This window comes from Urocampus carinirostris, chromosome 3 (assembly GCF_059441175.1).
Source record: "Urocampus carinirostris isolate Australia breed hairy pipefish chromosome 3, RoL_Ucar_1.0, whole genome shotgun sequence".
Classification (NCBI taxonomy): Eukaryota; Metazoa; Chordata; class Actinopteri; order Syngnathiformes; family Syngnathidae; genus Urocampus; species Urocampus carinirostris.
The window spans coordinates 2,292,327-2,435,969 of record NC_142351.1 but is presented as its reverse complement, the minus strand read 5'-3'; the positions used below and the strand labels follow the sequence as shown (position 1 = coordinate 2,435,969).

Sequence of the window (143,643 nt, the reverse complement as noted above, 5' to 3'; positions counted from 1 at the left end):
GACGGTCTGATACCAAGTGACAGGAAATGTTCCAATCTCGCCTTAAGACACACCGAAATTTATTGGCTTCTGAGTAACCTCATACTTTTGTTTCCTCGTCCTTGAGGGAGAAGGACAAGTTTAGAAGTTTGACAGGTTCAGGCGTCCTGAGTATTCAGATTGGTACCTGGACCAGATGCAAGCTACTGTAGAACCTGCTGCATCTTTTGAAATTTTGAGACAGGAAGCTTGATCTCTCTACAACTTACTCTATATTTAATGTTGAGGTTGACTTTGTATTATGCACTGAGGCCCTAGCAACACCCATTGCAACCTGCTTAAGTGTCTTCAACTCTGGAGAGTGCTATGTTTTTCAGATCAAACGTGGGACCAATATGTAATTTAAAAAAAAAACTTTGTTTAAAATAGCCTCTTATTCTTGTCATGTTTTTGTTTGTTTCAATTGTGTTTGTTATTTTTACCAATTTTGTCTTAAATTTGACATCAAAGGCATTCAAAAACTCTTGAATTAAACTTGCCTTAAGCTGGAGGAACTCTGCGGTGTTCTGTGCGTCCCTTTGTCAGTCTCTGCGATTAAAGGCGTCACAGATAAATGCGATTTGACTTGTGTGTTGCAGATATATGTGAAGAATATCTTGCTACTGCGTGGCAGGAACCAGAGTTTCCAGGAACTGTTTACAAAATACTCCAAATTGTGTTGAACAGAGCAGGTCGGTCGTTTTACTTTCTGCAACGTCCTCGACATCTCGTGTTTGGCTGTCAACGTCCACCGTACTTTCCCTTCTAATAAGGTCCGGGCTTCTGTCTCGCTCATTCTTTCAAAATACAAAGAGTGGGAAAAAATAAGTATTTGAACACCCTGCTATTTTGGTAAATCTTCCACGTAGAAATCATTGAGTTATTTGAAATTTTCATCGTAGGTGCATGTCCACTGTGAGACAGATAAATTAAAAAGAAAAATCCAGAAATCACAATGCTTGATTTTCTAACGATTTATTTGTGTGATATAGCTGAAAATAACACTTGAGAAAATGAATGATAAGATTTAGTAAAGTAGCTTTTGTCTGCTATTAGCGATCAAATGTTTCCAGTAGTCTTTCACCAGCTTTGCACACACTGCTGGAGATTTTTTGGCCCACTCCTCCACACAGATCGTCTCGAGGTCAGTCAGGTTTCTGAGGTGTCGTTGAGAAACACAGAGTTGGAGCTCCCTCAATGATTTCTGATTGGTTTAAGGTCTGGAGACTGTTTGGACCATGCTAGAACTTTCATATAGTTCTTACGGAGCTACACCTTGGTTTTCCCGGCTGCGTGCTTTGGGTCGTTGCGGTGTTGGAAGACCCTCCACGACCCGTCTGCAATGATCTGACTTATGGGAGGAGGTTGTTCCCCAAAATCTCACAATACACAACCCTAGTCATCCTTTCTTTAATGCAGTGCACCTGTCCTGTCCCATGTGCAGAAAAACACCCCTATACTTCGGAGTAAGGATTGCACTCCTCATTGTTCTTCTTCCGAACACGCTTGGTAGAATTATGACCCAAAAGTTCTATTTTGGTCTCACCTGACAGCAAAATCTTCTCCCACGACTCCTCTGTATCTTCCAAAAGGTCATATGCAAACTGAAGACGGGCCTCGACATGTGCTGGTTTAAGCAGAGGAACCTTTCGTGCCATGCGTGATTTCAAATCATGACGTCTTAGTGTATTACCTACAGTAACCTTGGAAACGGTGGTCCCGGCTCTTTTCGGGTCTTTGACCAACTCCTGTCGTGTAGTTCCGGGCGGATTCCTCACCTCTCTCGGAATCACCGAGACCCCACGAGGTGGTCTCTTGCATGGGGCTTCACTCCTATTGAGATTGACCGTCATGTTTAGCTTTTCCCATTTTCTATCGATTGCTAGGTGGGAGGCGGACTCCAACATGAATGGTTGACCCTAAGCCAATCCATCTCTTGGGGAGTTCAGTCACTTCCTGTATGTTGAGTCATCTGGCAGCGTTTCTCCTACATATATAATCTAATAACTTTATAATATTTATAAAATTCATACTAATTTCAAATGATGGTTTTTAAACAATACTCGTTTTAGAAACCCAGGAGGGACCAATTAAACCCCAGCAGCCAGCCAGAGACTTCCTGTTAGGGATAATATTTTCGTAATAGGTTAAAACTGAAGTGATCAGTAAGAGAGGCAAATGTAGTTTTAGAATTTATTTCACTGCGCAGTGGGTAGACGAATTCAAAGTCTCACAAGTTTCCCGCGCTGCAGCCGGGTTTTGTTCAAAAGCGTGCGCATGCGCAGAAAGTATCAATGACGTCACACATACGTCTACGGTTCAAAGTTTGCACATGCGTAGGAATAACCAAGGACGTCATATATATCTTTCGGTTCAAAAATAGTACAAAAAGAGTTGTAATATAAGTCAAGCTCATCAGGATTATTTGTAACATAGAAGACAGAGAAATACACAATTAACTAAATATGATTAGCTTTTACACTTCCTATGGTATGAAAAAACACGGATGTCGGTTGTGCGTTTTCTGTTGTTGTCTTTGCATCATCCATTACGGCCTGGTCAAGGAGATGACCTCATGTGTGGCTCATTCTCAAGGTTTCTTCTTTTTCCTCATGCTGGGTTTAGTTTTTCCTTGCCCTCGCGTAGGTTTCAGATGATGGGATGTTGTGGTGGTGGTCTTTCCAGCCCTCTGTGACTTTTTCTGATTAGTGCCTGACGTTTCTCTCAAATGGGAAGTGCCGATGGCAGCCGACGTTGGCCATGTTGACTCATTTTTGATGGCCTACAGAAAATCTATCTCTGTAGCTAAACAGGCATAGGGCACACCACAATGAAGCTTTAACACTTATCTTTCATGAAACAACAGTTGATTTAGTCGATTTGATGACATTGCCAAGTTTTTTGAAAATACTTGTTTCCCGGGAAACTTCTGAGAAAAATGTCTCCTTGCAAAACGATGCATTTCAAGCGCAAGTTTCCCTTTTGTGCTTTTTTTTTAATATCTATGTTTTCGATACCTAGAATATCTAAACGATATTTTCCATGAACACAAATAAGATTTGATTGCAAGAAGACTAAACTTATGCATGAACTTTGCAAAAATTCTCAGCCCCTGATGTCTCGGGTGACGTGATCACGTGATTCAGGTCGTCATGGTGATCGCAGGGTCCTACGATACATTATCCCAACGAATGCCCTTGGTCATTTTTTTTTTAGAAAGACTAAAGATTTGAAGCGTTAACAGTCGATACTTATATCTTTGCTTTTCTTGTCATGCTGCGCGTACTTGGCATATACGTCGGTGCCTACTCACCGCCCTACAGAGTAATACGGTGGATACAGGAATCAAACGCGGCTTAAGTGTTGACAAAGGAATCTGGTCAAAGCTACTCCAACCACCTCGAGATGATTTAATTCCTCAAATTTTTTTACGTTTTGGCACTCGGGGACAATGCTTCTGAAATTGTACGTTACAGTACTGAACGAGTTGAGGACAATACAAATAAATTTATGATTTATGTCTTGCAGATGTCAGCCCAAAATATCTTCCTGCTGGGCTGCAGGAACCAGAGTTGCCTGCCGTTAAAATGGAGGAGGAGGAGGAAGATCTGAAGCCTTATCACGTTAAGCAAGAGACAGAGGATGGGGAGCCTGTTGGCGTTAAAGAGGAGGACGATTTTCCAGTCTTGCCAGGTTCAATTGTCGAAGATCAAGGTCAACCTGGAGATCAAGGTCAACCTGAAGATAACGGTTTGCAGGAGCCTCGAAGCATCAGTTCATGTCGACACTTGGAAACGGATGAAGACGACACGTCCCACTCCGCAAACGCTGAAGGTGGTAACACATGTTCCCAGTGTGGGAAAACGTTTCAAAGCAAGTCTTATATGAAGTTGCATATGAAACTCCACACTGGTGAGAAGCCTTTCGCCTGCTCAGTTTGTGGTAAAAGATTCTCCCTCAAAGGAAACTTGAAATTACACACTAGAACCCACACTGGCGAGAAGCTTTTTGCCTGCTCAGTTTGTGATAAAAGATTCACCCAGTGTGGGGCCTTAAAACTTGCTTGCTTGCTTGGGGTTGTCCATCGATACGATGATGACCATCTTCTTTTAATTGTGAGTCTGCTGATGTTTGAAGAGTCCGATCCTGGATCCACAGATGCGGTTACAGACAGAGCATGTGAAGGGGGTGCTGGGGGGAGCAGGGGTGGCCTGGCGAGCATGTCTCTTTGCACGCTTTGCTGCACGGTGTTGCATGCGCTGTTCCTCCATGTAATCCACTCCATGTGAGCAGTGGGAGCGCCAGAGGTCTCGGCAGGAAGCAAGTTCCTCCAGTGAGGAGGGGTTTATCCGACATCTCTTCAGGATGTTCTTCATTTGGTCTTTGAACCGCTTCTTCTGCCCACCAGCACTGCGTTGGCCTAGATGTAACTGACCATAGAGGATACGGGGTGGCAGTCTGTGGCTGGGCATTCGAACAACATGCCCCAGCCACCTAAGTTGGCGTTGGGCCATAATGGATTCCATGCTGCAGCTGCCTGCCCTCTCCAACACCTCTGTGTGCGGCACTCTGTCCCTCCATGTGATGCCAAGGATCTTCTGAAGACATCTTACATGGAAGGTCTCGAGGCTCTTCAGATGGCGGCTGTAGATAGTCCATGCCTCACATCCATACAGTAATGTCGTGATACATACAGCTCTGTAGACCAGCATTTTGGTGTGGAGTCTAAGGTTGTTGTTTTGAAAGACCCTTATCCTTAGTCGACCGAAAGATGCTGATGCTTGCTTGAGGCGGCTCTGGATCTCATCATCCAATGAGCAGGTGTCAGACACTATGCTCCCCAGATATTTGAAGGTGGGCACCATGAGCAGGCGTTGCCCTGCTGCTGTGAGGGTTATTGGGTTTGGTAAGAGGTCAGCACTGGACTGACAGAGTACCTCTGTCTTCTGGGTGTTGATCGTCAGTCCCATTCTGGTGTATGCAGTTACAGCTGCCGAGAGAATGTTTTGCAGAGCCTCCGGTGTATGGGCAACCAGGGCACAGTCATCAGCATACTGTAGCTCAATGATGGTCTCTGAAGTCAGTTTGGTAGTTGCCTGTAGCCTCCTGATGTTAAACAGGTTACCATCAGCCCTGAAGTTGATGGTAACTCCAGCCTGCTCCTCCATCCTTCTACGTAGCAGTGTTGTAACACAGACGAGGAAGATGTTGAAGGGAACTGGAGCCAGCACACAGCCTTGCCTCACTCCAGTTTCGACGCCAAAGGGCTCTGAGCTGTGTCTTCCAACTACCACTCTGGCCGTCATCCGTGAATGGAACTGTGCAAGAATGGTGAGAAACTTGGGTGGACACCCAAATCTCTTCAGGACTTGCCACAGTAGGTCCCTGTTCACTGTGTCAAATGCCTTTGAAAGATCGACAAAGGCGATGAACAAGTCCTTGTGGTGCTCCCGGCATTTCTCTTGGAGCTGACGTGTCACAAAGATCATGTCGACTGTTCCCCTGTCCTTTCGAAAACCACACTGTGACTCTGGGATGACGCGTTCCGATATTTTGGAGATGAGTCTGCGGAGCATGACCTTGGCAAGGACCTTTCCAGCAGTGGCCAACAAAGAGATACCCCTACTGTTGGAGCAGATGGATTTATCTCCTTTATTCTTAAAGATGGTCACAATGTTCGCATCTTTCCACAGTTGCGGGACACACTCTCGTCTCCACACCTCTGAAATATATTGAAACAGTGTCTGTGTACAGAGGTAGCCTCCTACCTTGAGAAGTTCAGCTGGGATGTTGTCAGGTCCAGGGGATTAATTGTTTTTCAGGGTTTTGACTGCATGCAGGATTTCATTGAAAGTTGGCGGGAGGTCGAGGTCTGGCAATGTAGGATGTTCAGGGAGCTCTGAAAGGACAGTTGGGTCCACTGGGGTGGGCTGGTTGAGCAGGGTGTTGAAATGCTCAGCCCACCGCTCCACTATCATAGCCTGATCCTTGATTAGAGATGTTCCATCAGCAGATCTAACAGGTGCCAGTGAGCAGTGTCTGGGGCCATAGATGGTTTTTACTGCATCATAGAAACTGTGCATATCGCTTCTATCAGCGTGAGACTGGATTTCATTGGCTTTTGAGATCCACCACTCATTTTGCAGTTTTCTGAGAGTTCTCTGGGCCTCGGAACGAAGGGCTTGCCATAGCCTTTTATGGAATTGAGATTGTGGGTTGTTCAGGGTGGCTCTGTGTGCCTTGTGCATTCTGTCCAGGAGGGTTGAGATCTCTCCGGCATTCTGGTCAAACCAGTCCTGGTGTTTTTTAGTTTTAAAACCAACGGTTTGGGCTGCAGTGTCAAAGAGGGTGGTAGATATATAGGTCCACTTCTCATCCATCCCAGCCTCTGACATGACCAGCTGCTCAATGTTTGCCAGCCTCTCAGCTAGAGAGCAACGGAAGTTGTCAAGGGTGTCGCTACTGGAGAGTTTGGCACAGTTGAGTGTCTTCCTCTTTGAACCACCATGACGTGCTAGGGGCCGGACATGCATTCTGACCTTTGTCAGAATCATGCGGTGGTCGGTCCAACAGTCTGCCCCACGCATAGCTCTTGTAATGAGCACGTCCTTCAGGTCAGCCCTCCTCACGATCGCGTAGTCAATCAGATGCCAGTGTTTGGACCTGAGATGCATCCAGGATGCCTTATATTTATTCTTTTGTTGGAAGATGGTGTTTGTGATGGTAAGGTTATGTTCCGCGCACAGACTAAGAAGTCTCATGCCATTGGAATTAACTTTTCCAATGCCATGGGCACCAATCACACCATCCCAGTTTTGCAAGTTCTTTCCGACTCTTGCATTGAAATCACCAAGCAGCATGATTTTGTCATTCCTCGGGATGTGACTGAGGATGTCATCGAGTGCCTGGTAGAAGCGATCCTTCTCTTCATCATTCGATGGCAGTGTTGGTGCATAGGCACTAACTAATGTGACATGTCTGCATTTTGCAAGTGGGATGCGAAGAGTCATTAGTCTTTCACTGACACCCACTGGTGACTCTGTGAGCTTCAGCAGTAGAGTGTTCTTAATTGCAAAACCAACTCCGTGAAGATGGTGTCCGCCCATGGGGCATCCCTTCCAAAAGAATGTATAACCCCCCCCCTCTTCATTGAGTGAGCCTTCCTCAAGGAGTCTGGTCTCGCTGAGCGCTGCCACATCCACATTATATCGCTTTAGCTCGTTGGCAATGAGTGCTGTTTTGCGCTGTGGTCTGTCCAGACTGGTATCCAGGAGTGTCCTTATGTTCCATGCTGCAATTCTAAATGCTATTGTTTTTCGACCGCATAGTGGAATGTCCCGACAGGCGCGGTTTCCTGTCCGGGTACTGTGCTGAGTGGGCAATCTTTAGGCCACCTTTTCTAGGCCTTTCCCCAATTGGGGTGAGCAGTGCGGCCACTAAATAGTGCTGCTCAGACGCACAGGGGTCTGCCGGAAACAGCTGCCACTCAATCCCAGCTGCTAACGACCCTTGCCCTGTGCCGCTGACGTGCAGAGGTCCAGCTAAGAGCTTCCAGCTCATTCAAACCTGCTCCCGTCACTGGTTACTCCATCGCCGCCAGACTTTTGTGGTCGGGGACTCAGGTAAAAGAAGATACCTGCGCAATGATGGTTTTTAAAGTGGCGTAAGGGGTGCGCTTTCCCCAACGCCACTATCTTGATTGTAGAGAAGATGGATCCAGTGGCAAGGGAGACCCTAGACGACCGGCATCTTCCCACAACTGCAGGCGGCTGCCGGAATCCAGGTCTGTGGGAAACCGCCTCAAAGCGTGCCGCCACCAGCTTTTGGGATCACTCTTAGTCTGGACTCTACCCTTCGACCTGTTCGGCTTGAGTAACCCTGCCAGGAGTACGAGACTCTACACAACTACACACTCTAACGCACACTGGGGAGAAGCCTTTTTCCTGCTGAGTTTGCGAAAAAAGATTCTCCCTCAAAGGAACCTTAAAGAGACACATCAGAACCCACACTGGAGAGAAACCTTTTTCCTGCTCAGTTTGCGATTAAATATTCACTACAAGTGGAACCTTAAACAGACACATTAGATCCCATACTGGCGAGAAGCCCTTTTCCTGCTCAGTTTGCGGTCAAAGATTCGCTGAAGGTGGAACCTTAAAAAGTCACATTAGAACCCACACTGGCGAGAAGCCTTTTCCCTGCTCAGTTTGTGGAAAAAAATTCACCCGCCGTGGAAACTTAAAAAAACACACACTAACCCACACTGGCGAGGAGCCTTTTGCCTGCTCAACTTGTGGTCTAAGATTTAGCATGAGACAGTCCTTAAAACGACACACTCTAACGCACACTGGGGAGAAGCCTTTTTCCTGCTCAGTTTGCGATCAAATATTCTCTACAAGTGGGGGCCTAAAATATCACATTAGAACCCACACCGGGGAGAAGCCTTTCTTCTGCTCAATTTGTGGTCAGAGTTTTACTGCGAGTGGAAACTTAAAGAGACACATTAGAACCCACACTGGAGAGAAGCCTTTTTCCTGCTCAGTTTGCGATCAAATATTCACTCCAAGTGGAACCTTAAACAGACACATTAGATCCCACACTGGGGAGAAGCCTTTCTTCTGCTCAATTTGTGGTCAGAGTTTTACTGCGAGTGGAAACTTAAAGAGACACATTAGAACCCACACTGGTGACAAACCTTTGACCGTTTGACTTTTTAGTGAAAAATTCATCCATATCGGCACCCGAAGTATACACGCAAGAACTCACGCCGGCGAGAAGACTTGCCTGCTCGGTTTGCGGTCAATTATTCACTGTAAGTGGGAGCTTAAAACACGTAATCAACCAAGTATCATAAAGGCCGTCTATAGGAACATAACTCGATATGAAGTTGTGTCAATTGTATTCAAATGAAACCCTGAAATGAGTGTTCGTAACGCCTCTAGTGATATATTCTACGCACCATTTTTATGCGCACGTATGCAGAATTTGGGATGGATGTGGAACGATAATTTAAGCGTTTACAACTCGTGCGATGGCCGAAATGAAATACACATTTGCAAAGGTTTTCGAACTGTAAACCGGTCTTCTCCAAATAGCCATGAACCTGAACATACCCGTAGAAAAATGTGTAAAATACACTCTTTAATTTTGAAGTTTGGGATCCAATTTGACACGGTACCAGGTAAGGCTTCAAGCTATCGTCTCACCTCTTAAGATGTAAAAACAAATTCAGGCGAGTTTGGATTATTTAATGTTAGTAGAACTTGCAATGGGCACAAAATGCTATTTTTGATGTCACGGCTGTAATAACAACATTTTTTGTTGAAATTTCTGCTGAAATATGTTTTGTAGTGTGTGTGTATGTTGTGTCGCTCATTGCAGTCTCTGGCACGCTGATAACTGAAATAAAAGCCTCATCATCCATTCCGGCCTGAATGTGGATCCTTGGTGGGACACCGCGGTTACATATCTATCGTTCGATTGTAGGAGAAAATGTAGGTTCGATAATCTTTTAAGTCTTCTTTCGTGATTGAATAAGTACATCGGGAGCCAGCCATGAGGGGGAGCCTTTTATTTCGTCATCCCAAAAGAACTCAGAGAACTCCAGACATAACACTGCTCTTATAGCTTCAGTTTGAGCCCAACCCAAAAGGCGGCCCTAGTCCTCGAACGTTTTCGATTCCTAACAAGACGTGCTATTGGTTCTATCTAAAACAATACATTTTAAACCGTCTTCCTCTTAAAAAAAAACGTTTTTCTCGTCTCAATGAGCACTTATTGTTCCCTTTTTCCTTTTCCTTTGATATATTTCTGTTAATCCTTTCAGTTACGTGGGCCGATTAAATGCCAGCGCTGGACAACCATATAAGACAAGAAAGATAAGAATACAGGAAAGAATACAAACACTTACAACATTGAACAAACATAAAACATAAAACAAGACAGATGGCCCACAAAAATTTAAGTTAATTAGTCAAATTAAGTCAGTGCACATTGAGACCATGCGCCTACACAACTACCGAGTTAGGGTTATGGTTTTCCTCTTCTACACAATTTCCCGCATTTTACGTACTGGCCGTGCACTCATTTTTGGCTGTCGGCGTTGTAACCTCACTCTTCAGTGCTGTCGCCGTGGGTGTAGGTTTCTCTGGACTTTGGTGTGTCGGTACCCTTCTCGCCTGTATCGTCACATTGAGGTTTAGCCTATTATCCGTCACTTTAGTCTGTACTGTCGTTAACATATTTGGTTTCTGGTAGTCCATCGGCACCCCGACTGGTTGCACGTTTCTCTTTCGTCTGACTCATCCCATGATACTCGGAATTTCAGTAATTCAAACTTGTCTTCTATCGCAAATTGCACTATTTATACACGTCCCTCTACTCAATCAAGGAAGCAAGGTTTAGGGCGCTCTGAGGAGAGGGATGACTGAGTATGGGCGCCAAGAGTGGACTGAGAGTGTGATCGTGGCCACTGTGTTGTGCGGTGCAGAGACGATTCAGTTTTATTAAGACGACAACAGTGTGCGTGTGTGTGTGTCGTCGTATCGATACTAATAACTAAATGGAGTGGAATGGAACTATGACGACTATAACATGAGACCAAACGAGACGTCACGCTCTATAGAGAATTTATCGACCTATTTCATCATCGCCTACAATCAGCTCAAAATTTTTTCCAACAATCTGCTTCTTAGAAAGAACCTAAAAAGAAATCCGTCATTAAAAGCGCAATTAACCACCAGTCCATCGTCCCAAAAACAATGGTTCTAAGTCAAGGGTGGGCAAACTTTTGGCGTCACGAGCCTGGGGACACATCCAGTTTTTCTCATTTACAGTTATGATGTTATATTTCATTATATTTATTTCATGTTTATCTATTTTGTGTATATGTATGAACCCCTACTGAACACCAGCATACCTTCAGGGCAATTGCAGTTGATTCAACAAGGTTCGTTTGCTTTCGGAACGGACTAATCCCGTTTCAATCCAATTGATTCAAATTGATAATGTGTTTCGATTTACAATAGTTTCATCATTCCATATTTACTGCTAGAACCAATTAAACGTATAAGTAGAGGTACAACTGTGTTATTGTAGTTGTGCACGTATGTAGTATTTCTGTCATGTCCAGCATGGTCGCCGTGGCGACCGTCTAATTTGCGTGTGTCCTTCTTAAGGGCTTGCCCGTTCTGAGTAAAAGCCTGTTTTATGAGTATTCCTAGTTTGAGTTCCCGTTTGCCTGTAAGCCAGTTGCTGTTTTGTTTATTCCCTAAGCGTTGGACAATTTTGCTGAATAGAAGTAACTGGTCGTTAAGCGATTGAGTTCTGGTCCGGTCTGCACTTAACTCAACCATTCCTGCAGTAGTATCTTATAATATTTACAAAATAAGATTAAATAAGATTCTGTAATATTTTCGAAGTAGGTTGTAGTACACCTGAGGCTATATTTTTGCAGGATTTCTTTAGTAGCGCTAGTATTAATGCTGTTGTAGTTTTGTAGCAGTATTCTTGCAGAATTTCTGTAGTTGGTCTTTTTAGAATCATAGCCGTACCATATACTATGTCCCGGTTTTCAAGCTCTATATTCCGTTTTCTAGTAATTTCATAGAATTTCTGTAGTAGGATTTACATTATTGTAATACTTTACCATCCCATTTCTTGTTCTCCTTTGGTTTACTGCACATGAATGGCTGGATTAAACCCTAGGGGTTTAATTCTGACCCAATTGTGGAAAAATGTATTTGATTAATTCGTTTACCCCTGTGCTCAGCATCTTTTTCTAAAATATAATTTTATGTATTGCGTGGTACGTATCTTCTTATTCTAAAGCAAAACAACATGTTATGTCTATGTTTATTTGCCTTCAATTAGATATTGATCCTTTTAATAATTTCCTTTTATTTTTATAGCTTATCTATAAAAATACTGTTATATGTTTTGCACAATGCTGACAACCTTTTTTGCACTACAATGACTATTTTTCACCAAATGCATATTTACACAAACCTCAACTGTATGTAACATTTTAAATGCACATTCTTGTGTAAATATTGTATTAATTATAACTATAACCTTATCTTTTCCGTTCCTTTACCTAACTTTGAAGATGGAGTGTCATGCCAAATTTACTTGTCAGTTACAATATGTGAACCCGTTTTGTAACTATGTCCGTAAAGGTATATTCCATTCCATCATAAATGGTCTGGATTTATATAGTGCTTTTCAAGACCCTGGGGAACTCCAAAAACACTACCTAATGTGTTGTTTTTCATACTTTTGTCTCAAGTTTTTCATACCCAATTTTCAGCAAATTATCCTTATTTAAATAACTTATGTTGTATGTTTGTCTTAGTGTTTCTTTTTCCTTTTCTTTCAGAATTAAAGCAAAACAATATACTAGGTAAACTTTTTTGTGTAATTCAGGGGCACTTAGAGTCTCGTTAAGTTTTATCGTGCTTACGTACTGAGATGTTTTAGTAAATTAGCCAGTTTATTCAATTTCTAAATTTTTCTCTAAATTTAAGTACTAGTAGACATTAATTATCTTAGTTTAATTAATTTCCATTCATTTCCCATGCAGTTATATTTTTAAATCACCATGATATGTCTCGAAATCCACTAATCCGTTATTTTTAATTCCTTTAATCCTTTCCAGGATTGATCAATCTTTTTCTCATTGTCTTCTAAAAAAAATGCTCCTTTCCATAGACAATGTTTCATTTTAACTTAACCAAACCATAAGTCAGCTATTGTTTCACATTTATTAATCATTTGTCGAACGTAACGCTCATTCTAAAAAAATTCAGTGTGGACTCAATTGTCCTAAAAAAAACTGCCAACTCGAACTCAATGTCAAAAATTTCTAATTGTCTTTTCATCCCTCTGTAATCATAATCTCTTATTGTTGATTCGATATAAAGCAATACCTACTTGTCACTTATGAATTATCTTGTTGAATCGTATTTATTTTATATTACTATCTTAATCTTTTATTCCGCGCAACAATCTTCGTTTTAACGCAATTGTCTTAGTCCCCTTTGTTTTTCTTTTTCTTTTCTTTTTAAAAGAAATATTTCATTCAGTGACTGAAATAGCTTCAGCTACGTTATTAATGATTTCTAGTCTCGAATTTTCTTCCCTGTGATAATATGTCGTCATTTTCAAACTTCTTTCAATTTTTGATAATTCGAAATCATTCATACCACCAGTAATCCATTATTGAATATGAGAAAAACTAAGGAAACAATCCTTTTACGTATTACGCCTCTTTTGAATTTGTCCATTTATAACCAACGAAAAGATGGACACTGACATTATGGACGGTTTCTAGTCGTCTTCTTTGTTTTACTCGCCCTTGCTTTATTAGGAGCATAACTACACGTCTTAAAAATTCTTACCCTTTTGCCATTCGCATATTCAACGAGAGATGATTAGTTTTGTTATTTAAACATTCTTTCTTTTTAAACTATTCTGTATAATTATCTTGTATACACTCAGTGTTCTCATTTCACCATGTTCCTGTGTCCCAGATGCATCATCCATGCTGGGGACGCAAACTTTTCCTTTAAATTGTCATTATCATTTAATTCCTCTATAACAAAGATTCAACGCATTACATCATCGTTACTTTGGTCTTGCTGTATGAGATTTTATTTTTCTGCACGCCGATCTTAGCTAATGAGATCTCGTCGCTTCGAGATTACGTCATTGTTGTTGGTAATTGGTTAAGTCAGTCTTTTTCATTGGACAAAACTGCTTTTTTTTCTCAATTTATTGAAGAGAGCCAGCTCATAAATGCCCTTCTTGCACTTAACTTGGTATTTAGTTCTGTAGTTATTTATTTTTTATTTATTTTTAATTGACGTAGTGTACTATGTCTTTGTTTTAAAGTACTATATTGAATCGTTAGTTTTGTGATATTGTTTAGTATACCTCTAGGGGCATTTCTCTATTACCGTATTACTGTCGTAGTATTTCTACGGTACTTTCATTCAGCGATTTTAATTTTCACTGTGTGACGTTTTGAGTGTTGAGTGACTTAAAATTCGACTCCCTCCCGCCGTCACTTATGAGTGCTGAGGCTCATTTTGTCTGTCAATTTGTCTCAAATTATTGATTCAAACCTGATGCAAGCCAAGTTATTTTGTGAAAATGTCAAAAATTCCTACAACTGAAGATACTTACGTATTTACTTTTAGCACAGGCGCTGGGCAATGGAGTAAAAGTGCGCATGTCCTGTTTATAGTTCCTAACACTTACCCAATCAAAACGTTTGAGTTTCTTTGCTACAGCTTCTGGATAAAACGTTCGTTCTCGGTTAAGGTTTTTTCCTGCGAGTTTTTATTAGAAATGTCTTGATAGTGAACCTAAATCGTTTAGTTAGCTTTCTTATAAAGTATTTTTAGCAATTTACATCCAAAACAGGGACTGCTGGTGTGACTACGTGACTGTAAACTGGAGTTACTGGAGTTTTCCATAACATAACATGAGCATCACCTAGAGGCAGTGAAAAATAGTGCTTATGTGGGCACTGTGACTCTCCTATTCATCCCGTTAAGCACTTTTATTTCGGTTGCACTCCACAGTGCAAAGACATCTTGGGGTCAATTTATACACACTGTCCCTTTAAAAGTTTCCGAGTGCATGTTTCTTATGAAACCACATTCTAAAAATTATATTTTACACATTTTCGTCATATCTCACATTTTTCTTTTTTCCTGTAATATTTTTGATTTTGGTACTTTCGAGCTTCCATACCTCAGGGCCATTGAGCCCTTCATGAGGTAAAATGTACTTGTACTTTCCAAATCCTCAACCGTTTTGGCATGTTATACAGTAGTGTCACACTTAACCGGGCCGCTGTCTCTAGGATGCGTCATGGTCTGCAACTGCAGCGTCGCTTTTTGGGTGTCCGGTTGCACTTTCGGAACCACAATTTCCATTCGCCGCCGCGATTTCTCGAGCTCTGCTCCTAGTAACAATCATATCAGACAATCTATTATCACACACAGCTTTGTCATCCACATCTTGTTTTCCTAATTTAACGTTACTGCCCTGTTGATCTTGCTTGGTCCCGTTGACGGTGGCAGCGTGAGCCGTGGTACCGCGGTTCAGATGGTACCATGTTGAGCTGCCCTCGACCTGGACTGCGGCCGGCGTTGCCCTCACGACGGTGTACGGTCCCTCACGCCTCGGATGGTTCCACTTTCGTTGAAACCTTGATGTAGACGAGATCCCCTGGGACGTCTTTTCAAATGGTTGTTCGACCTTGGACTCTTGTCTCTTCACCAGCCGGTAGATGACAGCCGTCAATTGTCTCATTCAGTCTCTCAGTTCAGTTTGTAGTTGCTCAAGTGGCGGCCCCTTATAGGGACCTCCCAGATGCGGTGCTGGTCTGCCTGTTAGCATTTCATGCGGTGTTAAATGCGTGATCCAATGAGTTTGCATGCGATAACTCATCAGCGCTAACTGTAGCGCATCCCCTCAGTTGAGCCTAGTACTCACAAAGATCTTGTTTATCTTTGATTTTAATATTCCATTTACTCTTTTCCATTATTACTCTCTCCGTCTACCGTGGCCTGTAAATATGGAGACTTACACCCTTATTTCTCCAGCTATTTCACCCCCCCTTGCATAATATTTTTAAATTGTGCACTTGTATCTGATATAAAGTCAAAGGTATTCCCCTGTTACCTATTCTCCTTAATAATCCTCCTGATGCTCCTGCATCTGGAGACACATCACCGTTTTCCTGGAAAGCAGATTCAAAATACAATTTTAGCAGTATTTCTGTGTTAAAAATAAAATAATTCACAATCCAACCGTATCAATATTCCTCAGATTTGTAAACACTACGTCAATCAACAAGATTCTAGCGTGATTCAATGCAGACTCGTGTTGTTCGTTATCACCGCCCCGTCGACGGCCTTGGCCGTCTGGCTCAGTCCATTGTGACGTTCCACTCGTAATCCGCTGTAGGAATGCGCCATGAGCTTTATCAGTGCCACACTGACCTTGGTGCCCAGTTGTCTACCTCTTTCTCCTCGAAACTGGCTGCAATCAGTTCAGATTGCCCCCTGCTCACTGTTTGAGGACAGCCTGGATGTGCTCCAGTGTCCCCACGACCCTGCTGTAGACAAGCGGCGCAGACAACGGATGAGTGAACGTCTTTGTTTGTTCTTTGCTTGTTTTTCTTTCCATCTTCAGCCTTTTTCAACAGTGCGTCTGACTTCCGAATCCTGTTAAATCGGTCATGTTTACAAACTCGGATGTTTAGTCTAGGTTAAATGACCATGAAGACATCACCTTAGCAATTAAATTCTTAAATTTTTCATGGTCTTCCTCAAGATCGAGTAATCTGCTCCTCATTGTCTTTTGAAAATGCTTGCCAAATAGTTTCCTCAATTTACCCAAACTATACTTATCACGTTTATCGGAACAAGATCTCACAAATCAAAAGGCCACACGCAAACGGAGCACTTGACGAATTAAGTAATCCCTCCACTTTTTTTTATTTTCCATACAGTAAAGGAGCGAAAGACGGGGGAAAGACGGGGGTGGGGGGAGGTGATCGGAGCGGGAATACACACGGTTGAGCTCAACTCACACAGAGCGAAAGACGGGGGAAAGACGGGGGTGGGGGGAGGCGATCGGAGCGGGAATACACACGGTTGAGCTCAACTCACACAGAGCGAAAGACGGGGGAAAGACGGGGGTGGGGTGGGGGTGAGCTTTGGGGGCGAGAACAACCCACAAAAAGCAAGACACTTTAACGCACATACAAGACCGTAAAATGTAGAATAAGCAGTCACTCCATCATTCATCCATGCTTCCTTAACTCCTCTCCCAACGCCAAACAAAACAAAAAAAACAAAGAACAGTTAAGTACAAATCACCCGCGCACTCTCACTCAGGCGGCCGGGGGAGAAACCGAACCGAACAGAACACACATCCACAGACAGAGAGACACACGCACAATTATCGCCAGCTGGCACACACACCAACATTCCCGAATGAGACATCTCCCAGGCTGAAAACATGTCAGCAATTCTCACACATTCTTTGTATCGCTTGTTTCTATGCGAATATATCTTAATAATACAACATCTGATTACTGCTCATTTTTCTAACGTCGGTATAACCTTTCAGATTGTAGAAAATGGCGAGGCTCCATGCACCACACTTCCTTAAGTGCAAGGTTACATTTCCCTCCCAAATCATCAATCGACTAGGGAAACACATAAAACATGCCCCGTATTAACCACACATAGATCGTCTACTCCCGAACTGTCACTTCAGCAAATGATGACGTCTCATCACCGTTTCCATACAGATCACAAGACAATTATAAATCTACAAATACCGACGCCGCTGCACCATTTTATCCAGGTAAAATTAGCCTTTTTCCTTTTTCAAGCAGCCTACGTCCCAAAACAAACAGGATTCTTTGAGCACCGAACTCCCGGGACACAAAAAAAAAAATAAATCTCAACTCAGTTTACATATCTCATCCGTCCGAACTTGGGCCTGATTATAGACGGAAAATTCCACGTGCACGCATTTTCATAATTTAGCTCCGACGTCACAGGCTCCTGTCCTCCCACGAATCTCGACAAGCAAACCGAAATAAGGAGAGAAAAAACTTTCCTTACCTCACTCGCTTATTCGAGACAGGTCCACTGAGAAGTCCTCCTCCCTTTTCTTTTTTACTTAATTAGTGCCAGTCCACGTTGCGGCGCCAAATGTTGGAGAAATTGGAGGTCCGATAATCGAGAGAAAAGTCTTCTCATATGTGGATAAGAGAAATAGACAGGAGCCAGCCTCGTTACGGAGGGAGATGTCACTTTATTGATGCGTCAATAAAGATCTCACAGAGCTAGGAACATGACAATGTATTTAAAGCTGGTAGTGACGATTAGGCTTCGATTGAGTACACCCCAAAAGGCGGTCCTGTATCACGTATCAAGTACAGAGCGTCCCGTCCCTTGCACGCTATCTTCAAGGAAACTTAATGTCTGCCAAGAGTATCTTCAAGGATGTCTACCCGACCTTTTCCCACTACTGTAAGCAAGTCTTTCTAAATTTCTACATGTATGCAAGTCTTTCTAAATTTCTACATGTATGCAAATCTATTCTACAAATGCAAGTGTATTTACCACAACATAGGCAGTCCTGAACGGGACTTAAAAGTGGAGAGAGGTGTGCAGTTTTGGAGGTCCGGAGGTAGATTGTTCCAAAGCTTTGGAGCAGCGCGACTGAAGGCTCTGGTTCCCGTGGTGGGCAGGGGGCACTGACAGTCAGAGGGAGGACAAGGATCTGAGGGAGCGAGTGGGGAAGTGCACCTGGAGAAGGTCGGACAGGTAAGGAGGGGCCAGGTTGTGAATGGCCATATATGTATATAGGATCAGTTTGTAGCTGATGCGATGTTGAACAGGAAGCCGGTGTAGCTGTTGGAGAACGGGGGTGATGTGCTGCTGGGAAGATGTTTTTGTGATGATGCGACCTGAGGCGTTTGAACCGGCTGACTTTTATGGAGGGACTTTTGAGGAAGGCCGAAGAGGAGAGCATTGCAGTAGTCAAGGCGGGATGTGACAAGACTGTGGACGAGAATAGCAGTGGTGCGGGGGGTGAAGGAAGGGCGGAGTCTGGTAATATTGCGGAGGTGGAAATAAGCAGTGCGGGTGATGGTGTTGATATGTGAGTGGAAGGTAAGCATGCTATCCAGGATGACACCCAGACTCTTGACCTGGGGGGAGGGGGACACTAAGGAGCTGTCGATGTTGAGAGAGAAATTGTGGATTTGGTGCCAAGAAGGAGGATTTCTGTTTTATTGGCATTTAATCTAAGAAAGTTTGTCTAGAAGCATGTTTTGAGTTCGGAAAGGCAAAAGGTGAGGGAGGGAGGTGGGAGTATGGAGTTTGGTTTGCAGGAGAGGTAGAGTTGGGTGTCATCAGCAAAAGCAATGAAAGTGGATATTAAATTTATTTTTAAGTTTACTCCAAAACACACCATAATGGATTAAAAAAAACAGTCAAAAAGTATATCTGCCTTGTTTCTAGCTGTGTGTTTAGCCCCTGTTTACAAATAAACAGACTTCTAAAACTATTTTCTTTTGATGGGCAACTTTTTCGGCCAATCACAGCTTCGCTTCTCGGTCCTCAGCCCGCATTAGCCTATACCGGTCCGTATTGCTAAAAACGACAACGCCTCCTTTACCTGGGAAAAACTAGCCAATCGTGAGCGGGTCAAATGATAATCGACACATTGGTTAGACAATAAAATTCAAAATTAGTCGATATGAAGATGTGTCTATTGTATTCAAATGAAACCCTGAAATAAGTGTTTGTAACGCCACCAGTGATATATTTTACGCACCATTTTTTTGCGCACGTATGCATAATTGGGATGGATGCGGAACGACAATTTAAGCGTTTACAACTCTCGCAATGTCTGTGAAAAAATGGCCGAAATAAAATACACATTTGCAGAGGTTTTCGAACTGTAAACTGGTCTTCTCCAAATAGCCACTTTTGGAAACACCCAAACATACCCATATATGGCGAGCACTGGGCTAAACTAAAACTTACCCCATACCAGCAGGTGGCGCTGTTGGACTCGTCATTGCAGGACACTTATAAAAAAACTATACAAACATATTTCAGCAGGAATTTCAACAAAACTAAAGTTATTATGACACCCGTTACAAAGTTCAATTCTAACCTCTATAACGGTTTATAAATTGTTGGGTTTTTTTCAGGAGCATTTTTTAGTTTTTAAATATTTTTTTAAGTTAATTTTCCGTAATAAGAGCAAGTGTTGACGTTAATAACAACAAGTTGCCCACATAAAAATCAGTTTTAAAATGAGCAGGTTGTGATTTCTTTTCAATGTCCATTGCGCGAAGTTGCCCTGACCAAGATGGCCGCCACGTAGGCACGCGAGGTAGCGGGCTGCAACAGAACACCGCACTATACAGTCGTCTATGTCTGTGTCCCACAATCCATTGCGGCGGGGTTTCGAATGTGAAGGTGTCATGGCTGCCGGACAATAGAATATCCTGTAGTCGACTTCAAACGACGTCAACTCGACAGAAGTATCCCTTTGCTGTCCTTTCCGAAGGTCTGTCTTGTTAACTCCCGAGTTGGAGCGTTTTTTTGTTCAAACTTGGAGAAAATGTGCTCCAGTGGGGAAGGATCTTTTCAAGAGAAGCTTCGGGGAGCCAAAGAGGAGACCGAGCGAGAAGGTCGACGACCGGACGATCAGCACGGGGAAGGTTGGACACTTTTCTGCTTCTGCTACATTGCCTATGCTTCGCTAACTTCAGCAGGCTGGCCAAAAATTCGACCATTTAAAAGAAAGAATAGTGGGTTTTAATTGAAATACAACCTTTTTTCAGCCTTTTACAGTATGTGACTCATTTTTCAACTCGAGCAAATTCTAAAAGTGCAGGAAATAACATTTAGGCTCTCGAGTGACTCATGTAAAGTAACATGAAAACTTGAATGGCTCCCTGAAAATGTTCCCTCAAACTAAAAAGCAAAAGTGCAGGAATTAAAATGAAGTTTAGCAGCAACTCGTATGAAGTCGCGTCAAAACTTCAATAGTTCCCTGATTTCTTTACAATAAATGACAAATACCGACATGACTTAAAACCAAAAGTGCATCACAATTACAACTGTGCGAATTTTACACAACCATGTGGAAATGTCAGGGTTTGGTGCCTTCAGTCCTTCTTATATCCAAAAGATGGCATCCTTATCACATGTCCCTGGCTTATTGTTCTGGCAAAGAGCAATCAGCCACCTCTTCTATGAGTACCCCAGGCTCCCACCTCATTTTGCTGAACCTTTTAGATTCCTGTAGACTTTCACTCACCAAAACAACAAGCTACACCTCCTCCTTCAATTCCTTTCACATTCTAACTTCTCTTCACTCATCTCAAATGTCCTCTAAATTCTATTCCCAAGTCTCCCTTTCAAGATTCTCTCCTCCCAAAAAACTTCCCCAGGTCTCCCTCTCAAATTTTCCCTCCTTGTCCCAAGACCTGCCACTTCTAGTGTTTTCTTGAAGGTATTACCAAGTAACCTATTTTCAAGATTCTCACCACCCAAAGATCCCCTCTCAAGTTTCCCTCAAGATCTCCACCTCTACTACCCAAGTCCCACACCCCCTGCTCGCCGGTACAGTCTTTTGTTGTTGCTGTTTAAATAAATGTCTCTCAAGTCATGTTACACCACCTCCCTTGTGACCTGCGTTTGGGACTGTCCGACACTAAGTGACAGGAAATGTTCCAATCTCGACTTAAGACACACCGACATTTCATAGCTTATGAGTAACCTCATACTTTTGTTTCCTCGTCCTTGAGGGAGAAGGACGAGCTTAGAAGTTTGACAGGTTCAGGCGTCCTGAGTATTCAGATTGGCACCTGGACCAGACGCATGCTACTGTAGAACCTGCTGCATCTTTTGAAATTTTGAGACAGGAAGCTTGATCTTTCTACAACTTACTCTATATTTAATGTTGAGGTTGACAGTGTATTATGCACTGAGGCCCTTGCAACACTCATTGCAACCTGCTTAAATGTCTTCAACTCTGGAGAACGCTATGTTTTTCAGATCAAACGTTTTCAACTGGACCAAAATGTAATTAAAAAAAAAACCATTTGTTTAAAATTGCCTCTTATTCATGTCATGGTTTTTGTTTGTTTCAATTGTGTGTGTGTTTTTTTGTCAACTTTGCCTTAAATTTGACACTCAAAGGCACTCAAAAAGTCTTGAATAGTCTTGTAGGAACCCTGTGGTGTTCTGCGCGTCCCTTTTGTGAGTTTCTGTGATTTAAGGCGTCACAAATAAATGCCATTTGACTTGTGTGTTGCAGACATGGGTGAAAAATATCTTCCTACTGCGTGGCAGGAACCAGAGTTGCCAGGAACTGTTTACAAGATACTCCAAATTGTGTTGAACAGAGCAGGTTTGTCGTTTTTCTTTCTGCAATGTCCTTATTTTGGGGGGAACATCGTTGGGCGTCGCCCCAAAAAATACACAGAGAGGAGATATGGCAAAAAGGGACCGCTCCTTATTGCATAGCTCAAAATAACTCGTGATGGTTGCCCGCCCCCGGCTCGTGACTTCCGCCAGATGTCTACACACAGCTCCAAGACCGCTTCAAGTTCATTTCAGGTTCAACTTTCCTTATCCTGAGTTATTATCTGCTTTCCACAACACTTGACATCTCGTATTTGGCCGTCGACGTTCATCGTACTTTCCTTTCGAATAAGGTACGGGCTTCTGTCTCTCTCGCTAATTCTTTAAAAATATGGCCCTTATTTCTAAATCAGTCACGTGCGCTTGGGCTGTTTCGAAGACGACATATTTGCCTCAGGGTGAATATTTTTCATGTTCGCGAATCTTTTTTACATCGGTGATCACCGTCTATTTTCTTTTCCCTCGACTGAATTGTCGAGAAATTGACGTCGACGCGTAGCGACGCGCAAACTAAAGCGGACCTTCTGTTAGGTGGTCATCATGGCGGCGCAACGTTTAGTTTCAAAACAGCGCTTCAGTATATTGACGTTGTGTAGTTTCACACCTTAAAGGCGCAGTCTCCCAAGTTGGTTTATTTTGGGTTCATACCGAGTGACAGCGGTAAGTAGGGCTGCACGATGAACCGAAATCGAATCCATAGAGCGATGTTACATAGTGCGATAGCGTAAATGCAAACCACTGCATTTTTTTTTTCAGATAATTCAATAAAAATCATTATATGCTATTTAAAAAACTGGAAAGATATGGCATCAGGGGCGTGGCTTTGCAATGGATTCAAAGTGATTTGACGGGGAGGAAGAAAAATATGAAATTGGGACAGTTGTCATCTGAATACTTCTGTACATCTGTTGTGGAGTACCACAGGGTTCTATCCTGGGTCCAAAGTTATTTAATTTACATATGCTTCACATTCCGGCGCCGTCACGAATGGCAGCCACTCCAGCAGCTCCCGTGTTATTTTCGCTACTTTTGTGATTTATTTATTTATTTATTTATTTTTGCTTACTTTATCAGTGCCTTGCAACACTTGGATTACTTTCTATCCTATGGATATGGGTTTCAACTCGCAAAAATACGTATATTCAAGAAACCTCCTCGACCTGAAGAATTCTCGAGCCGGCACGGTCCCCCTTTTACCTAACGAGGTGAGGCGACCCGACCGGGGTTGCAGAGCCGGTGCTAAGGTAAAGGCTAAGCGGCTAGCGGCGAAGTGGCGATATAAGCCCACGGTACCGTCCATAATCATGGGGAATGTCAACTCCCTACCGAATAAGATCGACGAACTGGCTGTGCTTGTGAAAGACATCAAAGCATACAGGGAGTGCAGCTTGCTTTGTTTTACGGAAACGTGGCTTACGCCTAGCATCACGGACGCTAACATCGCGCTAAACGGCTTCTGCGCTGTTCGGGCTGACAGAGGGACAAAAGTCAGTGGGAAGCGCAAAGGAGGGGGACTGGCTATCTACGTGAACACGAGGTGGTGTAACCCCGGGCATGTAAAAACAAAGCTTTCTATCTGCTGCCGTGATGTCGAACTTTTGGCTGTAAGTCTTCGTCCCTATTACATGCCCAGAGAGTTCGGACACGCCATTGCTGTCATTGTTTACATCCCACCGCGCGCTGATGCGGAAGTAGCGTGTGACGTCATCCGCTCCGCGGTGGCAAAACTTCAAAAACAACACCCGGAGGCTGCAATGTTAATCTCTGGGGACTTCAACCACGTGACTCTTGATAAGACACTGCCCTCTTTCGTCCAGTATGTGAACTGCAAGACCAGGGGAAATAGGACTATTGACCTTCTGTATGCGAATATCAAAAATGCATACAGTGCTAAACCACTGCCTGCCCTTGGAAAAGGAGACCACAACCTCATTCTGCTTAAACCACAGTACAAACCAAAAGTGAGGAGGCTACCAACAACCACACGCTCTTTTAGAAAATGGTCCACCGAGGCAGAGCAGGCTCTGAGAGACTGCTTTGGATGTACGGACTGGGATGTCCTGCTAGGGTCCAGCAGTGGGGACATTGAGGAGATGGCAAACTGCACTACTGACTACATTAAGTTCTGCATGGACAATGTTGTTCCTATAAAGACTGTACGCTGCTATGCCAACAACAAGCCCTGGATCACGAGCGACATCAAGTGCCTTCTGAACCAAAAGAAGAGGGCCTTTAAAAATGGTGATCATCAGGAGCTAAAACGAGTACAGAAGGAGCTCAAAGTCCAGCTCCGGAAAGGGAAGGAGCAGTACAGGAGGAAGTTGGAGAAAAAGCTGCAGAACAACAACATGGAGGAGGTGTGGGAAGGGATGAAAACAATTACTGGCTGCAGCACCAAGGAGGGTGTGGCTGTGGATATAGATGTGGGGCGAGTCAACCAGTTGAACAACTTTTTCAACAGGTTTGACCACTCCGCCTCATCCTCACCCCTGAGTAATGCAGCTGTCCTTCCCCCTCCCCCTCTGGACACTAGCATGGAAGACATCCCCCCACTAAAAATAACTTCAGCCCAGGTGTGTGGAGAGCTGAGAAGGCTACGAACCAGCAAGGCAGCTGGTCCGGATGGAGTATCCCCCCGACTGCTGAAAGCCTGTGCGTCTGAGCTGGGAGACCCTCTATAGCGCATCTTCAACCTGAGCCTTGAACAGGGGAGGGTCCCTCAGCTGTGGAAAACATCCTGCATCATCCCAGTCCCAAAGAAATCAAGACCTGAGGAACTCAACGACTTCAGGCCGGTCGCCCTGACATCACATGTGATGAAAACCATGGAGCGGCTGCTGCTGCACCACCTGAGGTTACAGGTCTGTCACGCCATCGACCCACTGCAATTTGCTTACCAGGAGAAGGTGGGAGTGGAGGATGCTATAGTATACATGTTACACCGATCCCTCTCTCACCTGGATAGGGCGAAGGGGGCTGTGAGGATTACATTTTTGGACTTCTCCAGTGCCTTCAATACCATACAGCCTCTGCTACTGAGTAGGAAACTGACAGAGATGGGAGTTAGCTCACACCTTGTAGAATGGATTACTGACTACCTGACAGGCAGACCCCAGTATGTGAAACAGGGGGGCTGTACATCGGACACTGTGGTTAGCAGCACAGGATCTCCGCAGGGGACCGTTCTCTCTCCGTTCCTATTCACTCTATATACATCGGACTTTAAGTACAACTCTGAGTCCTGCCATGTGCAAAAGTTTGCCGACGACACTGGGATCGTGGGATGTATCAGAAACGGGCAGGAGGAGGAGTACAGGAAATTGATTCAGGACTTTGTCCGATGGAGCGACGCAAACCACCTGCACCTAAACACCACCAAGACCAGAGAGATGGTGGTGGACTTCAGGAGAACCAGAACTCACCCGGTTCCTGTAACCATCAAGGGAGAATGTGTAGAATTTGTCCAGACCTACGAATACCTGGGTGTGCAGCTGGACAACAAACTGGACTGGACTGCCAACACAGAAGCTCTATGTAGGAAAGGGCAAAGCCGACTTGACTTCCTCAGAAGGCTGGCCTCCTTCAACATCTGCAAAAAGCTCCTGAGAATATTCTATGAGACAGTAGTGGCAAGCGCCCTCTTCTATGCGGCAGCGTGTCGGGGAGGCAGCGTCAAGAAGAAGGATGCCTCTCGTCTCAATAAACTGGCTAGGAAAGCGAGCTATGTTGTGGGCAAAGAGCTGGACAGCCTAACAACAGTAGCTGAGAGACGAGCACTGAAAAAGCTGAGGTCAATCGTGGACAATCCATCCCATCCACTACACAGCATTATCTCCAGACAGAAGAGCAGTTTCAGCGACAGACTGCTGTCACTGTCTTGTACTACGGACAGACTGAAGAGATCTTTTCTTCCTCATGCCATGAGGCTCTTTAACTCCACCCGGCAGAGTAAAGGCCCACATTAAACCACACCACCTACATTGGATATTACCGAATCTTACTGCAATATGTATTCTGTGTAGCACTATTTAGTTACTCTATATAACATGCACGTCACACTGGGTATTTGTATATTGTATTCTTTTGGCTTTATTATTGTACTGTTCTCAGCTCAGGGATGCTGCTGGAAATGTGAATTTCCCTTCGGGGATGAATAAAGTATCTATCTATCTATCTATTAACGATATTTTTAATGTTTCAAAACAATTAAATATGTAATATTTGCAGACGATACTAACATTTTCTATTCCAATGATAACTATATTGATTTGGTAACTTGCATTAATCATGAAGTAATTAACCTAAAAGTATGGATGGATATAAATAAATGATCTTTAAATTGAAATAAAACCAAAGTCATATTCTTTGCTAATCACAAGGCAAATAGAGATTTAGAAGTCAAAGTGGATGGTGCTGCAATGGACGCTGTAACAGAAATTGAGTTTTTAGGGGTCATAATAGACAAGAAATGAAGCTGGAAAACACACACCAGACACATACAAACTAAAGTATCTAAAAGCATTTCAGTCATGTATAAAGCCAAATTCCTTTTAAACTATAATGCATTGTATTTATGATATTGTTCTCCAGTTCTGCCATACTTAACATATTGTGCAGAAGTCTGGGGCAATCACAAAAGTTATCCTCCAAAATCGTGCAATTAGAACCGTACACAGGGTAAGGTATCAGGATAATACCAATATTTTATTCTTGCTGTCCAAATGACTAAAATCAGATGATTTAGTCAATTTTTTCACTGCACAACTGCTATTTAAGGTCAACGAAAACATAGTGCAAGAATACATCCAAAAATGATTCACTCGAAAAGTGGGAAGTTATAACTTAAGGGGCTGTCGTAAATCCATCATCCCAAAGGTGAGAACCACCAGGAAAAGTATGTGTGTGTCTGTGTGCGGAGTCTTACTTTGGAACAATTTACAAGACGATCCGAACAAAGCCATTCTTGGCATCTAGTGGTGATTTATCATACTGATTTAATTCCCAGAGGCCTAATACTTTCTAATCAGCAGCACCTAAGCCTTTAGAATGTTTTTTACGTTTTGGCACTTGGGGACAATGCTTCTGAAATTGTACGTTACAGCACTGATTGAGTTGAGGGCAATACAAATAAATGTGTCTTGTGTCTTGCAGACGTCAGCCAAGAATATCTTCCTACTGCGCGGCAGGAACCAGAGTTGACTGCAGTTAAAATTGAGGAGGAGGAGGAAGATCTGAAGCCTTATCACGTTAAGCAAGAGACAGAGGACGGGGAGCCTGTTCGCGTTAAAGAGGAGGACGATTTTCCAGTCTTGCGAGTGACCGGGGTCCATTCAACTGTCGAAGATCAAGGTCAACCTGAAGATAACGGTTGGCAGGAGCCTCTAAGCATCAGCTCCCCTCAACATGAGGAAACAAATGACGTCAACTCGCAGTCGGAAGGTGGTAACACATGTTCTCAGTGTGGGAAAACGTTTCGAAGCAAGTCTTTTATGAAGTTGCATATGAAATTCCACGCTGGCGAGAAACATTTTTCCTGCTCAGTTTGCGATAAAAGATTCACTCAAAGAGGAAACTTAAAGAGACACATTAGATCCCACACTGGCGAGAAGCCTTTCGCCTGCTTAGTTTGTGATAAAAGATTCACTACAAGTGGGAAGTTAAAAATACACACCAGAACCCACGTTGGTGAGAAGCCTTTTTCTTGTTCAGTTTGCGATAAAAGATTCACTCAAAGAGGACACTTAAAGATACACATTAGATCCCACACTGGCGAGAAGCCTTTCGCTTGCTCAGTTTGTGGTCTAAGATTAACCACGAGACGTACCTTAATACAACACACTAGAACCCACACTGGCGAGAAGCCTTTTTCTTGTTCAGTTTGTGGTCGAAAATTCACCCGAAATGAACAATTGAAATTACACCAACTAAGCCACACTGGCGAGGAGCCTTTCTCCTGCTCAATTTGCGGAAAAAAATTCACCCACCATGGGAACTTCAAAAAACACACACTAACCCACACTGGCGAGGAGCCTTTTGCCTGCTCAACTTGTGGTCTAATATTTAGCACGAGACGGTCCTTAAAACGACACACTCTAACGCACACTGGGGAGAAGCCTTTTTCCTGCTCAGTTTGTGATAAAAGATTCACTACAAGTGGGAAGTTAAAAATACACACTAGACTCCACACTGGCGAGAAGCCTTTTTCCTGCTCAGTTTGTGATAAAAGATTCACTACATGTGGAAGTTTAAAAATACACACCACAATCCACACTGGTGAGAAGCCTTTTTCTTGTTCAGATTGCAGTAAAAAATTCACCCGAAATGATCAATTGAAATTACACCAACTAACCCACACTGGCGAGAAGCCTTTTTCCTGCTCCGTTTGTGGTAAAAAATTCACCCGAAAAGGAAACTTGAAATTACACCAACTAACCCACACTGGCGAGAAGCCTTTTTCCTGTTCAGTTTGTGGTAAAACATTCATACATAGTGGGGACTTAACAAAACACATTAGAACCCACACTAACGAGAAGCCTTTCGGCTGCTCAGTTTGTGGTAAAAAATTCACCCAAAAAGGACACTTGAAAATACACCAACTAACCCACACTGGCGAGAAGACTTTTTCTTGCTCAGTTTGTGATAAAAGATTCACTACAAGTGGGAAGTTAAAGGGACACATTAGATCCCACGCTGGCGAGAAGCCTTTTTCCTGCTCAGTTTGTGATATTAGATTCACTAAAAGTAAAAGTTTAAAAATACACACCAGAACCCACACTGGTGAGAAGCCTTTTTCTTGTTCAGTTTGCGGTCGAAAATTCACCCGAAATGATCAATTGAAATTACACCAATTAACCCACACTGGCGAGAAGCCTTTCTCCTGCTCAGTTTGTGATAAAAGATTCACTACAAGTGGGAAGTTAAAAATACACACTAGAATCCACACTGGCGAGAAGCTTTTCTCCTGCTCAGTTTGTGGTCAGAGTTTTACCCAGAGTGGAAACTTAAAGAAACATATTAGAAGCCACACTGGAGAGAAGCCTTTTGCTTGCTCAATTTGTGGTAAAAGATACACAGATAATGATAGTTTAACAAATCATATTCGAACCCACACTGGCGAGAAGCCCTTTTCCTGCCTAGTTTGCGGTCAAAGATTCACTAGAAGTGGAATCCTAAAGAAACATATCAGAACCCACACTGGAGAGAAGCCTTTCGCTTGCTCAGTTTGTGGTAAAGGATTTATCTTGCGTTGGCTTCTAAAACAACACTTACGAACCCACACTGGCGAGTAGCCTTTCTCCTGCTTAATTTGTGGAAAACGATTCTCACACAGTGGGAGCTTAAAATTACACCAAAAAACCCACACTGGCGAGAAGCCTTTTTCCTGCTTAGTTTGTGATAAAAGATTCTCCCTCAAAGGAAACTTGAATTTACACATTAGAACCCACACAGGCAAGAAACCTTTTTCTTGCTAAGTGTGTGATAAAAGATTCACTACAAGTGGAAGTTTAAAACTACACACCAGAACCCACACTGGTGAGAAGCCTTTTTCTTGTTCAGTTTGCGATAAACGATTCACTCAAAGAGGATACTTAAAGATACACATTAGATCCCACACAAGTAAGAAGCCTTTTTCTTGCTCAGTTTGTGGAAACGGATTCACCCAGTGTGGGGTCTTAAAACAACACATTAGAACCCACACTGGCGAGAAGCCTTTGAGCTGTTGACATTGTGGTAAAAAAAAAAAAAATCATCCATATCAGACACTAGATATTACACACAAGAACCCACACTGGCGAGAAGACTTGCCTGCTCGGTTTGTGGTCAAACATTTACTGAAAGTGGGAGATTAAAAACTTGACCAAGTATCAAACAGGCCATCTATATGAACGTAACTGCCACTAAACTATTTCCCCTCACTTTTTTCCAACGACTGACTGCCAACACATCAAAAATCCCACATTCATGTATAGGAAGTGAGCAGACTCTCCAGCTGGATAATAAAGATTTGAAACCCCAAAGTCTTCCATCGGATTCAAAAGATTCATGATTTGCATATGTGTCATGGTTCTTGATAGATGATCTATTTCATCATGTGTCCGCGTAAAATTTTGCCTGTTATCAACAATTATAATTATGAAACAATAAGATCGCCGACGTAGGTCCCCAGGGTTAAAGCCTGTTCTCACCAAAGCCCCAAAGTTTGGAGAGCCTGTGGTTCTCTCCGTCCCTGTCGTCGGGATGAGAACAATCCCCGTGAAGTCCACCGCCAAAAGAGATAGGAAACTTTATTTCTTCCTCTTCCTTGTTGGCTATGTGCTGCTTCTCACATACCCCTCCCCTGAGGGACGTTTTGTACTCAAAAGTACACAAAAAGTGTTGGTTTTACACCCTCTTTGGTGTTTTGGGCAAATATCCCATGTTGGAATGCTATGAAAACAATCCCTGATCATTGAAATGAGTTTATTATCTGGTTGGCTACTCCTCTTGCACTATTTGCGCTACTGTAAAATACTATACATAGCCATAAATATTAGTATATTATTAGCACTCAATACAACATTTTATTTATTTCTGTACATTCAAGGAAACTGTGCGGGTCAGATGTATCGACATTTCGTTCTGTATACACGTGTACTAGAATGACAATAAAGTAGATCTGAATCTGAATCTGAAATTATCTTAAAACCGGGTTCATTGATCAGTACTGTTAACCCTGTTGCATCACTTCTTCCCCATTGCTTACACTGGAGTGCTTGTGTCAACAATGTGCTCTATTCTTTCGTTTGAATTTTTTTGTCATGTGAATAAAATGTAGTGTTTTAAAATCAAACGTACATTATTTATGGGTCGATGTTATTGTTCTTCATCATTATCCATATCAACGAACTACAAAATCGATCAATTACAGCTGAAAATACATTGTGTTTAAAGTTGCATCCTTCATGATAAATGCTAGACACAGACTATTTCAAATGAATTCGTGTTGTAAACAGAGAGCACCGCCTGCTGTCCGAATTGGTTCTGAACCAAATAGATATAATTTAAAGACATTTGGAAATGTGTTATTTTGGCCATAAAAGAGTCGGATATCATTTTATAAGTGATGACTTTTGCCAGAACCGAAATTTAACTATGTGTTAAGTCAAGACAGAAAAGGGACTTGGATTTTCCTGGACCAAAATGAAGTTGAGGCTGGAAATCACCTTGACCACATTGTAAGACAACATTAAACTGAAATATGAACTGTTATAAGTATAAGACAGCACATGTCCCATCAGTAGTCCAATTCGTTCCCCTTTTACAATCAAAACTAATAATCTTCAAATGAGTCTGAAGCTTCAACTCTTGGCATTCAAAATGTCAAGATTTCTTAATGTACTCATCCCTGAAACTCCAAATCTGACGGACAAGGTCTTGCAGCCATGAAGTTCCACCATAGTACGTAACATCCTAAAAAGGTTTACTCCAAAACACATCATAGTACCGATGGGGAAAAAAAACAGTCGAAAAGTATCTCTGCCTTGTTTCTAGCTGTGTGTTTAGCCCCTTAATTCCCGTTTACAAATAAACAGACTTCTAAAAATATTTTCAGTTGATGGACAACTTTTTCGGCCAATCACAGCTTCACTTCTCGGTCCTCAGCCCGCATTAGCCTATACCGGTCTGTATTGCTTTAAAAGACAACGCCTCCTTTACTTCCGAAGAACTCTAGCCAATCGTGACCGGGTCAAATGATAATCGACACATTGGTTGGCCAATAAAATTCGAAATTAGTCGATATGAAGATGTGTCTATTGCATTCAAATGAAACCCTGAAATAAATGTTTGTAACGCCACCAGTGATATATTTTACGCCCCATTTTTATGTGCACGTATGCAGAATTGGGATGGACGCGGAACGACAATTTAAGTGTTTACAACTCTCGCAATGTCTGTGAAAAAATGGCCGGATTAAAATAAACATTTGCAGAGGTTTTCAAACAGTAAACTGGTCTTCTCCAAATATTCTCTTTTGGAAACACCTAAACATGTCCATATATGGCGAGCCCTGGCCTAAACTAAACCTTACCCCAGCAGGTGGCGCTGTTGGACTCGTCATTGCAAGACACTTATACAAAAAACTATACAAACATATTTCAGCAGGAATTTCAACAAAACTAAAGTTATTATTACACCCGTTACAGAGTGAATTTTTAACCTCTATAACGGTTTATAAATTGTTTTTGTTTTTTTCAGAAGCATTTTTTAGTTTAAAATATTTTTAAAGTTAATTTTCCGTAATAAGAGCAAGTGTTGACGTTGATAACAACTAGTTACCTACATAAAAATCCGTTTTAAATCGAGCAGGTTGTGATTTCTTTTCAATGTACATCCATTGCGCGAAGTTATCCATCTATCTACCTTGGTCATATCCCTCAAGAGGGGTGACCGACAGCAAGACACTCACATACAATAACAAAGAAAATAAAAGGGAAATAAATAACAAAAACAAAAACACACAAAATTTTTGGGACCATGGCCAACCCAATTGCCCAAACACCCAAACAAGTTAAGCACCTCGGCACCCAAGTTGGTCATGCTTTCGTCCCTCCAGATGCGCGAAGTTGCCCCGACCAAAATGGCCGCCACGTAGGACGCGAGTTAGTGGGATGCTATAGCACGCAGACCTATCCAGTCGTCTATATCTGTGTCCCACAAACCATTGCGGCGGTGTTTCGAATGAGAAACTGTCATGGCTGCCGAACAAGAATTGTCGAGAAAACTACCAAAAGTCCTGTAGTCGACTTAAAACGACGTAAGCTCGACAGAAGTATCACTTTGCGGTCCTTTTCGAAGGTCTGTCCTTTTTACTGCCGAGTTGGAGCGAAACCTCGTGGCGTTTTTTCGTTCAAACTTGGAGAAAATGTGCTCCAGTGGGGAAGAAGGACCTCTCCAAGAGAAGCTTCGGGGAGCCAAAGAGGAGACCGAGCGAGAACGTCGACGACCGGACGCTGTTTCCAAGCAGCTCGGGGCAGGTCCGTCATTTTCGCTTCTGCTACATCCTTGACATCAGGGGGCGTTACCAGTAGGGGGTGGCCTGGTCCCTCACCCACAAATTCGCTCTGCCCACCATAAGAAAAGTGGATGTAGTAATGAAGGCAGTCTGGGCAGCGCATACGTCATCTCTTATATAATTGTGTATGTCACCGGACACTAGCTTGGACTCTCCTGCCCCCTCAGCACACAGTGTGCGCATCAGTCCCCACGGAGGGAGCAGCCCTTCCCTGCATATTGCTTCATAGTAGTGATAGGAAGTCTTTTTATAGAGAAGCGACTCTTTCAGCTTGACTGACCAAAAGTAGACAGCTATTTTTGTCTCAGAAGCGGCTCTTTAGATTGTTTTTGTTGATTTAATGGATATATGACTAATTGTTATGTAACAGCTTTTACCTGGAGAGCGGCTTTAGCGCTTCTCCCAATATACGGTGCGGCACTTTCCCAAAATCCAAAGTATTTTTGCTTGTATGGCTCTTTGAGCAAAAAGGGTCCTGATCCCTGGGCTAGAGTCAAGAGCTGGGGTTTGGTCTTCGGAAAGGGTTTTCAAGTGATTTTCTGGTTGCAAAATAGGATTGGGGCAAGAGGTAGAAACTCAGGTTTTAGGCTCCTTATTTGGATATGAAACTGACTTTTAGGGTATGAAATTGGTTTATAGCTAGGGTTATGAACTAAGGTTTGAGATCCATAATAGGGTTCTTCATTGAATGTAAGTTTCCAGAATTGGTTTGGAGCTCGGCTTTCAGGAAGGGTAAGGTGTAAGGCTAAGGTTACGGTTTGAAACGGGGTTTGGTCTAAAGTTAGGTCAAGGGTTATTTTTAGGGTTTTGGCTGCAAGTCAGAATTTTCAACGATTTTAGGGGTCCCAAATAAGGTTAGGGTCTAACTCCTGTTCTTTTGATCGGCTGAACCGTTTCTATTCCTGTCGACTTTCACTCGCCACGACGACGAGCGTCGCCTCCCACGACCTCCTCCTTCAATTCCTTTCACGTTCTAACTTTTCCACTTCAATCCCCTAATCTCAAATATCCTCTTGAGGGTACTCCAAAGTCTCCTTTTCAAGATTCTCTCCTCCCCAAGAACTTCACCAAGTCTCCCTCTCAAGTTTCTCTTCCTTGTCCCAAAACTTGCAACTTCAACGGTCTCCTTAAGGGTACTACCATGTAACCTATTTTCAAGATTCTCACCACCCAAAGATCCCCTCTCAAGTTTCCCTCAAGATCTCCACCTCTACTACCCAAGTCCCACACCCGCTTCTCGCCTGTAAAGTTTTTTTGTTGTTGTTTTTTTAAATAAACGTCTCTCAAGTCAGGTCTCACCACATCCCTTGCGCCCTGCATTTGGGACGGTCTGATACCAAGTGACAGGAAATGTTCCAATCTCGCCTTAAGACACACCGAAATTTATTGGCTTCTGAGTAACCTCATACTTTTGTTTCCTCGTCCTTGAGGGAGAAGGACAAGTTTAGAAGTTTGACAGGTTCAGGCGTCCTGAGTATTCAGATTGGTACCTGGACCAGATGCAAGCTACTGTAGAACCTGCTGCATCTTTTGAAATTTTGAGACAGGAAGCTTGATCTCTCTACAACTTACTCTATATTTAATGTTGAGGTTGACTTTGTATTATGCACTGAGGCCCTAGCAACACCCATTGCAACCTGCTTAAGTGTCTTCAACTCTGGAGAGTGCTATGTTTTTCAGATCAAACGTGGGACCAATATGTAATTTAAAAAAAAAACTTTGTTTAAAATAGCCTCTTATTCTTGTCATGTTTTTGTTTGTTTCAATTGTGTTTGTTATTTTTACCAATTTTGTCTTAAATTTGACATCAAAGGCATTCAAAAACTCTTGAATTAAACTTGCCTTAAGCTGGAGGAACTCTGCGGTGTTCTGTGCGTCCCTTTGTCAGTCTCTGCGATTAAAGGCGTCACAGATAAATGCGATTTGACTTGTGTGTTGCAGATATGGGTGAAGAATATCTTGCTACTGCGTGGCAGGAACCAGAGTTTCCAGGAACTGTTTACAAAATACTCCAAATTGTGTTGAACAGAGCAGGTCGGTCGTTTTACTTTCTGCAACGTCCTCGACATCTCGTGTTTGGCTGTCAACGTCCACCGTACTTTCCCTTCTAATAAGGTCCGGGCTTCTGTCTCGCTCATTCTTTCAAAATACAAAGAGTGGGAAAAAATAAGTATTTGAACACCCTGCTATTTTGGTAAATCTTCCACGTAGAAATCATTGAGTTATTTGAAATTTTCATCGTAGGTGCATGTCCACTGTGAGACAGATAAATTAAAAAGAAAAATCCAGAAATCACAATGCTTGATTTTCTAACGATTTATTTGTGTGATATAGCTGAAAATAACACTTGAGAAAATGAATGATAAGATTTAGTAAAGTAGCTTTTGTCTGCTATTAGCGATCAAATGTTTCCAGTAGTCTTTCACCAGCTTTGCACACACTGCTGGAGATTTTTTGGCCCACTCCTCCACACAGATCGTCTCGAGGTCAGTCAGGTTTCTGAGGTGTCGTTGAGAAACACAGAGTTGGAGCTCCCTCAATGATTTCTGATTGGTTTAAGGTCTGGAGACTGTTTGGACCATGCTAGAACTTTCATATAGTTCTTACGGAGCTACACCTTGGTTTTCCCGGCTGCGTGCTTTGGGTCGTTGCGGTGTTGGAAGACCCTCCACGACCCGTCTGCAATGATCTGACTTATGGGAGGAGGTTGTTCCCCAAAATCTCACAATACACAACCCTAGTCATCCTTTCTTTAATGCAGTGCACCTGTCCTGTCCCATGTGCAGAAAAACACCCCTATACTTCGGAGTAAGGATTGCACTCCTCATTGTTCTTCTTCCGAACACGCTTGGTAGAATTATGACCCAAAAGTTCTATTTTGGTCTCACCTGACAGCAAAATCTTCTCCCACGACTCCTCTGTATCTTCCAAAAGGTCATATGCAAACTGAAGACGGGCCTCGACATGTGCTGGTTTAAGCAGAGGAACCTTTCGTGCCATGCGTGATTTCAAATCATGACGTCTTAGTGTATTACCTACAGTAACCTTGGAAACGGTGGTCCCGGCTCTTTTCGGGTCTTTGACCAACTCCTGTCGTGTAGTTCCGGGCGGATTCCTCACCTCTCTCGGAATCACCGAGACCCCACGAGGTGGTCTCTTGCATGGGGCTTCACTCCTATTGAGATTGACCGTCATGTTTAGCTTTTCCCATTTTCTATCGATTGCTAGGTGGGAGGCGGACTCCAACATGAATGGTTGACCCTAAGCCAATCCATCTCTTGGGGAGTTCAGTCACTTCCTGTATGTTGAGTCATCTGGCAGCGTTTCTCCTACATATATAATCTAATAACTTTATAATATTTATAAAATTCATACTAATTTCAAATGATGGTTTTTAAACAATACTCGTTTTAGAAACCCAGGAGGGACCAATTAAACCCCAGCAGCCAGCCAGAGACTTCCTGTTAGGGATAATATTTTCGTAATAGGTTCAAACTGAAGTGATCAGTAAGAGAGGCAAATGTAGTTTTAGAATTTATTTCACTGCGCAGTGGGTAGACGAATTCAAAGTCTCACAAGTTTCCCGCGCTGCAGCCGGGTTTTGTTCAAAAGCGTGCGCATGCGCAGAAAGTATCAATGACGTCACACATACGTCTACGGTTCAAAGTTCGCACATGCGTAGGAATAACCAAGGACGTCATATATATCTTTCGGTTCAAAAATAGTACAAAAAGAGTTGTAATATAAGTCAAGCTCATCAGGATTATTTGTAACATAGAAGACAGAGAAATACACAATTAACTAAATATGATTAGCTTTTACACTTCCTATGGTATGAAAAAACACGGATGTCGGTTGTGTCTTTTCTAGTGTTGCCCTTGCATCATCCATTATGGCCACCTCATGTGTGGCTCATTCTCAAGGTTTCTTCTTTTTCCTCATGCTGGGTTTAGTTTTTCCTTGCCCTCGCGTAGGTTTCAGATGATGGGATGTTGTGGTGGTGGTGGTCTTTGCAGCCCTCTGCGAGTGTTTCTGATTAGTGCCAGACGTTTCTCTCAAATGGGAAGTGCCGATGGCAGCCGACGTTGGCCATGTTGACTCATTTTTGATGGCCTACAGAAAATCTATCTTTGTAGCTAAACAGGCATAGGGCACACCACAATGAAGCTTTAACACTTATCTTTCATGAAACAACAGTTGATTTAGTCGATTTGATGACATTGCCAAGTTTCTTGAAAATACTTGTTTCCCGGGAAACTTCTGAGAAAAATGTCTCCTTGCAAAACGATGCATTTCAAGCGCAAGTTTCCCTTTTGTGCTTTTTTTTAAATATCTATGTTTTCGATACCTAGAATATCTAAACGATATTTTCCATGAACACAAATAAGATTTGATTGCAAGAAGACTAAACTTATGCATGAACTTTGCAAAAATTCTCAGCCCCTGATGTCTCGGGTGACGTGATCACGTGATTCAGGTCGTCATGGTGATCGCAGGGTCCTACGATACATTATCCCAACGAATGCCCTTGGTCATTTTTTTTTTAGAAAGACTAAAGATTTGAAGCGTTAACAGTCGATACTTATATCTTTGCTTTTCTTGTCATGCTGCGCGTACTTGGCATATACGTCGGTGCCTACTCACCGCCCTACAGAGTAATACGGTGGATACAGGAATCAAACGCGGCTTAAGTGTTGACAAAGGAATCTGGTCAAAGCTACTCCAACCACCTCGAGATGATTTAATTCCTCAAATTTTTTTACGTTTTGGCACTCGGGGACAATGCTTCTGAAATTGTACGTTACAGTACTGAACGAGTTGAGGACAATACAAATAAATTTATGATTTATGTCTTGCAGATGTCAGCCCAAAATATCTTCCTGCTGGGCTGCAGGAACCAGAGTTGCCTGCCGTTAAAATGGAGGAGGAGGAGGAAGATCTGAAGCCTTATCACGTTAAGCAAGAGACAGAGGATGGGGAGCCTGTTGGCGTTAAAGAGGAGGACGATTTTCCAGTCTTGCCAGGTTCAATTGTCGAAGATCAAGGTCAACCTGGAGATCAAGGTCAACCTGAAGATAACGGTTTGCAGGAGCCTCGAAGCATCAGTTCATGTCGACACTTGGAAACGGATGAAGACGACACGTCCCACTCCGCAAACGCTGAAGGTGGTAACACATGTTCCCAGTGTGGGAAAACGTTTCAAAGCAAGTCTTATATGAAGTTGCATATGAAACTCCACACTGGTGAGAAGCCTTTCGCCTGCTCAGTTTGTGGTAAAAGATTCTCCCTCAAAGGAAACTTGAAATTACACACTAGAACCCACACTGGCGAGAAGCTTTTTGCCTGCTCAGTTTGTGATAAAAGATTCACCCAGTGTGGGGCCTTAAAACTTGCTTGCTTGCTTGGGGTTGTCCATCGATACGATGATGACCATCTTCTTTTAATTGTGAGTCTGCTGATGTTTGAAGAGTCCGATCCTGGATCCACAGATGCGGTTACAGACAGAGCATGTGAAGGGGGTGCTGGGGGGAGCAGGGGTGGCCTGGCGAGCATGTCTCTTTGCACGCTTTGCTGCACGGTGTTGCATGCGCTGTTCCTCCATGTAATCCACTCCATGTGAGCAGTGGGAGCGCCAGAGGTCTCGGCAGGAAGCAAGTTCCTCCAGTGAGGAGGGGTTTATCCGACATCTCTTCAGGATGTTCTTCATTTGGTCTTTGAACCGCTTCTTCTGCCCACCAGCACTGCGTTGGCCTAGATGTAACTGACCATAGAGGATACGGGGTGGCAGTCTGTGGCTGGGCATTCGAACAACATGCCCCAGCCACCTAAGTTGGCGTTGGGCCATAATGGATTCCATGCTGCAGCTGCCTGCCCTCTCCAACACCTCTGTGTGCGGCACTCTGTCCCTCCATGTGATGCCAAGGATCTTCTGAAGACATCTTACATGGAAGGTCTCGAGGCTCTTCAGATGGCGGCTGTAGATAGTCCATGCCTCACATCCATACAGTAATGTCGTGATACATACAGCTCTGTAGACCAGCATTTTGGTGTGGAGTCTAAGGTTGTTGTTTTGAAAGACCCTTATCCTTAGTCGACCGAAAGATGCTGATGCTTGCTTGAGGCGGCTCTGGATCTCATCATCCAATGAGCAGGTGTCAGACACTATGCTCCCCAGATATTTGAAGGTGGGCACCATGAGCAGGCGTTGCCCTGCTGCTGTGAGGGTTATTGGGTTTGGTAAGAGGTCAGCACTGGACTGACAGAGTACCTCTGTCTTCTGGGTGTTGATCGTCAGTCCCATTCTGGTGTATGCAGTTACAGCTGCCGAGAGAATGTTTTGCAGAGCCTCCGGTGTATGGGCAACCAGGGCACAGTCATCAGCATACTGTAGCTCAATGATGGTCTCTGAAGTCAGTTTGGTAGTTGCCTGTAGCCTCCTGATGTTAAACAGGTTACCATCAGCCCTGAAGTTGATGGTAACTCCAGCCTGCTCCTCCATCCTTCTACGTAGCAGTGTTGTAACACAGACGAGGAAGATGTTGAAGGGAACTGGAGCCAGCACACAGCCTTGCCTCACTCCAGTTTCGACGCCAAAGGGCTCTGAGCTGTGTCTTCCAACTACCACTCTGGCCGTCATCCGTGAATGGAACTGTGCAAGAATGGTGAGAAACTTGGGTGGACACCCAAATCTCTTCAGGACTTGCCACAGTAGGTCCCTGTTCACTGTGTCAAATGCCTTTGAAAGATCGACAAAGGCGATGAACAAGTCCTTGTGGTGCTCCCGGCATTTCTCTTGGAGCTGACGTGTCACAAAGATCATGTCGACTGTTCCCCTGTCCTTTCGAAAACCACACTGTGACTCTGGGATGACGCGTTCCGATATTTTGGAGATGAGTCTGCGGAGCATGACCTTGGCAAGGACCTTTCCAGCAGTGGCCAACAAAGAGATACCCCTACTGTTGGAGCAGATGGATTTATCTCCTTTATTCTTAAAGATGGTCACAATGTTCGCATCTTTCCACAGTTGCGGGACACACTCTCGTCTCCACACCTCTGAAATATATTGAAACAGTGTCCGTGTACAGAGGTAGCCTCCTACCTTGAGAAGTTCAGCTGGGATGTTGTCAGGTCCAGGGGATTAATTGTTTTTCAGGGTTTTGACTGCATGCAGGATTTCATTGAAAGTTGGCGGGAGGTCGAGGTCTGGCAATGTAGGATGTTCAGGGAGCTCTGAAAGGACAGTTGGGTCCACTGGGGTGGGCTGGTTGAGCAGGGTGTTGAAATGCTCAGCCCACCGCTCCACTATCATAGCCTGATCCTTGATTAGAGATGTTCCATCAGCAGATCTAACAGGTGCCAGTGAGCAGTGTCTGGGGCCATAGATGGTTTTTACTGCATCATAGAAACTGTGCATATCGCTTCTATCAGCGTGAGACTGGATTTCATTGGCTTTTGAGATCCACCACTCATTTTGCAGTTTTCTGAGAGTTCTCTGGGCCTCGGAACGAAGGGCTTGCCATAGCCTTTTATGGAATTGAGATTGTGGGTTGTTCAGGGTGGCTCTGTGTGCCTTGTGCATTCTGTCCAGGAGGGTTGAGATCTCTCCGGCATTCTGGTCAAACCAGTCCTGGTGTTTTTTAGTTTTAAAACCAACGGTTTGGGCTGCAGTGTCAAAGAGGGTGGTAGATATATAGGTCCACTTCTCATCCATCCCAGCCTCTGACATGACCAGCTGCTCAATGTTTGCCAGCCTCTCAGCTAGAGAGCAACGGAAGTTGTCAAGGGTGTCGCTACTGGAGAGTTTGGCACAGTTGAGTGTCTTCCTCTTTGAACCACCATGACGTGCTAGGGGCCGGACATGCATTCTGACCTTTGTCAGAATCATGCGGTGGTCGGTCCAACAGTCTGCCCCACGCATAGCTCTTGTAATGAGCACGTCCTTCAGGTCAGCCCTCCTCACGATCGCGTAGTCAATCAGATGCCAGTGTTTGGACCTGGGATGCATCCAGGATGCCTTATATTTATTCTTTTGTTGGAAGATGGTGTTTGTGATGGTAAGGTTATGTTCCGCGCACAGACTAAGAAGTCTCATGCCATTGGAATTAACTTTTCCAATGCCATGGGCACCAATCACACCATCCCAGTTTTGCAAGTTCTTTCCGACTCTTGCATTGAAATCACCAAGCAGCATGATTTTGTCATTCCTCGGGATGTGACTGAGGATGTCATCGAGTGCCTGGTAGAAGCGATCCTTCTCTTCATCATTCGATGGCAGTGTTGGTGCATAGGCACTAACTAATGTGACATGTCTGCATTTTGCAAGTGGGATGCGAAGAGTCATTAGTCTTTCACTGACACCCACTGGTGACTCTGTGAGCTTCAGCAGTAGAGTGTTCTTAATTGCAAAACCAACTCCGTGAAGATGGTGTCCGCCCATGGGGCATCCCTTCCAAAAGAATGTATAACCCTCCCCCTCTTCATTGAGTGAGCCTTCCTCAAGGAGTCTGGTCTCGCTGAGCGCTGCCACATCCACATTATATCGCTTTAGCTCGTTGGCAATGAGTGCTGTTTTGCGCTGTGGTCTGTCCAGACTGGTATCCAGGAGTGTCCTTATGTTCCATGCTGCAATTCTAAATGCTATTGTTTTTCGACCGCATAGTGGAATGTCCCGACAGGCGCGGTTTCCTGTCCGGGTACTGTGCTGAGTGGGCAATCTTTAGGCCACCTTTTCTAGGCCTTTCCCCAATTGGGGTGAGCAGTGCGGCCACTAAATAGTGCTGCTCAGACGCACAGGGGTCTGCCGGAAACAGCTGCCACTCAATCCCAGCTGCTAACGACCCTTGCCCTGTGCCGCTGACGTGCAGAGGTCCAGCTAAGAGCTTCCAGCTCATTCAAACCTGCTCCCGTCACTGGTTACTCCATCGCCGCCAGACTTTTGTGGTCGGGGACTCAGGTAAAAGAAGATACCTGCGCAATGATGGTTTTTAAAGTGGCGTAAGGGGTGCGCTTTCCCCAACGCCACTATCTTGATTGTAGAGAAGATGGATCCAGTGGCAAGGGAGACCCTAGACGACCGGCATCTTCCCACAACTGCAGGCGGCTGCCGGAATCCAGGTCTGTGGGAAACCGCCTCAAAGCGTGCCGCCACCAGCTTTTGGGATCACTCTTAGTCTGGACTCTACCCTTCGACCTGTTCGGCTTGAGTAACCCTGCCAGGAGTACGAGACTCTACACAACTACACACTCTAACGCACACTGGGGAGAAGCCTTTTTCCTGCTGAGTTTGCGAAAAAAGATTCTCCCTCAAAGGAACCTTAAAGAGACACATCAGAACCCACACTGGAGAGAAACCTTTTTCCTGCTCAGTTTGCGATTAAATATTCACTACAAGTGGAACCTTAAACAGACACATTAGATCCCATACTGGCGAGAAGCCCTTTTCCTGCTCAGTTTGCGGTCAAAGATTCGCTGAAGGTGGAACCTTAAAAAGTCACATTAGAACCCACACTGGCGAGAAGCCTTTTCCCTGCTCAGTTTGTGGAAAAAAATTCACCCGCCGTGGGAACTTAAAAAAACACACACTAACCCACACTGGCGAGGAGCCTTTTGCCTGCTCAACTTGTGGTCTAAGATTTAGCATGAGACAGTCCTTAAAACGACACACTCTAACGCACACTGGGGAGAAGCCTTTTTCCTGCTCAGTTTGCGATCAAATATTCTCTACAAGTGGGGGCCTAAAATATCACATTAGAACCCACACCGGGGAGAAGCCTTTCTTCTGCTCAATTTGTGGTCAGAGTTTTACTGCGAGTGGAAACTTAAAGAGACACATTAGAACCCACACTGGAGAGAAGCCTTTTTCCTGCTCAGTTTGCGATCAAATATTCACTACAAGTGGAACCTTAAACAGACACATTAGATCCCACACTGGGGAGAAGCCTTTCTTCTGCTCAATTTGTGGTCAGAGTTTTACTGCGAGTGGAAACTTAAAGAGACACATTAGAACCCACACTGGTGACAAACCTTTGACCGTTTGACTTTTTAGTGAAAAATTCATCCATATCGGCACCCGAAGTATACACGCAAGAACTCACGCCGGCGAGAAGACTTGCCTGCTCGGTTTGCGGTCAATTATTCACTGTAAGTGGGAGCTTAAAACACGTAATCAACCAAGTATCATAAAGGCCGTCTATAGGAACATAACTCGATATGAAGTTGTGTCAATTGTATTCAAATGAAACCCTGAAATGAGTGTTCGTAACGCCTCTAGTGATATATTCTACGCACCATTTTTATGCGCACGTATGCAGAATTTGGGATGGATGTGGAACGATAATTTAAGCGTTTACAACTCGTGCGATGGCCGAAATGAAATACACATTTGCAAAGGTTTTCGAACTGTAAACCGGTCTTCTCCAAATAGCCATGAACCTGAACATACCCGTAGAAAAATGTGTAAAATACACTCTTTAGTTTTGAAGTTTGGGATCCAATTTGACACGGTACCAGGTAAGGCTTCAAGCTATCGTCTCACCTCTTAAGATGTAAAAACAAATTCAGGCGAGTTTGGATTATTTAATGTTAGTAGAACTTGCAATGGGCACAAAATGCTATTTTTGATGTCACGGCTGTAATAACATTTTTTGTTGAAATTTCTGCTGAAATATGTTTTGTAGTGTGTGTGTATGTTGTGTCGCTCATTGCAGTCTCTGGCACGCTGATAACTGAAATAAAAGCCTCATCATCCATTCCGGCCTGAATGTGGATCCTTGGTGGGACACCGCGGTTACATATCTATCGTTCGATTGTAGGAGAAAATGTAGGTTCGATAATCTTTTAAGTCTTCTTTCGTGATTGAATAAGTACATCGGGAGCCAGCCATGAGGGGGAGCCTTTTATTTCGTCATCCCAAAAGAACTCAGAGAACTCCAGACATAACACTGCTCTTATAGCTTCAGTTTGAGCCCAACCCAAAAGGCGGCCCTAGTCCTCGAACGTTTTCGATTCCTAACAAGACGTGCTATTGGTTCTATCTAAAACAATACATTTTAAACCGTCTTCCTCTTAAAAAAAAACGTTTTTCTCGTCTCAATGAGCACTTATTGTTCCCTTTTGCCTTTTCCTTTGATATATTTCTGTTAATCCTTTCAGTTACGTGGGCCGATTAAACGCCAGCGCTGGACAACCATATAAGACAAGAAAGATAAGAATACAGGAAAGAATACAAACACTTACAACATTAAACAAACATAAAACATAAAACAAGACAGATGGCCCACAAAAATTTAAGTTAATTAGTCAAATTAAGTCAGTGCACATTGAGACCATGCGCCTACACAACTACCGAGTTAGGGTTATGGTTTTCCTCTTCTACACAATTTCCCGCATTTTACGTACTGGCCGTGCACTCATTTTTGGCTGTCGGTGTTGTAACCTCACTCTTCAGTGCTGTCGCCGTGGGTGTAGGTTTCTCTGGACTTTGGTGTGTCGGTACCCTTCTCGCCTGTATCGTCACATTGAGGTTTAGCCTATTATCCGTCACTTTAGTCTGTACTGTCGTTAACATATTTGGTTTCTGGTAGTCCGTCGGCACTCTGACTGGTTGCACGTTTCTCTTTCGTCTGACTCATCCCATGATACTCGGAATTTCAGTAATTCAAACTTGTCTTCTATCGCAAATTGCACTATTTATACACGTCCCTCTACTCAATCAAGGAAGCAAGGTTTAGGGCGCTCTGAGGAGAGGGATGACTGAGTATGGGCGCCAAGAGTGGACTGAGAGTGTGATCGTGGCCACTGTGTTGTGCGGTGCAGAGACGATTCAGTTTTATTAAGACGACAACAGTGTGCGTGTGTGTGTGTCGTCGTATCGATACTAATAACTAAATGGAGTGGAATGGAACTATGACGACTATAACATGAGACCAAACGAGACGTCACGCTCTATAGAGAATTTATCGACCTATTTCATCATCGCCTACAATCAGCTCAAAATTTTTTCCAACAATCTGCTTCTTAGAAAGAACCTAAAAAGAAATCCGTCATTAAAAGCGCAATTAACCACCAGTCCATCGTCCCAAAAACAATGGTTCTAAGTCAAGGGTGGGCAAACTTTTGGCGTCACGAGCCTGGGGACACATCCAGTTTTTCTCATTTACAGTTATGATGTTATATTTCATTATATTTATTTCATGTTTATCTATTTTGTGTATATGTATGAACCCCTACTGAACACCAGCATACCTTCAGGGCAATTGCAGTTGATTCAACAAGGTTCGTTTGCTTCCGGAACGGACTAATCCCGTTTCAATCCAATTGATTCAAATTGATAATGTGTTTCGATTTACAATAGTTTCATCATTCCATATTTACTGCTAGAACCAATTAAACGTATAAGTAGAGGTACAACTGTGTTATTGTAGTTGTGCACGTATGTAGTATTTCTGTCATGTCCAGCATGGTCGCCGTGGCGACCGTCTAATTTGCGTGTGTCCTTCTTAAGGGCTTGCCCGTTCTGAGTAAAAGCCTGTTTTATGAGTATTCCTAGTTTGAGTTCCCGTTTGCCTGTAAGCCAGTTGCTGTTTTGTTTATTCCCTAAGCGTTGGACAATTTTGCTGAATAGAAGTAACTGGTCGTTAAGCGATTGAGTTCTGGTCCGGTCTGCACTTAACTCAACCATTCCTGCAGTAGTATCTTATAATATTTACAAAATAAGATTAAATAAGATTCTGTAATATTTTCGAAGTAGGTTGTAGTACACCTGAGGCTATATTTTTGCAGGATTTCTTTAGTAGCGCTAGTATTAATGCTGTTGTAGTTTTGTAGCAGTATTCTTGCAGAATTTCTGTAGTTGGTCTTTTTAGAATCATAGCCGTACCATATACTATGTCCCGGTTTTCAAGCTCTATATTCCGTTTTCTAGTAATTTCATAGAATTTCTGTAGTAGGATTTACATTATTGTAATACTTTACCATCCCATTTCTTGTTCTCCTTTGGTTTACTGCACATGAATGGCTGGATTAAACCCTAGGGGTTTAATTCTGACCCAATTGTGGAAAAATGTATTTGATTAATTCGTTTACCCCTGTGCTCAGCATCTTTTTCTAAAATATAATTTTATGTATTGCGTGGTACGTATCTTCTTATTCTAAAGCAAAACAACATGTTATGTCTATGTTTATTTGCCTTCAATTAGATATTGATCCTTTTAATAATTTCCTTTTATTTTTATAGCTCATCTATAAAAATACTGTTATATGTTTTGCACAATGCTGACAACTTTTTGCACTACAATGACTATTTTTCACTAAATGCATATTACACAAACCTCAACTGTATGTAACATTTTACATGCACATTTTTGTGTAAATATTGTATTACTTATAACTATAACCTTATCTTTTCCGTTCCTTTACCTAACTCTGAAGATGGAGTGTCATGCCAAATTTAATTGTCAGTTACAATATGTGAACCCGTTTTTGTTTCCATTCCATCATAAATGGTCTGGATTTATATAGTGCTTTTCAAGACCCTGGGGAACTCCAAAAACACTACATAATGTGTTGTTTTTCATACTTTTGTCGCGAGTTTTTCATACCCAATTTTCAGCAAATTATCCTTATTTAAATAACTTATGTTGTATGTTTGTCTTAGTGTTTCTTTTTCCTTTTCTTTCAGAATTAAAGCAAAACAATATACTAGGTTAACTTTTTTGTGGAATTCAGGGGCACTTAGAGTCTCGTTAAGTTTTATCGTGCTTACGTACTGAGATGTTTTAGTGAATTAGCCAGGTTATTCAATTTCTAAATTTTTCTCTAAATTTAATTACTAGTAGACATTATCTTAGTTTAATTAATTTCCATTCATTTCCCATGCAGTTATATTTTTAAATCACCATGATATGTCTCGAAATCCATTAATCCGTTATTTTTAATTCCTTTAATCCTTTCCAGGATTGATCAATCTTTTTCTCATTGTCTTCTAAAAAAAAATGCTCTTTTCCATAGACAATGTTTCATTTTAACTTAACCAAACCATAAGTCAGCTATTGTTTCACATTTATTAATCATTTGTCGAACGTAACACTCATTCTAAAAATTCAGTGTGGAATCAATTGTCCTAAAAAACTGCCAACTCGAACTCAATGTCAAAAATTTCTAATTGTCTTTTCATCCCTCTGTAATCATAATCTCTTATTGTTGATTCGATATAAAGCAATACCTACTTGTCACTTATGAATTATCTTGTTGAATCGTATTTATTTTATATTACTATCTTAATCTTTTATTCCGCGCAACAATCTTCGTTTTTACGCAATTGTCTTAGTTCCCTTTGTTTTTCTTTTTCTTTTCTTTTTATAAGAAATATTTCATTCAGTGACTGAAATAGCTTCAGCTACGTTATTAATGATTTCTAGTCTCCAATTTAACTACACGTCTTAAAAATTCTTACCCTTTTGCCATTCGCATATTTCAACATATTCAACGAGAGATGATTAGTTTTGTTACTTAAACATTCTTTCTTTTTAAACTATTCTGTATAATTATCTTGTATACACTCAGTGTTCTCATTTCACCATGTACCTGTGTCCCAGATGCATCATCCATGCTGGGGACGCGACCTTTTCCTTTAAATTGTCATTATCATTTAATTCCTCGTTAACAAAGATTCAACGCATTGCAAGCCTTATCGTTACTTGGTTTTGCTGTATGAGATTTTATTTTTCTGCACGCCGATCTTAGCTAATGAGATCTCGTCGCTTTCGAGATTACGTCATTGCTGTTGGTAATTGGTTAAGTCAGTCTTTTTCATTGGACAAAACGGCTTTTTTCTCAATTTATTGAAGAGAGCCAGCTCATAAATGCCCTTCTTGCACTTAACTTGGTATTTAGTTCTGTAGTTATTTATTTTTAATTGATGTAGTGTACTATGTCTTTGTTTTAAAGTACTATATTGAATCGTTAGTTTTGTGATACTGTTTAGTATACCTCTAGGGGCATTTCTCTATTACCGTATTACTGTCGTAGTATTTCTACGGTACTTTCCTTCAGCGATTTTAATTTTCACTGTGTGACGTTTTGAGTGTTGAGTGACTTAAAATTCGACTCCCTCCCGCCGTCACTTATGAGTGCTGAGGCTCATTTTGTCTGTCATTTTGTCTCAAGATGAAAATGTTAAAAATCCCTACAACTGAAGATACTTACGTATTTACTTTTAGCACAGGCGCTGGGCAATGGAGCAAAATGCGCATGTCCTGTTTATAGTTCCTAACACTTACCCAATCAAAACGTTTGAGTTTCTTTGCTACAGCTTCTGGATAAAACGTTCGTTCTCGGTTAAGGTTTTTTCCTGCGAGTTTTTATTAGAAATGTCTTGATAGTGAACCTAAATCGTTTAATCAGCTTTCTTATAAAGTATTTTTAGCAATTTACATCCAAAACAGGGACTGCTGGTGTGACTACGTGACTGTAAACTGGAGTTACTGGAGTTTTCCATAACATAACATGAGCATCACCTAGAGGCAGTGGATAATAGTGCTTATGTGGGCACTGTGACTCTCCTATTCATCCTGTTAAGCACTTTTATTTCGGTTGCACTCCACAGTGCAGAGACATCTTGGGGTCAATTTATACACACTGTCCCTTTAAAAGATTTCGAGTGCATGTTTCTTATGGAACCATATTCTAAGAATTATATTTTACACATTTTCGTCATATCTCACATTTTTTCTTTTTTCCTGTAATATTTTTGATTTTGGTACTTTCGAGCTTCCATACCTCAGGGCCATTGAGCCCTTCATGAGGTAAAATGTACTTGTACTTCCTCAACCGTTTTGGCATGTTATACAGTAGTGTCACACTTAACCGGGCCGCTGTCTCTAGGATGCGTCGTGGTCTGCAACTGCAGCGTCGCTTTTTGGATCTCCGGTTGCACTTTCGGAACCGCAATTTCCATTCGCCGCTGCGATTTCTCGAGCTCTGCTCCTAGTAACAATCATATCAGACAATTTATTATCCCACACAGCTTTGTCATCCACATCTTGTTTTCCTAATTTAACGTTACTGCCCTGTTGATCTTGCTTGGTCTCGTTGACGGTGGCAGCGTGAGCCGTGGTACCGTGGTTCAGATTAGACCTAAGATTTATGGCCCGAGCCCGAACCCGAGGCAATTTCGGGCCGGGTCGGGCCTGAAATGTCAGTCATACGGTCGGGTCGGGTCGGGTTCGGTCCTGCTTTTTTTTTTTTTTTTTTTTTTTTTTTTTTTTTTTTTTTAATTAATTAATAATTATAAATATATGTTCATTAAAAATATATACTTAAACTATGTATGGATACTAGACCAAGGAATATAGTAAATCAAATAAATATTATTTGTGTACAATTAGTTGTGATTGCGGAAATCATAGCGTACAGTGACGTTGGTGACTTTTCCATCCGCGTTAAAAAACGCAATTTGTAGAATACGATCGCGCTTTATTGTTTAAATGAACGCGTTATATAGACTAGGATCTCCCAATTGTTATAATTAGCTCGCTTTATTGTTTTAATAAGCGTTTTATATAGAATACGATCGCTTTTGTCGGAAGCGTACATTGACGTTGGTGACATTTTCATCCGCGTTAAAAAACGCAATTTGCAGAATAAAATCACGCTTTATTGTTTAAATAAACGCGTTATATAGACTAGGATCTCCCAATTATTATAATTAGCTCGCTTTATTGTTTTAATAAGCGTTTTATATAGAATACGATCAGGGGCGGGGGGAATTTGCATAGGAGTCGGAAAAGGGCACAACACGTCAACACCCCCTGAATGAAAGTGCTGCGCTAAAATCTTAAGGACGTACTACTACTGCTGCTGTGGATTATGGCCCAATGATCAAGTCGTCAAAATGACGGATGCCCTTAAATGTTTTCGCTACCTCAAAAAAAAAAAAAACGTCAATGACAGATTGTCGCTTAATGTAACATCTGCAGTGCAGACACAGAAATATAAAAGATGTAAATGTTTATACAGTTTTATTTAACTTTGGCCTAGATGTTGTAACAAAAGGCAGAGTTTAATTTGTTATCATAAATCACCCCTCCTTATAAATAAAATATGTAATTTCGGGCCCCCTCGGGCCGGGCCAGCAAATCCAGTTAATTAGTCGGGCTCGGTCCGGGTCGGGTTTAATACCCCTCGGGCCTGCGTCGGGCTCGGGTGCTTTTTTTTGGCCCGATCTTACCTCTAGTTCAGATGGTACCATGTTGAGCTACCCTCGACCTGGACTGCGGCCAGCGTTGCCCTCACGACGGTGTACGGTCCCTCACGCCTCGGATGGTTCCACTTTCGTTGAAACCTTGTTGTTGACGAGATCCCCTGGGACGTCTTTTCAAATGGTTGTTCGACCCTGGACTCTTGTCTCTTAACCAGCCGGTAGATGACAGCCGTCAATTGTCTCATTCAGTCTCTCAGTTCAGTTTGTAGTTGCTCAAGTGGCGGCCCCTTATAGGGACCTCCCAGATGCGGCGCTGGTCTGCCTGTTAGCATTTCATGCGGTGTTAAATGCGTGATCCAATGAGTTTGCATGCGATCACTCATCAGCGCTAACTGTAGCGCATCCCCTCAGTTGAGCCTAGTACTCACAAAGATCTTGTTTTTCTTTGATTTTAATATTCCATTTACTCTTTTCCACCATCCCTTGACTTTGTTGATAAACCCCACCGAACCGTTGTTTAATGTGTAGTAAGATGCCCTTCACGACCTTTTGAACAAATGCCGCACCGTTATCCGAGCTTATTTCTGACGGTATGCCAAATCGCGGAATAACTTCTCTAATCAAAAACCTAATTACTGCTTCCGCACCTAGACCTTTTGATGGCACTGCTCCTATTATTCCTATTACTCCTTCCTATTCCTATTACTTCTATTATTATTGTTCTCTGCACAAATTTCATATGGTGGTTGAGCACTCCGTCTACCGTGGCCTGTAAATACGGAGACCTACACCCTTATTTCTCCAGCTATTTCACACGTCCCCCTTGCATAATATTTTTAAATTGTGCAATTGTATCTGATATAAAGTCAAAGGTATTCCCCTGTTACCTATTCTCCTTAATAATCCTCCTGATGCTCCTGCATCTGGAGACACATCACCGATTTCCTGGAAAGCAGATTCAAAATACAATTTTAGCAGTATTTCTGTGTTAAAAATAAAATAATTCACAATCCAAACGTATCAATATTCCTCAGATTTGTAAACACTACGTCAATCAACAAGATTCTAGCGTGATTCAATGCAGACTCGTGTTGTTCGTTATCACCGCCCCGTCGACGGCCTTGGCCGTCTGGCTCAATCCATTGTGACGTTCCACTCGTAATCTGCTGCAGGAATGTGCCCATGAGCTTTATCAGTGCCACACTGACCTTGGTGCCCAGTTGTCTACCTCTTTCTCCTCGAAACTGGCTGCAATCAGTTCAGATTGCCCCCTGCTCACTGTTTGAGGACAGCCTGGATGTGCTCCAATGTCCCCACGACCCTGCTGTAGACAAGCGGCGCAGACAACGGATGAGTGAACGTCTTTGTTTGTTCTTTGCTTGTTTTTCTGTCCATCTTCAGCCCTTTTCAACAGTCCGTCTGACTTCTGAATCCTGTTAAATCGGTCATGTTTACAAACTCGGATGTTTAGTCTAGGTTAAATGACCATGAAGACATCACCTTAGCAATAAAATTCTTGAATTTTTCATGGTCTTCCTCAAGATCGAGTAATCTGCTCCTCATTGTCTTTTGAAAATGCTTGCCAAATTGTTTCCTCAATTTACCCAAACTATACTTATCACGTTTATCGGAACAAGATCTCACAAATCAAAAGGCCACACGCAGACGGAGCGCTGGACGAATCAAGTAATCCCTCCACTTTTCTTTATTTTCCATGACCCCCTCCGTAACGTAAACGACTCAAACATAACGTTACATAAAGTAAAGGAGAGAAAGATGGGGGAAAGACGGGGGTGGGGAGGGGGTGATCGGAGCGGGAATACACACGGTTGAGCTCAACTCACACAGGGAAAGACGGAGAGTGGTGGGGGTAAGCGGGTTAGCGGTGGGGGCGAGAATAACCCACAAAAAAGCAAGACACTCTAACGCACATACAAGACCGTAAAATGTAAAAGAATACACCTGTCAGCGCCAGCCTGACTCATGTCACGCACACATTCTTCGTATCGCTTGTTCTATGCGAATATATCTTAATAATACAACATCTGATTACTGCTCATTTTTCTAACGTCGGTATAACCTATCAGATTGTAGAAAATGGCGAGCTTCCATGCACCACACTTTTTCTTAAGTGCAAGGTTACATGTCCGACTCCCAATCATCAATCGACTAGGGAAACACATAAAACATGCCCCGTATTAACCATATATAGATCGTCCACTCTCGAACTGTCACTTCAGCAAATGACGACGTCTTATCACCGCTTCTACACAGAACTCAAGACAATAATAAATATACAAATACCGACGCCGCTGCACCTTTTATCCAGGTAAATTAGCCTTTTTTCTTTTTCAAGCAGCCATGTCCCACAACAAACAGGATTCTCTGAGCACCGAATTCCCGTCGGACAAAATTCTCAACTCAGTCTATGTATCTCATCCGTCCGAACTTGGGCCTGACTATAGACGGAAATCCACGTGCACGAATTTTCATATTTTAGCCCTCACGTCACAGGCCCCAATGCACTTTACTTACCCCGACAAGCAAATCGAAAATAAGGAAAGAAAAACCTTGTCCTTACCTCAACCGCTCGTCGGGGCAGCGCTCACGATAAGAAGTCAATTTGAGCCCCAAAAAAAAACACGTTGGGCGCCATTTAGTGTAGGAGAAAATGTAGGTTCGATAATCTTTTAAGTCTTCTTTCGTGATTGAATAAGTACATCGGGAGCCAGCCATGAGGGGGAGCCTTTTATTTCGTCATCCCAAAAGAACTCAGAGAACTCCAGACATAACACTGCTCTTATAGCTTCAGTTTGAGCCCAACCCAAAAGGCGGCCCTAGTCCTCAGTAATCAACACGGAAGATGCTGTCGTAACCTTATTAGGACATGTTGTTCGCCTCAGTTTGCTCAGAGAGTCCTTGAAGAAGGGCCTTGCAGGTCTCAACTGTCTTGCCAAGGATCTTCCCGAAATTTCAATGTCAATCATTTCTAAATGTATGTAACTCTATACTACAAATGCAAGTCTGTTTGCCACAACACGATCGATCGATTCTAATGGATTTCTAATCCACTCGGCGACCGTCGATCCCCGGTTCGAGTCTGCGCACCCTTCCTCATCCTCCCCCAATCGTTTGTGAGTACGTCTATGCGAATGGGTCCTAATTACCTGTTTCCCGCTCCGTGACAGCACTAAGTCAATCCCAGATTTCACACCTTACTGTCATCCAAACATTTTTTATACAATCTCTAAACAAATTGAATCACTCATAAACATGTCAAGCCCTGTTTATTTGTGACGCACTTAATTACAAAGAGTCTCAAAGGGCCGCACAGACCATAGATTACTGCAAACTACAGACTACTATGACACCATCACCTGATCTGAAACCTACATGAGGGCAAGGAAAAACTAAAAAACCTCAAGTCAAGTCCTGTTTATCTGTATAACCATTAATCACAAGGAGTCTCAAAGGGCTGCACAGACACTTCGACATATAACACGGAGGAGCCGGGAACCGAACCTGCAACCTCTTGATCCCAAGAATGCAAACGAGTCTTGCCAACCACTAAGTGCTAACCGTTACATGCTAACGAGTCATGCTAACGGCTGCATGCTAACGAGTCATGCTAACGGATACATTATAACGAGTTATGCTAACCGCTAGCAGTACATGTTAACGAGTTATACTAACAGCTACATGCTAACGGCTACATCCTAACGACTACATGCAAATGAGTCGTGCTATGAAATGAAATGATCTGCATTTCTATAGCGCTTTTCAAGTCAATGAAGAGCTCCCAAAGCGCGTTACAATGTGCTTCACACTTACCCATTCACACACACTCACATACCAATAAGAAGTCAGCCTCCAGATGTTTTGAGGATAATCAAGATTTTAAATGGTAAATGGACTGCATCTATATAGTCATTTTTATTTTAGATGCCCTTCATCACAAATAGTCTCAAAGGGCTTTACAAGTTATTACATGTAAGAAGTTTAGGTTATTCATATGCTATAGAGTAGAAGTGAGTTTTAAGCTTGGACTTAAACATGTCCACTGAGGCAGCAGATCAGATCTCAGGTGGAAGAGCTTTCCACAACACCAGTGCCCGGATGGAGAACGCTCTCGAACCAGCGGAACACTTCTTGGCTCTTGGGATCACCGGAAGACCGGCGCTCTCAGAACGAAGGCTTCGGACCGGAACACAGGGGGAAATCAGATCCGAAATATATGAGGGAGCAAGTCCATGTATGATTTTGTATAATACTAAGGGAACCTTGAAATCACATCTTAGGCTAACAGGGAGCCAATGCAGGTTAGCCAAAATTGGGATGATGTGATCGTACTTTTTTCTCCTAGTTAAAAGCCTCGCTGCTGCATTTTGAAACAGCTTCCACACTCGTCTCCGGCTATGCTGATGACTTGGCGCTGGTCTGTAGCGGCCGTAATAAAAAAGTAGTGGCGGTGAGACTAGAGTCAGAGGCGGCCAAAGTCAACCAATGGGCCACTATTAATCATCTCACCCTCAACACGGCAAAGTCAGAAGTCGCCTTCTTTTCCATGGACGCTGCGGAATCCTCTTGGTGCCCAAACATCACTGTAGGGGGTTCTAGACTCAAGATGAATCCTACTCCTACTTTCCCGGGGGTTCGATACGATCGCCGACTGACCTTCAATGAGCATGTCCGGCACTTGAGCCAAGTCACGAAGCAACGATCCAATCTCCCGCGACAACTGACCGGCACGTCTCGGGGATGGCGGCCCTTGGAGATGCGGACGATCTACATTGCCACCGTCAGATCGCTCGCTGAATATGCAGCTCATGCATGGGCGCCCTGGGCCTCCAACACCAATATCCATAAACCGGAGAGGACACAATCGGACGCGGTTTGAGCAATTACGGGCCAACTTCGATCTACTCCCATCGACGCTGTCCTCCGTGAAGCCCAGCTCCCACCGCTCTCCTCCCGACTTCAGCTTGCCAGCCTTAAAAAAGCTGATGAATGGTTCCACCTCCCTCCCAAAGATCACAGGAGAGTACTCCTCCAAAAGCCCGGTCCTAAACGCCTCAAGAGAGAAGACTGGCGTAATTCCACAACCCCCATTTTATCCTCTCTCAACCTCACGCCAGTCTGTACATGACCCTAATATTCCGTGGCCTCTGGCGCCCCCACCACCCATCCATTTCACCCCCGTCCCAAAGTCTGCATCCCCTGCCCAACAACTTGCCACTTCAGAGGAAACACTTGCGGATCTGGGCCCAACCGACTTGTATATTTTCACCGATGGTTCCACCCTCAACGGTACGGAGAATGGAGGAGCCGGAGTGGTCATCTTTAAAGGCAACACGCTTATCCACTCCTGGCATGCGCCAACCGGGGCCTTTAGCAGTTCTTTTCAGGCCGAAAAGTCTGCCACGATCGCTTCAATCGCCTGGCGAGACCACAATAACAACTGGTCCTCAGCCTCCATCATCACGGATTGCAAGTCCCTCCTCCAAGCTCTCTCCAACCCTAATATAACAGACCCCTCCCTCCTGTCCCTTAACTCCTCAATTGCGGCCTTCTCCCCATATAAGAGCATCTGGCTTATTTGGGTCCCGGGTCACTGTAACCTCCCAGGTAATGACCTCGCAGACGAGCAGGCAAAATTAGGCTCGGCCCTCCCTCAACCTACCGCCCCGCTAGACCCACAAACTCGGCTCGCCATTATTTGCAGGAGCTGCAATCCCCCCCAACTACCCACCCACGTCTCATTTCTCTTACCTCTTCCAACCACAACCCGGAGGAAGAATCCCAGCTCTCAACGAAAGACCTTGTCGATCTTATACGATTCCGTCCGGTCATCACCCCTCCCTCCGAAGATGGCAACATTAGACGGGGAAATGCAAGACGATCGGTGCCGTCTCTGCGATGAGGACGAAGAATCGGCCGAGCATCTCTGGCTACGGTGCCCTGCACTCCAGTCTGCCCGATACCACCGCCAGCTGGGATTCTCCTTTGGAGAACTACGGAGCCTCCCACAAGCGAGTCTAGCGCTACTGAGGATTATCCTTTGGCGCCTTGAGTGACTCAACAACAACAACAGCTGAAGACTCTTGAGTCTGGTCATCGGAAGACCGGAAAGTAGTGCATTACAGTCATCGTGACGGGAGGTAACAAACGCGTGAATTATGATTTCCGCATCCGACTGAGAAAATATAGGACGCGTTTTAGCAATGTTACGGAGATGGAAGAAAGCGGTTCTAGTCATTTTCTTCACATGTGTTTGAAAGGACAGATCAGGGTTGAAAATGACACCTCAGTTTTTAAGTGAGTCGCTCTGTGTGATGTAGCAATTGTCAATGTTCACAGCGGTTTTAGAGAACAAGTCACGGGACTTAGATGGGCCTATAACTAACATTTCAGTCTTTTCAGAGTTGCGACTTAGGAAATTGAGTGACATCCACTCTTTTATCTCGGTGAGGCAGGCCTCCAAATTTCCGCAGTTGAGCGTGGCATATTCCTCTATCGGGAGATAGAGTTGAGTGTCATCTGCGTAGCAATGGAAACTGATATTATACTTGCGAAGAATATCACCTAGTGGAAGCATATAAATACTGAAGAGAAGGGGGCCAAGCACTGAACCCCGGGGAACACCACAGGTAACACTAACGGGCTCAGATGTCAATTCGCCATATTTAACGCAGTGTGTCCTATCTGAGAGGTAGGATCTGAACCATAAGAGGATGTTTCTTGAGAGACCGATCCATTTTTCCAACCGTTCTAGCAAGATATTATGGTCCACTGTGTCAAATGCAGCACCAAGGTCCAGCAGCAGCAAAAGTGAAGATGCGCCAGAGTCCATTGCCCGTAGGAGATCATTGGTTACCTTAATCAGAGCTGTCTCAGTAGAGTGGTTAGCCCTGAATCCTGATTGCATTGATTCAAAGAGATTGTTCTCGGACATGAAATCATTCAGCTGCTGTGCCACTACTTTTTCAAGTATTTTAGAAAGAAACGGTAGGTTTGACACAGGTCTATAATTACATACGTTTTCTGGATCTAGGTTGGGTCGTTTCAGTGTGGGTTTAATGATGGCGGACTTAAAAGCCGCTGGAACTACACCTGAGGAGAGTGATATGTTTAAAATATTTAGAACTGAAGGTGCAAGAACGCCAAAGAGACCTTAAATAAGTGAACCTGGAAGCGGGTCGAACTGGCAAGTCGTCGGTTTGGCCGTATTCACCATCTGTTTAAGATTTTCGAGTGACAGTTCACTAAAACGGGACAAAATACCTAGACAGCCACCATGTCGTGCATCTAGAGATTTGAGTGCTTTAGTATGTGTTGAATTAATACTGTCTTTAGCAATTTCTTCCTGTATGCTTTGGATCTTCTTAGTAAAGAAGACCATTATGTCGTGGGCAGAATGGGTGGAGCTATCTGGGATAGTCTGTTGCCTTGTTAGCGATGCTACAGTGTCGAAAAGGACCTTGGGATTGTTCTTTTGTGACGCAATCACTTTCGAAAGGTAGGCCTATTTTGCAGAGGCCAGGGTCGCTTTATACTTCAACAAACTATCACACCAGATTTGATGGAAAACTTCAAGCTTGGTAGCGCGCCATTTTCTTTCAGATTTCCTGCATTCTCGTTTAAGGGATCTAGTTTCATCATTAAACCAAGGTGTGCGTCTTTTAGGTCGTGATTTATGCCGGATGGGCGCAACTGAATCCAGGGCATTGGCCAGGGTAGCGTTAAATTCATTTAGGAGTGGTTCGATGGAGCCTATGTAGGAAGGAAAGGACGCAACTGCTCCTGGAAGAATATCGGAGAGCTCAGAAACTGTGCCCGTGCTTATATTGCGTCCGGTGAATCCTTCAGTTTTTTTGGTACTACATTTAGCTAGCACTTCAAATGTAACTAAATAATGATCCGAGATAACTGTAGTACACGATAGCACCGCCATGTTTGAGGTCGAAACTCCTCGAGTCAGAACCAAGTCAAGCGTGTTTCCATCTTTATGGGTTGGCAAATCAACCAGTTGATTAAAACCAAATGCATCAATTAGAGACTGAAACGCAACAGTGAGTGAACTGAGTGGGGAGTTCATATGAATGTTAAAGTCCCCCATCATTATAATTTTGTCTGCATAGGTTACTAGTTCAGACAAAAGTTCAGCAAATTCGTCTAAGAAAGTTGTGTACGTTCCTGGTGCGTGATAGATAGTTATTACATAAATTGACAATAGAGAGGACCTCATAACAAGAGCCTCGAACGACTTGTAATCATTAGCGGTACGAGGAGTAAATTTTAGCGTTTTTTTCAGAGATGAGCGCGACACCGCCACCCTTTTTCAAAGCACGTGCTCCATGGCTACATGTATCCAAAAAGGAAGGCAGGAGGACGGTGGTAAATAGTAGGATAGCCAGATAGCAACTAGCCGCAACGTAAACACGCGCCGCCATGTTGGAAACTGGAACCGGAAGTCAATATAGCCCTCTTTAAGTCAACAATGTGTTACAATGTGCTTCACAATTACCCGTTCACACACACACTCACACACCAATAGTGACCATGCAGCCATGCAAGGCGCCGACCTGCTTATTTGGGGCATTAGGGGTTCAGTGTTTTGCCCAAGGACACTTGGACATACAACATGCCCTCTACCTGTTCCTGTTCTGTTCCAATTGCAAGACCACATCTAGTTTTATTGTGATGTACTGTGTTTTATTGCCCATTTGTCATGATGAATCCCAAGAAGTGAGTGATAAAGGGGAAGTGGAAAACAGTGACAACGATCGAGACGAAGAAGGGAACGATTGCCAAATTTGAGGACGATGTGCAACTGTCGGCCATTAAGGTTCGAAACATTTTTCAAATGATTTTACTTTCTACCAGTAGATTATTCCTCATGACCTACATATTTAAATACCGGTAATTGTCATTGTTTAGCTTTACTCATATGTGATATTTGTATACGTACACATTTTAGTAACATTTTGTGTATTCATAGTTGTGTAGGTGCGTATGTAGTCATATTTTGGGTATTTATAGATGTTTAAGTTGACATTTTATTGATAGTATGAGTATTTTGATTCTTTAGAACACAGTCCAAGGGGGAAGGAGGAGAGGAACGCGCATAATAAATCAATATATATATGTATATATTAAATAAATAGATATGTTCTAAGCATTCCTCGCATTTATGCTTTCCTTCCTGACTTCCTTGCTTTCTTTCTTTATGCGTTCTAGCCTCCCGTCTGGAATCTCTTCCTTCCTTGATGAGGTCTTTCTTTCGTTTCCTTCATCGTGCGTTCCTTCCTTACTCTATCATTTCCTTCACGTATTCTTTTTGTTCATTCATTCCTTCCTTTCACAATTCCTTGCTTTTTCCCCTCGCATGCCTCCTTCCTTCCCATCTTCCTTCTTTCCCAGGTGAATTCCTTTCTTCCTTAATAATAATAATAATAATAATGCATTATATTTAAAAGCGCCTTTCAAGCCACGCAAGGACACTGTACAGAAAATGAGAAAATACAATGTAAAAAAAAAATTGCAAGCGAAATATTAACTAAAAACAAGACATAAAATCATTAAAAAAATGGGAAATGGAGAAGCCATGTGTTGTAGGCAGTCCTGAACAGGTGGACTTAAAAGTGGAGAGAGGTGTGCAGTTTTGGAGGTAGGAGGTAGATTGTTCCAAAGCTTTGGAGCAGCGCGAGTGAAGGCTCTGGCTCCCATGGTGCTCAGGTGGGCAGGGGGCACTGACAGTCGGAGGGAGGACGAGGGAGCGAGCAGGGACGTGCACCTGGAGAAGGTCGGACAGGTAAGGAGGGGCCAGGTTGTGAATGGCCGTATATGTATATAGGATCAGTTTGTAGCTGATGCGATGTTGAACAGGAAGCCGGTATAGCTGTTGGCGAACGGGGGTGATGTGCTGCTGGGAAGATGTTTTTGTGATGATGCGACCTGAGGCGTTTGAACCGGCTGAATTTTATGGAGGGACTTTTGAGGAAGGCCGAAGAGGAGAGCATTGCAGTAGTCAAAGCGGGATGTGACAAGACTGTGGATGAGAATAGCAGTGGTGCGGGGGGTGAGGGAAGGGCGGAGTCTGGTAATGTTGCGGAGGTGGAAATAAGCAGTGCGGGTGATGGTGTTGATATGTGAGTGGAAGGTAAGCATGCTATCCAGGATGACACCCAGACTCTTGACCTGGGGGGAGGGTGACACTAAGGAGCTGTCGATGTTGAGAGAGAAATTGTGGATTTGGTGCAAAGAAGGACGATTTCTGTTTTATTGGCATTTAATTTAAGAAAGTTTGTCTTGAAGCATGTTTTGAGTTCGGAAAGGCAAGAGGTGAGGGAGGGAGGTGCGAGTATGGAGTTTGGTTTGCAGGAGAGGTAGAGTTGGGTGTCATCAGCAAAAGCAATGAAAGTGGATATTAAATTTATTTTTAAGTTTACTCCAAAACACACCATAATGGTTTAAAAAAAACAGTCAAAAAGTATCTCTGACTTGTTTCTAGCTTTGTGTTTAGCCCCTGTTTACAGATAAACAGACTTCTAAAACTATTTTCTTTTGATGGGCAACTTTTTCGGCCAATCACAGCTTCGCTTCTCAGTCCTCAGCCCGTTTTAGCCTATACCAGTCCGTATTGCTAAAAACGACAACGCCTCCTTTACCTGCGAAAAACTAGCCAATCGCGAGCGGGTCAAATGATAATCGACACATTGGTTAGACAATAAAATTCAAAATAAGTCGATATGAAGATGTGTCTATTGTATTCAAATGAAACCCTGAAATAAGTGTTTGGAACGCCACCAGTGATATATTTTACGCACCATTTTTTGCGCATGTATGCATAATTGGGATGGATGCAGAACGACAATTTAAGCGTTTACAACTCTCGCAATGTCTGTGAAAAAATGGCCGAAATAAAATACACATTTGCAGAGGTTTTCGAACTGTAAACTGGTCTTCTCCAAAAAGCCACTTTTGGAAACACCCAAACATACCCATATATGGCGAGCACTGGCCTAAACTTAAACTTACCCCATACCAGCAGGTGGCGCTGTTGGACTTGTCATTGCAGGACACTTATAAAAAAAACTATACAAACATATTTCAGCAGGAATTTCAACAAAACTAAAGTTATTATGACACCCGTTACAAAGTTCAATTCTAACCTCTATAACGGTTTATAAATTGTTGGGTTTTTTTCAGGAGCATTTTTTAGTTTTTAAATATATTTTTAAGTTAATTTTCCGTAATAAGAGCAAGTGTTGACGTTAATAACAACAAGTTGCCCACATCAAAATCAGTTTTAAAATGAGCAGGTTGTGATTTCTTTTCAGTGTCCATTGCGCGAAGTTGCCCTGACCAAGATGGCCGCCACGTAGGCACGCGAGGTAGCGGGCTGCAACAGCACACCGCACTATACAGTCGTCTATGTCTGTGTCCCACAATCCATTGCGGCGGGGTTTCGAATGTGAAGGTGTCATGGCTGCCGGACAATAGAATATCTTGTAGTCGACTTGAAACGACGTCAACTCGACAGAAGTATCACTTTGCTGTCCTTTCCGAAGGTCTGTCTTGTTAACTCCCGAGTTGGAGCGTTTTTTTGTTCAAACTTGGAGAAAATGTGCTCCAGTGGGGAAGGATCTTTTCAAGAGAAGCTTCGGGGAGCCAAAGAGGAGACCGAGCGAGAAGGTCGACGACCGGACGATCAGCTCGGGGAAGGTTGGACATTTTTTTGCTTCTACTACATTGCCAATGCTTCGCTAACTTCAGCAGGCTGGCCAAAAATTCGACCATTTAAAAGAAAGAATAGTGGGTTTTAATTGAAATACAACCTTTTTTCAGCCTTTTACAGTATGTGACTCTTTTTTCAACTCGAGCAAATTCTAAAAGTGCAGGAAATAACATTTAGGCTCTCGAGTGACTCGTGTAAAGTAAAATGAAAACTTGAATGGCTCCCTGAAAATGTTCCCTCAAACTAAAAAGCAAAAGTGCAGGAATTAAAATGAAGTTTAGCAGCAACTCGTATGAAGTCGCGTCAAAACTTCAATAGTTCCCTGATTTCTTTACAATAAATGACAAATACCGACATGACTTCAAACCAAAAGTGCATCACAATTACAACTGTGCGAATTTTACACAACCATGTGGAAATGTCAGGGTTTGGTGCCTTCAGTCCTTCTTATATCCAAAAGATGGCAGCTTTACCACATGCTCCAGCCCCCTCCACTTTTTGCAATTAGACAATAAGCCACCTCTTCTATGAGTACCCCAGGCTCCCACCTCATTTTGCTGAACCTTTTAGATTCCTGTAGACTTTCACTCACCAAAACAACAAGCTACACCTCCTCCTTCAATTCCTTTCACATTCTAACTCCTCTTCACTCATCTCAAATGTCCTCTTAATTCTATTCCCAAGTCTCCCTTTCAAGATTCTCTCCTCCCAAAAAACTTCCCCAGGTCTCCCTCTCAAGTTTTCCCTCCTTGTCCCAAGACCTGCCACTTCTAGTGTTTTCTTGAAGGTATTACCAAGTAACCTATTTTCAAGATTCTCACCACCCAAAGATCCCCTCTCAAGTTTCCCTCAAGATCTCCACCTCTACTACCCAAGTCCCACACCCCCTGCTCGCCGGTACAGTCTTTTGTTGTTGCTGTTTAAATAAATGTCTCTCAAGTCAGGTTACACCACCTCCCTTGTGCCCTGCGTTTGGGACTGTCTGCACCTCGTGACAGGAAATGTTCCAATCTCGACTTAAGACACACCAACATTTCATAGCTTATGAGTAACCTCATACTTTTGTTTCCTCCTCCTTGAGGGAGAAGGACGAGTTTAGGACGAGTACTTAAAAGTTTGACAGATTCAGGCGTTCTGAGTATTCAGATTGGCACCTGGACCATGCTACTGTAGAACTTGCTGCATCTTTTGAAATTTTGAGACAGGAAGCTTGATATCTCTATAACTTACTCTATATTTAATGTTGAGGTTGACTGTGTATTATGCACTGAGGCCCTTGCAACACTCATTGCAACCTGCTTAAATGTCTTCAACTCTGGAGAGTGCTATGTTTTTCAGATCAAACGTTTTCAACTGGACCAAAATGTAATTAAAAAAAAACCATTTGTTTAAAATTGCCTCTTATTCATGTCATGGTTTTTGTTTGTTTCAATTGTGTGTGTGTTTTTTTGTCAACTTTGCCTTAAATTTGACACTCAAAGGCACTCAAAAAGTCTTGAATAGTCTTGTAGGAACCCTGTGGTGTTCTGCGCGTCTCTTTGTGAGATTCTGTGATTTAAGGCGTCACAAATAAATGCCATTTGACTTGTGTGTTGCAGACATGGGTGAAAAATATCTTCCTACTGCGTGGCAGGAACCAGAGTTGCCAGGAACTGTTTACAAGATACTCCAAATTGTGTTGAACAGAGCAGGTTTGTCGTTTTTCTTTCTGCAATGTCCTTATTTTGGGGGGAACATCGTTGGGCGTCGCCCCAAAAAATACACAGAGAGGAGATATGGCAAAAAGGGAATGCTCCTTATTGCATAGTTCAAAATAACTCGTGATGGTTGCCCGCCCCCGGCTCATGACTTCCGCCAGATGTCTACACACAGCTCCAAGACCGCTTCAAGTTCATTTCAGGTTCAACTTTTCTTATCCTGAGTTATTATCTGCTTTCCACAACACTTGACATCTCGTATTTGGCCGTCGACGTTCATCGTACTTTCCTTTCGAATAAGGTACGGGCTTCTGTCCCTCTCGCTAATTCTTTAAAAATATGGCCCTTATTTCTAAATCAGTCACGTGCGCTTGGGCTGTTTCGAAGACGACATATTTGCCTCAGGGTGAATATTTTTCATGTTCGCGAATCTTTTTTACATCGGCGATCACCGTCTATTTTCTTTTCCCTCGACTGAATTGTCGAGAAATTGACGTCGACGCGTAGCGACGCGCAAACTAAAGCGGACCTTATATTAGGTGGTCATCATGGCGGCGCAACGTTTAGTTTTAAAACAGCGCTTCAGTATATTCACACCTTAAAGGCGCAGTCTCCCAAGTTGGTTTATTTTGGGTTCATACCGAGTGACAGCGGTAAGTAGGGCTGCACGATGAACCGAAATCGAATCCATAGAGCGATGTTACATAGTGCGATAGCGTAAATGCAAACCACTGCGTTTTTTTTTTTTTCAGATAATTCAATAATAATCATTATATGCTATTTAAAAAACTGGAAAGATATGGCATCAGGGGCGTGGCTTTGCAATGGATTCAAAGTGATTTGACGGGGAGGAAGAAAAATATGAAATTGGGACAGTTGTCATCTGAATACTTCTGTACATCTGTTGTGGAGTACCACAGGGTTCTATCCTGGGTCCAAAGTTATTTAATTTACATATGCTTCACATTCCGGCGCCGTCACGAATGGCAGCCACTCCAGCAGCTCCCGTGTTATTTTCGCTACTTTTGTGATTTATTTATTTATTTATTTATTTTTGCTTACTTTATCAGTGCCTTGCAACACTTGGATTACTTTCTATCCTATGGATATGGGTTTCAACTCGCAAAAATACGTATATTCAAGAAACCTACTCCTCGACCTGAAGAATTCTCGAGCCGGCACGGTCCCCCTTTTACCTAACGAGGTGAGGCGACCCTACCGGGGTTGCAAAGCCGGTGCTAAGGTAAAGGCTAAGCGGCTAGCGGAGAAGTGGCGATATAAGCCCATGGTACCGTCTATAATCATGGGGAATGTCAACTCCCTACCGAATAAGATCGACGAACTGGCTGTGCTTGTGAAAGACAGGGAGTGCAGCTTGCTTTGCTTTACGGAAACGTGGCTTACGTCTACCATCACGGACGTTAACATCGCGCTAAACAGCTTCTGCGCTGTTCGGGCTGACTGAGGGACAAAAGTCAGTGGGAAGCGCAAAGGAGGGGGACTGGCTATCTACTTGAACACGAGGTGGTGTAACCCCGGGCATGTAAAAACAAAGCTTTCTATCTGCTGCCGTGATGTCGAACTGTAAGTCTTCGTCCCTATTACATGCCCAGAGAGTTCGGACACGCCATTGCTGTCATTGTTTACATCCCACCGCGCGCTGATGCGGAAGTAGCGTGTGACGTCATCCACTCCGCGGTGGCAAAACTTCAAACACAACACCCGGAGGCTGCAATGTTAATCTCTGGGGACTTCAACCACGTGACTCTTGATAAGACACTGCCCTCTTTCGTCCAGTATGTGAACTGCAAGACCAGGGGAAATAGGACTATTGACCTTCTGTATGCGAATATCAAAAATGCATACAGTGCTAAACCACTGCCTGCCCTTGGAAAAGGAGACCACAACCTCATTCTGCTTAAACCACAGTACAAACCAAAAGTGAGGAGGCTACCAACAACCACACGCTCTTTTAGAAAATGGTCCACCGAGGCAGAGCAGGCTCTGAGAGACTGCTTTGGATGTACGGACTGGGATGTCCTGCTAGGGTCCAGCAGTGGGGACGTTGAGGAGATGGCAAACTGCACTACTGACTACATTAAGTTCTGCATGGACAATGTTGTTCCTATAAAGACTGTACGCTGCTATGCCAACAACAAGCCCTGGATCACGAGCGACATCAAGTGCCCTCTGAACCAAAAGAAGAGGGCCTTTAAAAATGGTGATCATCAGGAGCTAAAACGAGTACAGAAGGAGCTCAAAGTCCAGCTCCGGAAAGGGAAGGAGCAGTACAGGAGGAAGTTGGAGAAAAAGCTGCAGAACAACAACATGAAGGAGGTGTGGGAAGGGATGAAAACAATTACTGGCTGCAGCACCAAGGAGGGTGTGGCTGTGGATATAGAAGTGGGGCGAGTCAACCAGTTGAACAACTTTTTCAACAGGTTTGACCACTCCGCCTCATCCTCACCCCTGAGTAATGCAGCTGTCCTTCCCCCTCCCCCTCTGGACACTAGCATGGAAGACATCCCCCCACTAAAAATAACTTCAGCCCAGGTGTGTGGAGAGCTGAGAAGGCTACGAACCAGCAAGGCAGCTGGTCAGGATGGAGTATCCCCCCGACTGCTGAAAGCTTGTGCGTCTGAGCTGGGAGACCCTCTATAGCGCATCTTCAACCTGAGCCTTGAACAGGGGAGGGTCCCTCAGCTGTGGAAAACATCCTGCATCATCCCAGTCCCAAAGAAATCAAGACCTGAGGAACTCAACGACTTCAGGCCGGTCGCCCTGACATCACATTTGATGAAGACCATGGAGCGGCTGCTGCTGCACCACCTGAGGTTACAGGTCTGTCACGCCATCGACCCACTGCAATTTGCTTACCAGGAGAAGGTGGGAGTGGAGGATGCTATAGTATACATGTTACACCGATCCCTCTCTCACCTGGATAGGGCGAAGGGGGCTGTGAGGATTACATTTTTGGACTTCTCCAGTGCCTTCAATACCATACAGCCTCTGCTACTGAGTAGGAAACTGACAGAGATGGGAGTTAGCTCACACCTTGTAGAATGGATTACTGACTACCTGACAGGCAGACCCCAGTATGTGAAACAGGGGGGCTGTACATCGGACACTGTGGTTAGCAGCACAGGATCTCCGCAGGGGACCGTTCTCTCTCCGTTCCTATTCACTCTATATACATCGGACTTTAAGTACAACTCTGAGTCCTGCCATGTGCAAAAGTTTGCCGACGACACTGGGATCGTGGGATGTATCAGAAACGGGCAGGAGGAGGATTACCGGAAATTGATTCAGGACTTTGTCCAATGCAGCGACGCAAACCACCAGCACCTGAACACCACCAAGACCAGGGAGATGGTGGAGGACTTCAGGAGAACTAGAACTCACCCGGTTCCTGTAACCATCAAAGGAGAATGTGAAGAATTTGTCCAGACCTACAAATACCTGGGTGTGCAGCTGGACAACAAACTGGACTGGACTGCCAACACAGAAGCTCTATGTAGGAAAGGGCAAAGCCGACTTTACTTCCTCAGAAGGCTGGCCTCCTTCAACATCTGCAAAAAGCTCCTGAGAATATTCTATGAGACAGTAGTGGCAAGCGCCCTCTTCTATGCGGCAGCGTGTCGGGGAGGCAGCGTCAAGAAGAAGGATGCCTCTCGTCTCAATAAACTGGCTAGGAAAGCGAGCTCTGTTGTGGGCAAAGAGCCGGACAGCCCAACAACAGTAGCTGAGAGACGAGCACTGAAAAAGCTGAGGTCAATCGTGGACAATCCATCCCATCCACTACACAGCATTATCTCCAGACAGAAGAGCAGTTTCAGCGACAGACTGCTGTCACTGTCTTGTACTACGGACAGACTGAAGAGATCTTTTCTTCCTCATGCCATGAGGCTCTTTAACTCCACCCGGCAGAGTAAAGGCCCACATTAAACCACACCACCTACATTGGATATTACCGAATCTTACTGCAATATGTATTCTGTGTAGCACTATTTAGTTACTCTATATAACATGCTAAAGTGGGCATTTGCACGTCACACTGGGTATTTGTAGATTGTATTCTTTTGGCTTTATTATTGTACTGTTCTCAGCTCAGGGATGCTGCTGGAAATGTGAATTTCCCTTCGGGGATGAATAAAGTATCTATCTATCTATCTATTAACGATATTTTTAATGTTTCAAAACAATTAAATATGTAATATTTGCAGACGATACTAACATTTTCTATTCCAATGATAACTATATTGATTTGGTAACTTGCATTAATCATGAAGTAATTAACCTAAAAGTATGGATGGATATAAATAATTGATCTTTAAATTGAAATAAAACCAGAGTCATATTCTTTGGTAATCGCAAGGCAAATCAAGATTTTGAAGTCAAAATGGATGGTGCTGCAATGGACGCTGTAACAGAAATAGAGTTTTTAGGGGTCATAATAGACGATAAATGAAGCTGGAAAACACACATCAGACACATACAAACTAAAGTATCCAAAAGCATTTCAATCATTAATAAAGCCAAATTCCTTTTAAACTAGAATGCATTGTATTTATGATATTGTTCTCCAGTTCTGCCATACTTAACATATTGTGCAGAAGTCTGGGGCAATCACAAAAGTTATCCTCCAAAATCGTGCAATTAGAACCGTACACAGGGTAAGGTATCAGGATAATACCAATATTTTATTCTTGCTGTCCAAATGACTAAAATTAGATGATTTAGTCAATTTTTTCACTGCACAACTACTATTTAAGGTCAACGAAAACATAGTGCAATAATACATCCAAAAATGATTCACTTGAAAAGTGGGAAGTTATAACTTAAGGGGCTGTCGTAAATCCATCATCCCAAAGGTGAGAACCACCAGGAAAAGTATGTGTGTGTCTGTGTGCGGAGTCTTACTTTGGAACAATTTACAAGATGATCCGAACAAAGCCACTCTTAGGATCTAGTGGTGATTTATCATACTGATTTCATTCCCAGAGGCCTAATACTTTCTAATCAGCAGCACCTAAGCCTTTAGAATATTTTTTACGTTTTGGCACTCGGGGACAATGCTTCTGAAATTGTACGTTACAGCACTGAACGAGTTGAGGACAATACAAATAAATGTGTCTTGTGTCTTGCAGACGTCAGCCAAAAATATCTTCCTACTGCATGGCAGGAACCAGAGTTGCCTGCCGTTAAAATTGAGGAGGAGGAGGAAGATCTGAAGCCTTATCACGTTAAGCAAGAGTCAGAGGATGGGGAGCCTGTTCGCGTTAAAGAGGAGGACGATTTTCCAGTCTTGCGAGTGACCGGGTTCCGTTCAATTGTCGAAGATCAAGGTCAACCTGAAGATAACGGTTGGCAGGAGCCTCTAAGCATCAGCTCCCCTCAACATGAGGAAACAAATGACGTCAACTCGCAGTCGGAAGGTGGTAACAAATGTTCTCAGTGTGGGAAAACGTTTCGAAGCAAGTCTTTTATGAAGTTGCATATGAAATTCCACGCTGGCGAGAAACATTTTTCCTGCTCAGTTTGCGATAAAAGATTCACTCAAAGAGGAAACTTGAAGAGACACATTAGATCCCACACTGGCGAGAAGCCTTTCGCCTGCTTAGTTTGTGATAAAAGATTCACTACAAGTGGGAAGTTAAAAATACACACCAGAACCCACGTTGGTGAGAAGCCTTTTTCTTGTTCAGTTTGCGATAAAAGATTCACTCAAAGAGGACACTTAAAGATACACATTAGATCCCACACTGGCGAGAAGCCTTTCGCTTGCTCAGTTTGTGGTCTAAGATTAACCACGAGACGTACCTTAATACAACACACTAGAACCCACACTGGCGAGAAGCCTTTTTCTTGTTCAGTTTGTGGTCGAAAATTCACCCGAAATGAACAATTGAAATTACACCAACTAAGCCACACTGGCGAGGAGCCTTTCTCCTGCTCAATTTGCGGAAAAAAATTCACCCACCATGGGAACTTCAAAAAACACACACTAACCCACACTGGCGAGGAGCCTTTTGCCTGTTCAACTTGTGGTCTAATATTTAGCACGAGACGGTCCTTAAAACGACACACTCTAACGCACACTGGGGAGAAGCCTTTTTCCTGCTCAGTTTGTGATAAAAGATTCACTACAAGTGGGAAGTTAAAAATACACACTAGACTCCACACTGGCGAGAAGCCTTTTTCCTGCTCAGTTTGTGATAAAAGATTCACTACAAGTGGAAGTTTAAAAATACACACCACAATCCACACTGGTGAGAAGCCTTTTTCTTGTTCAGATTGCAGTAAAAAATTCACCCGAAATGATCAATTGAAATTACACCAACTAACCCACACTGGCGAGAAGCCTTTTTCCTGCTCCGTTTGTGGTAAAAAATTCACCCGAAAAGGAAACTTGAAATTACACCAACTAACCCACACTGGCGAGAAGCCTTTTTCCTGTTCAGTTTGTGGTAAAACATTCATACATAGTGGGGACTTAACAAAACACATTAGAACCCACACTAACGAGAAGCCTTTCGGCTGCTCAGTTTGTGGTAAAAAATTCACCCAAAAAGGACACTTGAAAATACACCAACTAACCCACACTGGCGAGAAGACTTTTTCTTGCTCAGTTTGTGATAAAAGATTCACTACAAGTGGGAAGTTAAAGGGACACATTAGATCCCACGCTGGCGAGAAGCCTTTTTCCTGCTCAGTTTGTGATATTAGATTCACTAAAAGTAAAAGTTTAAAAATACACACCAGAACCCACACTGGTGAGAAGCCTTTTTCTTGTTCAGTTTGCGGTCGAAAATTCACCCGAAATGATCAATTGAAATTACACCAATTAACCCACACTGGCGAGAAGCCTTTCTCCTGCTCAGTTTGTGATAAAAGATTCACTACAAGTGGGAAGTTAAAAATACACACTAGAATCCACACTGGCGAGAAGCTTTTCTCCTGCTCAGTTTGTGGTCAGAGTTTTACCCAGAGTGGAAACTTAAAGAAACATATTAGAAGCCACACTGGAGAGAAGCCTTTTGCTTGCTCAATTTGTGGTAAAAGATACACAGATAATGATAGTTTAACAAATCATATTCGAACCCACACTGGCGAGAAGCCCTTTTCCTGCCTAGTTTGCGGTCAAAGATTCACTAGAAGTGGAATCCTAAAGAAACATATTAGAACCCACACTGGAGAGAAGCCTTTCGCTTGCTCAGTTTGTGGTAAAGGATTTATCTTGCGTTGGCTTCTAAAACAACACTTACGAACCCACACTGGCGAGTAGCCTTTCTCCTGCTTAATTTGTGGAAAACGATTCTCACACAATGGGAGCTTAAAATTACACCAAAAAACCCACACTGGCGAGAAGCCTTTTTCCTGCTTAGTTTGTGATAAAAGATTCTCCCTCAAAGGAAACTTGAATTTACACATTAGAACCCACACAGGCAAGAAACCTTTTTCTTGCTCAGTTTGTGATAAAAGATTCACTACAAGTGGAAGTTTAAAACTACACACCAGAACCCACACTGGTGAGAAGCCTTTTTCTTGTTCAGTTTGCGATAAACGATTCACTCAAAGAGGATACTTAAAGATACACATTAGATCCCACACAAGTAAGAAGCCTTTTTCTTGCTCAGTTTGTGGAAACGGATTCACCCAGTGTGGGGTCTTAAAACAACACATTAGAACCCACACTGGCGAGAAGCCTTTGAGCTGTTGACATTGTGGTAAAAAAAAAAAAATCATCCATATCAGACACTAGATATTACACACAAGAACCCACACTGGCGAGAAGACTTGCCTGCTCGGTTTGTGGTCAAACATTTACTGAAAGTGGGAGATTAAAAACTTGACCAAATATCAAACAGGACGTCTCTAGGAACATAACTGCCACAAAAACATTTCCCCTCACCTTTTTCCAACGACTGACTCTGCCAACACATCAAAAATCCCACATTTATTCACAGGAAGTGAGCAGACTCTCCAGCTGGATAATAAAGATTTGAAACCCCAAAGTCTTCCATCGGATTCAAAAGATTCATGATTTGCATACGTGTCATGGTTCTTGATAGATGATCTATTTCATCATGTGTCCGCGTAAAATTTTGCCTGTTATCAACAATTATAATTATGAAACAATAAGATCGCCGACGTAGGTCCCCAGGGTTAAAGCCTGTTCTCACCAAAGCCCCAAAGTTTGGAGAGCCTGTGGTTTTCTCCGTCCCTGTCGTCGGGATGAGAACAATCCCCGAGAAGTCCACCGCAAAAGAGATGGGAAACTTTATTTCTTCCTCTTCCTTGTTGGCTATGTGCTGCTTCTCACATACCCCTCCCCTGAGGGACGTTTTGTACTCAAAAGTACACAAAAAGTGTTGGTTTTACACCCTCTTTGGTGTTTTGGGCAAATATCCCATGTTGGAATGCTATACCAGCTCAGTAGCCTAGATGGTAAGGCGCCCGCTTTGAGACTGGGAGGTCGGTGGTTCGCGCCCCGGCCGAGTCATTCCTAAGACTTAAAAAGTGGTCGGCGGCGCCCTCTGTTGGCTGCGGCTGCATCGGCTCGCTACAACGGGTCAGGTGCAATCGACATTTCGTTCTGTGTACATTGTTACACAGAATGACAATACAAGGAAATTATTATTATTATTATTATTATGAAAACAATCCCTGATCATTGAAATGAGTTTATTATCTGGTTGGCTACTCCTCTTGCACTATTTGCGCTACTGTAAAATACTATACATAGCCATAAATATTAGTATATTATTAGCACTCAATACTACAACTCAATACAACATTTTATTTATTTCTGTACATTCAAGGAAACTGTGCGGGTCAGATGTATCGACATTTCGTTCTGTATACACGTGTACTAGAATGACAATAAAGTAGATCTGAATCTGAATCTGAAATTATCTTAAAACCGGGTTCATTGATCAGTACTGTTAACCCTGTTGCATCACTTCTTCCCCATTGCTTACACTGGAGTGCTTGTGTCAACAATGTGCTCTATTCTTTCGTTTGAATTTTTTTGTCATGTGAATAAAATGTAGTGTTTTAAAATCAAACGTACATTATTTATGGGTCGATGTTATTGTTCTTCATCATTATCCATATCAACGAACTACAAAATCGATCAATTAAAGCTGAAAATACATTGTGTTTAAAGTTGCATCCTTCATGATCAATGCTAGACACAGACTATTTCAAATGAATTCGTGTTGGAAACAGAGAGCACCGCCTGCTGTCCGAATTGGTTCTGAACCAAATAGATGTAATTTAAAGACATTTGGAAATGTGTTATTTTGGCCATAAAAGAGTCGGATATCATTTTATGAATGATGACTTTTGCCAGAACCGAAATTTAACTATGTGTTAAGTCAAGACAGAAAAGGGACTTGGATTTTCCTGGACCAAAATGAAGTTGAGGCTGGAAATCACCTTGACCACATTGTAAGACAACATTAAACTGAAATATGAACTGTTATAAGAATATACAGAACGTGACCCATCAGTAGTCCAATTCGTTCCCCTTTTACAATCAAAACTAATAATCTTCAAATGAGTCTCCTGCTTCAACTCTTGGCATTCAAAATATCAAGATTTCCTAACGTACTCATCCCTGAAACTCCAAATCTGACGGACAAGGTCTTGCAGTCATGAAGTTCCACCATAGTACGTAACATCCTAAAAAGGTTTACTCCAAAACACATCATAGTACCGATGGGGAAAAAAACAGTCGAAAAGTATCTCTGCCTTGTTTCTAGCTGTGTGTTTAGCCCCCGTTTACAAATAAACAGACTTCTAAAACTATTTTCTTTTGATGGGCAACTTTTTCGGCCAATCACAGCTTCGCTTCTCGGTCCTCAGCCCGCATTAGCCTATACCGGTCTGTATTGCTAGAAACGACAACGCCTCCTTTACCTGCGAAAAACTAGCCAATCGTGAGCGGGTCAAATGATAATCGACACATTGGTTGGCCAATAAAATTCGAAATTAGTCGATATGAAGATGTGTCTATTGCATTCAAATGAAACCCTGAAATAAATGTTTGTAACGCCACCAGTGATATATTTTACGCCCCATTTTTATGTGCACGTATGCAGAATTGGGATGGACGCGGAACGACAATTTAAGTGTTTACAACTCTCGCAATGTCTGTGAAAAAATGGCCGGATTAAAATACACATTTGCAGAGGTTTTCAAACAGTAAACTGGTCTTCTCCAAATATTCTCTTTTGGAAACACCTAAACATGCCCATATATGGCGAGCCCTGGGCTAAACTAAACCTTACCCCAGCAGGTGGCGCTGTTGGACTCGTCATTGCAAGACACTTATACAAAAAACTATACAAACATATTTCAGCAGGAATTTCAACAAAACTAAAGTTATTATTACACCCGTTACAGAGTGAATTTTTAACCTCTATAACGGTTTATAAATTGTTTTTGTTTTTTTCAGAAGCATTTTTTAGTTTAAAATATTTTTAAAGTTAATTTTCCGTAATAAGAGCAAGTGTTGACGTTGATAACAACTAGTTACCTACATAAAAATCCGTTTTAAATCGAGCAGGTTGTGATTTCTTTTCAATGTACATCCATTGCGCGAAGTTATCCATCTATCTACCTTGGTCATATCCCTCAAGAGGGGTGACCGACAGCAAGACACTCACATACAATAACAAAGAAAATAAAAGGGAAATAAATAACAAAAACAAAAACACACAAAATTTTTGGGACCATGGCCAACCCAATTGCCCAAACACCCAAACAAGTTAAGCACCTCGGCACCCAAGTTGGTCATGCTTTCGTCCCTCCAGATGCGCGAAGTTGCCCCGACCAAAATGGCCGCCACGTAGGACGCGAGTTAGTGGGGTGCTATAGCACGCTGACCTATCCAGTCGTCTATATTTGTGTCCCACAAACCATTGCGGCGGTGTTTCGAATGAGAAACTGTCATGGCTGCCGAACAAGAATTGTCGAGAAAACTACCAAAAGTCCTGTAGTCGACTTAAAACGACGTAAGCTCGACAGAAGTATCACTTTGCGGTCCTTTTCGAAGGTCTGTCCTTTTTACTGCCGAGTTGGAGCGACACCTCGTGGCGTTTTTTCGTTCAAACTTGGAGAAAATGTGCTCCAGTGGGGAAGATGGACTTCTTGGAGAGAAGCTTCGGGGAGCCAAAGAGGAGACCGAGCGAGAATGTCGACGACCGGACGCTGTTCCCAAGCAGCTCGGGGCAGGTCCGTCATTTTCGCTTCTGCTACATCCTTGACATCAGGGGGCGTTACCAGTAGGGGGTGGCCTGGTCCCTCACCCACAGATTCGCTCTGCCCACCAAAAGAAAAGTGGATGTAGCAATGAGGGAAGTCTGGGCAGCGCATATGTCATCTCGTATATAATTGTGTATGTCACCGGACACTAGGTTGGACTCTCCTGCCCCCTCAGCACACAGTGTGCGCATCAGTCCCCACGGAGGGAGCAGCCCCTCCCAGCATATTCCTTCGTAGTAGTGCAAGAAGTCTTTTTATAGAGAAGTGACTCTTTCAGCTTGACTGACCAAAATTAGACGGCTCTCTTCGTCTCTGAAGCGGCTCTTTAGATTGTTTTTGTTGATTTAATGGATATATGACTAATTGTTATGTAACAGTATGCACGAGACGACTTCAAAGGGGGGACAATTCTGCATAAAAACACAGAATAGATCAAAATGAAAAAGAAACAAAAGAAGCAAAAACTCAACTATGAAAGGAAAAAAGAGTGAGGAAAAGAAATTCAACATTAAAGCAATAAAAATAGGTCAAAGGCTAGAATGAAGATAAACATAAAAACAGCGAATAAGTTGGATAAAAGCTAGGAAACAACAAACTAAAGAGGAAAATAATAAAATGAGAAAATAGGAAAAGCAGCAAGAGAAAGGAAGCAAGAAGCTAAAAAAAGAAACAAAAAGAGAACAACTAAAATGAAAATGGAGAACAAAAGGAAAACAGCTCAAAAAAGAAACAAGAAACAAAAGAGAGAATAATTATAAGCAGAGAAAAAAAACATTTTTAGGTCCTTCTGTTCAGTATATAACCAAGAATAATGTAATATTATGCATAAAAGGAATGAATCAAATCTCTGAGGCAACGAAAGAGCGAAAGAACTCTCTCCCGTCTCTCGCCCTGCGCCGAAAGAATATACGCCGGGATCCTCGTTTGCAGAATTTGGAGCCGTTTTTACAAAATAACTGCTTGCACCTCGTTTTGAAGGGGGATGACTGCTCTTCTCGAGGTTTCTTATTTTCCTCATGCTGAGGTTTTGAGTTTTTCCTCGCCCGCATGTCGGTTTCAGATCAGGGGATGGTGTCATTGTAACCTGTGCAGTCTTTTGAGATGTGTTGTGATCAAGGGCCAAACAAAGAAATGAGACTTGACTTTTGGAACCATTATTCCTATATATTAAAAAGAGGAAGGTCAAAATGAGTCACTGATGGAGGGAAACTCATTTGAGGGGATGGTGTCATTGTTGTCAAGACCAGAACAGAGACAGGACCCACTTGCGTTGCGCTTCTCACAAGTTGAACTGGAAGAAAGAGAAAGGGCTGTGCCCACGATCCGGTGTTCGCTGGACGCGGGAGGCATGTCGCTCTGGTATTCGAGTCGTGCTCTGACAAGCGATGGTGGTGTCAGGGACAGAAAAGCGGGTCGGTAGCCGGGACAGGAGAGTAAAAACGTGGTCAGAAGCGAGTCGTAAGCCAGAATAGGAACGAAGACTCAGTCGGGGACAAAAAGAGGTCAAAGCCGGGACGGGAGTGTAGACGTGATCAGGATCGAAAACGGGTTGAACCCAGGAACAGACCAGAGCAAAAAACGGGACATGTGGGAGTCCGGGTCGAAAAAGGCTTGCCTAGTGTACACTGGGGTTCGCACACGGACTGACCACAGGGGATTGACAGGACTGGGTATAAGTAGACAGGTACTATTCGGTACTATTATAATTTATTAGATATAATCAAATCATCAAATGTCACACAATAAAATAAATTGTGCTGAACAATTAGCTTTTACCTGGAGAGCGGCTTTAGCGGTTCTCCAAATATACGATGCGGCACTTTCCCAAAATCCAAAGTATTTTGCTTGTATGGCTCTTTGAGCCAAAAGGGTCCTGATCCCTGGGCTAGAGTCAAGAGATGGGGTTTTCAAGTGATTTTATGGTTGCAAAATAGGATTGGGGCTAGAGGTAGAAACTCGGGTTTTAGGCTCCTTATTTGGATAGGAAACTGACTTTTAGGGTATGAAATTGGGTTATAGCTAGGGTTAGGAACTAGGGTTTGAGTTCCATAATAGGGTTCTTCATTGAATGTAAGTTTCCAGAATTGGTTTGGAGCTCGGCTTTCAGGAAGGGTAAGGTGTAAGGCTAGGGTTACGGTTTGAAACGGGGTTTGGTCTAAAGTTAGGTCAAGGGTTATCTTTAGGGTTTTGGCTGCAAGTCAGACTTTTCAACGATTTAAGGTTAGGGTCTAACTCCTGTTTTTTTGATCGGCTGAACCGTTTCTATTCCTATCGACTTTCACTCGCCACGACGACGAGCGTCGCCTCCCACGACCTCCTCCTTCAATTCCTTTCACGTTCTAACTTCTCCACTTCAAGCCACTTATCTCAAACGTCCTCTTAATGGTATTCCAAAGTCTCCTTTTCAAGATTCTCTCCTCCCCAAGAACTTCACCAAGTCTCCCTCTCAAGTTTCTCTTCCTTGTCCCAAGACCTGCAACTTCTAGCGTTTTCTTCAAGGTATTACCAGGTAACCTGTTTTCAAGATTCTCGCCACCCAAAGATCTCCTCTCAAATTTCCCTCAAGATCTCCACCTCTACTACCCAAGTCCCACACCCGCTTCTCGCCGGTACAGTCTTTTGTTTTTGCTGTTGAAATAAACGTCTCTCAAGTCAGGTTACACCACCCCTCTTGCGCCCTGCGTTTGGGACTGTCCGACACCAAGTGACAGGAAATGTTCCAATCTCGACTTAAGGAACACCGATATTTAATAGCTTCAAAGTAACCGGATTCTCTTGTTTCCTCGTCCTTGAAGGAGAAGGACGAGCTTAGAAGTTTGACAGGTTCAGGCGTCCTGAGTATTCAGATTGGCACCTGGACCAGACGCATGCTACTGTAGAACCTGCTGCATCTTTTGAAATTTTGAGACTTGAAGCTTGATCTTTCTACAACTTACTCTATATTGAATGTTGAAGTTGACTGTGTATTATGCACTGAGGCCCTTGCAACACCCATTGCAACCTGCTTAAGTGTCTTCAACTCTGGAGAGTGCTATGTTTTTCAGATCAAATAAATGGTCAACTGGACCAAAATGTAATAAAAAAAAAAACATTTGTTTAAAATTGCCTCTTATTCATGTCATGGTTTTTGTTTGTTTCAATTGTGTGTGTGTTTTTTGTCAATTTTGTCTTAAATTTGACACTCAAAGGCACTCAAAAAGTCTTGAATAGTCTTGTAGGAACTCTGTGGTGTGAGATTCTGTGATTTAAGGCGTCACAAATAAATGCGATTTGACTTTTGTGTTGCAGATATGGGTGAAGAATATCTTGCTACTGCGTGGCAGGAACCAGAGTTGCCAGGAACTGTTGACAAGATACTCCGAGTTGTTTTGAACAGAGCAGGTTGGTCGTTTTACTTTCTGCAACGTCCTCGACATCTCGTATTTGGCCGTCGACGTCCACCGAACTTTCCTTTTCTAATTTCAAATGATGGTTTTTAAACAATACACGTTTTAGAAACCATGGAGGGACCCATTAAACCCTAGCCGCTAGCCAGAGACTTCCTATGGGACAGAAAAACTCGTATGTCGGTTGTGTGTTTTCTGTTGTTGCCCTTGGATCATCCATTTTGGCATGGTCAAGGAGATGACCTGATGTGTGGCTCATTCTCAAAGTTTCTTCATTTTCCTCATGCTGGGATTTTTTTAGTTTTTCTTTGCCCTCGCGTAGGTTTCAGATCATGGGATGTTGTCGTGGTGGTCTTTGCAGCCCTCTGCGAGTGTTTCTGATTAGTGCCAGACGTTTCTCTCAAATGGGAAGTGCTGATGCCAGCCGACGTTGGCCATGTTGACTCATTTTTGATGGCCTACAGAAAATTTAGCTCTGTAGCTATAACAGGTATAGGGCACACCACAAGGAAGCTTTAACAGTTATCTTTCATGAGACAACAGTCGATTTAGTTGAATTTATGACATTGCCATGCTTTTTGAAACTACTTGTTTCCCGGAAAACTTCTGCGAAAAATGACTCCTTGCAAAACGATGCATTTCAAGCAGAAGTTTCGCTTCGGTGTTTTTTTTTAATATCTTATGTTTTCGATACCTAGAATATCTAAACAATACTCTCCATAAACAAAAATAAGATTTGATTGCAAGAACACTAAACTTATGCATGAACTTTGCAAGAATACTCAGCCCCTGATGTCTCGGGTGCCGGATCACATGATTCAGGTCGTCATGGTGATCGCAGGGTCCTACGATACGTCATCCCAAAGAAGGCCCTTGGTCATTTTTTTTAGAAAGATTTGAAGTATTCACAGTCTGTACTTTTATCTTTGCTTTTCTCGTCACACACGTACTTGGCATATACGCCGGCGCATACTCACCGCCCTACAGAGTAATACGGCAAAAACGGGAACAAAACGCGGCGCTAAGTGTTGACATAGATCTGGTCAAAGCTACTCCTACCATCTAGTGGTGATTTAATTCCCAGAAATGTAAAACTTACTCATCAGCGGCACGTATGGACGTTGCGGCTAGTTGCTGTCCGGCTAACCTTCTGTTAGGTTTAAGTCCCCAACATTTTTAATAAAACGCTCTGAAATAAAAGAAGACATAGAGAATCGGTCATAGAGAATTGGTTATTTTATTAATCATTATAATGAGAGCGGCGGAGACCGGGCTGTTACAAATATCCTCCTCACTCTGAAGAAATCTCCAAACCCTCCCTCCTAATTATTAAGGTTCTTGGTGAAAAACAACTTGAGTTATGGCATGCACAGGTCAGGGTGCACCCACTGGAATGTGAAACAGACTGAACAAAAAACAACTCATGGCCTTGAAGAACAGCTTATGGCTGAAAACTATACAAAAAGGGCTGAGAACACTTATAACATATTAATGTCAACTGTAGGATAATTATATGTATATAATTCCAACACCTTCTATTTACTACCGTTCTCTTATCTTTTTTGCTTTCTTTTTTGGACACATGCGTGGCCAATAAGACTTATAGTCGGAAGGAACTTATTCAATTGGGTGGGCGTCTAAATTTCGACTTTTCGGGCACTTTTTATACCACCCGTGATATCCCGAACGAGCTTCAAAGGGACTAAGGTTCTCTGTGGCTACCCGCTCTACCTAAGAAAAGACGAAGACGGCGCAAAGACAGAAAGCAGAAGCGGGGTTGTCGTACAGGGAAGCGTCGAAGGAGCAAGAAAGACACGAAGATGTGTCTAATTCAACCATTATTTCTTCACCGGTCTTGAGGGTCAACCGACGCCTGAAGCCCAACGCACCCGAACGGCGACATCTTGTGACGATCTCTACAAAGACTTCAGCTAAGTTAAACGATTCAGCAAAGCATAAATTTGGTCTTTTAAATGTTAGATTGTCGCTCCTAAAGCTTTACTTGTTGATAATATTATTCGCGATTATAAACTTAACTTGATTGGTTTCTGTGAAACTTGGTTGAGACCGGAGGAGTTTTTACCGTTAAATGAGGCTTCTCCTCAAGACTACGTGAGCAGCCATGTAGCACGCCCTTTGCAGAAGGGTGGCGGTGTCGCGCTCATTTCCGAAAAAAAAAAAAACGCTCAAATTTACTCCTCGGACCGCTAATAATTACAAGGCGTTCGAGGTTCTTGTGATGCGGTCCTCTCTATTGTCAATTTATGTAATAAGTGTTTATCGCGTACCAGGACCATACTCAGTTTTCTTAGATAAATTCTCGGAACTGTTGTCTGACCTAGTAACCTCATCTCATCTCTCATCTCATTAGCTGTACCGCTTATATTCAACCTCGACAAGTATAATATCAGTTTCCATTGCTACGCAGACGACACTCAACTCTATCTCCCGATGGAGGAATCTTCCACACTAAACTGTGGAAATTTGGAGGCCTGCCTCACTGAGATAAAAGAGTGGATGTCACTCAATTTCCTGCGTCTTAACTCTGAAAAGACTGAAATGTTAGTTATTGGTCCATCTAAGTCCCGTGACATATTCTCTAAAACTGCTGTGAACATCGACAATTGCCACATCACACAGAGCGACTCACTTAAAAATGGAGGTGTCATATTTGACCCCGATCTGTCCTTTCAAACACATGTGAAGAAAATGACTAGAACCGCTTTCTTCCATCTTCGTAACATTGCTAAAATTCGTCCTATACTGTCTTAGTCGGATGCGGGGATTATAATTCACGCGTTTGTTACCTCCCGTCTCGATGACTGTAATGCACTACTCTCCGGTCTTCCGATGACCAGACTCAAGAGTCTTCAGCTGGTACAAAATGCCGCAGCGAGGCTTTTAACTTAAGACTAAAAAGTCCGATCACATCACGCTGATTTTGGCTAACCTGCATTGGCTCCCAGTTAGCCATAGATGTGATTTCAAGGTTCTGTTGGTAATATACCAAATCATGCATGGACTTGCTCCCTCATACAATTCAGATTGAATTTCCCCCTATGTTCCGGTCCGAAGCCTTCGTTCCGAGAGTGCCGGTCTCCTGGTGATCCCAAGAGCCAAGAAGTGTTCCGCTGGTTCGAGAGCGTTCTCCATCCGGGCACCGGTGTTGTGGAATGCTCTTCCCCCTGAGATCCGATCTGCAACCTCAGTGGAAATTTTTAAATCTAAGCTTAAGACTCCCTTCTACGCTATAGCATATGAATAACCTATACTTTTCCTGGACAATATCTCTGTATTATTTGCGATTGCAACATCCTCTGCTGTCTGGTAATCCTGGAAGGGGGATACCTCATGTGCAGTCCCTTCTCAAGGTTTCCTCATTTTCCTCATGTTGAGTTTTTTTTTAGTTTTTCCTTGCCCTCATGTTGGTTCCAGATCAGGGGATGGTGTCATAATAGCCTGAAAAAATAGTCTGTGTAATAACCTGTGAAGCCCTTTGAGACTCTTTGTGATTAAGGGCCAAACAAATAAAATAAAATGACTAGAATTGTTTTAAGTTATGGCACTCTGGGACAATGCTTCTGAAAACGTACTAATACGTTACGGCACTGAACGAGGTAAGGGCAATACAAATAAATGTAACTTGTGTCTTGCAGACGTCAGCCAAAAATATCTTCCTACTGCGCGGCAGGAACCAGAGTTGCCCGCCGTTAAAATTGAGGAGGAGGAGGATCTGAAGCCTTATCACGTTAAGCAAGAGACAGAGGATGGGGAGCCTGTTCGCGTTAAAGAGGAGGACGATTCTCCAGTCTTGCTAGTGACCGTCGAAGATCAAGGTCAACCTGAAGATAACGGTTGGCAGGAGCCTCTAAGCATCAGCTCCCATCAACAAGTGAAAATGGATGACGACGACACGTCCCACTCTGCAAGCCCTGAAGGTGGTAACACATGTTCCCGGTGTGGGAAAACGTTTCAAAGCAAGTCTTATATGAAGTTGCACATGAAATTCCACACTGGGGAGAAGCCTTTTGCCTGCTCAGTTTGTGGTAAAAGATTCACTACAAGTGGAAACTTAAAATCACACAAACTAACCCACACTGGCGAGAAGCCTTTTGCCTGCTCAGTTTGCGATAAAAGATTCACTATAAGTGGAAACTTAAAGAGACACATTAGATCCCACACTGGCGAGAAACCTTTTGCCTGCTCAGTTTGTGGAAAACAATTCACCCAGAGTGGGGACTTAAAAAAACACACACTAACCCACACGAGGGAGAAGCCTTTCCCCTGCTCAATTTGCGGAAAACAATTCTCACAGGATTCGGTCTTAAAATCACACCAAAAATCCCACACTGGCGTGAAGCCTTTTGCCTGCTCAGTTTGCGATAAAAGATTCTCTAAAAGTGCAAACTTAAAGAGACACATTAGATCCCACACTGGCGAGAATCGTTTTGCTTGCTCAGTCTGCGGTAAAAAAATCACCCTAAATGAACACTTGAAATTACACCAACTAACCCACACTGGCGAGAAGCCTTTTGCCTGCTCAGTTTGCGATAAAAGATTCAGCCAGAGTGGGGGTTTGAATGTACACACTAGAACCCACACTGGTGAGAAGCCTTTTTCCTGCTCAGTTTGCGGTCAAAGATTCACTGCAAGTGGATGCTTAAAGAGACACATTAGAACCCACACTGGCGAGAAGCCTTTCGCCTGCTTAATTTGTGGAAAACGATTCACCCTAAATGGACACTTGAAATCACACCAACTAACCCACACAGGCGAGAAGCCTTTTTCTTGCTCAATTTGTGGTAAAAGATTTTCCCAACAAGGAAACTTGAATGTACACACTCGAAGCCACACTGGTGAGAAGCCTTTTGTCTGCTCAGTTTGTGGTAAAAGATTTACCCTTGGTTGGCTTTTTAAACAACACACACGAACTCACACTGGTGAAAAGCCTTTTGCCTGCTCAGTTTGTGGTAAAAAATTCACCCAAAATGGAAAATTGAAATTACACCAACGAACACACACTGGCGAGAAGCCTTTTGCCTGCTCAATTTGTGGTCAGAGTTTTACCATGAGTGGAAACTTAAAGAAGCACATGAGAACCCACACTGTTGAGAAACCTTTGACCTGTTGACTTTGTGGTAAAAAATTCATCCATATCGGCACTAGAAATTACACACGAGAACCCACACTGGCAAGAAGCCTTTTGCCTGCTCAGTTTGTGGTAAAAGATTCACCGAGGCTTGGAGCCTAAAAAGACACACACAAATTCATACTGGGGAGAAGCCTTTCGCCTGCTCAATTTGTGGTCAAACATTCATCAAAATAGAGGTATGAGCGGGCCTAAAAATTCCTGGACAGCCTGGCCCGCAGGTATATAAGCACGAACCCGACCGATTAACTCAATTTGAGTGACCGGGTTTGGGGTAAACCCTTTCGCAGTGTGTAATTCGGTGCCAAATTATTCGTTTTGGCTGAGTTTACTTGGGGGGCGAGTACTTCAAATCGGGGGTGAAGTTAAAGCGCTGCGCCGAAACGAAGACTTGGGTGCCCGGGTGCAGCGAAATGAAACTGAACGAAATGGCACCGAAAAGAAAATTTTATTCCGCAGATTCCAAGCTGCAAATCGTGAAAGATTTAGCCCAAAAGCAGACAGAACGTTTGTAAAGCCTAGGTGAAGCCTTACCTGGTACCTTGTCCAACTTGATCAGGATCTGATCCACTAAACATTAGTATTTGGAACTTTTCTAAGGGTGACTGGTGACATCCTGCAGACACGTCGTCGCTTCTCAACAGTCTGATGGTACGAGTATTAACTCTTGATTGCACAGTGGGATAAAATATGGTTTCTTATTCTTCAAGGTCTTTAAAAATCAGAAAGTTGAAATACTGTCATATTAAGTATTCCTAATAAAAGATGTCTATGCTATGATGCCATTAGTATTTCTTTTCTCCACTAATCACAAACTCTGACAGTGTTCATTTTACCTCTGAAAAGCGATGGGTCCCGGGGACTTGCATGCTCAAAAATCTATGGGTCCCAACAGAGACTTATGGGTCCCCAAAATTTAGTGTGATCGAGATAGAAATTGTAAACTGGCGAAAAATATATACCGTATTTTCCGCACTATAAGGCGCAGCGGGTTATAGGGCGCACCCCGAAAAAATAGTTTTTGGTCCGATTTTTGACATACATAAGACGCACCGGATTATAAGGCGCTACAATGGGAACGTGGACAAAACAGTCAGATGGTTCAGTCCAACTTCTTACCCCCTTAACATTCCCAAAGCTTGCAAAGAAGCAAATACGTGTCTCAGACATATACAAAAACAGTGTCCGTACGATGTCACACAAATGCATCGTTCCATCATTCGGAAGGTTAAAGTCTTGGGATTCAAGAAATGCCAAACATTCCTTAGTTTCTGTTTTCTTTTTCGCTCGCAACTTTACTGTGCATATGACAATAAACACTTGGAATTGAGTTGAATTTAAAAATAGACACTCCATTCCATCCATGATCTGCACCGCTTAGCACAGAAACATCGAGTTCAGTCTGAAACAAGATACATTAGCCTATGCGAGCCTGTAAATGATAAAAAGGATCCGCCCCTTTACCTCCGAATAACTTTAGCCAATAGTGACTAATTCAAATGATGATTGACACATTGGTTAGGAAATGAAACGCCGGTATATAAATCCCAGCATACACCGCGCAATACTTCGCCTTGGGGGAAAAATCTAGTCAGCGGCTGCAAGTTAGTTGCAAGACTTTGCGACTTAATATTGATCCATATATAAGGCGCACTGTATTATAAGGCGCATGGTCAGCTTTTGAAAAAAATAAAGGCTTTTAGGTGCGCCTTATAGTGCGGAAAATACGGTATATCTGGAAAAGTCATGCGATAACCACAACATAGTCAACGACACGTTTTAATAATCCGACAAGTGACAAAGCTTATCTTATTCCCCGTGTGAAAGAGAAGCTTTATTTTTGCTCCATACACTAAACTACGTGATACAAGCAACTACCTCATCTTGGTTTTCTCTATTTCTCTAAGTTATATTGAGCATGAAGTAAAAATGGAGTCATTATGTTTCCGCTTAGTTTATTTGATCTTTTATTAGCATATTTGCTCATGGGGTCATACGAAAGTAGTCCAAAATAATCATTGTGGTGGGTGGGAAGATGGATGGTTCCCTTAAGCACACGGGTGGTCGGGGCTCCATTTCCGGTGGGGTGTTTTGGGCAAGTACAGCCTGGTGGCTTCCATCCCTCTCCAACAATCATTGAACGTTGCCTTATTCTTGTCATGTTTCCTTGTTCAGGTGTAGGATTAGGTGCTAGGATTTGGGCATTCATCATGCTTTCAAACGTATTTAAGGACTCCGATATAGGACCAGAGCTAAGGTTAGGAATGAAGTTATATACTATTTCATACGCTGTTTTATTCCACTTATACTCAAAATACTTGTCCTAAGTTTGACCTCAGCCTTGAGTGCAACTTTTCAGAAGGATGTCGTAAAACGCCTGTGCTTTGGAATGTTTTCTTTGGTTTCAGTCCGAGCAGATAACAATGACTTATCACATCACCTAGGGGTTTAGAATGTGTGTGTCGTGCCCCGTTCTGTCTGGAGGGCGATGACCCATCACCCTTCTCCCAAGCTTCAAAGGGCGATTGGGAAATTTGCATCAACACGGCGCGGACCAATCAGCCAGAGGCTTCATCATGGGGCGTGAACATTTCATCGCCATGGGTGATAAGAAGAGGAGACCCCGGAACCTCGTCGTCTCCTGCACACGATTGTAAAATTGGCACAGACAGAGACCTGATTTGTTCCACTCTTTGATTCGGCGAAACAAATTATTATGTGGACTATACTCGGCGCTCGGCTCAATAATTTCCCTGACTTTAGAACATGCTCCGACTGTAAGGGATTACACAAGACACGGTAAGTGTCTACGGAGTCATATATCAGTATAATAAATGTTAAAACCTTACAGGAACTACGGTAAAGGGGCCCCTTTTTTGAATATCAAACTGAATTTAGGGTCCTGAAATAGGATCGGGGCAAAATTAGGGTTTCAAAATAGTGCTAGAACTCGGGGTTACCGATGCCATTTTTTCAACGGGTAATCGTCAATTGTTTCGGGCGACGTCTTTCGAGTAATCCTCCCGACCCTGACCGCGATACAGCGAGGGATTACTGCAGTCGGAAACCAAAGAGTTAAGCGAGAAGCAGCGGTGGGGAGGTTTCTCCGACGCGGGCAAAACCCCGGTTACTTCAATGCGTTCATCAGCAGTTCCTTGAATACTTGGAGGTTGAATTTCTTCAAGATGGTGACCTTATGTTCCTTGTGCAGCACGTCTATATAATCCAGGACCATCATGCCTCGGGTATTTTTGCCTTCCAGTTCCACCGTAACGGCCACCTGCAACAGCCGTACCCGGGATAAGTTACTTTTTGGCAATGTTGGGCACCGAGGAAAACGAAGGGACCTGAGGCCCGCTGATTTAAATCAAGAAACAAGAAAGAAACAAGAATATTAAGCTTGATACCTAGCAAAAAAAGTAAGATGTTAGCTAGATAGCATGCAAAAAATGTAAATAGCTTGCTAGAAAGCTTGCTAGATAGCCAAAAATGTAGCTCGAAAGTTAGCTGGATCGGTAAACGGGTAAAAAACTGAAAGGGTAGCTAGATAGCTAGCTAAAAGAGCCATCTAAATGGTCAGATAGCTAAAAACTAAGCTAAATCGCTAGCTAGAGGGGAGGCCAACATTTTGCTTGATAAACAGGCAAAATGTTAGCTAAATAACATGCAAAAAATGTTAAAGGCTAGCTAGATATTGCTAAATAATTAAAAATGTAGAAAGATAGCTAGCTACAAACCTGAAAAGGTAGCTAGATAGCTATCTGAAAGAGTGAGCTAGATAGCTAGAAACAAAGCTAGCTATACAGAAGGCCAAAATTAAGATTGTTAAATAGCAACAAAAGATAAAACGTTAGCCACATAGCATCCCCAAAAAAATTGTAAAAGGCTAGCTAGATAGCTTGCTAAATAGTTAAACATGTAGAAAGATAGCTAGCTACAAACCTGAAAAGGTAGCTAGATAGCTAGCTGAAAGAGTGGAAAAAAAAACTAGCTCGATAGCTAGAAACAAAGCTAGCTATACAGGAGGCCAAAATTAAGATTGTTAAATAGCAACAAAAGATAAGATGTTAGCTACATAGCATGCAAAAAAATGTAAAAACCTCGCTAGCTAGATAGCTTGCTAAATAATTAAAAATGTAGAAAGATAGCTAGCTTCAAACCTAAAAAGGTAGCTAAATAGCTAGCTTAAAGAGTGAAAAAAAAACTCTAAATAGCTCGCTAGCTAGAAACAAAGCTAGCTATACACGAGATTGATAAATAGCAACAACAGATACGATGTTAGCTACATAGCATGCAAAAAATGTAAAACCCTCGCTAGCTAGCTTGCTAAATGGTTAAAATTGTAGCTTGAAAGAGAGCTAGAACGGTAAACGGGTAAATAAACCAAATTGAGCTAAATCGCCAGCTAAAAGAGTAAATAGCCATCTTAATAATCGCACAGAGAGCTAATAACAAAGCTAGTTGCTAGCAAGAAAGGAGCCCAAAATTTGGATTGATAAACAGGCAAAATGTAAGCTAGATAGCATGCAAAAAAACGGAGATGGCTAGCTAGATAGCTCCCTGTCAGTTTTTTGCATGGACTTGCCCCGGATTGAACTCCAACTTGTGTCCCTGCTCGGAGCCTTCGCTCAAAAAACACTGGCCTACTAGCGATCCCCAGAGCCAAGAAGAAAGCTCATGATTCACGAATGCTCTCCCCTCGTTCTGCTTTTGGGTCTTTTCAGCGGAAGAATCAAAGAGAAACCACTACCTGCTCGCTCTCCAACACCACGTCATCGCTGATGGCTGCGGCCACTGCGTACGCGTCGCACGTGTTGAATCCGGATCCCGACACCAGTTCTTTTTGATAGCGATCCGTCTGAACCATCTGGGGGACGAATGGCAACAATCTCAAGTTCCTGATGAATACAAACTCCAGCCAGGAGTGCTCCTCAAACAGATGATCTAAGTCAGGGGTCCAACTACATTTTCTTCCTAATTAGCGCAAAGGGCACCCACAGTTTCTAAAATAGCAACGAAGCTAAATGCTAAATAGCTAAATAGCTAGCTTGACAGTTAGCTAGAAAGGTAAGCAGGTTAAAACTAAATGGGAGCTAAATAGCGAGCTAAAAGCTAGATAGCTAGCGAGAAAGGGGCCCAAAATTGAATTCCGTATATAACGAGTCATGCTGACGGCTACATGCTAAGTAGTCATGCTAACAACTACATGTTAAGGAGTCATGCCAACGGCTATAGGCTAACGAGTAGATGCTAATGAGTCATTCCAACGGCTACAGGCTAACGACTCACTACCAATGAGTCATGCTAAAGGTCGCACGCCAACGAGCCAGGCTAACAAGGACATGCTAAGGAGTCATGCCAATGGCTATTGGCTAACGAGTAGATGCTAACGAGTCATGTCAACAGCTACAGGCTAATGAGTAGATGCTAAGGAGTCATGCTAAAGGCTACATGCCAACAAGTCATGCTAACAACTAGATGCTAAGGAGCCACGCTAAAGACTGCATGCTAATGAGTAATTGCTGTGGAGTCATGCATACGACTATATGCTAACGACTGATTGCTAACGAGTCAATCTAAAGGCTTCATGTCAACAAGTCATGCTAACAACTACATGCTAAGGAGTCATGCTAAAGACTGCGTGCTAATGAATAATTGCTGAGGAGTCATGCAAACGACTACATGCTAACGACTGATTGCTATCCAGACATGCCAAAGGTTACATACCAACGAGTCATGCTAACAACTAAATGCTCAGGAGTCATGCCAACGTCTACAGGCTAACGAGTAGATGCTAATGAGTCATGCCAACAGCTACATGCTAAGGAGTCCTGCTAAAGACTGCGTGCTAGTGATTAATAGGAGGAGTCATAGAAATGACTACATGCTAACGAGTAGTTTCTTAAGACTATATGCTAACGAGTAGATGTTTATGACTACATGCTAACGTCTGATTGCTAACGAGTCAATCTAAAGGCTCCATGCCAATGAGTCATTCTAACAACTACATGCTAAGGAGTCATGCTAAAGACTGCGTGCTAATGTGTAATTGCTGAGGAGTCATGCAAACAACTACATGCTAACGAGTAGATGCTTATGACTTCATGCTAACGACTGATTGCTTGCGAGTCAATCTAAAGGCTACATGCCAACGAGTCATGCTAACAACAACATGCTAAAGAGTCATGCTAAATACTGCGTGCTAATGAGTAAATGCTCAGGAGTCATGCAAACAACTACATGCTAACGGCTGATTGCTAACGAGTCATGCTAAAGGCTACAGCCAACGAGTCATTCTAACAGCTACATGCTAAAGAGTCATGCTAAAGACTGCATGCTAATGAGTAATTGCAGAGGAGTCATGCAAACGACTATATGCTAACGACTGATTGCTAACGAGTCATGCTAAAGGCTACATGCCAACGAGTCATGCTAACAGCTAAATGCTAAGGAGTCATGCTAAAGACTGCATGGTAATAAATAATTGCTGAGGAGTCATGCAAACGACTACATGCTAACGACTGATTGCTATCTAGAAATGCTAAAGGTTACATACCAACGAGTCATGCTAACACCTAAATGCTAAGGAGCCATGCTAAAGACTGCATGCTAATGAGTAATTGCCGAGGAGTCATGCAAACGACTATATGCTAACGACTGATTGCTAACGAGTCAAACTAAAGGCTTCATGTCAACAAGTCATGCTAACAACTACATGCTAAGGAGTCATGCTAAAGACTGCGTGCTAATGAGTAATTGCCGAGGAGTCATGCAAACGACTATATGCTAACGACTGATTGCTAACGAATCATGCTAAAGGCTACATGCCAACGAGTCATTCTAACAGCTAAATACTAAGGAGTCATGCTAAATACTGCGTGCTAATGAGTAATTGCCGAGGAGTCATGCAAACGACTATACGCTAACGACTGATTGCTAACGAGTCAATCTAAAGGCTACATGCCAACGAGTCATGCTAACAACAACATGCTAAAGAGTCATGCTAAATACTGCGTGCTAATGAGTAAATGCTCAGGAGTCATGCAAACAGCTACATGCTAACGAGTAGATGCTTATGACTACACGCTAATGCTAAAGACCGATTGTTAACGTGTCACGCTAACAGCGACATGCCAGAGACGAGCCCCAACTGTCACAATTGCCGCGGGAATTGTCGTGTATATTTTCCTTTTTCTTGGTTTATGGCTGTCAAATATTTGGCAGGAGGGACGCGAGGTTTAAAAAAAAAGATAGGGACCACTGACTTAGAGACATGAAAAGGACGTGTTAGCGTATTTACCTTGCGGGTGTGAGCGTAGATAGTCTCCATGAAACGAGCCTTGGGTGTATTTTGGGCCAACCAGGCGTCACAAAAGGACTAGCGTGCACGAACAAGCACCGTCAAACATTTTTTCTAGAATTTGCAAATACAGTGGAACCTGGGTTCTCGACCATCATCCGTTCCAGAACCCTGTTCGAAAACCGATTTGTTCCATCACCGAAATCATTTTTCCCATTAAAAACAATGTAAATGGTTTTAATCCGTTCCAACACCCTGAATGTTTACCTTGAATGTTTAACGTAAACTTAATGCTAACCCAGGCTAATCGTACGTTCGCGTTATCGTCATCTTCTGTACGAAAGGTGACGCTAACATGAACGTGTCAAAATAAAAAATAAAAAAAAAGGATAAAGAAAAGTATTATGAATGGGATTTTGTACCTTTGTGGTGGTCAGCAGAAGGCGCTCGCACACCTCCTTCATATTTTGCTATTTTTTCTTTCTTAAAATGTACCGTATTTTCCGCACTATAAGGCGCACCGGGTTATAGGGCGCACCCTCCAAAAACAGTTTTTGGTCCTATATTTTCCATACATAAGGCGCACCGGATAATAAGGCGCTACAATGGGAACGTCGACAAAACAGTCTGATGGTTCAGTCCAACTTCTTACCCCCTTTACTGTGCATATGACAATGAACACTTTGAATCGAATTGAGTTTAAAAATAGACTCATCAGAGAAACATCAAGATCGTTCTAAAACAAGATACTGGGAAAATATATAGCCGGAGTAGCTCACCGAAGTTCTCTTGCAGCCATCACGGTAATTAATGATACATAACCATGGTCTTCTTACAACCGTGAGTGTAGTCAATCCAGAAGAGTCAAATATTTACAAATACTGAATAGTCAAAAATGTTTTCTCTATGCCGTAGTGCAGGGGTGTCAAACTCATTTGAACTCGGGGGCCACACGATAGAACAAACATTCTGTCGGGGGCCGGACTTGAAGATTAGAGAGAAAGAAAAAGAGAGGTAAAGAAATAAAGAAAGAGGGAGGGAAAATGAGAGAGGGCGGGACAAAGAGAGAGAGGGAGAGAGTGTGAGAAACAAAAGAGATAAAACAGAAGTCGTGAGAGAGGGGGAAAGAAAGGGAGAGGAAGAAGGAAATCCAAAGAGAAATAGAGAGACAGAAGGAGAAAAAAGAGAAAAAGCGCGAAGGGTATGAGGAGAGAAAGAGAAAAGAGACAAAAGGAAAAAAGGGAGAGAGAGAGACAAAGAGACAAAGATGAGAGAGACAAAGATGAGAAAGAGAGAGAGAGAGAGAGAGACAAAGATGAGAGCGAGAGAGAGAGACAAAGATGAGAGAGAGAGAGAGAGACAAAGATGAGAGAGAGACAAAGATGAGAGAGAGAGAGAGAGAGAGAGAGAGAAATAAATACAAGTACAGTGTCTTTGTGAGAGGCACCTTGCTTTGGCAACATCAAGTTGACATATTTCAACCTGCAGCTTGTTTTTCTCTTGCGCTTCTCTGAGTGTTGTCTCGCGGGCCGGATCCAATCCCTTAGCGGGCCTGATCTGGCCCGCGGGCCACCTCTTTGACACCTGTGCCGTAGTGCAACCCGACGTGCGATTCGCATTCATCTTTTTCGGCCAATCGCAGGCTTTGTTTCGCCCCTTTAGCCTATGCCAGCCTGTCAATGATAAAAAGGATCCGCCCCCTTTATCTCCGAATAACTTCAGCCAATAGTGATCAATTCAACTGATGATTGACACATTGGTTAGGAAATGAAACACCGGTATATCAATCCCAGCATACACGCTGCTTGCCTTAGTTGCAAGACTTTGCGACTTAATATTGATCCGTACATAAGGCGCACTGTACTATAAGGCGCATGGTCAGCTTTTGAAAAAAATAAAGGCTTTTAGGTGCGCCTTATAGTGCGGAAAATACGGTAATTGTTGTACACACTACTTTTCTTTTTTCACCTGTAGCAACTTTGCTGCTTGCACTGACTTTCTTCGGAGGCATTAATAAGGGGCTGAAACACCCGTACGCCGCTCAGCATTATAGGATTTCTTACCTTTGTGGCGGTCGGCAGAAGTCGCTCGCACACCTCCTTCATATTTGTCCATTATTTCTTTCTTAAATGCAATAGTTGTGCGCACTACTTTTCCTTTTTCACCTGTAGCAACTTAGCTGCTTGCACTGACTGTCTTGGGAGGCATAATAAGGGGCTGAAACACCCGTACGCCGCTCAGCATGGCACCCTAGCGTACGCACTCCCGCATGACCAGCGTTCGAACTCCGATTTTTGGACCGAACAGCGAATTTCTCGAAATTTTGGGTCGGACTCCCATTTGTTCCAACCGAGAGGCGTTGGAAAACCCAGGTTCCACTGTCTAGAGAGCCTGCTCCTCACCCACGGCAGGCTGTTCCTGCAACTGAACTCCCAGGAAGCGATGGTGGTGGGACACAGGTAGCGTTCCAGGACGACGTACGCGGCTTCCGGGTCGGCCAGGAAGTTAAACTCCCCGCACGCGCTGGTGTTCCCTCTTGGTGTACGCGTCACCGAAACATCTCAAATTTCAACCTTCCTTCAAAACTGGCCTTCCATCCCAACCCGAGACAAAGCCCGAGTCAATCAATGCTCTTCTCTCTCTCGAAGCCTTACCAGGTCCCCGAGTCTGAAAAACTATATTTGCAGCTGTAAATAAAATTGTTATGAGATCTGGATTTTTCTTTTTAGTTTATCTCTCTCACGGTGGACATGCTCCTACGAAGCACGTATTTCACACGTTTCAAAGAATGAGTCTGACACGTTTCCCAAAGGGGCCGTTTAAAAACGACCGGTTTGCAGCACTAAGACCTTCGCAATTGTGTATTTGACTTTGTCCAATTTTTAGACATTGTGAAAGAGTTGAAAATGTTTAACTTCCCTTTCCGGACGTCAATCCACGGTCGTCCACCGCTGTTAGGTTTTAAATATTAAAATGTATCGTTTACCAAATTGTTCGAGTTATCTGACTCCATTAACCAAACACAACCTACATCCGACATTTTCACACGGGGGCAGATTTAGTTTCTTAGCAATTTAGCTAAGTGTACTCCATCGAAAATGGCCAAATTTGTCAAATTTGTGTCGTCGGAGTCTCTAGGTGCTAAAGACTTCCCCTCTCGGCCCACGCCACTCCGCAAGATGGTGTGCCGGCTCCTCCCATGGGCGTGCCGACGTAGCCCTACCTGGGCGTCTCGATGTCTGGAAAACTCAAAAACAACACCGAGCGTTTCTACGTCATCAGGGCCTTGTTCTCAAAACATCGCCTGCCGTCCTTCGTCAGAGTCCTGTTATCAACAGAACTAGACCGAATATTCTGCATTCGGAACGATGTTTACAGAAAAACAGCAAGAACGAGGACATGGGCTGACGCGGGAAAAGGCTGATAAGCTTTGTTGGTGTGAGTCCTTTAGACATGGCGGCGCCTTTCGGCGAGGAGGTGGTGAAGCTGGGGGGTGGCCGACGCCCCGACGTGTGAAAAAACGGAAGACGGAAGGAGAGAGGAGAGACGAGAGATGGGAGATCAGATCGGAGAATGAGAGGGAGGCTCGGCGAAGACTAATTAGACTAAATACTATAAGAAAATAAATCTGCCCCTGTTTGAAAATGCCAGCTATCTTTGTTCATTTTCCCTAAATTAAGAAAGGAGCATGCATTGTTAGGAGAATAAAGTTTGTGTTTGGTTAATGGAGTCAGATAACTCATTCGAACAATTTGGTAAATGCTACATTTGTAATATCGTTTTTTTCCCTAACAGCCTATCAGCCTATAAAGGCCTGTACTGATGAAACAGAGACCGCCTCCTTGAGCTCAGAATATATTTAGCCAGTTGTACCCGATTCAAATGATGATGGACACCTCGGTTAGCCGATGAATTTCTAAAAAGATCGATAAGCGGAAATCAGACCCCAAAATGAACACGCGTAACACCACTCGTGATTCATTCTTACACAATGTTATCACACACAAGTAATAACAATAGAGAGATGTCAAACATTTACAACTCTTTCACAATGTCTAAAGAATAGCCCAAGTAAAATACCGTCGCAGGGGTTTTAGAACTGTTTGGCAGGACTCGGAGTAGGGATAAAACGATGAGAAGAGCATTGAATTGACTTTGGGTACGTCCCGGATTAAGATTTGAGGCCCGTTTCACGGGAATGTAATGGGGTTAAAGGGGTTAACTGGCTTTTTACATTCAATATTGCCCCCCATGATGTAGAGACCCTTCAGTCGGGCAGGCAGGGTAGGGTCCATTTTGACTGCAAGGGCCAGGTTGGTGAGCGGTCCCGTTGCCACCAGGATCACCTGCACACGCAAGACACATAAGGTTTCATAGATCACGTTTTTGTAGGATGATGGACCCATGCGGGGGAGGCGGGGACTGGAAGCTGGGTTGTTCAAGAGGAGGGATTGCATTTAAGAACAAAAGGAGGTACTGAGTGACTAAGTGGGTTCACATCGCAACAAAATGTCCGAACAGAACCATCCATCCATTATCCGTACCGCTTATCCTCAGTAGGGTTGCGGGGGTACTGGGGCCCATCCCAGCCATCTTTGGGCAGTGGGCAGGGGACACCCTCAACTGATTGCCACACAGAGACACACAAATCGCTCACTCATTCACACTTAGGGAGATTTCGGTTAAGCCAATCAACCATGTTTTTGGAATGTGTTAGGAAACCGGAGTGCCCGGAAGAAACCCACGCAAGCACGGGGAGAACATGCAAACTCCGCACAGGAAGGTTGGTCGCTGGATTTGAACCCATAGCCTCAGAACTGTACCTCACACGCGCTAACCACTGCGCCACCGCGCTGCCCCAAACAAAACCAAACCTGACAAAATCCAAACAAACAAAGACCAAACCGGAAACATGCAAAAAGCGTATCAACGGGATCGCTCACCTGATCCGGATTCTGCTTGGTAAGGGAAAGGATGGCCTCCACCGCATTGGTCTCCTGCAGCAGTTCCAGACCCGGAGCCTCCGGGTCGGGGACGTCCCCCAGCCCGTCTTTGCCGTGAAAGTCCCCCGCGTTGATTTTGTTGCCCAGTAGGGGCTCCTGGAATCCGGGGTACACCTTGACCTGCGGGGCGACACGCTACCCCGTTTCACCCCGAGAAGAAGCCAAGGAAAAAAAGAAGCCGGGAAAGACTCACGTCCAGTCTGTTGCATATTTTCAAGACTCGGAGCGTGTTTTTCAGGGTGTTGCCTAGCGGAGTGTTGCCGTGAGTGCAGGTGACCCCCAAAATCTCCACATGGGGGGCCGCCAGGGCCATCATGATGCCGATAGCATCGTCCACTCCCGTGTCCACGTCCAGGATGAACTTCTTCATTCCGTCTTGGAGATTCGCTTCACGACGCAGAAAGCCCAAAAAACTGTCGAAGAAGTGTTTGAAATGGATAAAAGCATGCTCGACGTGAAGATGAATGATGGGAACCGGAAAATACTCATTCGTTTTACGGTACCGTATTTTCCGCACTATAAGGCGCACCTAAAAGCCTTTATTTTTTTCAAAAGTTGACCATGCGCCTTATCATACAGTGCGCCTTATATACGGATCAATATTAAGTCGCAACTAAGGCAAGCAGCCGCCGACTAGATTTTCCCTCAAAGGCGAAGTAGTCCGCGGTGTATGCTGGGATTTATTTACCGGCGTTTCATTGGCTAACACGTTGTAAACGCGAAAATAGCGGTAACAATATTTGAGACATGGTCTAGCTGCGGTTGATGGTGGACGCATCAGGTTAGCACTGCTCGTTCTATGCGTTTATACTGTCATTGGCGTCGGTTTTAAGAGTATTGTTAATTATTAATTTTACAATTCTAACCATTTTAACATAGTTAGAAGTAAAGCAGCCGAGTCCTGCCATGGCCGGGCATTATACCGGCGGGCGGAGACGTAACTGCGTGAGATTCTTGCTCAAAGATGTTGTGGCAATTTCGGAGGGAATGTCAAGGACGGATTTTATTAACAAGTTTGTTGAAAAGATTCTGAAGTTTAAAAAGGAGGAGGTACATGCTGTCATAAAAATGACTTCTGGCAAAGGCTTTGATGTGAGTTTTGAAACGGCAGCTCTTTATCAAGAGTTTTGGAATCGCTTTGAGGGAGTGAGGTCCCAGTTTTCAGGATTTACAGTGGAGAAGCTGACTGATAATACTAACAAGATTGTCGTCGTTAGAATGTTTAGTGAAATGATCAGTGCTGATGACGTCTGTTATTGGTTGAGTAGATACTGCTCAGTAAAAGGCCAGGCTATGAAGGTGAGGTGTGAGAAAGGCTATTGGAATGGTGCCTGGAGGGTACCAGTCCAACTACGGCAAGATCCTCAGGGCTTTCAGGGAATGAAACAAATTCCGTCGACTATATTCCTGGGGGAAAACCGTGGCTTTATCCACTATCAAGGGCAACCGAAACTCTGTCGCAAATGTGGTGAGCATGGGCATCTGGCTGAGGTATGTGATCGAATTTTTTGTGGAAAGTGCAGAACAATTGGACATTCCTTTGAGGAATGTAGCAATAGCAGAAAATGCAATCTCTGTGGAGAAACGAATCACCTCTTTAGAAACTGCCCGAATTCGTTTGCTAACAAATTGAAAGCTAGGAAGGCAGTTAACAAAGACAACAAAGACAATGAAATGATGTCAGACAACATAGATAATGAAATGAATAAATGTCACAAAGACAATGAAGTGAATAAAGATAACAAAGACAATGAAATTAATAAAGTCATGGAAATACAAAATGAAAATGAACAAGAAATTAATGAAGTTATAGAAATACCCAATGAAGATGAACAGGAAATGAATAAAGTTATGGAAATACCCAATGAAATTGATCAAGAAATGCACAAAGAAATTGGACAAGACAAACAAATTGAAAAAACAGATGTACCTACCAAAACCCCTGGAGCAGAGACCAGAGAATCAAAATTGAAACAGGAAGAACCTGGAAATTCTGATTCGATTTCTCATAAAATACCTGAATTTGGACATGACAAACGAATAGAAAAAGCAACTGCCACTCCGAAAACACATACTAATCAGGAAGGGCCTGGAAGAGAGTTCAAATTAGCAAATTTGTTTGCTACGCCATTGCCGGGATTTGGAGAAGTCAAACAAATCGAAAAGGCGAATGACTCTCCAAAAACCCATACGGGCACTGGAAAGAGGAGTAAAAGTAAGACAAAATTGGGAGTGGTGAAAAAACCAGAAACAAAGATAAGAGATTTAGAAGAAAGCCGATTGCCGGTGAATAAGCCCACAAGGGAACTGTATGAAGTTGAGACGGAGGAAGTCGGGGAGGGAAAAAATCTGACCCTTAGTGGGCAAGGAAGTAAGAGACCCTTTGATAGGTCCTCTGGCTCACCCCCTAACCCAGAAAAAAGGGGAAGACCTGGAACCACAGACAGAGAGTCAGAGGGTCCCAGAGTTTTCCCCGGTGAGTCTCAAAATGAGGTACTACTCTTAAGTGATGTGTCTGACACAGGTGACACTCTCGATGATCTCGATGATCACCAAAGAATGGACTCAGATCCCCCGGTTTTGTCTAACTAGTTTAAATACTTTAACAACAATTATGAACATTACATTCTCTACTATCAATGTGAGAAGTGTGAGATCAAAGGTTAAGGCTCACAGTGTTTTATCGTTCTTAAAAACTATCAGAACGGATGTGTTTTTACTACAGGAATGCTGCATCCCCTTTCTAAAAAATTATAAACAGTGGGAAGAGATTTGGCCATATCCGTCATTATGGAGTGGCTCGAATGAAAACCGTAACGATGGGGTAGCCATTTTAATAAACAACCCTCAACTCATCATAAAGGGGAGTACTGTGATGAGAGACGGACGCGCAATCTTAGCAAGACTTTCTTATATAGGGAATGATTTTAACCTCATTAACATATACGGCCATGCCGACAGACAACTCAGGTACGAACTTTTAGAGGACATCCAGTCGCATATGCTAGGCCATCAACCACTAATCGTGGGAGGAGATTTTAATTGCATCCTAAGTAGGAAGGATAGAAAGAGGAATGATGAGGAGTTTAAAGTAGATAAAACATCAACTTTATTACAAGACATGTGCCGGACATTTAAACTGGTGGACTGTTTCAAATCCATACATCCAGGAGAGGAGGGCTTCACCTGGTTCAGTAGTGACAATGCCAGAGCCTCTCGAATAGACTACATATTTACGAGGGGTTTAGCACAGAGTGATGCAAGATTAATTCCAGTTTTTTTTTTCGGATCACTTGCTACTGTCCTGCTCTTTCTCATTTCCTTCAGGTATGACTGTTGGGAAGGGTTTGTGGAAGTTAAACTGCTCCCTGCTGGAGGATGAGGCTCTAGCCGCACAATACAGGGAGCTGTACAAAGACTGGCAGACCCTTCAAGACTCGTATGATTCACGAGCACAATGGTGGGAAATGACAAAGAAACGAACACAGACCTTTTTTAAAAATGCAGGGAAAAACAAGAAACTCAAAGAGATGAAACGCATGTCGGGACTACAAAGAAGACTCCAACGCTATTTCATCCTAACAGAAAAGGGGATGGACTTTAATGATGAAATCAAAGAGATCAAACAAGAACTAAACGCTTTGGCGGAAATAAAGAGCAAAGGCATCATAATAAGAAGCAGAGAAAGAGAAATAGAAGAAGGGGAAAAATGTACACGCTACTTTTTTAAAAAAATTATGGGCAAAAATGAGGGGATTTTTAAACTTCAAAACGAAAACGGGCAAATAACAAAGGAAAGTAGTGAAATAACCAGATTGGTCGAAGACTACTACAAAAAATTATTTGAAAAGAAAGAAACATATGAGAATGAAATGGGGCATGTATTAGATCATATTTCAAGATCAGTGCGTCAAGACCCCTTTTTAACATCGGACTTTACCCAAGACCAACTGAATGATTGCATAAAGACTATGAAAAAAGGCAAATCACCCGGGGAGGACGGACTCAACCTCGAATTTTACCGGACTTTTTGGGATATTTTAGCACCAGATCTGTTAACTGTTTTTAACGAATTTTCCAGTCGAGACCATATGCCAGACAGTTTCAGAATCGGGATAGTTACTCTATTGCACAAAAAAGGAGACAAAATTGACTTAAAAAACTGGCGACCCATAACGCTTTTAAACGTGGACTGTAAAATTTTCAGCAAGCTTCTAGCAACACGAATGTCTGTTGTCTTGGGAGACTTGGTTGATCCAGACCAAACCTGTGCCATTGTGGGAAGGAAGATCAGCGACAGTCTCATGCTGATCCGTGACACCATTTGTTATGCAAGAGACAGAAACATGCGACTAGCGGTCCTAAACCTAGACTTTGAAAAAGCCTTTGATCGAGTCTCGCACCAATACCTCTTCAGGGTATTGCAAAAATGTGGTTTTCCCCAAAAATACATCAATTGGGTAGGACTGCTATACCGAGACATCTACAGCAAATTCATGATTAACGGGAATTTATCGGAAGCAATCGAGATCAACTGCGGTGTACGTCAAGGTTGCCCTATGTCTCCCCTTCTCTATGTTCTTTGCATTGAACCTTTGGCACAAATGTTAAGAAAAGATAGATTTGTCGAAGGCATCAATATCCCAGGAAGTGGGGGACAAATTACCAAGTGTGTTTTGTACATGGATGATTTTAATATTTTGTGTACTGACCGCGCATCTGTTGAAAGAGCCCTTGACTTGACTGACCTGTTTGGGAGGGCGTCTGGGTCAAGGCTAAATAGAGAAAAATCACAAGTGAAGTTTTATGGAATGTGGAAAGAGACAGAAAAGGCAGGACTCCCGCTGACGGTGTTAAAGACAGACCAGAAAATCCTAGGGATAATATTCAATGCGGATGGAGGAGGCGAGACCAACTGGGATGACGTGACAAGGAAAGTTAAGCAAAAACTTGTTTTTTGGTCACTAAGAAAACTGACAATAGAGGGGAAGGTCCTAATCATCAAAGCGATCATCCTCCCAATGCTTTTGTCAATCAGTTTAATTTTTATGCCTAAAAGAAACGTGCTGTTACAAATGGACCGAGCCATCTTTCGCTTTGTCTGGGGCTCAAAGTGGGAAAGGATAAAAAGAGATACAATGAAAAAGAAAAAGGAAAAAGGGGGGAAAGGAGTGCCTGACCTCCAGCTTTTCCTGGGAAGCAAATATGTCTCTCTCCACTTCCAAAACGCTGTGGGCCCACCCAACAACCCGAAAAGTCAAGCAATGACCCGTTTTTGGATGGGCTCATATTTGCGGAAGCTAAAGCTTGTACCAGACAATCGTTTGATTCCAGTTTCGTTTAACTTGCCACCAACACATCTCTTTATTCGGGATTTTTTGAAGAAGTTTGATTTGGAAACACAAGAATGTCACACTTTACAAAACCACAGGGCCCTTATTGCTATTGTGCAAGAGCGAGCTACAGTAAGCCCTGTGCGGGGGCTTGCGTTTGGCGAATCCACAACGGTTTGGAGCAATGTCAATCATCCTGCCCTCCCAAACAGACTACGAGACTTGTCGTGGATGGTGGCTCATGAAGTTCTCCCAGTCAGAGCTGTAATGCACCACCGAGGAATGTCAGCGACTTCGACGTGCCCTCGACCTGGCTGTGGCGCCCAGGAGTCGGTGAGGCACCTTTTTTGTGAGTGCAGCGCTGCCAAGGTCTTGTGGACAATGGCCGAACAACTAGGAAAGTTCCCGGACTTGCCAGCAGGAGAGGTCCCTGATGCACAGTACGTGCTTTACGGGGTGAGTCGGTCGAGGAGGCATCGGAACGACTTTGCCAGGGACTGGCTCACTCTCGCCGCCATCAAGGACGCCATCTGGACCTCCAGAAACCTGCTGGTATGGAGGTGCAGGCAGATCCCCCCCGTGGCTGTGCTCCAAATGGCTGCAGATACCATACAATCTGCGAGCGGCGGGCCTAGGACGCAGCCATAAAGAAGACTCGTCTGTACCCACCCGGAGGGGGGAGCCGGAGCTACACTGTGGGAGTCCCGGCAGCAACGGCCTGGGTTGTGGAACCCAGAAGGGAGAGGACCCACGCAGAATGGAAAGGACCCACACAGAGGACTGGAAGAATGCTGCTTGGGAGGGTGGGATGGCAGAGCTATGCCCTTGCACAATAGTATTGCCTTTTACACGCTGGTTTACTACTGTTAAAAGAAAATAACTCTGAAATTGTTTAATTGATGTTGAAAATGTCAGGAAAAAATGTTAAAACGTCATATCGTCACGTCATATTGTCAAATATAAAAAAATTGTGAATATGCTTGATGGCTGTGTTTTGCTGCTGTTGGTGTCGGTGGATTTGTTCAGACCGAGGACAATCGACTTTGGCCTGGACGGATCTATTGACACTAACAAAGATGTTATATAATGAAATTGTGAATATGTTTGATTTTCGAGAAGGTTTGTTCAAACCTCACTTTGTGTTTGCTGTTAAAAGCGTAATATTGGAATATAATATTGTGAATGTGCTTAATTGCTGTTGAGATTGTCATGATTGTTTTCTGTTTTTAGTGTCAATAAATTTGTTCAAACCAAAAAATTACCGCCCTCTATTTGTTCAGACCGAGGACAATCGACTTTGGCCTGGACGGATCTATTGACACTAACAAAGATGTTATATAATGAAATTGTGAATATGTTTGATTTTCGAGAAGGTTTGTTCAAACCTCACTTTGTGTTTGCTGTTAAAAACGTAATATTGGAATATAATATTGTGAATGTGCTTAATTGCTGTTGAGATTGTCATGATTGTTTTCTGTTCTTAGTGTCAATAAATTTGTTCAAACCAAAAAAAAAAACCAATGTGTCAATCATCATTTGAATCAGTCACTATTGGCTAAAGTTATTCAGAGGTAAAGGGGGCGGATCCTTTTTATCATTGACAGGCTGGCATAGGCTAAAGGGGCAAAACAAAGCCTGCGATTGGCCGAAAAAGATGAATGCGAATCGCACGTCGGGTTGCACTACGGCACAGGTGTCAAACAGGCGGCCCGCGGGCCACATCAGGCCCGCTAAGGGATTGAATCCGGCCCGCGAGACAAGACTCAGAGAAGCGAAAGAGAAAAACAAGCAGCAGGTTGAAATAGGTCAACCTGATGTTGCCAAAGCCAGGTGCCTCCAAAAAAGACACTGTACTTGTATTTATTTCTCTCTCTTTCTCTCTCTCTCTCTTTCTCTTTTCCACCCCTTTTCTCCCACTCGGTCTCTGTCTCTTTCACTCTCTGTGTCTCTCTTTTTCTCTTCCTTTTTTGCTCTTTGTCTCTTTCTCTCTCTGTGTCGTTTAACTTCTTTTGCTCTAACTTCCTTTTTTCCTTTTCTGTCATTTCTCTTTCTCTCTTCCTACCCTTGGCGCTTTCTTTTCTCTTTTCTCTCCTTCTGTCTTTCGATTTCTTTTGGATTTCTTTCTTCCTCTCCCTTTCTTTTCCCCCCTCTCTCACAACTTTTTATCTTTTGTTTCTCACGCTCTCTCCCTCTCTCTCTTTTTCTTTCTTTGTCCCGCCCTCTCTCCTTTTCTCTCCCTCTTTCTTTTATTTCTTGATCTCTCTTTTTCTTTCTCTTGAATCTACTCGTCCGGCCCCCGACAAAATTTTTGTTCTATCGTGTGGCCCCCGAGTTCAAATGAGGTTGACACCCCTGCACTACGGCATAGAGAAAACATTTTTGACTATTCTGTATTTGTAAATATTTGACTCTCCCGGATTGACTACACTCACGGTTGTAAAAAGACCATGGTTATGTATCATTATTGAACGTGATGGCTGCAAGAGAACTTAGGTGAGCTACTCCGGCTATATATTTTCCCAGTATCTTGTTTCAGACTGATCTCGATGTTTCTGTGATGGGTCTTTTTTGAAATTCAACTCAATTCCAAGTGTTTATTGTCATATACACAGTAAAGTTGCGAGCGAAAAAGAAAATAGAAACTAAGGAATGGTTGGCCTTTCTTGAATCCCAAGACTTTAACCTTCCGAATGATATTTCCTTCATATGTTTCTTCCCGAAGACTCCGAACACATGGAAAGGACACTGCTCGTTTCGTAAATTTGATACACTGAATCACTCCATCCATCCTCTACATCAGGGGTGTCCAACTCATTTGAACTCAGGGGGCCACACCAAAGAACAAACATTCTGTCGGGGGCCGGACAAGTAGATTCAAGAGAAAGAAAAAGAGAGAGAAAGAAATAAAAGAAAGAGGGAGGGAAAAAGAGAGAGGGCAGGACCAAAGAAAGAAAAAGAGAGAGAGGGAGAGAGCGTGAGAAACAAAAGATAAAAAGTCGTGAGAGAGGGGGGAAAAGAAAGGGAGAGGAGGAAAGAAATCCAAAGAGAAATAGAAGGACAGAAGGAGAGATAAGAGAAAAGAAAGTGCGAAGAGTATGAAGAGAGAAAAGAGAGAAAAGGAAAAAATGAAGTTAGAGCAAAATAAGTTAAAAAGACACAGAGAGAGAAAGAGACAAAGACAGAGAGTGGGAGAAAAGGGGAGGAAAAGAGAGAGAGAGAAAAAAAAGAGTACAGTGTCTTTGTTTGAGGCACCTGGTTTTGGCAACATCAAGTGGACATATTTCAACCTGCAGCTCGTTTTTCTCTTGCGCCTCTTTGAGTGTTGTCTCGCGGGCCGGATTCAATCCCTCAGCGGGCCTGATCTGGCCCGCGGGCCGCCCGTTTGACACCTGTGCTCTATATACAGTGAAGAAAATAAGTATTTGAACACCCTACATCTCCCACTTAGAAATTATGGAGTGAATTTTCATCGTAGGAGCATGCCCACCGTGAGAGAGATAAACTAAAAAGAAAAATCCAGATTTTATAACAATTTTATTTACAGCTGCAAATAAGTATTTGAACGCCTGTGTGTCATCTAGAATTCTGACCACGAAAGAGCTGTTAGTTCTCTCTCTCTCTCTCTCTCTCTCTTTCTTGTTTTCCCTTTTCTTTCTTTCTTTCTCTCACTTGATATCACCCTTACTTTATTTGTTTTTCATTTTCTTTCTCATTCTTTGTTTCATCCTCTCTCTCATTATCTCTCTCTACTCTCTTGTTCTCCCTTTGCTCTGGCTCTTTCTTTCTTTCTTTCTTTCTTTCCTTTCTCTTTATTTCTGATTCAGGTTCTCTCTCTCTCTCTCTCTTTCTTGCTCTCCCTCCCTCATCCTCTTTTGCTCTCTCCCCCTTTCACTCTCTGCTGTTCTTTCCTCTGCTTACTTTCTCCCTTACTTTCTCTTGTTCTGTTTTTCTTTTTCCCCCTTTCTCTCTTTCTCTCTCTCTCTCTTTCTTGTTCTTATTTCTCTCACTTGATATCACCCTTACTTTCTTTCTTTATCTTTTTCTTTCTCATTCTCTGTTTCACCCTCTCCCTCTACTATCTTGTACTCCCTTTGCTCTGGTTCTAACTTTCTTTCTCTTGCTTGCTTTCTCCTTTACTTTGAATCCTTTCTCTTTATTTCTTATTCAGGTTCTCTCTTTCTTTCTCTCTCTCTCTCCTACGCTCTCTGCCGTTCTTTCCCCTGCTTACTTCCTCCCTTACTTTCTCTTGTTTTGTCTTTCTTTTCCCCCTCTTGTCTTTCTCTCCTTCTCTCTCTCTCTTTCATTCTTTCCCAACCTTTCCGTTTTCTTCTGACCGCCAATGACGAAGCCGCAGTAAGTAGTACAAGAAACGCTGCCATTTTTTTTTGCTACGAGGTGTGAAAAAAAAAATCTCAAAGAGACCCGACGGATCCGAAACGTCAACAGAAATCGGTGGCGTCGAAGAGAAGCTGAACCGAGTCGTATTTTGAGAAAAAGAAGAAAAAGGAGAAAAAGAAGAAAAAGGAGAAAATGGAGAAAAAGAAGAAAAAGAAGAAAAAGAAGAAAAAGAAGAAAAAGGAGAAAAAGAAGAAAAAGAAGGAAAAGAAGAAAAAGAAGAAAAAGAAGAAAAAGAAGAAGAAAAAGAACCAAAAGAACAAAAAGATCAAAAAGAACAAAACGAAGAAAAAGAAGAAAAAGAAGAAAAAGAAGAAAAAGAAGAAAAAGAAGAAAAAGAAGAAAAAGAAGAAAAAGAAGAAAAAGAAGAAAAAGAAGAAAAAGAAGAAAAAGAACAAAAAGAACAAAAAGAACAAAAATGGAGGTGAACCAACCTGCCCGGCGAGCTGCGGATCCGGATCCTCCTCAGTCAGGAAGCCACGGCGCTGGTCTGTCCTCAGATCGCTCCGGTAGTTTTTTGGGCATGCGGACTTGGGGCGCGGTCCGGCAGGAGGAGTTTCGCAACTGCCACGAGTAAATAGGATCCGCAACTATGCGCGAGTCCTAAAGGGAAACGCCTTCGAGTGGTTTTGCACTCGCACGCGACGCAGAGCCCGCTCAAAAGACTTTTCCTTCGACGGTATTTTAGTAGCACTCTATTATGTCAAGTCAAGTCCTGTTTGTTTGTTTGGCCCTTAATCACAAAGAGTCTCAAAGGGCTGCACAGACCACAGATTATTGCTAACCACAGACTATTATGACACCATCCCCTGATCTAAAACCTACATGAGGGCAAGGAAAACCTCAAAAACCTCAACATGTCAAGTCAAGTCCTGTTTATTTGTGAGACCCTTAATCACAAAGAGTCTCAAAGGGCTGCACAGACCACAAATTATTGCAAACTACTATTATGACACCATCCCCTGATCTAAAACCTACAGGAGGGAGAGAAAAAACTCAAAAACCTCAAATTATGTTTATTTGTGACACCCCTAATCACAAAGAGTCTCAAAGGGCTGCAGAGATCAAAGACTATTGCAAACCACAGACTATTATGACTCCTCATCTAAAACAGACGTGAGGGCAAGGGAAAACTCTAAAACCTTGTCATGTTTATTTGCGACCCCCCTAATCACGAAGAGTCTCAAAGGGCTGCACGGATCAAAGACTATTGCAAACCCCAGACTGTGATGACACTATCCCCTGATCTAAAACCTTCACGACGGCAAGGGAAAACTCAAAAACTTTGTCATGTTTATTTGCGACACCCCTAATCACAAAGAGTCTCAAAGGGCTGCAGAGATCAATGACTATTGCAAACTATACACTATTATGACACCATCCCCTGATCTAAAACCTACATGAGGGCAAGGAAAAACTCGAAAATCTCAAGTCAAGTCCTGTCTATTTGTGACGCCCTTAATCACAAAGAGTCTCAAAGGGCTGCAGAGATCAAAGACTATTGCAAACCACAGACTATTATGACACCATCCCCTGATCTAAAACCTACATGAGGGCAAGGAAAAACTCGAAAATCTCAAGTCAAGTCCTGTCTATTTGTGACGCCCTTAATCACAAAGAGTCTCAAAGGGCTGCACAGATCAAAGACTATTACAAACTACGGACTATGATGACACCATCCCCTGATCTAAAACCTACATGAGGGCAAGGAAAAACTCAAAAACCTCAAGTCAAGTCCTGTCTATTTGTGATGTTCTTAATCACAGAGTCTCAAAGGGCTGCACAGACCACAGATGATTGCAAACCACAGACTATTATGACACCATCCCCTCATCTAAAACCTACATGAAGGCAAGGGAAAACTCAAAAACCTTGTCCGGTTTATTTGCAACATCTTTAATCACAAAGAGTCTCAAAGGGCCGCAGAGATCAATGACTATTGCAAACTATACACTATTATGCCACCATCCCCTCATCTAAAACCTCAATGAGGGCAAGGGAAAACTCAAAAACCTCATGTCAAGTCAAGTCCTGCTTATTTGTGACACCCTTAATCACAAAGAGTCTCAAAGGGCTGCACAGATCAAAGACTATTGCAAACCACAGACTATTATGACACTATCCCCTGATCTAAAACCGACATGAGGGCAAGGGAAAACTCAAAAACCTTGTCATGTTTATTTGCGACACCCATAATTACAAAGCATCTCAAAGGGCTGCACAGATCAAAGACTATTGCAAACTACGGACTATTATGACACCATCCCCTGATCTGAAACCAACATGAGGGCAAGGAAAAACTCTAAAACCTTGTCATGTTTATTTGTTTGACCCTTAATCACAAAGAGTCTCAAAGGGCTGCACGGATCAAACACTATTGCAAACTACAGACTATTACCATTTTTGCTAGTCCGGAAGCAAATTTTTGGCCTTGTTCATGGCTAGTTAGCTAGCTTTGTTTTTTAGCTTTCTATCCAACTTTAACTGGATACCATAGATAGATAGATAGATGGATACCATAGATAGATATATACCATAGATGGATAGATAGGATAGATAGATAGATATATAGATAGATGGATACTTTATTCATCAAATTCAAATTCACACTTCCAGCATTATCCTTTTGTTGTTTATTACCCGATGAACAGGATGGCCTCGGGGTGCTGTGTTGTAGTTCAGCCACAGCGGAGTGAATGACGTCACACGCTAGGCCAAAAGTTCCACGTCCCTGCAGCAGATGGAAATCTTTGCGCCCAGGGTCACACCACCTCGAGTCCGCTTCCTCTCCGCTTCCCGCAGGCTTTTGTGTCTCCGTCAGCGCAGAAGCCGGGTAGCTCCGGGTAGCTCCACGTTAGCGTCCGGGATGCTACACATGTACTTACCTTTGTTGCCAAAAGTTAAAATGTATTGATGACTATATTTCTTTGAGGGGAAAAATATATTGACTCTGCTTTACGCGGACTACCTTTCGTTATGTCAAAATAAAATTTCAACTTTATCATGAAGTTTCTGCAGAAATGTGAAGGGCGGGTTGACTTTTGTGACGTACGGTAGCGCTCAAAACCTTCTTCCAGAGTTCCTTCAGTGCATCAAAGAGGAACATCTGTTCGGGCCCCATAAAAGGCACTTTGAGTTAATGACTTCAATGTGGGGCCGAAGGAAATTCCAGAGCTAAGGAAGCAAAATGTTCAGCCGTGCTGACAGGAGCTACAGCGTTGTTTTGTGTTTGTATCACTCGACTATTTTGATGAAGAAACAGAGGGAGAGGAAAAACAGAATGAAAGAGTCAAAGAGAGAAAGAAAAAGGAAAAAAGAAAGAGAGGGAAAGAGAACGAAGGGGAAGACAGAAAGAGAGAGAGGACAAAATGAAAGATGGAAAGAAAGAAAGGGTAGAAAAAAAGAACAGAAAAGAGAACAAAAGAAAGGGTGAAAAAGAATGTGAGCAGGAGAATGACAGAAAGAGAAAAAGAATGGACAGAAACAGTGAGAGAGAGAGAGAGAGAGAGAGAGAGAGAGAGAGAGAGAGAGAGAGAGAGAAAGAAAGTGATCAAAAACAGAGAGAGAAATGCATGTAAAAAGAGAGCAAGAGAAAAAGAAAGAGTGAAACGAAAGAACAAGAAGGAGAGAGAAGGAAAGGAAAGAAACCCAGGGAGAGGAAGAACAGAGAATGAAAGAGTCAAAGAGAGAAATAAAGGGGAAAAAGAAAGAGAGGGAAAGAGAATGAGGGGAAGACAGAAAGAGAGAGTGGACAAAATGAAAGGAAGAAAGAAAGAAAGGGTAGAAAAAAAGAACAGAAAAGAGAACAAAAGCAAGGGTAAAAAAGAATGTAAGCGGGAGAATGAAAGAAAGAGAAAAATAACGGACAGAAACAGTGTGAGAGAGAGAGAGAAAGAGAGAAAGAGAGAGAGAAAAACAAAGTGATCAAAAACAGAGAGAGATATGCATATAAAAAGAGAGCAAGAGAAAAAGAAAGAGGGAAAAGAAAGAACAAGAAAGAGAGAGAAGGAAATGAAAGAAACCCAGGGAGAGGAAGAACAGAGAATGAAAGAGTCAAAGAGAGAAAGAAAGGGAAAAAAAGAAAGAGAGAGAAAGAGAACCAGGGGAAGACAGAAAGAGAGAGAGAGGACAAAATGAAAGATGGAAAGAAAGAAAGGGTAGAAAAAAAGAACAGAAAAGAGAACAAAAGCAAGGGAGAAAAAGAATGTAAGCGGGAGAATGAAAGAAAGAGAAAAATAACGGACAGAAACAGTGTGAGAGAGAGAGAGAAAGAGAGAAAGAGAGAGAGAAAAACAAAGTGATCAAAAACAGAGAGAGATATGCATATAAAAAGAGAGCAAGAGAAAAAGAAAGAGGGAAAAGAAAGAACAAGAAAGAGAGAGAAGGAAATGAAAGAAACCCAGGGAGAGGAAGAACAGAGAATGAAAGAGTCAAAGAGAGAAAGAAAAAGGGAAAAAGAAAGAGAGAGAAAGAGAACGACGGGAAGACAGAAAGAGAGAGAGAGGACAACATGAAAGATGGAAAGAAAGAAAGGGTGAAAAAGAATGTGAGCAGGAGAATGAAAGAAAGAGAAAAATAATGGACAGAAACAGTGAGAGAGAGAGAGAGAGAGAGAGAGAGTGAAAAACAGAGAGAAAATGGGATGAAAAGCAAAACAAGGGAAAAAGAAAGATGGAAAAGAAAGAACAAGAACGAGAGAGAGAAGGAAATGAAGAAAGAAACCGAGGGAGAGGAAAAACAGAGAATGAAAGAGTCAAACAGAGAAAGAAAGGGAAAAAAGAAAGAAAAAGAAAGAGAACAAGGGGAGACAGAAAGATAGAGAGAACAAAATGAAAGAAAGAAAGAAAGAAAGAACGAAAGGGTAGAAAATAAAACTGAAAAGAGAAAAGGTGAAAAAGAATGTGAGCGGGAGAGCGAAAAAAAGAGAAAAAACCAGACAGAAACAGGGAGAGAGAGAGAGAGAGAGAGAGAGAGAGAGATGCAGATAAAAAGAGAGCAAGAGAAAAAGAAAGAGGGAAAAGAAAGAGCAAGAAGGAAATGAAGAAAGAAACAAAAGGAGAGGAAAAAGAGAGAATGAAAGAGTCAAACAGAGAAATAAAGGGAAAAAAGAAAGAGAGATAAAAGAGAACGAGGGGAAGACATAAAGAGAGACAGGACAAAATGACAGATAGAAAGAAAGAAAGGGTAGAAAAAGGAACAGAAAAGAGACGACCCGAGAAGTATAAAATGTGCTCAGCAAAAGTTGAACCGGTCCCTCATTAGCCTCATTCAGGCATTCACTGTCAGGTGATTTTCCTTTCCACCATCCTTTCTTGTCAGTACATTTCCTTGTACCTCCCGCTTTCCGAGGTTTGTTTTCATGATACGGACAATGCAATACAATCTCTTTCTTTTTCTCTTGCTCTCTTTTTATCTCTCTCTCTCTCTCTCTCTCTCTCTCTCCCTCTCTCTCTCTCTCTCTCTCTCTCTCTCCTCTCTCTCTCTCTCTCTCTCTCTCTCTCTCTCTCTCTCTCTCTGTTTCCATCCATTGTTTTTCTCTTTTTTTCATTCTCCCTCTCACATTCTTTTTTACCCTTTCTCTTGTTCTCTTTTCCGTTCTTTTTTTCTACCCTTTCTTTCTTTCTTTCTTTCTTTCTTTCTTTCTTTCTTTCTTTCATTTTGTCATCCGTCTCTTTCTGTCTTCCCCTTGTTCTCTTTCACTCTCTTACTTTTTTCCCTTGCTTTCTCTCTTTGACTCTTTCATTCTCGGTTTTTCTCCCCCTCTGTTTCTTTCTTTATTTCCTACTCTCTCTCTCTTTCTTGTTCTTTCTTTTTTTCTCTCTCCCTTACTTTTTTCTCTTTCTCTTTCTCTTTCTCTTTCTCTTTCTCTTTCTCTTTCATTCTCTTTCTTTAACTCTTCTTCCCTCCTACAACAAGGAACCATGACATGACGTAAGCGTTCGAGTGAAAGCAGGACAAAGGGCGATGGAGGGATCCCGTTTTATTGGAAGGAAAGTAGAGCCCGAGGGGATCAGGATCGGACTGTATTGGAAGGAAAATTGAGCGTGAGGGGATCAGGACCGGACTTTGTAGGAAGGAAAATGGAGGGCGAGGGGATCAGGATGGGACTTTGTGCTGGAAGGAAAACGGAGCACGAGGGGATCAGGATCGGACTTTATTGGGGCGGCAGTAGCTCAGGAGGTAGAGCGATCGTTTTAGGATTAAGGGATCCCAGTTCGAATCCCGGCTTGTCCGTGTTACATGTCGAAGTGTCCTTGGGTAAGACACTGAACCCCTAATACCGCCAATTAGCAGGTTAGCGCCTTACATGGCTGCAAGGCCGCTATTGGGAAATGTGAAGCACAATGTAAAGCGCTTTGGGAAGTCATTGACTTGAAAAGCGCTAGAGAAATGCAGATCATTTCATTTCATTTCATTTCATTTCATATTGGAAGGGAAACGGAACGTGAAGGGATCAGGATCGGAATTTGTGGCAAGGGAAACGGAGCGCGAGGGGATCAGGATTGGACTTGGTTGGAAGGGAAATGGAGCGCGAGGGGATCAGGATTGGACTATATTGGAAGGGAAACGGAACGTGAAGGGATCAGGATCGGACTTTGTGGGAAGGGAAACGGAGCGTGAGGGGATCAGGATCGGACTTGGTGGGAAGGGTCACGGAGCTTGAGGGGATCAGGATCGGACTTTGTGCTGGAAGGAAAACGGAGCACGAGGGGATCAGGATCGGACTTTATTGGAAGGGAAACGGAACTTGAAGGGATCAGGATCGGAATTTGTGGGAAGGAAAAAGGGAGCGCGAGGGGATCAGGATTGGATTTGGTTGGAAGGGAAATGGAGCGTGAGGGGATCAGGATTGGACTATATTGGAAGGGAAACGGAACGTGAATGGATCAGGATCGGACTTTGTGGGAAGGGAAACGGAGCGTGAGGGGATCAGGATCGGACTTTTGTGCTGGGAAGGGAAAGGCCCACTTTTCTACTTGAGCGCTCGGAGCAGCATCTGCTTGAACTTCTCCAGGTCGACTTTCTTCAAGACGGTGGCTTTGTGCTTCTTCTTCAGGAGGTCCATGTAGTCCAGGACCATCATGCCTTTGGTGTTGGTCCCGTCCAGCTCCACCGTCACCGCCACCTGAGACCGGACCGACAACCCGGGTTCAAGCCGTTTCTGAGGAATGGATTTCTTCCTCTCTAGTTTTTTCTTTACCTCTCTTTCTCATTCTCTCCTTTTTTCCCTTCTTCTATCCGTTTTGTCTTTGTCTTCCTCATTCTCTCACTCTTTCCCCCTTTCTCTTATTCCCTCTATCTTCTTTTTCTCTTTCCCCTTTCTCTGTCTCCCACATTCTCTCAATCTTTAACTTTCTTCTGTTTTCTGGTTCTATTCATCTTTCTTTCTTTATCTCTTCCTCACTCTCTCACTCTTTCCCTCTTTCCTCTCTTTGTCTTTTCCCTTTTGTCTTCCACGTTTTCTCAATCTTTAACTTTCTTCTGTTGTCTTGTTGTATTTCTCCCTTTCTCCCTTTCTCTCTCTTTTTCATCCTCTTTCCCCCTTTGTCTAATTCCCTCTATCCTTCTCATTTCCTCTTTCCCCTTTCTCTATCTTCCTCGTTCCCTGTATCTGTATCTTTTTTTCTCTTGCTTTCTTTTTTCAATGTCTCCCTTTCTCTTTTTATCTTTCTATTGCTCATTCTCTCTTTTTTTTCTTTCGCTTTCCTAATGTTTTCTTCGCCCTTCCTCTGTCTTTCTCTTTATCACTATATTCATCTACTTTTCTTTTGCTTACTCGAGAGAAGAGAGAAATGGAACAAGACTGTTCCTCCCTTTCGCTCTTTCCCTTACTTTCTCGTTTTCTTTATCTTGCTCTTCCTCTCTTTCTTTCTCTCGTTTTGTCTCTCTCTCTTTTTCTCCCTTTCTCTTTTTATCTTTCTATTGCTCATTCTCTCTTTTCAACTTTCTTTCGCTTTCCTAATGTTTTCTTTGCCCTTCCTCCGTCTTTCTCTTTCTCATTATGTTCATCTACTTTTCTCTTGCTTACTCAAGAGAAGAGAGAAATGGAACAAGACCGTTCCTCCCTTTCTCTCTTTTCCTCTCTTTCTCGTTTTCTTTGTCTTGCTCTTCCTCTCTTTCTTTCTCTCGTTTTGTCTCTCTCTCTTTTTCTCCCTTTCTCTTTTTATCTTTCTATTGCTCATTCTCTCTTTTCAACTTTCTTTCGCTTTCCTAATGTTTTCTTTGCCCTTCCTCCGTCTTTCTCTTTCTCATTATGTTCATCTACTTTTCTCTTGCTTACTCAAGAGAAGAGAGAAATGGAACAAGACCGTTCCTCCCTTTCTCTCTTTTCCTCTCTTTCTCGTTTTCTTTGTCTTGCTCTTCCTCTCTTTCTTTCTCTCGTTTTGTCTCTCTCTCTTTTTCTCCCTTTCTCTTTTTATCTTTCTATTGCTCATTCTCTCTTTTCAACTTTCTTTCGCTTTCCTAATGTTTCCTTCGCCCTTCCTCCGTCTTTCTCTTTCTCACTATGTTCCTCTACTTTTCTCTTGCTTGCTCGAGAGAAGGGAGAAATGACCGTTCCTCCCTTTTCCTCTCTTTCTCGTTTTTCTTTATCTTGCTCTTCCTCTCTTTCTTTCCCTCCTTTTGTCTCTCTCTTTTTCTCCCTTTCTCTTTAATCTCCTTTCTTTTTTTCCCGACTCACCCGGTCACTTTCCGTGACGAGGGACTCATCAATGGCGGCAGCCAAGGCGTACGTGTCGCAAGTGTTGAAGCCATTTCCGGCCGTGATCTCCTTCTGGTAGTCCGCCGACTGAGCTTTCTGTTAGGCAAAAACACTCAAATTTGCTCCAAATCCCGGACGACTCAAAGACTCCTACGACCGGAGGGCCCCAACTGGGGTTCGAACTGGGCACCGGCGTGTGGTTATCGGACACGCCTGTGCCCAATTTTCCTCAACCCTTTATAAGGACGTTTTGAACACCATCGGGTCATTTTTTTTCATTTCCAGAACTGGAAAAAAGAAAAAAGGAAAAAAAAGAAGAAGAAGGGAAAAAAAGAGAACAGTATGAAAAAGGAGAAGAATAGTATCGTTTAAAAAAAGGAACAAAGAAAGAAGAAAGAAGGAAAAATAGGAGAACAATATGAAAAAGGAAAAGAAACCTATCAATTAAAAAAAAGGGAAAAAGAAAGAAAAAGAAGAAAGAAGGGAAAATATCACACACTGGGGTTTTAAATCAATATTGTTTTGTTTTTTTACCAACAGGAGGCGCTAAACCAGGGCTAACTAATTCCAGTTGATGGGTTTTATGAAGGAAACGAGTTTTTTAGCTAGCTATCTGGCTACATTTTAAGATTTGTAGCTAGCTATCTTTCTACTGTTTTAACTTTTTTGCATGCTATCTAGCTAACATTTAACCCTTTTGCTAGATAACAAGGTAGCTAGCTAAGTAGCTTGGTTTTTAGCTTTCTTTTTGGCCAATTCAATGGCTTTTTAATCTTTTAGCAAGCTATCTAGCTCCCTGTTACTTTTCAACCTGTTTAGCTTTCAAGCTAACTATCAAGCTACCCTTTTTAGCTATCTAGCAAGCTATCTAGCTAGCTTTATACATGTTTTTCCATGCTATCCAGCTAACATTGAACCATTATTGCTAGTTAACAGGGTAAAATGTGGCCTTCTTTATAGCTAGCTATCTAGCTAGCTTTATACATGTTTTTCCATGCTATCCAGCTAACATTGAACCCTTTTTGCTAGTTAACAAGGTAAAATGTGGCCTCCTTTATAGCTAACTATCTTCTTTTTTAGCTTTTTATTTGGCCTTTTGAATGGTATTTTATTCTTTTAGCTAGCTATCTAGCTCCCTGTTACTTTTTAACCTGTTTAGCTTTCAAGCTAACTATCAAGCTACCTTTTTAGCTATCTACCAAGCTTTCTAGCTAGCTTTATACATGTTTTTCCATGCTATCCAGCTAACATTGAACCCTTTTTTGCTAGCTAACGAGGTAAAATGTGGCCTCCTATATAGCTAGGTATCTAGCTTGGTTTTTAGCTTTCTATTTGGCCTTTTGAATGGCTTTTTACTCTTTTAGCTCGTGATCTTTCAGCTGTTTACCAAGCTATCTAGTTAGCTTTATACGTGTTTTTCCATGCTATCCAGCTAACATTAAACCATTATTGCTAGTTAACAAGGTAAAATGTGGCCTCCTTAAAAGCTAGCTATCTTCGTTTTTAGCTTTCTATTTGACTTTTTAATCTTTTAGCTAGCTATCTAGCTCCCTGTTACTTTTTAACCTGTTAGCTTTTAAGCTAACTATCAAACTACCTTTTTAGCTGTTTACCAACCTATCTAGCAAGCTTTATATGTGTTTTTCCGTGCTATCGAGCTAACATTGAACCCTTTTTGCTAGTTAACAAGGTAAAATGTGGCCTCCTTTATAGCTAGCTATCTAGCTTGGTTTTTAGCTTTCTATTTGGCCTTTTGAATGGCTTTTTACTCTTTTAGCTCGTGATCTAGTTCGCTTTTAGGTATTTACCTTGCTAGCTAACTTTCAAGCTACCTTTTCAGCTGTTTACCAAGCTATCTAGTTAGCTTTATACGTGTTTTTCCATGCTATCCAGCTAACAATAAACCATTATTGCTAGTTAACAAGGTAAAATGTGGCCTCCTTTAAAGCTAGCTATCTTCGTTTTTAGCTTTCTATTTGGCCTTTTCGATGGCGTTTTACTCTTTTAGCTAGCTATCTAGCTCCCTGTTACTTTTTAACCTGTTTAGCTTTTAAGCTAACTATCAGGCTACCTTTTTAGCTGTTTACCAAGCTATCTAGCTAGCTTTATAGGTGTTTTTCCATGCTATCCAGCTAACATTGAACCCTTTTTTGCTAGCTAACAAGGTAAAATGTGGCCTCCTATATAGCTAGGTATCTAGCTTGATTTTTAGCTTTCTATTTGGCCTTTTGAATAGCTTTTTACTCTTTTAGCTCGTGATGTAGTTCGCTTTTGGGTTTTTACCTTGCTAGCTAACTTTCAAGCTACCCTTTGTAGCTATCTAGCAAGCTATCTAGCTAAAATCCTTTAGAAATGTATACGAGAGCGGCTAACAAAAAGTAGCTCGACGATGGTCCCCAGCGCTAATTCATGCACACTGTCCCTTTAAAGCTAGCGACACTTTTCAAAGGATGCGCAAAGAAGATGGCACCATACCGTCCTGGAGAGGTTTGAAATGTCCCTCATGAAGTTGGCTTTCACCGTCCCCTGAGAAAGCCACTGCTCGCAAAAAGACTGAGAAACAAAAAGCCACAGAGTCGTTCCTTTTACTCTCCGGAAAGAAAGATACAAAAGAAAAAGGAGTATATGCTTACCCATGGGAGGCTATTACTGCAGGTGAACTCCCAGGTAGCAATGGTGGTGGGACAGGTGTAGCGATCCAGGACAATGAAGGCAGCTTCTGTGTCGGCTACAAAGTTAAACTCCCCGCAGATTGTGGTGTTACCTCGAGCTGAAAACACACACCGCAACGCCTGTCATGGAAATGGGTAGTGAGCAAAAGAAAGCGCAGTACAGGCATGTCAAACTGGCCTGGGGGCGGAATGGTCTGAGCTTCAAAAATGTCCAAAAAGTTGGCGTTCTTTTATTAAGCTGCCTCTTCAGTACTTTGCTTTAGCATCCAGACTATGTAGCCTATCCATCTCCATCCATTTTCTGGGTCACTGGGGCAGCAGCCTCACCAAGGAACCCCAGTCCTCCCTATCACCAGCCACTTCAATCCAGTACAACCGACTGGATCCTGGGGTGTTCCCAGGTCAGTCTGGGTTACCCTATGGGCCTCCTGCCAGTGGGACATTCCTGTAACACCTCCCAGGGAGGCGTCCAGGACTCATTCTTATCAGATGTCCAGATGCCACCTCAGCTGGCTTCTCTCAATACGGAGGAGAAGTGGCTATACAAGCTTTTCACCCTGGGGAGAGCCCAGTCAGCCAGTGGAGCAGACACATTTCACCCACTTGACCTTGTTCTACCTTGACCTACACTTCATGACGGTAGGTGAGGGTAGGAACGTAGATCGACCAGTAAATCCTTCTTCACCACGACGCACAGGTACAGGTTCCGCATGGCACGCGCTGCACCGATCCGTCTGTTGGTCCCCAGATCCATCCTATCCTCACTCACAAGACCCCAAGATACTTGAACTCCTCTACTTGAAACATGATCTCATCCCCGACCTGGACAGAGCATGCTCCCTTTTTACGGCAGAGATCCATAAACTCGGACTTGGAGGTTCTAATCTTCATCCGAGCCGCTTCACACTTAGCTGCGAATAGCTCAAGTGAGAGCTGAAGATCACGGCTTGAGGAAGGCAACAGCACCACACATCTGGAAAATGGAGATGCAATGCTGAAGCTTCCAAACCGGACCCCTGCCCCACCAAGTCTGCGCCTAGAAAATCTGTCCATAAAGGTTATGAACAGAATCGCTGACAAGGGGTAGGCTTGGGGGAGTCCAAATCCCACTGGAAACGGATCCGACTCCCTGCCCGAAATGCAAACCAAACACTGGCATTGAGGATAACGGGGTCGCACAGCCCTGATAAGACTGTGGTACCCCATGTTCCAGGAGCACCACCACAGGGCTCCACGGGAACACGGTCAAATGCCTTTGCCTAGTCCAGAAAACACATTTAAGATGGGCAAACTCCCATGCACCCTTGAAGACCCTGCAGCGTGTGTAGAGCTGGTCCACTGTTCCACGGCATGAACAAAAACCACACTGCTCCTTTTGGATCCGAGATTGGACTTCCTTACTACTGTACCGAAGGGTTGTTCAACCCATCCTTCTTTACTGTTCCACATGTTTTTTCACTCTGCTCTCTGTAACCGTCCCTAACCCAACCTCGCGCACTTACATATCAGGTCCCTCATCCGCCTGGCAATTACAGTAGTCCAGGATAGCACTCAACTGCCGGACCAAACATTTTTCTGCTACAATCAGGGTGCAGATGTGGCCCCATTTTAGCAGGGGCCGTCTTGGGAAAAGCCTGATGCCCTCTGCCATCACCCTTCTAAACAAAATATTCACTGACTGTGTTTTTATTCAAGGTACATTAGAAGTTTAGGCTGTGTGGAATGCATCAGACGTTTTTCTGATAACAGAATTCCTGTGAGTGCTGACGCAGAAGGCCAGACGTAGAAGGGCAGACGTCGGGGCGCCGCTGGTATGCGAAGATTGCGGTGCCCAGCCGACACGCCCTCATACGAGGGGAAGACCAATAAGAGAAAGCTAATGTTAACTGCAGATGACACATAGCCAATAGGGGAATAGTAGGATGTCTTTGCTTTGTTTGTTAAAATGTATAAATGATCCCGGGCAATTCGGATGAGGGGGTCTCTGATAGGGTACACTTAGGTCTGCTCCTTTTGGATCCGAGATTGGACTTCCTTACTACTGTACCGAAGGGTTGTTCAACCCATCCTTCTTTACTGTTCCACATGTTTTTTTCACTCTGCTCTCTGTAACCGTCCCTAACCCAACCTCGCACACTTACATATCAGGTCCCTCATCCGCCTGGCAAACACAGTAGTCCAGGATAGCACTCACCTGCCAGACCAATCATTTTTCTGCTACCATCAGGGTGCAGATGTGGCCCCATTTTAGCAGGGGCCGTCTTGGGAAAAGCCTGATCCCCTCTGCCATCACCCTTCTAAACAACAGATCCATCCATCGTTCCACCGCCATGTATGTTTATCATTCTGCTTTTCTTTTTCGTGTGTCATGTAAAGGATGTTGCTCTCTCCTAGTACAGACCGCGAAAGTTACAATCCCTAAAGGAACAGATCGATTCAATCCAAATCTTGGATGTAAAACTACTCTGAAATTGATGGCGGGCCGTATGAAATGATCCACCATCCCGTGGGCCGTTTTTTGACATGCCTGCCATAGTGCGTACTGGAAAAGATAGGCGATACACTCAATGTTGCCTCCCATGATGTACAAGGCTTTGAGCTTCCTGGGGAGGGAAGGATCCAGTTGCACGGCCACTGCAAGGTTGGTCAAAGGTGCTGTAGCCACCAGAGTCACCTACAAATAATAAAGTCAATCAAATCAAATGTATTTGTAAAGGACCTTTCAGGCAATACGTTTTCACCAACACTTGGTGTCACTGATTACCCTCTAATCACACCTCTACCGCCTTATTATTTAAATACTGTTTCCTTGGCCCTGTGCTAGTTTTCTGCCTAGTTTGTCACGTCCTGAGCCTGCTCGTCATACCCTTGTTGTTCTTACCGCCTTTCCTGACCACCAATACCGCCCACCGGACCCTTTGCCTGACTCTGACCACAATTGTTGCTTCCCCCCTCACTTCCTGAGCACGAATCCATTTCCGTATGAAAACCACTCCAGGTTTTCTACCCCTTGGCCCCCGTACGCACACGTGCTGCTGAATTTTCTCGCAGCTGCAAGCTGTTCTTTTCGGGAAGACCAGAGAGCAGGGCATTACCATCGTCCTAACGAGAAGATATATAGAAAGCTTCCGCACCCGAGAGAGTAACGGTTCCGTGATAACGCTTGGATCGGGTTGTACAACTTAAAACAAGAGGAGTAAAGGATTTTATACATTTGACTAAAAATGATTTTATACGATTGACTACAAAGTACATGTATCCATCCATCCATCCATTATCTGCACCGCTTATCCTCAGTAGGGTCGCGGGGGTGCTGGAGCCCATCCCAGCCGATCTTCGGGCAGTGGGCAGGGGACACCCTGAACTGGTTGCCAGCCAGTTGCAGGGCACACAGGGACAGACAATTCACCCACTCATTCACACCCAGGGACAATTTGAACCGGCCAATTAACCTGACATGTTTGTTTTTGGAATGTGGAAGGAAACCGGAGTGCCCGGAGAAAACCCACGCGAGCTCGGGGTGAACATACAAACTCCGCACGGGAAGGTTGGTAGCTGGATTTGAACCCATGACCTCAGAACTGTGCCGCACACGCGCTAACCACCGCGCCGCCGTGCTGCCCCAGTACATGTATCTAGTTCAATAAAAATATTCACTGACTGTGTTTTTATTCAAGGTACATTAGAAGTTTAGGCTGTGTAGAATGCATCAGACGTATTTCTAAGAACAGAAGAAGAAGGCCAGACGTAGAAGGGCAGACGTCAGGGCGCCGCTGGTATGCTAGATTGCGGTGCCCAGCCGACACGCCCTCATACGAGGGGAAGACCAATAAGAGAAAGCTAATGCTAACTGCAGATGACACATAGCCAATAGGGGAATAGTAGGATGTCTTTGCTTTGTTTGTTGAAATGTATAAATGATCCCGGGCAACTCGAAAGAGGGGGTCTCTGATCGGGTACACTTAGGTCTGCTGTTAGGAACAATAAACAAATGATGGTTAAATTCCCAACAGTAGTCGGTCTTACTTCACCCGGATGTTGATCGATCATCCGGATTAAGGCGTGGACGGCTTTCTCCTTCTGCACCAGTTCCAAGCCCGGAGCGTCCGGATCCGGGACGTCCCCCAGTCCGTCCTTCCCGTGGTAGTCGCTGGCGTGTTGCTTGCTGGACAGGAGGGGCTGCGAGCATCCGGCATAGACCGGGATCTGCGGATTGGGAGAGATGGTACAAAAACCACGATAGATCTATTCAACGGGGTTGGGAGGGTCGCTCGAAATCTGTCATTCGATGGAGTGTGAAAAACGCAGTCGGTAACGTCAGCCAAGTCTTGTTCGTTATACCTCCTACCACCAGAGGGCCCCAGGAAGGGGTTTGAACTGGACACAGGTATGTCCAATGATCACACACCTGAACCCTTGAAAACACAGGCTTCAAGCGCAGCCCGCGGGCCGGATCATGCCCGCCGAGGGTTTTAATCCGGCCCGCGTTATCTGCCGTTATCTGCTTTTTTTCTTTCTCTCAATTTCTCTCCATCTTCCTTTCTCACTTTCTTTCTTGCTATCTCTTTCTCACACACTCTTTGTCTCTTTGTTCTTTTTCTGTTCCTCTCTTTTTCAGGCTCTCTATTTCTTTTCCCTCAGTTTTGATTTGTTTGCTCTTTCCCACTCCCAGTCTCTCTATTTCTTCTGTCTCTCTCTTTCTGTGACTATTTATTTTCTATTTCTTTCATGTCTCTCTCTTTTTACTCTCTCTCTGCCTTTTTCTCATCTCTCTCTTTTCTCTCTGTCTCATTTCTTCTCTTTCTCTCTCTTTCTCTTTTTAGTTTTCGCCATTATTATCTTTTCTCTATCTTTTGTTCTCGTTCTCTCCCTCTCTCACTCCTTATTTATTTTCTCTTTCCTCCCCTTGAGAGGGTTTTTTGCTTTGTTTCTCTGCTTCCTGTATTTGCCAAATTTTGGTCTTTGTTCCTGGTTTGGACAGTTCCTTGTTTTGTGTGTTTGGTCCATTTTTTGTTAATAAAGACTGTCCTTGATTTGAGCGCCCCTGCTTCCAGTTTCTGACTCCCCCCGCATGGGTCCATGTACCGCCAAACCCTAACCACTCTACAAATATGCTAATAAAAGATAAAAGAAACTGAATTTAAATAAAACAACTACACTTTGTGATTTAACCTGTTTAGCTTTCAAGCTAACTATCAAGCTACCTTTTTAGGTATTTACTGAGCTATCTAGCTAGCTTTATACATGTTTTTCATGCTATCCAGCTAACATTTGACGCTTTTTGTTAGTTAGCAAGCTCCATTTTGGGCTCCTTCTTTGCTATCTATCTAGATTTGTTTTAGCTTTCTATCTGACTATTTAGTATGTTTTTTACTTTTGGCTAGCTATCTAGCTCGCTGTTACTAAGCTACTTAGCTTAGCTTTCAAGCTACCTTTTTGGCTAATCACCAAGCTAAACTTTGGGCTCCTTTTTAGCTATCTCTCGTTGTTTTTAGCTTTCTAGCCGACTATTTAGATGGCATTTTACTCTTTTAGCTCGCTATCTAGCTCCCTGTTACTTTTTAACCTGTTTAGCTTTCAAGCTAACTATCACGCTACCTTTTTAGCTAATCACCAAGCTAAACTTTGGGCTCCTTTCTAGCTATCTCTCTTTGATTTTAGCTTTCTAGCCAACTTTTTAGATAGCGCTGTACTCTTTTAGCTCGCTATCTAGCTCCCTGTTACTTTTTAACCTGTTTAGCTTTCAAGCTAACTATCACGCTACCTTTTTAGCTAATCACCAAGCTAAACTTTGGGCTCCTTTCTAGCTATCTCTCTTTGATTTTAGCTTTCTAGCCAACTTTTTAGATAGCGCTGTACTCTTTTAGCTAGCTATCTAGCTCCCTGTTACTTTTTAACCTGTTTAGCTTTCAAGCTAACTATCACGCTACCTTTTTAGCTTATCACCAAGCTAAACTTTGGGCTCCTTTCTAGCTATCTCTCGTTGTTTTTAGCTCTCTAGACGACTATTTAGATGGCATTTTACTCTTTTAGCTCGCTATCTAGCTACCTGTTACTTTTTAACCTGTTTAGCTTTCAAGCTAACTATCACGCTACCTTTTTAGCTTATCACCAAGCTAAACTTTGGGCTCCTTTCTAGCTATCTCTCGTTGTTTTTAGCTCTCTAGCCGACTATTTGGATGGCATTTTACTCTTTTAGCTCGCTATCTAGCCACCTGTTACTTTTTAACCTGTTTAGCTTTTAAGCTAACTATCACGCTACCTTTTTAGCTAATCACCAAGCTAAACTTTGGGCTCCTTTCTAGCTATTTCTCGTTGTTTTTAGCTTTCTAGCCGACTATTTAGATGGCGTTTTACTCTTTTAGCTCGCTATCTAGCTACCTGTTACTTTTTAACCTGTTTAGCTTTCAAGCTAACTATCACGCTACCTTTTTAGCTAATCACCAAGCTAAACTTTAGGCTCCTTTCTAGCTATCTCTCTTTGTTTTAAGTTTTCTAGCTGACTATTAATATGGCGTTTTACTCTTTTAGCTCGCTATCTAGCTACCTGTTACTAAGCTTCTTAGCTTAGCTTTCAAGGTAACTATCAAGCTACCTTTTTAGCTAATCGCCAAGCTAACCATTGGGCTCCTTTCTAGCTATCTCTCTTTGTTTTTAGCTTTCTAGCCAACTTTTTAGATAGCGCTTTACTCTTTTAGCTCGCTATCTAGCTCCCTGTTACTTTTTAACCTGTTTAGCTTTCAAGCTAACTATCAAGCTACCCTTTTAGCTTATCACCAAGCTAAACTTTGGGCTCCTTTCTAGCTATCTCTCGTTGTTTTTAGCTCTCTAGCCGACTATTTAGATGGCATTTTACTCTTTTAGCTCGCTATCTAGCTCCCTGTTACTTTTTAACCTGTTTAGCTTTCAAGCTAACTATCACGCTACCTTTTTAGCTAATCACCAAGCTAAACTTTGGGCTCCTTTCTAGCTATCTCTCTTTGATTTTAGCTTTCTAGCCAACTTTTTAGATAGCGCTGTACTCTTTTAGCTCGCTATCTAGCTCCCTGTTACTTTTTAACCTGTTTAGCTTTCAAGCTAACTATCACGCTACCTTTTTAGCTAATCACCAAGCTAAACTTTGGGCTCCTTTCTAGCTATCTCTCTTTGATTTTAGCTTTCTAGCCAACTTTTTAGATAGCGCTGTACTCTTTTAGCTAGCTATCTAGCTCCCTGTTACTTTTTAACCTGTTTAGCTTTCAAGCTAACTATCACGCTACCTTTTTAGCTTATCACCAAGCTAAACTTTGGGCTCCTTTCTAGCTATCTCTCGTTGTTTTTAGCTCTCTAGACGACTATTTAGATGGCATTTTACTCTTTTAGCTCGCTATCTAGCTACCTGTTACTTTTTAACCTGTTTAGCTTTCAAGCTAACTATCACGCTACCTTTTTAGCTTATCACCAAGCTAAACTTTGGGCTCCTTTCTAGCTATCTCTCGTTGTTTTTAGCTCTCTAGCCGACTATTTGGATGGCATTTTACTCTTTTAGCTCGCTATCTAGCCACCTGTTACTTTTTAACCTGTTTAGCTTTTAAGCTAACTATCACGCTACCTTTTTAGCTAATCACCAAGCTAAACTTTGGGCTCCTTTCTAGCTATTTCTCGTTGTTTTTAGCTTTCTAGCCGACTATTTAGATGGCGTTTTACTCTTTTAGCTCGCTATCTAGCTACCTGTTACTTTTTAACCTGTTTAGCTTTCAAGCTAACTATCACGCTACCTTTTTAGCTAATCACCAAGCTAAACTTTAGGCTCCTTTCTAGCTATCTCTCTTTGTTTTAAGTTTTCTAGCTGACTATTAATATGGCGTTTTACTCTTTTAGCTCGCTATCTAGCTACCTGTTACTAAGCTTCTTAGCTTAGCTTTCAAGGTAACTATCAAGCTACCTTTTTAGCTAATCGCCAAGCTAACCATTGGGCTCCTTTCTAGCTATCTCTCTTTGTTTTTAGCTTTCTAGCCAACTTTTTAGATAGCGCTTTACTCTTTTAGCTCGCTATCTAGCTCCCTGTTACTTTTTAACCTGTTTAGCTTTCAAGCTAACTATCAAGCTACCCTTTTAGCTTATCACCAAGCTAAACTTTGGGCTCCTTTCTAGCTATCTCTCGTTGTTTTTAGCTCTCTAGCCGACTATTTAGATGGCATTTTACTCTTTTAGCTCGCTATCTAGCTCCCTGTTACTTTTTAACCTGTTTAGCTTTCAAGCTAACTATCACGCTACCTTTTTAGCTAATCACCAAGCTAAACTTTGGGCTCCTTTCTAGCTATCTCTCTTTGATTTTAGCTTTCTAGCCAACTTTTTAGATAGCGCTGTACTCTTTTAGCTCGCTATCTAGCTCCCTGTTACTTTTTAACCTGTTTAGCTTTCAAGCTAACTATCACGCTACCTTTTTAGCTAATCACCAAGCTAAACTTTGGGCTCCTTTCTAGCTATCTCTCTTTGATTTTAGCTTTCTAGCCAACTTTTTAGATAGCGCTGTACTCTTTTAGCTAGCTATCTAGCTCCCTGTTACTTTTTAACCTGTTTAGCTTTCAAGCTAACTATCACGCTACCTTTTTAGCTTATCACCAAGCTAAACTTTGGGCTCTTTTCTAGCTATCTCTCGTTGTTTTTAGCTCTCTAGACGACTATTTAGATGGCATTTTACTCTTTTAGCTCGCTATCTAGCTACCTGTTACTTTTTAACCTGTTTAGCTTTCAAGCTAACTATCACGCTACCTTTTTAGCTTATCACCAAGCTAAACTTTGGGCTCCTTTCTAGCTATCTCTCGTTGTTTTTAGCTCTCTAGCCGACTATTTGGATGGCATTTTACTCTTTTAGCTCGCTATCTAGCTACCTGTTACTTTTTAACCTGTTTAGCTTTCAAGCTAACTATCACGCTACCTTTTTAGCTTATCACCAAGCTAAACTTTAGGCTCCTTTCTAGCTATCTCTCTTTGTTTTAAGTTTTCTAGCTGACTATTAATATGGCGTTTTACTCTTTTAGCTCGCTATCTAGCTACCTGTTACTTTTTAACCTGTTTAGCTTTCAAGCTAACTATCACGCTACCTTTTTAGCTAATCACCAAGCTAAACTTTAGGCTCCTTTCTAGCTATCTCTCTTTGTTTTAAGTTTTCTAGCTGACTATTAATATGGCGTTTTACTCTTTTAGCTCGCTATCTAGCTACCTGTTACTAAGCTTCTTAGCTTAGCTTTCAAGGTAACTATCAAGCTACCTTTTTAGCTAATCGCCAAGCTAACCATTGGGCTCCTTTCTAGCTATCTCTCTTTGTTTTTAGCTTTCTAGCCAACTTTTTAGATAGCGCTTTACTCTTTTAGCTCGCTATCTAGCTCCCTGTTACTTTTTAACCTGTTTAGCTTTCAAGCTAACTATCAAGCTACCCTTTTAGCTTATCACCAAGCTAAACTTTGGGCTCCTTTCTAGCTATCTCTCGTTGTTTTTAGCTCTCTAGCTGACTATTTAGATGGCATTTTACTCTTTTAGCTCGCTATCTAGCTCCCTGTTACTTTTTAACCTGTTTAGCTTTCAAGCTAACTATCACGCTACCTTTTTAGCTAATCACCAAGCTAAACTTTGGGCTCCTTTCTAGCTATCTCTCTTTGTTTTTAGCTTTCTATCTGACTATTTAGTAGGCTTTTTACTCTTTTAGCTCGCTATCTAGCTCCCTGTTACTAAGCTTCTTAGCTTAGCTTTCAAGGTAACTATCAAGCTACCTTTTTAGCTAATCACCAAGCTAAACATTGGGCTCCTTTCTAGCTATCTCTCTTTGTTTTTAGCTTTCTAGCCAACTTTTTAGATAGCGCTGTACTCTTTTAGCTAGCTATCTAGCTCCCTGTTACTTTTTAACCTGTTTAGCTTTCAAGCTAACTATCACGCTACCTTTTTAGCTAATCACCAAGCTAAACTTTAGGCTCCTTTCTAGCTATCTCTCTTTGTTTTAAGTTTTCTAGCTGACTATTAATATGGCGTTTTACTCTTTTAGCTCGCTATCTAGCTACCTGTTACTAAGCTTCTTAGCTTAGCTTTCAAGGTAACTATCAAGCTACCTTTTTAGCTAATCGCCAAGCTAACCATTGGGCTCCTTTCTAGCTATCTCTCTTTGTTTTTAGCTTTCTAGCCAACTTTTTAGATAGCGCTTTACTCTTTTAGCTCGCTATCTAGCTCCCTGTTACTTTTTAACCTGTTTAGCTTTCAAGCTAACTATCAAGCTACCCTTTTAGCTTATCACCAAGCTAAACTTTGGGCTCCTTTCTAGCTATCTCTCGTTGTTTTTAGCTCTCTAGCCGACTATTTAGATGGCATTTTACTCTTTTAGCTCGCTATCTAGCTCCCTGTTACTTTTTAACCTGTTTAGCTTTCAAGCTAACTATCACGCTACCTTTTTAGCTAATCACCAAGCTAAACTTTGGGCTCCTTTCTAGCTATCTCTCGTTGTTTTTAGCTCTCTAGCCGACTATTTAGATGGCATTTTACTCTTTTAGCTCGCTATCTAGCTACCTGTTACTTTTTAACCTGTTTAGCTTTCAAGCTAACTATCACGCTACCTTTTTAGCTTATCACCAAGCTAAACTTTGGGCTCCTTTCTAGCTATCTCTCGTTGTTTTTGGCTCTCTAGCCGACTATTTAGATGGCATTTTACTCTTTTAGCTCGCTATCTAGCTACCTGTTACTTTTTAACCTGTTTAGCTTTCAAGCTAACTATCACGCTACCTTTTTAGCTTATCACCAAGCTAAACTTTGGGCTCCTTTCTAGCTATCTCTCGTTGTTTTTAGCTCTCTAGCCGACTATTTGGATGGCATTTTACTCTTTTAGCTCGCTATCTAGCCACCTGTTACTTTTTAACCTGTTTAGCTTTTAAGCTAACTATCACGCTACCTTTTTAGCTAATCACCAAGCTAAACTTTGGGCTCCTTTCTAGCTATTTCTCGTTGTTTTTAGCTTTCTAGCCGACTATTTAGATGGCGTTTTACTCTTTTAGCTCGCTATCTAGCTACCTGTTACTTTTTAACCTGTTTAGCTTTCAAGCTAACTATCACGCTACCTTTTTAGCTAATCACCAAGCTAAACTTTAGGCTCCTTTCTAGCTATCTCTCTTTGTTTTAAGTTTTCTAGCTGACTATTAATATGGCGTTTTACTCTTTTAGCTCGCTATCTAGCTACCTGTTACTAAGCTTCTTAGCTTAGCTTTCAAGGTAACTATCAAGCTACCTTTTTAGCTAATCGCCAAGCTAACCATTGGGCTCCTTTCTAGCTATCTCTCTTTGTTTTTAGCTTTCTAGCCAACTTTTTAGATAGCGCTTTACTCTTTTAGCTCGCTATCTAGCTCCCTGTTACTTTTTAACCTGTTTAGCTTTCAAGCTAACTATCAAGCTACCCTTTTAGCTTATCACCAAGCTAAACTTTGGGCTCCTTTCTAGCTATCTCTCGTTGTTTTTAGCTCTCTAGCCGACTATTTAGATGGCATTTTACTCTTTTAGCTCGCTATCTAGCTCCCTGTTACTTTTTAACCTGTTTAGCTTTCAAGCTAACTATCACGCTACCTTTTTAGCTAATCACCAAGCTAAACTTTGGGCTCCTTTCTAGCTATCTCTCTTTGTTTTTAGCTTTCTATCTGACTATTTAGTAGGCTTTTTACTCTTTTAGCTCGCTATCTAGCTCCCTGTTACTAAGCTTCTTAGCTTAGCTTTCAAGGTAACTATCAAGCTACCTTTTTAGCTAATCACCAAGCTAAACATTGGGCTCCTTTCTAGCTATCTCTCTTTGTTTTTAGCTTTCTAGCCAACTTTTTAGATAGCGCTGTACTCTTTTAGCTAGCTATCTAGCTCCCTGTTACTTTTTAACCTGTTTAGCTTTCAAGCTAACTATCACGCTACCTTTTTAGCTTATCACCAAGCTAAACTTTGGGCTCCTTTCTAGCTATCTCTCGTTGTTTTTAGCTCTCTAGCCGACTATTTAGATGGCATTTTACTCTTTTAGCTCGCTATCTAGCTACCTGTTACTTTTTAACCTGTTTAGCTTTCAAGCTAACTATCACGCTACCTTTTTAGCTTATCACCAAGCTAAACTTTGGGCTCCTTTCTAGCTATCTCTCGTTGTTTTTAGCTCTCTAGCCGACTATTTGGATGGCATTTTACTCTTTTAGCTCGCTATCTAGCCACCTGTTACTTTTTAACCTGTTTAGCTTTCAAGCTAACTATCACGCTACCTTTTTAGCTAATCACCAAGCTAAACTTTGGGCTCCTTTCTAGCTATTTCTCGTTGTTTTTAGCTTTCTAGCCGACTATTTAGATGGCGTTTTACTCTTTTAGCTCGCTATCTAGCTACCTGTTACTTTTTAACCTGTTTAGCTTTCAAGCTAACTATCACGCTACCTTTTTAGCTAATCACCAAGCTAAACTTTAGGCTCCTTTCTAGCTATCTCTCTTTGTTTTAAGTTTTCTAGCTGACTATTAATATGGCGTTTTACTCTTTTAGCTCGCTATCTAGCTACCTGTTACTAAGCTTCTTAGCTTAGCTTTCAAGGTAACTATCAAGCTACCTTTTTAGCTAATCACCAAGCTAAACATTGGGCTCCTTTCTAGCTATCTCTCTTTGTTTTTAGCTTTCTAGCCAACTTTTTAGATAGCGCTGTACTCTTTTAGCTAGCTATCTAGCTCCCTGTTACTTTTTAACCTGTTTAGCTTTCAAGCTAACTATCACGCTACCTTTTTAGCTTATCACCAAGCTAAACTTTGGGCTCCTTTCTAGCTATCTCTCGTTGTTTTTAGCTCTCTAGCCGACTATTTAGATGGCATTTTACTCTTTTAGCTCGCTATCTAGCTCCCTGTTACTTTTTAACCTGTTTAGCTTTCAAGCTAACTATCACGCTACCTTTTTAGCTAATCACCAAGCTAAACTTTGGGCTCCTTTCTAGCTATCTCTCTTTGTTTTTAGCTTTCTATCCGACTATTTAGTAGGCTTTTTACTCTTTTAGCTCGCTATCTAGCTCCCTGTTACTAAGCTTCTTAGCTTAGCTTTCAAGGTAACTATCAAGCTACCTTTTTAGCTAATCACCAAGCTAAACATTGGGCTCCTTTCTAGCTATCTCTCTTTGTTTTTAGCTTTCTAGCCAACTTTTTAGATAGCGCTGTACTCTTTTAGCTAGCTATCTAGCTCCCTGTTACTTTTTAACCTGTTTAGCTTTCAAGCTAACTATCACGCTACCTTTTTAGCTTATCACCAAGCTAAACTTTGGGCTCCTTTCTAGCTATCTCTCGTTGTTTTTAGCTCTCTAGCCGACTATTTAGATGGCATTTTACTCTTTTAGCTCGCTATCTAGCTACCTGTTACTTTTTAACCTGTTTAGCTTTCAAGCTAACTATCACGCTACCTTTTTAGCTTATCACCAAGCTAAACTTTGGGCTCCTTTCTAGCTATCTCTCGTTGTTTTTAGCTCTCTAGCCGACTATTTGGATGGCATTTTACTCTTTTAGCTCGCTATCTAGCCACCTGTTACTTTTTAACCTGTTTAGCTTTCAAGCTAACTATCACGCTACCTTTTTAGCTAATCACCAAGCTAAACTTTGGGCTCCTTTCTAGCTATTTCTCGTTGTTTTTAGCTTTCTAGCCGACTATTTAGATGGCGTTTTACTCTTTTAGCTCGCTATCTAGCTACCTGTTACTTTTTAACCTGTTTAGCTTTCAAGCTAACTATCACGCTACCTTTTTAGCTAATCACCAAGCTAAACTTTAGGCTCCTTTCTAGCTATCTCTCTTTGTTTTAAGTTTTCTAGCTGACTATTAATATGGCGTTTTACTCTTTTAGCTCGCTATCTAGCTACCTGTTACTAAGCTTCTTAGCTTAGCTTTCAAGGTAACTATCAAGCTACCTTTTTAGCTAATCGCCAAGCTAACCATTGGGCTCCTTTCTAGCTATCTCTCTTTGTTTTTAGCTTTCTAGCCAACTTTTTAGATAGCGCTTCACTCTTTTAGCTCGCTATCTAGCTCCCTGTTACTTTTTAACCTGTTTAGCTTTTTAGATAACTATCAAGCTACCTTTTTAGCTAATCACCAAGCTAAACTTTGGGCTCCTTTCTAGCTATCTCTCGTTATTTTTAGCTCTCTAGCCGACTATTTAGATGGCATTTTACTCTTTTAGCTCGCTATCTAGCTCCCTGTTACTTTTTAACCTGTTTAGCTTTCAAGCTAACTATCACGCTACCTTTTTAGCTAATCACCAAGCTAAACTTTGGGCTCCTTTCTAGCTATCTCTCTTTGTTTTTAGCTTTCTATCTGACTATTTAGTAGGCTTTTTACTCTTTTAGCTCGCTATCTAGCTCCCTGTTACTAAGCTTCTTAGCTTAGCTTTCAAGGTAACTATCAAGCTACCTTTTTAGCTAATCACCAAGCTAAACATTGGGCTCCTTTCTAGCTATCTCTCTTTGTTTTTAGCTTTCTAGCCAACTTTTTAGATAGCGCTGTACTCTTTTAGCTAGCTATCTAGCTCCCTGTTACTTTTTAACCTGTTTAGCTTTCAAGCTAACTATCACGCTACCTTTTTAGCTTATCACCAAGCTAAACTTTGGGCTCCTTTCTAGCTATCTCTCGTTGTTTTTAGCTCTCTAGCCGACTATTTAGATGGCATTTTACTCTTTTAGCTCGCTATCTAGCTACCTGTTACTTTTTAACCTGTTTAGCTTTCAAGCTAACTATCACGCTACCTTTTTAGCTTATCACCAAGCTAAACTTTGGGCTCCTTTCTAGCTATCTCTCGTTGTTTTTAGCTCTCTAGCCGACTATTTGGATGGCATTTTACTCTTTTAGCTCGCTATCTAGCCACCTGTTACTTTTTAACCTGTTTAGCTTTCAAGCTAACTATCACGCTACCTTTTTAGCTAATCACCAAGCTAAACTTTGGGCTCCTTTCTAGCTATTTCTCGTTGTTTTTAGCTTTCTAGCCGACTATTTAGATGGCGTTTTACTCTTTTAGCTCGCTATCTAGCTACCTGTTACTTTTTAACCTGTTTAGCTTTCAAGCTAACTATCACGCTACCTTTTTAGCTAATCACCAAGCTAAACTTTAGGCTCCTTTCTAGCTATCTCTCTTTGTTTTAAGTTTTCTAGCTGACTATTAATATGGCGTTTTACTCTTTTAGCTCGCTATCTAGCTCCCTGTTACTAAGCTTCTTAGCTTAGCTTTCAAGGTAACTATCAAGCTACCTTTTTAGCTAATCACCAAGCTAAACATTGGGCTCCTTTCTAGCTATCTCTCTTTGTTTTTAGCTTTCTAGCCAACTTTTTAGATAGCGCTGTACTCTTTTAGCTAGCTATCTAGCTCCCTGTTACTTTTTAACCTGTTTAGCTTTCAAGCTAACTATCACGCTACCTTTTTAGCTTATCACCAAGCTAAACTTTGGGCTCCTTTCTAGCTATCTCTCGTTGTTTTTAGCTCTCTAGCCGACTATTTAGATGGCATTTTACTCTTTTAGCTCGCTATCTAGCTCCCTGTTACTTTTTAACCTGTTTAGCTTTCAAGCTAACTATCACGCTACCTTTTTAGCTAATCACCAAGCTAAACTTTGGGCTCCTTTCTAGCTATCTCTCTTTGTTTTTAGCTTTCTATCCGACTATTTAGTAGGCTTTTTACTCTTTTAGCTCGCTATCTAGCTCCCTGTTACTAAGCTTCTTAGCTTAGCTTTCAAGGTAACTATCAAGCTACCTTTTTAGCTAATCACCAAGCTAAACATTGGGCTCCTTTCTAGCTATCTCTCTTTGTTTTTAGCTTTCTAGCCAACTTTTTAGATAGCGCTGTACTCTTTTAGCTAGCTATCTAGCTCCCTGTTACTTTTTAACCTGTTTAGCTTTCAAGCTAACTATCACGCTACCTTTTTAGCTTATCACCAAGCTAAACTTTGGGCTCCTTTCTAGCTATCTCTCGTTGTTTTTAGCTCTCTAGCCGACTATTTAGATGGCATTTTACTCTTTTAGCTCGCTATCTAGCTACCTGTTACTTTTTAACCTGTTTAGCTTTCAAGCTAACTATCACGCTACCTTTTTAGCTTATCACCAAGCTAAACTTTGGGCTCCTTTCTAGCTATCTCTCGTTGTTTTTAGCTCTCTAGCCGACTATTTGGATGGCATTTTACTCTTTTAGCTCGCTATCTAGCCACCTGTTACTTTTTAACCTGTTTAGCTTTCAAGCTAACTATCACGCTACCTTTTTAGCTAATCACCAAGCTAAACTTTGGGCTCCTTTCTAGCTATTTCTCGTTGTTTTTAGCTTTCTAGCCGACTATTTAGATGGCGTTTTACTCTTTTAGCTCGCTATCTAGCTACCTGTTACTTTTTAACCTGTTTAGCTTTCAAGCTAACTATCACGCTACCTTTTTAGCTAATCACCAAGCTAAACTTTAGGCTCCTTTCTAGCTATCTCTCTTTGTTTTAAGTTTTCTAGCTGACTATTAATATGGCGTTTTACTCTTTTAGCTCGCTATCTAGCTACCTGTTACTAAGCTTCTTAGCTTAGCTTTCAAGGTAACTATCAAGCTACCTTTTTAGCTAATCGCCAAGCTAACCATTGGGCTCCTTTCTAGCTATCTCTCTTTGTTTTTAGCTTTCTAGCCAACTTTTTAGATAGCGCTTCACTCTTTTAGCTCGCTATCTAGCTCCCTGTTACTTTTTAACCTGTTTAGCTTTTTAGATAACTATCAAGCTACCTTTTTAGCTAATCACCAAGCTAAACTTTGGGCTCCTTTCTAGCTATCTCTCGTTATTTTTAGCTCTCTAGCCGACTATTTAGATGGCATTTTACTCTTTTAGCTCGCTATCTAGCTCCCTGTTACTTTTTAACCTGTTTAGCTTTCAAGCTAACTATCACGCTACCTTTTTAGCTAATCACCAAGCTAAACTTTGGGCTCCTTTCTAGCTATCTCTCTTTGTTTTTAGCTTTCTCCTCTGACTATTTAGTAGGCTTTTTACTCTTTTAGCTCGCTATCTAGCTCCCTGTTACTAAGCTTCTTAGCTTAGCTTTCAAGGTAACTATCAAGCTACCTTTTTAGCTAATCACCAAGCTAAACATTGGGCTCCTTTCTAGCTATCTCTCTTTGTTTTTAGCTTTCTAGCCAACTTTTTAGATAGCGCTGTACTCTTTTAGCTAGCTATCTAGCTCCCTGTTACTTTTTAACCTGTTTAGCTTTCAAGCTAACTATCACGCTACCTTTTTAGCTTATCACCAAGCTAAACTTTGGGCTCCTTTCTAGCTATCTCTCGTTGTTTTTAGCTCTCTAGCCGACTATTTAGATGGCATTTTACTCTTTTAGCTCGCTATCTAGCTACCTGTTACTTTTTAACCTGTTTAGCTTTCAAGCTAACTATCACGCTACCTTTTTAGCTTATCACCAAGCTAAACTTTGGGCTCCTTTCTAGCTATCTCTCGTTGTTTTTAGCTCTCTAGCCGACTATTTGGATGGCATTTTACTCTTTTAGCTCGCTATCTAGCCACCTGTTACTTTTTAACCTGTTTAGCTTTCAAGCTAACTATCACGCTACCTTTTTAGCTAATCACCAAGCTAAACTTTGGGCTCCTTTCTAGCTATTTCTCGTTGTTTTTAGCTTTCTAGCCGACTATTTAGATGGCGTTTTACTCTTTTAGCTCGCTATCTAGCTACCTGTTACTTTTTAACCTGTTTAGCTTTCAAGCTAACTATCACGCTACCTTTTTAGCTAATCACCAAGCTAAACTTTAGGCTCCTTTCTAGCTATCTCTCTTTGTTTTAAGTTTTCTAGCTGACTATTAATATGGTGTTTTACTCTTTTAGCTCGCTATCTAGCTACCTGTTACTAAGCTTCTTAGCTTAGCTTTCAAGGTAACTATCAAGCTACCTTTTTAGCTAATCGCCAAGCTAACCATTGGGCTCCTTTCTAGCTATCTCTCTTTGTTTTTAGCTTTCTAGCCAACTTTTTAGATAGCGCTTTACTCTTTTAGCTCGCTATCTAGCTCCCTGTTACTTTTTAACCTGTTTAGCTTTTTAGATAACTATCAAGCTACCTTTTTAGCTAATCACCAAGCTAAACTTTGGGCTCCTTTCTAGCTATCTCTCGTTATTTTTAGCTCTCTAGCCGACTATTTAGATGGCGTTTTACTCTTTTAGCTCGCTATCTAGCTCCCTGTTACTTGTGAACATGTTTAGCCTTGAAGCTAACCATCACGCTTCCTTTTTGACTTTTTAGCAAGCCATTTTAGAAATGTGTATCAAGGCGGGTGCCCTTTGCGCTAAATAGTTTCGAAAAGTAGCTCGACGCTAGAAAAAGGCGGGAAAGCCCTGTTTAAAACACACAAAGCGTTTCGGGGGACCCGAGAGTGAGCGCACTGGTTCCGGTTTTCAACAGGTAACCAGTAAAGGTACGGGATTCCTTTCTCGAAGTTTCTGAATAAAACAGGAAGCTACTCACGTCCAGCCGCTCGCAGACCTTCAGAACCCTGAGGGTGTTCTTCAGGACCTTCTCGATGGGCGTGTTTCCGTGGCAACAGGTGATGCCCAATATCTCCACCTGAGGCGCCGACATGGCCATCATGATGGCCTGGGCGTCGTCCACGCCCGTGTCTACGTCCAGGATCAGCTTCATTCTCGTCCTGGGAGGAGACCCAAGTACCACATTTTAAAAAAAATATGCATATATTTTGCTTTCGTTCGAAAAAAAATACTACAGAACTACGGCGATACCGTCGTAAAACTACAAAAACATTACTAGTAGAGTATTATTGAAAACATACTATAGAAATGATAGAAAAATACGATAAAAAATACTACGACGGAGTTACGTCAAAAATCAGAACTACAACTACAATACTACTAGAAAATACTACTACAGAAATATGCTCAAAATATAATCTAAATAACACTATAGAAATACTACAAAAACACGACAAAAGTAATACTATAATATAACGTATTAAAGAAATGATACAAAAGTACTATGGAAATACTACAAAAATACTACGACGGAGATACTTCAAATATTAGAAATACCACTACAATACCAATAGAAAATACTATTACAGAGATATGCTCAGAATATAATGTGAAAAATACTATAGAAATACTACAAAACACTATGAAAGTAATACTATAATATAACATTAAAGAAATGATACAAAAATACGATAAAAAAATACTACGACGGAGTCACTTCAAAAATCAGAACTACAACTACAATACTACTAGAAAATACTACTACAGAAATATGCTCAAAATATAATCTAAATAACACTATACAAATACTACAAAAACACGACAAAAGTAATACTATAATATAACGTATTAAAGAAATGATACAAAAGTACTATGGAAATACTACAAAATGAATACGACGGAGTGACTTCAAACATCAGAAACATCGCTAAAATAATTTCAAAATAAGAGAATTCGACAGTCAAATTATAATATAAAATATAGTATAGAAATACTACAAAAACACGACGACGGAGTTACTTCAAATATCAGAAACATAGCTAAAACAATTTCAAAATAAAAGAATAGGACGGTCAAATTATATTCCAAAAATAACGGTAGAAATACTACAAAAACACCACCACAGTAATACTATAATACAACATGTTTAAGAAATGATAGAAAAGTACTATGGAAATTCTACAAAAACACGACGACGGAGTTACTTCAAACATCAGAAACATCGCTAAAATAATTTCAAAATAAAAGAATACGACGGTGAAATTATAATCCCCAAAAAAATCCGGTAGAAATGCTACAAAAACACGACAATAGTAATACTATAATACAATATCTTAAAGAAATGATACAAAAGTACTATGGAAACATTACAAAAATACTACGACGGAGTGACTTCAAACATCAGAAACATCACTAAAATAATTTCAAAATAAAATAGTACGACGGTGAAATTATAATTTAAAAAAAATACGGTAGAAATGCTACAAAAACAGTAATACTATAATACAATATCTTAAAGAAATGATACAAAAGTACTATGGAAATACTACAAAAATACTACAACGGAGTGACTTCAAACATCAGAAACATCGCTAAAATAATTTCAAAATAAAATAATACGACGGTGAAATTATAATTAAAAAAAAATACGGTAGAAATGCTACAAAAACAGTAATACTATAATACAATATCTTAAAGAAATGATACAAAAGTACTATGGAAATACTACAAAAATACTACAACGGAGTGACTTCAAACATCAGACACATCGCTAAAATAATTTCAAAACAAAAGAATACGACCGTCAAATTATGATCAAAAAACACGATAGAAATACTACAAAAACACCACGACAGTAATACTATAATATAACATATATTTTTTTAAAAATGATAGAAAATTACTATGGAAACATTACAAAAATACTACAACGGAGTGACTTCAAACATCAGAAACATGGCTAAAATAATTTCAAAATAAAAGAATACGACGGTCAAATTATGATCCAAAAAATACGATAGAAATACTACAAAAACACTCGGACGGAGTGACCTCAAATATCAGAAACATCGCTAAAATAATTTCAAAATAAAAAAATACAACGGTCAAATATAATAGAAAAAAATACGACGGAAATACTACAAAAAAACTAGAAAAAAAGACTTTTATCACACTCCAAATTGACGTGTACAAAAATGACTTCTTCTGCAGAAAAATCTCAAGGGAAATACCACAAAACCGAATTTGTCGACATACTTTGCAGGAAAAGTCGGTTTCCGGGGACAGTCGACGTGAGAGAAACCCTCGGCCGCTCCTCTCCTTTCCTTTTTAAAGGGGCCACGAATCTTCTTACGTAAGGGCCACGCCTTCGCCCGGAGGAGACTTTGTGGACGGGGGCCAGGGGGGGGGGGGGGAGTCAAAAACCGCAAAAAAGGAGGACTCCACAAGCGCCCTATTGTGGTTTTAGAGCGGAGGGGCGTGGCATTTTTGATATATTGGGATTCGAACCGGTTCCGGCATCAACTCAGACCGCAATACCTCATATTTTTGGAAGGCATTGAACAGGGGGGGAGGGGGTCCGTATGGCAGAAAAGAGAAAAAGACAGAGAGGGAAAAAGAGAAATCCATGACGAAAATAAGAAAGAGAAAACCAAAGAAAGTAACAGAAAGAGAGAAGAGAGACAGACAAAAAATAAGAAAAGGAGATTAAAAAAGTAAGAGAAAAAGTAAGAATAGAGGGAGAGAAAGAGAAGGAAAGAAATAAGAAGAGAGGGAGAAAGACAGAGAGACATATATAGGGAAACAAATAGAGAAAGAGAGAGAAAAGGAGAGAGGGAGAGACAGAAAGACAGATGGGAAACAAGAAAGAGAAAACCAAAGAAAGTAACAGAAGAGAGAAGAGAGACAGACAGAAAATAAGAAAAGGAGATTAAAAAAGTGAGAGAAAGAGTGAGAACAGAGAGAGAGAAAGAGAGGGAAAGAAGTAAGAAGAGAGAGAGAGAGAGAGAGAGAGAGAGAAACATACATAAGGAAATAAATAGAGAAAGAGACAGAAATAGAGGGAGAGACAGAAAGACAGATGAGAAAAAAGAAAGTCACAGAAAGAGAGAAGAGAGACAGACAGAAAATAAGAAAAGGAGATTAAAAAAGTAAGAGAAAGAGTGAGAACAGAGAGAGAGAAAGAGAGGGAAAGAAATAAGAAGAAAGAGAGAAAGACAGAGAGACATATATAGGGAAATAAATAGAGAAAGAAAGAGAAAAGGAGAGAGGGAGAGACAGAAAGACGGATGGGAAAAAAGAAAGAGAAAACATAAGAAAGTCACAGAAAGAGAGAAGAGAGACAGACAGAAAATAAGAAAAGGAGATTAAAAAAAGTAAGAGAAAGAGTGAGAACAGAGAGAGAGAGAGAAAGAGAAGGAAAGAAATAAGAAGAGAGAGAGAAAGACAGAGAGACATATATAGGGAAATAAATAGAGAAAGAGAGAGAGAAAAAGAGAGGGAGAGACAGAAAGACGGATGGGAAAAAAGAAAGAGAAAACAAAAGAAAGTCACAGAAAGAGAGAAGAGAGACGGACAGAAAATAAGAAAAGGAGATTAAAAAAGTAAGAGAAAGAGTGAGAATAGAGGGAGAGAAAGAGAGGGAAAGAAATACGAAGAGAGACAGAAAGACAGAGAAACATACCTGTATATAGGGAAATAAATAGAGAAAGAGAGAGAAATAGAGAGAGGGAAAGACAGAAAGACGGATGGGAAAAAAGAAAGAGAAAACAAAAGAAAGTCATGGAAAGAGAGAAGAGACAGACAGAAAACAAGAAAAGGAGATTAAAAAAGTAAGAGAAAAAGTAAGAATAGAGGGAGAGAAAGAGAGAAAGAGAGGGAAATAAATAAGAAGAGAGAGAGAAAGACAGAGAGACATATATAGGGAAATAAACAGAGAAAGAGAGAGAAAAAAGAGAGGGAGAGACAGAAAGACGGATGGGAAAAAAGAAAGAGAAAACAAAAGAAAGTCACAGAAAGAGAGAAGAGAGACGGACAGAAAATAAGAAAAGGAGATTAAAAACACGACATATAACACGGAGAAGCCGGGTATCGAACCTGAGACCTGTTGATCCCAAGACGTTATACTGACGGCTACATGCTAATGGCTACATGCAAACGAGTCTTGCCAACCACTAAGTGCTAACCGTTACATGCTAACGAGTCATGCTAATGGCGACATGCTAACGGCTGCATGCTAACGAGTCATGCTAACGGCTACATCCGAACGTGTCAAGCTAACGGATACATGATAACGAGTTATGCTAACCGCAACATGCTAAGGAGTTATGCTAGCAGTACATGTGAACGAGTTATGCTAACGGATACATGCTAACAGCTACATGCAAATGAGTCGTGCTAAGGAGTTATAAATGTGAATTTAAATGCTAAATGGTCTGCATTTCTATAGCGCTTTTTGAGTCACTGAAGAGCTCCCAAAGTGCTTTACAATGTGCTTCACACTTACCCATTCACACACACACTCACACACCAATATCGGCCATGCAAGGCAACTACCTGCTATCGGGGGGCATTAGGGATTCAGTGTCTTGCCCAAGGACACTTCGACATATAACACGGTGGAGCCGGGAATCGAACCTGCGACCTCTTGATCCCAAGAATGCAAACGAGTCTTGCCAACCACTAAGAGCTAACCGTTACATGCTAACGAGTCATGCTAACAGCCACATGCTAACGGCTGCACGCTAACGAGTCATGCTGACGGATACATGATAGCGAGTTATGCTAACCACTACATGCTAAAGAGTTATGCTAGCAGTACATGCTAACGAGTTATGCTAACCGTTACATGCTAACGGCTACATGCTAACGGCTGCACGCTAACGAGTCATGCTGACGGACACATGATAGCGAGTTATGCTAACCACTACATGCTAAAGAGTTATGCTAGCAGTACATGCTAACGAGTTATGCTAACCGTTACATGCTAACGGCTACATGCTAACGGCTGCATGCTAACAAGTCATGCTGACGGATACATGATAGCGAGTTATGCTAACCTCTCCATGCTAAGGGGTGATGCAAGCAGTACATGCGAACGAGTTATGCTAACGGCTACATGCTAACGGCTACATGCTAACGGCTGCATGCTAACGAGTCATGCTGACGGATACATGATAACGAGTTATGCTAACCTCTCCATGCCAAGGGGTGATGCAAGCAGTACATGCGAACGAGTTATGCTAACGGCTACATGCTAACGGCTGCATGCTAACGAGTCATGCTGACCGATACATGATAGCGAGTTATGTTAACCTCTCCATGCTAAGGGGTTATGCTAGCAGTACATGCAAACGAGTTATGCTAACGGCTACATGCTAACGGCTGCACGCTAACGAGTCATGCTAACGGATACATGATAGCGAGTTATGCTAACCTCTCCATGCTAAGGGGTTATGCTAGCAGTACATGCGAACGAGTTATGCTAACAGCTACACGCTAACAGCTACATCCTATATAATACATATATATATATACTGTACATATACTAAAAGTATTTATGTAAAAAAAACACAAAAAAGTATTTGATACTGATTCAATTATAAATATGTTGAATTCTCGGCTAAAAAGAACAAAAAAAACAATACTAGTATTGCCAAATATTCAATGCAATAACTTCTCTGGAATCCGAATCAAAAAAAGTTACTGCGTTCTAATTGGTGGATAGACAGTAAGGCCAACTGTGATTGGTTCCTGGTTGCTAGGGAAGTCTAACCTGCTTCCTGTGTAGCGTTGCATCACTTTGGAGATTGTTCCTCAAAAGCAAAACAATATTTCGCAACAAGTTTTATTTTTTCTATTTGTACAGTTCCTCGGAAATGTTGGATCACTGATTCCCAGCAGAAGTTTTTTTTTTTTTTTTTGGGGTGGGGAGAAACCAGAACCAGAACTAGAACCAGAACAGGATCAGGACCCAAACGCGTGACGTTCTCACACAAGCCTTTTGTTTCGGGAGTCATCCACGTTAAGAAGCTGGTCTGGCGTGGAATGACAGGAAGCCAGTGACGAGATGGATAACAAATCAGGATAACGAAAATAAACAGGAGAAACTAGACGGGAACAAAAACCCAAGTCACTAACAAACAGGACAAAAACAGACGAAAAGAAACCCGAAATTAATCGGTACAAAAATAAACGGGGCAGCACGGCGGCGCAGTGGTTAGCGCTTGTGCGGCACAGTTCATGTCATGGGAACCTGTCGTGGGTTCAAATCCAGGTCCAGACTTCCTGTGCGTATGTTCTCCCCGTGCTTGCGTGGGTTTCCTCCGGGCACTCCGGTTTCCTCCCACATTCCAAAGACATGCATTTCAGGTGAATTGGCCGGTCCAAATTGTCCCTAGGTGTGAATGAGCGAATGAGGTTTCTGTCCCTGTGTGCCCTGCGATTGGCTGGCAACCAGTTCAGGGTGTCCCCCTGCCCACTGCCCGATGATTGCTGGGATGGGCTCCAGCCCCCCCGCGACCCTACTGAGGATAAGCGGTACGGCTAATGAGATGAGAGATGAGAATTCCAGGCTGGAGATATCGCAGGTAAACCGGACCGAGTCAGGACCGAGTCAGAACCGAGTCAGAACTCACGTCTTGTGGGCAGAAGTTCGTTTGGGGACGGACAGGATTGACAACAAATCAGGATATCGATAACTAACAGGAGGAACTAGCCGGGAATGAAAACTGGAGAAAATAATAAACAGGACAAAAACAGACGGAAACAAAACTGGAACCCGAAATTAAACAGTAAAAAAATAAACGTGAACAATACCAGACTGGAGATATCGCAGGAAACCAGGACCGAGTCAGGACCGAGTCAGAACCGAGTCAGAACTCACGTCTTGTGGGAAGAAGTTCGTTTGGGGACGGACAGGCTTGACAACAAATCAGGATATTGATAACTAACAGGAAAAACTAGACAGGAACGAAAACTGAAGAAAATAAACAGGACCAAAATAGACGGAAACAAAACTGGTACCCGAAATTAAATAGGACAAAAATAAACGGGAACAATACCGTACTGAAGATATCAACGGGAAACCAAGACTGAGTCAGGACCGAGTCCGAACCCACGTCTTGTGGGCAGAAGTTCGTTTGGGGACGGACAGGATTGACAACAAATCAGGATATCGATAACGAACAGGAGAAACTAGCCGGGAACGAAAACTGAAGAAAATAAACAGGACCAAAATAGACAGAAACAAAATTAGAACCCGAAATTAAACGGTACAAAAATAAACGTGAACAATACCAGACAGGGCAGGATAATGTCGGAGAGTACAAAAGCTTGCCTAGCAGAGAGCATAGGTTCGCAGACGGTCTGACGCTGGTAACCGGGAGCCAGGGGGTTTAAAAAATGGCAGGTAGCCAATCAGCAACCAGGGCTGTTGGTGCCAAAGGAACGGGCACAGGTGCCTTGCATTAGTAATCATGACATTTCTTCATTTTTCCTTGTTTTTTTTTTGTGTATTGTATTTTTTTATAACCTTTTCATTTCTCCCATCCCCCATTTTTTCCCTCTTTTTCATTTTTGTCTAGTTTTTATCATTTTGGGGTTTTATTTTTCTTGTCTTTTTTTGTTCTTCATATTACATAATATCAGTCAATCCATGGCAAAAAGCAACAAAAACAATCGGAAGAACTGGCTCTTTTCAATGAGCCGAGCCGAAAGAGCCAATTCATTGACGAACCAATTGACGAAGGGCTTCCTTATAGTAGTAGAGTTAGAGTTGTCAGTAGGTTAGCGCGGGTTAACAGTTGGTTAAGAGTGGGTTGTCAGTACCGTATTTTCCGCACTATAAGGCGCACCTAAAAGCCTTAATTTTTTTCAAAAGCTGACCATGCGCCTTATAATACAGTGCGCCTTATTTATGGATCAATATTAAATCTAACTTGCAGCCGCCGACTCGATTTTCCCCCGAACGCCAAGTCGTCTGAGGTGTATGCTGGGATTTATTTACCGGCGTTTCATTGGCTAACCTATGTGTCAATCATCATTTGAATCGATCGCTATTGGCTAAAGTTATTCGGAGGTCAAGGGGCGGATCCTTTTTATCATTTACATGCTGGCATTGGCTTGGACGGCAAAACAAAGCCTGCAATTGGCCGAAAATGAAGAATGGGAATATCACGTGGTTGACGGCATAGAGAAAGCATTTTTTACTATTCTGTATTTGTAAATATTTTATTCTCCTGGATTTACTAAACTCCGGAT

General features: G+C 42.4%; 5 protein-coding genes and 2 pseudogenes across 6 annotated transcripts; 5 read left to right on the top strand and 2 right to left on the bottom strand.

Moving 5' to 3' along the window:
• The first annotated feature begins 7,905 nt into the window (after window positions 1-7,905).
• On the top strand, window positions 7,906-9,125 carry LOC148368280 (uncharacterized; annotated as a pseudogene).
• A 12,768-nt stretch (window positions 9,126-21,893) lies between these two features.
• LOC148368279 (uncharacterized) lies at window positions 21,894-29,863 on the top strand. Its single transcript, XM_088330274.1, has 2 exons — window positions 21,894-21,984; window positions 27,150-29,863. The coding sequence occupies exons 1-2, from the start codon at window positions 21,894-21,896 to the stop codon at window positions 29,285-29,287; spliced, it is 2,229 nt and encodes a 742-aa protein (XP_088186400.1). The 3' UTR covers window positions 29,288-29,863.
• A 12,406-nt stretch (window positions 29,864-42,269) lies between these two features.
• Window positions 42,270-43,580, top strand: LOC148368278 (uncharacterized; annotated as a pseudogene).
• An 18,167-nt stretch (window positions 43,581-61,747) lies between these two features.
• On the top strand, window positions 61,748-72,726 carry LOC148368277 (uncharacterized). Its single transcript, XM_088330169.1, has 3 exons — window positions 61,748-61,975; window positions 63,587-63,679; window positions 68,833-72,726. The coding sequence occupies exons 1-3, from the start codon at window positions 61,876-61,878 to the stop codon at window positions 70,968-70,970; spliced, it is 2,331 nt and encodes a 776-aa protein (XP_088186295.1). The 5' UTR covers window positions 61,748-61,875; the 3' UTR covers window positions 70,971-72,726.
• Window positions 72,727-74,633: 1,907 nt separating this feature from the next.
• On the top strand, window positions 74,634-84,252 carry LOC148368276 (uncharacterized). The gene is made up of 3 exons (XM_088330212.1): window positions 74,634-74,926; window positions 78,245-78,337; window positions 81,999-84,252. Exons 1-3 carry the CDS (start codon window positions 74,815-74,817, stop codon window positions 83,471-83,473), a joined length of 1,680 nt encoding a protein of 559 aa, XP_088186338.1. The 5' UTR covers window positions 74,634-74,814; the 3' UTR covers window positions 83,474-84,252.
• Window positions 84,253-85,429: 1,177 nt separating this feature from the next.
• On the bottom strand, window positions 85,430-106,070 carry LOC148368275 (inosine-uridine preferring nucleoside hydrolase-like). The gene is made up of 8 exons (XM_088330261.1): window positions 105,957-106,070; window positions 95,988-96,207; window positions 95,735-95,914; window positions 95,026-95,137; window positions 93,194-93,330; window positions 90,792-90,869; window positions 88,242-88,358; window positions 85,430-86,771 (listed from the first exon to the last, which is right to left on the bottom strand). The coding sequence occupies exons 2-8, from the start codon at window positions 96,162-96,164 to the stop codon at window positions 86,619-86,621; spliced, it is 954 nt and encodes a 317-aa protein (XP_088186387.1). The 5' UTR covers window positions 96,165-96,207; window positions 105,957-106,070; the 3' UTR covers window positions 85,430-86,618.
• Window positions 106,071-111,997: 5,927 nt separating this feature from the next.
• Window positions 111,998-135,575, bottom strand: LOC148368274 (nucleoside hydrolase-like). Of its 2 annotated transcripts, XR_015849922.1 has the most exons (9): window positions 135,365-135,575; window positions 120,922-121,101; window positions 119,458-119,569; window positions 116,857-116,993; window positions 116,699-116,776; window positions 114,203-114,319; window positions 112,434-112,648; window positions 112,199-112,217; window positions 111,998-112,026 (listed from the first exon to the last, which is right to left on the bottom strand). XR_015849922.1 is itself a non-coding variant. In XM_088330263.1 (7 exons), exons 1-7 carry the CDS (start codon window positions 135,536-135,538, stop codon window positions 112,496-112,498), a joined length of 951 nt encoding a protein of 316 aa, XP_088186389.1. In that variant the 5' UTR covers window positions 135,539-135,575; the 3' UTR covers window positions 112,390-112,495. The 2 variants fall into 2 exon arrangements, 1 of the variants encoding a protein (XP_088186389.1); XM_088330263.1 differs by lacking the exons at window positions 111,998-112,026; window positions 112,199-112,217 and having other exon boundaries at window positions 112,390-112,648.
• Window positions 135,576-143,643: the final 8,068 nt, after the last annotated feature.

Excerpts from the sequence above, each read along its gene's own strand:
- LOC148368279 (XM_088330274.1), top strand. The coding sequence starts at position 21,894 with ATGGGTGAAAAATATCTTCCTACTGCGTGGCAGGAACCAGAGTTGCCA. Across the intron at positions 21,985-27,149 it reads AATTGTGTTGAACAGAGCAG|ACGTCAGCCAAGAATATCTT; the intron begins GTTTGTCGTTTT and ends TGTGTCTTGCAG.
- LOC148368277 (XM_088330169.1), top strand. The coding sequence starts at position 61,876 with ATGTGCTCCAGTGGGGAAGGATCTTTTCAAGAGAAGCTTCGGGGAGCC. Across the intron at positions 61,976-63,586 it reads GGACGATCAGCTCGGGGAAG|ACATGGGTGAAAAATATCTT; the intron begins GTTGGACATTTT and ends TGTGTGTTGCAG. Across the intron at positions 63,680-68,832 it reads AATTGTGTTGAACAGAGCAG|ACGTCAGCCAAAAATATCTT; the intron begins GTTTGTCGTTTT and ends TGTGTCTTGCAG.
- LOC148368276 (XM_088330212.1), top strand. The coding sequence starts at position 74,815 with ATGTGCTCCAGTGGGGAAGATGGACTTCTTGGAGAGAAGCTTCGGGGA. Across the intron at positions 74,927-78,244 it reads TCCCAAGCAGCTCGGGGCAG|ATATGGGTGAAGAATATCTT; the intron begins GTCCGTCATTTT and ends TTTGTGTTGCAG. Across the intron at positions 78,338-81,998 it reads AGTTGTTTTGAACAGAGCAG|ACGTCAGCCAAAAATATCTT; the intron begins GTTGGTCGTTTT and ends TGTGTCTTGCAG.
- LOC148368275 (XM_088330261.1), bottom strand. The coding sequence starts at position 96,164 with ATGAAGAAGTTCATCCTGGACGTGGACACGGGAGTGGACGATGCTATC. Across the intron at positions 95,138-95,734 it reads CCAAGCAGAATCCGGATCAG|GTGATCCTGGTGGCAACGGG; the intron begins GTGAGCGATCCC and ends TTGCGTGTGCAG. Across the intron at positions 86,772-88,241 it reads TGGTGTTGGAGAGCGAGCAG|GTGGCCGTTACGGTGGAACT; the intron begins GTAGTGGTTTCT and ends CGGCTGTTGCAG.
- LOC148368274 (XM_088330263.1), bottom strand. The coding sequence starts at position 135,538 with ATGAAGCTGATCCTGGACGTAGACACGGGCGTGGACGACGCCCAGGCC. Across the intron at positions 116,994-119,457 it reads CATGGGAGGCAACATTGAGT|CTCGAGGTAACACCACAATC; the intron begins GTATCGCCTATC and ends GTGTGTTTTCAG. Across the intron at positions 112,649-114,202 it reads TCGTCACGGAAAGTGACCGG|GTGGCGGTGACGGTGGAGCT; the intron begins GTGAGTCGGGAA and ends GTCCGGTCTCAG.